The sequence below is a fragment of the Podarcis raffonei genome, chromosome 1 (genome assembly GCF_027172205.1).
Source record: "Podarcis raffonei isolate rPodRaf1 chromosome 1, rPodRaf1.pri, whole genome shotgun sequence".
In the NCBI taxonomy this organism is placed as follows: domain Eukaryota; kingdom Metazoa; phylum Chordata; class Lepidosauria; order Squamata; family Lacertidae; genus Podarcis; species Podarcis raffonei.
The window spans coordinates 118,596,771-118,719,516 of NC_070602.1; the positions used below are offsets into that span (position 1 = coordinate 118,596,771).

The window sequence follows — 122,746 nt, forward strand, 5'->3', positions numbered from 1 at the left end:
TGGAAGCCACCCAGAGTGGCTGGGGCGAGCCGGCCAGATGGGCGGGGTATAAATAATAAAATTATTATTAAATCATTATTATCTGGAGGGCACCAGCTTGGGGAAGGCTGGCTTAAGGCACGTTCATCTGCCTAGGGACATATTCTCACCACCTCACGCTGCAGATGGTAACATTCTGCACGCTGACAGGAAGAGCATATCCTCACCACCAACAACAAAGAGGCAAAGGCAGCGCTGCCTCAGGGCGATGCAACTCAAGTTAGAAAAGGCACAAAATAACTACTTTGTTGTTTTTCAAGGTCTCTGTCAGGTTTCGACAGTGGATGCATGGAGAAGTATTAATGATTCATGTGGGATTTAGCCTTCTTTACAAATCCTGCATTCGGCCCAGTTCAAATCTTGTGAGAGGGACACCCTACTCGGCTGCAAAGTTGTTTCTGTGCACAAAGCCAAGCGCCTAAAGGAATAATAAAAAAACAAAGCAGGAACTGTTCTGTGCTTCTTTAGATTAAGGGTCAGATATATTACAGTGGTACCTCAGGTTAAGAACTCAATTCGTTCTGGAGGTCCGTTCTTAACCTGAAACTGTTCTTAACCTGAAGCACCACTTTAGCTAATGAGGCCTCAAGCTGCCGCCGCGCCACTGCCACACAATTTCTGTTCTTCCTGAAGCAAAGTTCTCAACCCGAGGTACTATTTTTGGGTTAGCGGAGTCTGTAACCTGAAGCATCTGTAACCTGAAGCATCTGTAACCTGAGGTACCACTGTATACCATTTCTGTCCTGCACAGCATTTGTGATTCTGTGTGTACAACCCACCCTGCTACTCCCAGCTGCATTTGCATGCCAAGGCACCTGTGCCACAAAGTTCCCAGGAAAACAATAAATCACACTGACACGGAGTATATGGTTTATGGGTTTGAATAGGCATTAACTTTATTGAGTAGAATGTGTCCTTTTATTTAAAATGCATCTCTGGGTTATTTGTGGGGCATAGGAATTCGTTCACCCCCCCCCAAAAAAATAGTCCGGCTCCCCCAAGGTCTGAGGGACAGTGGACCGGCCCCCTGCTGAAAAAGTTTGCTGACCCCTGAATTAGTTGGAAACTGCTCTGAGTGTGTGTAACTGATGGGGCACTATGGCAGGGGAAAAGTCTAATTCTCATTTTACCCTGCACTGTAGCTGAGGCCAAATTCAGATGGGTGAGGGTTCTGGTGCAGTTGATGAGTGGCAAAGAGGGAGATCCCCGGCCGCACCCTGCCTTTATAGGGCAGGCCACACCCCCTGAGCCAGCTGATTGGCCAGCCAGGGGGTGACACGGCCGGGAATCCCCCCAATCGCGCGGGGGCTGGCATCCACCCACCGCACGCATGGAGGGGCCGTGAAGCCTACACCCCACCTCCTCTGAAGGAAGTGACTTTCTCTAGATAGGACCCTGCTTTCCCACAAGGGAAATAAAATAAAATAAAATAAGGTTTTTTGGTATGTTAAAGACTAACAAATTTATTATGGAATAAGCTTTCGTGGACCAGAAAAAAATAATAATATTCTGAGCATGTGCAGTTTCAGAACTCTTAGCAAAACACATGCACAACCCCACCGCCCGGTATTTGTCAACCTCAGCATAGCTGCCAACCGTCCCTTATTTGGCGGGAAAGTCCCTTATCCCAGCGCCATGTACCCCTGCTGTTCCTTAATGATGATGTCCCTTAAATTTCCCTGGTTTCAAAGGAAGCAGCTCCTCTCCCTCCCTCCCTGCTGGCCAGGGAGGAGAGAGGCTCCAACTGTGTTGCTTGGCTGCGTTGCTCACCCAATAAGGAGTCTAAGAACGACTGGGGGGTGGAGCTTGCATGCCTTGTGCTGATCAAATCGGCAGCGTTGCCTGGGGACTCGCCTTTGCTCAGCGCTTCCCAGTGGAGAGGTGACGGTGGTTTTCCTTGCTGCATCCCCTTTGCCAGGTTGCTGCGCTGTGGGAACCACCACTTGAGGCTTCATTTGGCTGCTGGCTGGGCTTTCTGCCTTTGGCTCGGAGGGGCTCAGAAGTCGAACATACCTGTGCTCTGAAAATCCCTTAATTTGGCTGCTGATCCCTTATTTCCGAGGCTGCTGGTCCCTTATTTTCAAATCTGTAAGTTGACAGCTATGAACATCAGTGAACAGAAAGGAAATTCCCTGAGTGTATAAAGTTTCACATTTTAAAATCACTTCCATGGAAATAAACAGTAAGCCCTTAATGGAAGGGAGGAGACGTCTTTCATACAATTACTGGAATTGAATGATGTCTCAGTGTCCATACGAAAGTAATAATTGTTGTGTGAAAGATTTCCGAGTCTTTTTTATTCATATTTATTAATAAATATATGTAATGGTTATTACCACATTTGCAATATATTTTTTCTCCTGTGTGTTCTTATTTATTATCCCCTCCATGATATAGTGTATTCCCCGCCCCCCCGCCCCCACTGCTGGAATTTTGGGGGTCAAACTTTCTGTATTACTACACATGAAAAAAATGATTAAAGAAAGGAGAAAAACCAATTTGTTTCCATTTCCAATAAAAAGAATGAAAAACTGAATATTTGAGGATGTTAGCTTGTTCAACTTACTTTCTCAACATTCATTTGTTGTATGAGAGGCAAGGCATTGAATCAACTAACATTTTCTCTTTGCAGAAATTGTAAAACAGAACTGTAACGTTCATCCGTTTTTATCTGGACTGTTGTTTTGAAGGAAACAACAAATAATTTCCTCATGCCAAAACAGCACATCCCTGTGACCTGCCAAAAAGACTGGCTTATCCAAGCTCTCTTATGTATTTGAGTTTGATTTTTTGTTGTTGTATTATTGTTGTTGTTTGGCTGTTTATCAGAAAGTGACTTCAGTAAGGGAATGGAACAAGTCTCCATCAGATTTTCCTTATTTTAACTTTCAAGAAAAGCTTGAGTCCAGGTCACCAGAGAAGGCAAGGTTCAACAATGCAAATGTATCAATAGTAACTAACAGGCAACAGCAATCCATATTGCTCCCTTTTTTGAGGCTGGCTACCATATCGAACTCATGTGGTTTTTCTAGTAACCAGGGAGGAGTAGGGGGTGGTTTGGGCTACTGTATGTCTGGATTTTCCTGGACATTACAGGGATTTCAAAGGCAGAACTGACGTCTGGGGGAAATTCTGAAAGGCGGCACTTAGTCCTGGATCTTAGCCAAGTCAATCTCATTTTTTGGTGTGTGTCTAAAAAATGCTCAAAAACTTTTGGATTCCCAAAAACACCCCCCCCAAACTGAACAACTTTCGGGGTGTCCTGGATTTTACTTTTTGAAGTATGGCAACCCTAGGGGTTGTAGAAGCTTGTTTTATTGTGGCAGCTTTAGCAGCTGGGGAGGTAAAAAAAACTCATGAGAATCAGATTTTTTGGCTTAATACGCTCAGAGCCTGTTAACTTTCACATCTGGGAGTGATGTTATTTTGGAGCGGACACTGCCTGTTCTTGTAGGACGCAACCCTATAAATCTCTTATCTGGAGCATCTGTAAATAAACCAGGCTTTTATGAAGACACAACAAAGCATTTTAAATTTCTCTGCATTGCAGGCTTTGCTTATTTTCTATTTTCCACTTCTTAAGGGCTAAAATTTGAACAATCACACCTACATTTATTAGAACACCCCAAAGTAATTTGCAGACAATTAATTAATGAACGCGGGTGGCGCTGTGGGTTAAACCACAAAGCCTAGGACTTGACGATCAGAAGGTTGGCAGTTCGAATCCCCACAACGGGGTCCCTGCTCCTGCCAACCTAGCAGTTTGAAAGCACGCCAGTGCAAGTAGATAAATAGGTACCACTCCGGTGGGAAGGTAAACGGTGTTTCCGTGTGCTGCTCTGGTTCGTCATGCTGGCCACATGTACGTCGGCTCCCTCGGCCACTAAAACAAGATGAGCACCGCAACCCCAGAGTTGGTCACAACCCCAGAGTCGGTCACAACCCCAGAGTCGGCCCCACAACTGTGGGTGCCCAGGGTTGTGGGTGCCATGCGGCGTGCCTGGCCCTGGCACCAAAATTTGTGGGTGCCCTGTCCCTTCATGGGGAATTTTGTGGGTGCTCGGGCACCCGGGGCCCCAGGGAGTTGGCACCTATGAGTGGTCCTATCCTGTGATGTTCTTCGATGAGTTATTGTATTCCCGGATAACGTTGGCGCACTTTGCCAAAGGAGGAGAAGTCAGGAGGACTCTTCAGGATGGGCCGTGAAGTATCCAAGATATGGAACGATGAAGCAGTGCTGTTTAATTTCTCAAATAAATGGCCAGGCAGAAATTATCCTGGCGTCTAGATGAATGAGCGCAAGGGTATAAATCTGGGGACTTTCTGCAGCCTTTGGGCTCCATGCTCATTTCATGACACAGAGATGGGATAGCATGGAGGGAGGGATGAGGCGGTAGAGGGAATCGGAGGATAGGGTGGAACAGCGCAAAAAAATGGGTTGTTGGTGCTGACCTTTAAAGCCCTAAACAGCCTCGGTCCAGTATATCTGAAGGAGCATCTCCACCCCTATCATTCTACCCGGACACTGAAGTACAGCTCCGAGGGCCTTCTGGCAGTTCCCTCACTGCGAGAAGCCAAGGAACCAGGCAGAGGGCCTTCTCGGTAGTGGCACCTGCCCTGTGGAACACCCTCCCACCAGATGTCAAAGAGAACAACAACTACCAGACTTTTAGAAGACATCTGAAGGCAGCCCTGTTTAGGGAAGCTTTTAACGTTTGATGTATTATGGTATTTTAATATTTTGTTGGAAGCCGCCCAGAGTGGATGGGGAAGCCCAGCCAGATGGGCGGGGTCTAAATTATTATTATTATTATTATTATTATTATTACTGGGTGAGACATGCAGGCTTTTCTGGGCATCTCGATGGAGGCAGCGGTGGAGATAGCCTCTCGGGCACCTGGGGCGAACCGCCCATAGGGACGGAATGGGGCACTTGGTGCCCATAGTGATGGGATGGGACGGGCGCAGTGCCCTTAGAGAGGAAAGGGATGGGGCGCATGGTGCCTTCAGGGACGGGGCATGCCGCGGTGCCTCAGCTGCCCTACAGCTGGGGGGAGGCAGCAGGCAGACAGTGTGGAGCCTGCAGGTGCCAAAACGCATGACTCGGGCATGCTGCAGGCCCCGCAGTGAGTGCCGCCGCCATTTTGTCACCCCCTGTCAGGGTGATACCTGGGGTGAACTGCTCCTCCCGCACTGCACTTCCTACCCCCCTGGATGGAGCAATCTGGTCCCTCGTGTGGGCCGTTGCAGTAACCCTCCCAACTCCCATCCCTAGTTGGCCGTCAGCACTATTAGAAATGTGAGCGAAGCACCCAGTGGGTCTTAGAGAGCCAGTGTGGTGTAGTGGTTAAGAGCGGTAGACTCGTAATCTGGTGAACCGGGTTCGCGTCTCCGCTCTTCCACACGCAGCTGCTGGGTGACCTTGGGCCAGTCACACTTCTCTGAAGTCTCTCAGCCCCACTCACCTCACAGAGTGTTTGTTGTGGGGGAGGAAGGGAAAGGAGAATGTTAGCCGCTTTGAGACTCCTTTGGGTAGTGATAAAGCGGGATATCAAATCCAAACTCTTCTTCTTAGAGGGAAGGAAGGTGGAGAGATTGGGCAAGACTTGCAGAAGGAGGAAAAAGGAAGGTAGGGAGGAAGGAGTCAGAAGGGAAAGCCGCGAGTGGAGGGAGGAAGGCAGGCAAGCAGGCAGATGGACCGACAGAGGAGGGAACAGAGCACACCCAACCCCAGTGGCCACGGAGGAAGTCACTGGCAGAGTGCGAAAGGTGACAAAAAGCAACCTTTTTGAGTTTCTGGTCCATGGTTTCTCCCTGCTTCAGAGGCACTGATGCAGGTCCTCCATCCTAAATCTGGGGCTAACCCTGCCCTTGTAAACCATCCATTAACATGACTCAGTCTTGGATGTTGCTGATTGACCATGCATTGGAAAAATGTGCAAACTCCAAGAGTCCAGAAATGCAATGAAAGTCCCTGAAGGGCAGGGAGAGATTGAAGTGTGTGTTAACCTTGGTGGAGAAGGAGAGTAACTAAGAATCTTTTAAGGATCACACGCAAATAGTAGTTTCTGACATTTTATTAACTGAACGCGTGAGCAGCAGAAGGAAAAAAAATAAAAGAGATATTCATTCATTTGAAGAAATATCTAGTAACACTAAAATTTAGACATTCGTTGTTATTAGATACCAGATGTAAGGCGAAATACTTTTTAAAAAAATCCCTTTCTTGACTTCTTAGTTACTAAAATGATGACTGCCAAAGAATGTTGAACCACCTTCAAAAAGTGTCATTATTCCAAGATGCTAGTTTACTAACCACATTTATAAGAGGATACACCATCCATGCAAGAACGCCCTGCAGGTGAGGAATAACCCTGGGTTCAAGCCACTAAGGGCTGGCTCATACAGGCATGGTTGTCCCATGGCTGGAACATTAAACAACAATGTGCATGTCTCAATGAACTATCACCGATTAATCGCCACAGAGAGAACTTTCTTATCACCCAATATCTACTCAGTTGCAATATATTTCTAAACAGAGAGGTCATATACAGTTGTACCTTGGATCCCGAACATCCTGGAACTCGGACGTTTTGGCTCCTGAATGCCGAAGAACCCGGAAGTGATTGTTCCAGTTTGCGAATGTTCTTTTGGAACCTGAACGTCCAACAGGGCTTCCACGGCTTCTGATTGGCTGCAGGAGCTTCCTTCAGCCAACCAGAAGCCATGCTTTGGTTTCTGAATGTTTTGGAAGTCGAACAGACTTCCGGAACAGATTCCATTCGACTTCCAAGGTACGACTGCAGCCACCTGAGAATCCACAAGTGATGGCTGGATCACGTAATGTCCACGCAGGTTTGAAAAAGGCCTCAGCCGATAGCGTCGTAGCACTCAAGTTACAATGACCTAACATCCAGGCCAGTGTACGGAAATGATATGTGGGTCTCAAAGAAAGTTAGAATTCTTTTTTGGGGGGGAGGGGAGCAGAGGTGGATTTATTTAGAAATAAAGAAAGGAATGGCTGTTGTTGAGGTGCATCATGGCAAGCATGGCCACAATCCAAACTTCTGTGTTTCCAGGGCTTTCCATTGTCTTTTTTGGAAGAAATATTCCTGATTCCACACTGTATATGCATAGCCTTCTCACCCTGCTTACAAAAGAAAATCACAGCATGTCCCCAGACCCACAGCTTGGCCTTGGATGCAATGAAACGATTCTGGCTTTTCCTCAGATTTGGGCCAACGTAGCAGCTTGCTAGATTAAAATCTACAGACAAAATGACATTTCAAAGCTCTCCTTGTATGGCTTTTGAAAAGGAAGGGATGGACCCTGAGGTACCACACCCATGAGCAAGCTCCACAGAAAAGAAAATTGTAAAATAAACATGTGTCCTTCAGTGACACCGTGGGTAGGGCAAATCTGTATGTCATCTCTCCAAGAAAGATGAGTCTAATAGAATTAATACATGTTTATTGTGCAACTTGAGGCCCAGATGTGTTTCCAGATGACACACTGTAAGTACAGGACTGTCAGCTAATTAGATTTAAAAACTCCTTTACACCCAAAATCTGAATGCTGTGACCTATATAAAACTGAATATATTTGCATAATTTAGTCAAGGAGAAGAGGAGAAGGGACCAGAAGGATCTTTCTGTGGAAGATTTCCCTCCGACCCCTGGATTCTGAGACCGGACCACACATTTTCAACCATTTTTTTTATAACTCTAAAAAGAAGAAGATATTCTTAGGAACGTGAATCCTGTAGACCAGAAGTTCTCAACCTGTGGGTCCCCAGATGTTGTTGGACTACAATTCCCATCATCCCTGAGCTCTGGCCTTGCTAGCTAGGGGTGATGGGAGTTGTAGTTCAACAACATCTGGGGGCCCACAGGTTGAGAAAGGCTGCTGTAGACTTTACTGCCATGGAATCACAGGCAACACGCAACCTTGAATAAATCCATGCTTTTTCAAATGACAGGAATGGCTCCAAGAACCCAATGACTTTAATTTTGTAACACCACACAGTACATTTCATTACTCCGTCAAATGCCATCCTAAATAACAAAATAACAAGAATTCACCGAGCTTTCCCTAAAGCATCTGAATATGATTATACAATCGTGACAGCAACCATTCAAAGCTTTTTCAAGCCTCAAAAGCATTGTAACGGCTCACAAAATTAGCTGCCTACTGAAGCCTGTTAAATGACAATTAATGTGCAGCCTTGAAAAAAATAATAAGGAAATTGAACACTTCACATTGCACCGTGGCATTTATAGGCAGATGTTGTTCTGAGAAAGACGAAGGGGCTTCATTTCCCTCCTTGCCAGTCCTTTCATAAGAAGTCAGAACCACATTGGTATGAGACTGTTCCATCACCAGTAGCAGTGACTAGACAGTTCTCATTTTTTTCTCCACATTAAATAAGCCACATATTATTTATTTATTTATTTATTTTAAAGAAACTGCCCCCCCCCGCATGCCCATTTTCTTTGTTCCTAAGTCTTTTGGGGAATTTATTTCACCTAGGTCCACGTGCTCTCGTCACTTTTTCCTGCTACTCAATATACATGATTTAAAATAAAAATAAAAATACCTCATCATTTAAAAATGCATCAGTGGTATTATCCACAGAGTAAAGCCCTTCTCAGTGTAAGTGGAGACAGCAGAATAAAGTTTGGGAAAGGCGTGAGAAACAAGAATATCGCACTTACATGCAGACCTCAAGAGGCTAAGACTCCCAGAGGGTTTTCCTGCAGGCAGTTAAGCTACATTGCATCCCACTGACTTCTGCTGGATTTAAGTACTTTAGGGGGTGGAATGAGAGGAGTTGCAGTCCAGCAACATCTGAGGGGCCGCAGGTTCCTCATCCCCAGGGCTTTTTTCCAGCCGGAACTCACCGGAACTCGATTCCGGCACCTCTCAGGTGGGTGCCATTGCCATTATAAGAGAACAAAGCAGGCTTTCCAGCACCTCTTTTTCTAGAAAACTATCCCTGCTCATCCCTATTAAGGCTGGGCAATATAGCGATTTGAAGTCCAGTTCAAAGTCCATATTGTCTTCATAGTTTTTGACCTGGCAATACATTGCAAATCATGATGCGTACACGCTATGCAAACAATCACAGTGTGGGGAGAACCGCGAGGCTGGTCAACTGTATACCTTGACATCGTGATATATCAGTACATCGCGATGTTTCGCTGGTGATACATCGCCAAGTTTAAAAAACAGCTCCATCTTCATTTCAGACATTGCGATAGATCAGTTTATCACAATGTTTAGTGGGTGATGTATCACGAAGCTGTAAACCAAATACTGCCCAGCCCTATTGTTCACCTCTATATACCGTATTTTTCGCTCTATAGGATGCACCCGACCATAGGACGCACCTTGTTTTAGAGGGGGAGAACAAGAAATTTTTTTCTCTCCCCCTCTCTGCTCAGCGCCCCTTCAGTGAAGTGGCAGGAGAAATGGAGCCCCTTCCATTTCTCCTCCCGCTTGGCTGAAGGGGCGCTGTGCAGCTCTCCCTCTCTGCTGAAGCCAGGAGAGTCTTGCTCTCCCGGCTTCAGCAAAAGGAACCTGAAGCCTGCGGAGTGTAGCGGGAACTCGCGCTGTGCTCCAAAGGCTTCAGGCGGCTATCCCTGAAGCCTGGAGAGCGAGAGGGGTCGGTGCACACCAACCCCTCTCGCTCTCTAGGCTTCAGTGAAAGCAACGCGAAGCCTCCGGAGCACGGAGGGAGCGCTCCCTCTGCACTTCAGAGGCTTCGCATTGGTGTCGCTGAGGCCTGCATTCGCTCCATAGAATCATAGAATCGGAATAGACCCCAAGGGCCATCGAGTCCAACCCCCCGCCAAGCAGGAAACACCATCAGAGCACTCCTGACATATGGTTGTCAAGCCTCTGCTTAAAGACCTCCAAAGAAGGAGACTCCACCACACTCCTTGGCAGCAAATTCCACTGTCAAACAGCTCTTACTGTCAGGAAGTTCTTCCTAATGTTTAGGTGGAATCTTCTTTCCTGCAGTTTGGATCCATTGCTCCGTGTCCGCTTCTCTGGAGCAGCAGAAAACAACCTTTCTCCCTCCTCTATGTGACATCCTTTTATATATTTGAACATGGCTATCATATCACCCCTTAACCTCCTCTTCTCCAGGCTAAACATGCCCAGCTCCCTTAGCCGTTCCTCATAAGGCATCGTTTCCAGGCCTTTGACCATTTTGGTTGCCCTCCTCTGGACACGTTCCAGTTTGTCAATGTCCTTCTTGAACTGTGGCACCCAGAACTGGACACAGTACTCCAGGTGAGGTCTGACCAGAGCAGAATACAGTGGCACTATTACTTCCCTTGATCTAGATGCTATACTCCTATTGATGCAGCCCAGAATTGCATTGGCTTTTTTAGCTGCCGCGTCACACTGTTGGCTCATGTCAAGTTTGTGGTCAACCAAGACTCCTAGATCCTTTTCACATGTACTGCTCTCAAGCCAGGTGTCACCCATCTTGTATTTGTGCCTCTCATTTTTTTTTGCCCAAGTGCAATACTTTACATTTCTCCCTGTTAAAGTTCATCTTGTTTGTTTTGGCCCAGTTCTCTAATCTGTCAAGGTCGTTTTGAAGTGTGATCCTGTCCTCTGGGGATGCACAAATATTTGCCCTTAATTTTTGGAGGGGAAAAAGTGCGTCCTATAGAGCGAAAAATACGGGTAGTTCCATCCTTATTTCAAACATTGTGATAGATTGGTATATCGTGATGTTTGGCTGGCAATATACCATGATGTTGAAAAACAGATATTGCCCAGCCCTAATCCCTGTCCTATGCCTTCTATACCAAATTTCTGTCAGCGCTACTGCCAATGCAGACTCCTGGGTCCATAAGCCTTAGAAAAGATGATACCTGAGTCAACTCATGAATGGGTCAGGGCGGCTGTACCCATGTCCACTATCGCGTTCTGAAGAGCCAACTTAGCCATGGCCAACTCATTCTCCGATCACTGCCTTTCCCATCAGTATATAGTCAGCCGGGTTTCTGTACCACAAGAAGAGTGAGCAGCTGCAGTACATACAAATCTGCTCTGGCTGAAACATCTAGGACCCAGGAGACAAACCAGCTGGAAACGATTCGTTGTATTGTGTTGCGTTGCATTGCATTGCATTGTGCATCACAGGATGTGAGTTTTAAGTGCCTGATATTCTTCTTCTTATGAAATACAAACCTGCTACTGTCTCTAGTGCAAACTTCAGGTATGCCATTCGACAATGTGCACCAAGGAGCACACGGAACTACGGTCCAAGCATTCGCTTCACTTTGTGCACATTCAAAAACAGATCCTTCTGCAAAAAGGAAAGGGAAGCTCCACGGAGAGATTCCATAGAGGAGCTGAATGAAAAGATGAAGAAGCATAGCATAGCATTCAGGCCCAAAGATTCCCCATGCCTTTGCGACACCCTCCATTTAAAATAGTGATCAATACAAGCTAAATCATTGGGTCACAGAAAGCAAGTTGTGACTAATGGCCCAATCCTGTTCATATATACCCAGGAGCTGTGCACATCTTATTCCATGGGTCTCAGTCTCAAGTAAGGGTACACTGTATTCTAGCATGTCCCATTGAAGCCAATGGAGCAGGTTAGTCACTGATTAACGCCAATCAAATCAGAGCCATTGTCTATTCTGCAGATTTATATCTATCTTTGTCAGAGTTAAATGTTGCACAGTCAACACGGAGAATACTTTACAATCATCGCATCCTTTCCAATACTTAATTAGCTTGCTCTGTTGGCTGCACTTAAGACGAAACGACATGATAAATACAGCATTTACAAGTTCTTCTGAGCATACAAAACAACCTCTTGGACAACCCCCAGTCATGATACAAAACCGCTGAAAATAAACCGAAACTTCCCTTGATTCCCGTCATACAAAAGAATTGCCCACTTTGTCTACACGGTAGAAGCTGAAGAGGCAACATCTATCTATCCCGACACATATCTATATGTACAAAACACATATGTAGATCTAGAGCTTGATTGATCCCCATGAAAACTTCAGCCAGTATTTCTCTGAAGGTTGGGCGTCCAGAGGTTAGAGCATGAAACTTCAGTTGGTGGGCAAGACCAGCTCCAGTGTACAAACAAAGAGCAAGCACTCACATGCTGAGATATGCGAAGGCATGACCACATGTGAGAAAGAAATTAAAATCCGTTGCATCCTTCAAGAGTAACCGAGTTCAAAGACTGACCAAAAAAGTGTGGGTGGGAGGGTAGGTGGGACTGTCTTATTGGCTCCTGGAGTCATCCACTCAAAATATCGTGAGGGTGGGAATAAAGAGTCCTTGCTAATCAGCCGTACAGCTTTTCGGCTTTAAAAACAACGTTTTCCGTGTCGTAAATGCTTTTCCCGTTCGTATGTTCCCAGTTGCATTCGCTATTGTAGCTTTGACTATCGACCATCGTGGAGGCTGTGTAGGAAGGCGGGTTGTGTAGGAAGCACTCACGATTGTAGCTGAAGCTTTGACCATCGACGATCGAGGAGGCTGTGTAGGAAGCCGAGCGAAGGGCATCTGAGTGAGAAAAGCTGTGCCCAAGCTGGATCCTGTGTTGCTTCCAGTGTCTCCTCAGAACAGACTGGACCTATTTCAGGGAAGAAGAGGACAGAGAACAGGTTGACAAAGATGGCTGCCTCAGGTGCCATATCAGAAATACGATAATCTTTATTGTCATTGTCCCATACAGAACAATGAAATTGAAAATCTACATCAGACATTCAGAAACCAACAAGCCTGCTATCCCTGCTATCCCAGCCTGTTTAGCCCCCTAAAAACTCTGATACCCCATAATTAAATACAATATACTCCCATAGAGACTACCTTACACTGCATTTAAAACCAAAATTGCATTTGAATAGAAATTTCTCAGTTTCTCAGGCGGCTAGTCCTAGTCTTTATAACCCTGTACCTTCTTCCCGAAGGCAGAAGCTGAAAGAGATCATTTCCGGGGTGCGCACTATCCTGCGCTATCTCTGCAGCTTTCTTATGGCACCTGGAAGCATAGATTTGATCCTAGGTGGGGAGTGTGCACCCAGTTATTCTCTCCGCAGTCTTTACAACCCTGGACAACATTGTTTTTTCCCTGGCCGTGCAGCTCCCAAACCACACACACAGACCATAAGTTAATACACTCTCAACAGTACAATGGTAAAATGCCATCAACAGGTCCTTTGAGAGATTATTTTTCTGGAGGATTCTCAGAAAATATAATCTCTGCTGTGCTCTCTTCATCAGGTCTTTGCTGTTTTCTCCCCAGGTTAGGTCATCTCTCAACTCCATTCCCAGAAATCGAAACATAGAAAACGGCACACATTTGCTTTCTTCGCCCAGTGCCAGATTAAACCCCATGGAGCCCCCGCACCCAGCAAATTATCTCCTAATATGTTGGTGGTGTTTTGTTTTTTTTAAAAAAGAATTTTAATAAACCAATTTCAAGATCAAATTAATATTATTTTGATTGGCTGTCATAGGACCCATAGGCTGGTGCCTACTCTGCTTATTTGATAATCTGGCACTGTCTTCACCTTACGCTCCTAATTTCAAATAGGTTATATATTTGAATTACGCAGGGGCTCAAGGACTGGAGGCACTGATTCCATGGACTGCCTCTCCCTCCTCCTCAATTCAGGTAGGTAACCGTGTTGGTCTGACACAGTCAAAATAAATAAAAATTTGTCCAGTAGGACCTTAAATTGGTCTCTAAGGTACTACTGGACATTTATTTATTTATTTCTCCTCCTCAGTGTGAACAGCAACAGACACAATGGTGGAATCCTTCCTCATGAACTGACTCAAGGGGAGCCACACAAAGAATGCTGTTGGGTCAAGGGAGCCGTGGACTCGAAAAGGTTGAAACCCTCTGGTTTAGTTTCTGAAATTAAGTAGGTCTGGACCTGGTGACCCCTGGGTGGGAGATTGCCTGGTGACCTCTGTACAAATGGAAACAATAAATATCCCCCAAACACGTTGACCAACGTGAGATGTTCAGCATGGTTTAAAGCACCGTAGCATCCTAAACGTTATGCATCTGCACAATCTGGCAAGAGTTTTCAATCAGCAAACGTGATTCACATTTTTGTGGCGTTGATGGAAATGCCGCTTCCTGAATAGAGCTCTGTCTGCTTTCCTACCTTGTTTAAAAATACATGGGATGAAACAGATGAAGGCACACGAGGCCTGCGTTTGTTTGTAGAAGGACTATGGAAGGATGTTCTGTTTTACAATAGTTTCCGTTTATACAATATGGGAGGCCACCTGTGCAACAGGAAGCGGAGTTTACCAGCAGCCTTGGCAAAAGGTACGCAGAACCCATCCCCTCAAAGAACCGTTGACATCGGGAGTGGAAGGTTACTGAATCTGCTTTGTCAAATATTGGACGCGATAGCAGCTAGGATACCTTATGCTCGGAAATGTAAAGATGAAGAAGTTCCCACTAAATAGGAACGGATAAGGAAAGTAATGGGCTATGTTGAATCAGAAAAGCTAAAATAAGAGAATTTAATGATGGCTGGGTTTTGTGGGGGGTGTATGTGTGTGTGGAGAATGCAATCCCTTTTCGGATTATTTGAAGAAATATTCCAATATGAAGAACCCGCAACCAGGCTTTGAACTACGAGCAACAGAAATAATGTGAGATTATTGTGTCGTGATAATGATGAAAAAAGAGGGAAGATGAGGTGCAGCAAAGATGGGATAAGAATAACATCGCGGAAATGGGTTGGGAAGTTGAAAATAAAAAATAAATTTTATTATAATGTGTATTGGAATTTTATGTGCAATTTTTGGAAAACTCATTAACCATAAATAAATACCCACTAAAAAAAGAGAAAGATTAAATGTCATCATGTTGTGCTATGTGTGCAGAATGATGTTAAAAAGTAATCAGCTCCCGAACAATGCCATAAGTCTGGATTTCCCCAGACATTACTGGGGTTTCAAAGGTGGCGCTTTGTCCTGGATTTAGGCAAGTTGATCGAAAGATTGTGAGGTTTTTTTGGTGTTTTTATTTAAAAAACCCCCCCAAACCAACAACTTTCAGGGTGTCCTGGTTTTTACTTTTTGAAATATGGCAACCCTACCCTAGTATTATAATACCATCCCCATTTAGAGTGGCCTTGTACCCCACTTCATAGAGGGCCACCATCTATTCGAAAGGCTGTCGGTCTTCTGTTTAGAGGTGCCCTCTGTTTGAAGGGTTTTCCTGTCTGAGTTGGGTTTAAAGATAAACAACCATAGTAAGGAGGAGCAGGAAGAAGAAAAAGAAGAAGAGTTTGGATTTGATATCCCGCTTTATCATTACCCTAAGGAGTCTCAAAGCGGCTAACATTCTCCTTTCCCTTCCTCCCCCACAACAAACACTCTGTGAGGTGAGTGAGGCTGAGAGACTTCAGAGAAGTGTGACTAGCCCAAGGTCACCCAGCAGCTGCATGTGGAGGAGCGGAGATGCGAACCCGGTTCCCCAGATTACGAGTCTACCGGTTTTAACCACTACACCACACAGGAGGGAGCTTGAAGCTGCTGTGAGAACTAGATTCACTTGTCACACCAGTCAACTTGCTCATGGTCTTCCCTACTATGGTGGGACGTACTGGAATTCTGTTTAAATGATCGTTGTGATGTCTAAATTTCCACATCATGCAAATTGTATGTGCAAATTGCACGCACAACGGTGTCCTCTTTTGGCTTCTCTTTTTTATGGGGAGATGCTTCAGTTGCTATCCTACACCCCCCCCCCCCGTTCTCGGTGAGGCAGAAGTGGTGCGTTGCTGCACATTCATCATACTGGAGGAAACAGAAATATCCGTGTGTTTCCACAGCCGCTTATATAAACTGGGGTTTCAATATAATTTAAGGAAGTCCATGGGAGGAAAGTTTCCCATCACTTTCCCACCCCTTCCGTTCCCTGCATCCCATCCCAAATGGGCCCCTGACACTCCCCCCCCCCACTAGAAAGGGTTTTTTGGGGTGTGTGTAAGTAGCTGCTGGTCTCAGAGGAAGGGAAACTTTCCTTCCACAAACGTCCTTAAATTAACTTAGAATTCGAGCCACATAATTCCAGGAATCCATTTATTGGTAACAGACTCTCAGTGGTATTACCACTCCTCTGTGAATCCAGTACTGAATGGTACGGAAGTGTATTTCCTTCTTCAAGAGGGATTTTCCATCTCATCCCAACATCCGTTTTCTGTAGCGAATGACTAAAGGAGACCGATAACCCTAGCTTGCACAGGAGGACCAAGTAGTTTGTGAGGTACATGAAGAAATGGTCGCTGATCAAAACCCAGCTATGTGGAAGATGTCCCACATTTTGAGTCTTTTGTGGATAGCAGCTCACCATGTAGACAGAGTGTTTTTTTAAAAAATGTATTTTTATTAAAGATTTTCTTAGTTTACAAAAAATATGTGCAATGTCTCTATCTCTCTTTTTTCCTCCAAGTAACATTTTTTACAGATCTGTTTCATTTGCTGAGACATTAGGAAGAAGAAGGGGAAAAGGGGGGGGGAATGGGTGGGGTTGGGTGGCGGTGTTTCTATTACAGTGGTACCTCGGGTTACATACGCTTCAGGTTACATACGCTTCAGGTTACACACTCTGCTAACCCAGAAATATTGCTTCAGGTTAAGAACTTTGCTTCAGGATAAGAACAGAAATTGTGCTCCGGTGGTGCGGTGGCAGCAGGAGGCCCCAAGCAGGTTCTTAACCTGCTTCAGGTTAAGAACAGTTTCAGGTTAAGAACGGACCTCCGGAACGAATTAAGTACTTAACCCGAGGTACCACTGTATACTTAATATATGTAGGGTTTTGTGTCAGCATTGCTTGTGCAGGTTCTGTGCTATTCACTTCTGTTCCTTTGGTGGTGAGAGAGGTTGGGGTCGGCCAAGGTGTGGTTGTCTGCTTGTGATTGGCTGTGGTGGTCTTTGTTTTAATGTGTGAGTGGGGTGGGTGGGCGTTTGGGGTCAGGTTAGCCATATTGATTTGTATGCTGTTGGTGGATTTTTGTCATTGTCTTGTTCGGCTGTGTATGTGCTAAAGGGGAGCCATACCGGGCTGAAGGCGTCTTCTTCTATTTGTCCCCGTGTCAGTTTCAGTTTATTGGTTACAAGTAATAGAAATCACCCCAGAATTGGCCCTACTAAGCATCTTCCAAAACAATAATGCCCATTTACACCACAAATAACTCATAACGCACCTACTTTCAGCAGCCAGAAACACCATAACCAGACACTGGAGAGACCAGTCAGGAGTAAGCACGGACCAATGGTACCAAATAGTATGGTAAACAACCATGTACACAGAGTTCACAGGGCTAAAAGAAATGTGTCTCCTCAGCTTTGTGGTGGAAAATGGAAGCAAGGACCAATGAGCATTTCACACAAATGTATCATGATATGAAAGAACCTTCATTTTTAAAAGTAAAGAAATCAGTTACTGTACCTCGCCGTTAAAAAAGCAGAAAATGGTTGCCACCAACAAGCCCTGTGGAACAAAACAAGAAGCTGTAAATCTGATGAGACAAATGCACTTAATAAAATTCAGATGCAAGTAAGGGTGATTCAGAAACTCAGAGGGACACATTTTCTTGCACTGGTTCTTGGCTGCTTTCTGCACTGGTTCTTGGCTGCTTTCTGCACTGGTTCTTGGCTGCTTTCTGCAACGTTGGTGCCATTCTCTTTTACTGAAGAAGAACAGGATATTTTAATGCCACCAGAGGTGTCTGTGCAGGGAATATATTAAGTGGAAACGTCTAGCAAACCAGATCGGTAGTTGGGTTCCTACTGAGGGTATTCGGTGAGCCAACATGACAGTGACGAGGGATTGAAGATTGGAGTGATCATTCTGTGATATTATGACAGTGGAAAAAGCTGTATTGTAACTTTTGAATTCCTGCCAACCTAGCAGTTCGAAAGCACGTCAAAGTGCAAGTAGATAAATAGGTACCGCTCCGGCGGGAAGGTAAACAGTGTTTCCGTGCGCTGCTCTGGTTCGCCAGAAACGGCTTAGTCATGCTGGCCACATGACCCAGAAGCTGTACGCCGGCTCCCTCGGCCAATAAAGCGAGATGAGTGCCGCAACCCCAGAGTCAGCCACGACTGAACCTAATGATCCGGGGTCCCTATACCTTTAAACTTTTGAACAAATGTGTATTAATTTAAAGGGGGGGGATTGCCCTTTTTTTCTAGTGAGGCCCTCACTCTGAATGTTTTTCTCTTGCCATCACCAGCCTTTGCTAACTTCATTCTGACTTGGGCTGAGTGGAGTTGTAGTCCTAAACATCTGGAGTTCACCCGGTTGGCGAATGCTGGAAACACCATCAAACAGACAAAGCTGGTTATTAGGAAGAAGGTCCTTTAAAAAAAGAAAAAGGTTCCAAAGCAGCAACTGGTAAAGAGTTGAAAAGAGCTAATTTTCAGGAACGTCAGGGCCTAAATACAGGGTAGAGGGAAGTATGTTTCGAGGCTATGGTCCAGCTATACAAACACAGCTGCTCAATTTCTTCTGCCTTGCAAAATTGTGAAAAGTGGAGGTACATTTCTTAAAGGAAGAAAATGTTGGCACAACTGTCTGCTCCCCTCCCCAATCCTTGTGAATCAACTTTGTATAAAGTAAAGGTTAAAAATGTAAAGGACCCCTGGATGGTTAAGTCCAGTCAAAGGCAACTATGGGGTTCTGGCGCTCATGTTGCTTTCAGGCTGAGGGCGTTTGTCCACAGGAAGCTTTCCGGGTCATGTGGCCAGCATGACCAAACTGCTTCTGGTGCAATGGGACACCATGACGGAAGCCAGAGCACATGGAAACGCCATTTACCTTCCCGCCACAGTGGTATCTATTTATCTACTTGCACTGGCGTGCTTTTGAACTGCTAGGTTGGCAGGAGCTGGGACAGAGCAACAGGTACTCATCCTGTCATGGGGATTCAAACTGCTGACCTTCTGATCGGCAAGCCCAAAAGGCTCAGTGGTTTATATCACAGTGCCACCCGCGTTATATACTGCATATATCAACAGTGCTTAAAAGTAAGGGTAAAGGACCCTGACAGTTAAGTCCAGTCGCGAATGACTCTGGGGTTGCGGTGCTCATCTCACTTTACTGGCTGAGGGAGCTGACATTTGTCGGCAGACAGTTTTTCCGGGTCATGTGGCCAGCATGACTAAGCTGCTTCTGGCGAAACCAGAGCAGTGCACGGAAACGCCCTTTACCTTCCCGCCGGAGTGGTACCTATTTATCTACTTGCACTTTGACATGCTTTTGAACTGCTAGGTTGGCAGGAGCAGGGACCGAGCAACGAGAGCTCACCCCGTCATGGGGATTCGAAAAGTCGACCTTCCGATTGGCACCACAACGCCACCCTATCAACAGTGCTTAAACAAAACAAAAAATTGGAATGCATCTGACAAGGCTCGCAAGGGGCATTTGGATCAGTTATTGATCATCACGAGCACATCACTCCTATTTTATTTTATTTTTTGACATTCCTGTACCCCCAAGTGCAAACTCCACATGCAGATTTGATACCTGATAGTGTATAAGGATATGCATCACATAGTCATAAATCTCTTCGGCGATAGGGCCCACGGGCCGCCAGGGAAACAGTACAAATTCGATGCCCAGAAGTGGCACTAAAATGAGGGTGGCTCTGACAGCCTTCATGTAGAGATTGGATTCTGCTTGGTGGGTGACCTTTAGCTTGGTGATCAATACACGCACAATGTTCAAGAGGAAAAAAAGATTCACCTACAAGGGAAGGAGAAGGACAGTGTTAACGTGGATAATTTTGTCATACAGTATCGACACTAAGGAGAGTGTTGTCAATCTGTGTGGATTGTGTGCCAGACTGCACTTGTTTTGGGGGAGGCTCCATAACTCATTGTGAAAATCCTATTGGATTGCGGGCAATTCCATGGCAGAACAATCGCAGCATGCACAGCTCTGCCAGTTTATGGAAGCCAGGGCAGGATGCTGGCAGTAGGGGTAGGGAATTTTGCATAACTGTGGGCCAATTTTTGGGGCATTTCAGGGGAAATGGAAGATTATTGGCTACTCTAGTAGACACACATACAAGCTCATTTTGGCTGTTGGTGGAACACAGCTAGCAGAACATCTATGTTGATGGAGATTTCTGGGTACACATGGGCCTCTGGTGGCCCATGTGTATACTGATGGCCCAGTATAATTCTGCCTGAGGATGATAGAATCATAGAATCATAGGCCTGTAGAGCTGGAAGGGACCCCAAAGGTCATCTAGTCCAACCCCCTGAAATGCAGGACTCTCAGCAAAAGCATCCATGGCAGATGGCTATCCAACCTCTGCTTAAGAACCTCCACGGCAGGAGAGTCCACCACTTTCCAAGAGTGCCTCTGTTCCACTGTTGATCTTCCCCTCTTGCACTTGTGCTGACAGCCAGCCTCAAAGCAGCTGCAGGATTGCAGTCTAATAAGTATTTTTTTTAAAAAATAAAAACTATTTGGCAATTAAAATTGCAGTGTATATCAAAATGATTATTTGATGAAATATGAAAGCAGGCCATTTTGCACCCACTGTCCAGAACACTGAAACTTTTCAGCAAGCATTCTTCTTACAGAGAAGCTAGTTAGCAGAAATATAATAACAACACACACACAAACACACACACACACGGTGCATGTGGATCATCACTACCAAAAACCCCAAACTCAGGCAAGAAGTTGGACTGTAAACCCATGGGAAGAAGGAATATTGTCTCCATCTATCTAAACAGGTTCATCTTGCCAGATTTATGTGTCCCAAGGGACAGATGAAGGACAAATTCAGCACCTGGGACTGAGGCTGCCAACCCCTGCTTTAAAGCTTACTCCCTTTTAAGTAGGAAATCATGCTGGTCCTCATGAAAGCCAAGACATAAAACCAGGATTTTTTCTTAAAAAATAAATACAATATTTTAAAAATTCATACCAATAGAGCAGCGCAAATAGGACCATGGACGATGTACAATAGATTAGTCTCTGAACTGATCCAGCAGCTGCAAGGGAGAAGAAGAAATCAGAATTAGGGAAGAAGAATAAGAATCTGTCTTCTCTCTCATAAGAGGCGCTCTTGAGATTTGTTCCAAAGATAGAAGGCTGAATTGCGTTTTGACTTACTTGTCGTTGTAATATAGGATCCTTGCTACAGCATGGATGCAGGCCGGAATGAGCGGGAATCCTGCGAAGAGAAAATGGGATCTTCGTTACTAAGAGAAAGAAGCAGCAAGGATTCCTCTGCTGCCACAGGAATAAGGGCCGCTGAGAGGTCACCATCTCCCCTGAAGAAGGTTGTGGTCAACGGAAGTCCAGGCTGGCCCAAGCCGTTGGCCAGAGAATGAGATCATCCTCATTTCCCTTCTTGTCAAAAAGACCTCAGCTTTAACTGCCAGACAGCAAAACTGAGAGGAAGCAGACATTGGCCAGAGGAAAGACAACAGGAACAAGAGCGGCTGGGTTAGTATAGAACTTCCATCCAAAGCAAGTGCACAAAAAGGGGAAATCATCCCAGTGTTATCCTCTTAGAATGAACACCTGAGAGATGCTGGAACTGAGGGACTATAGGGAATTGACGGAAAGGACTGGAAGTTTCCGAAACCAGGGGAGGAGCTGATGGAAGAAGACTGGAAAATTTAAAGTTCTTATTAAAGTATATACCAAGCTTAAAGTTCATATGAAAATAAAAAAATATTTTTTTTGAGGGATAGAAAAACGGTGGATTGACACTTCATGGATTTAGCAGAAATGTTATGAGAAGTTAAGCATCTATAAGTTTTAGCTTTAAGGTTAAAATAAGGTTAAGAAAATTATGTTATGTATAATTTGATAGAGATTTAAGAGAAAGATGGAAAGGATTTGCTGAAATTACCAAACAGAAGTGGAATACAAGAAGGGAGGTGAGAGGAAGTCGAGGAAACAAGTGAATGAAAGAAAGGTTGTGTTTTGAAATGTTTTTTTCTTTTCTTGTATTGTTGCATTATTGTATGTTGTGCTATTGTGTTACTATTTTTGGTTTGTTTTATCTCTGTTGTGTTTTTCTTTTTTTTTTGATTTGTTAAAAGTAATAAAGATCATTTTTTTTTTTAAAAAAAGAGAGATGCCGGAACTGAGATCTGGCTGAAAAAAAGCCCTCAATCACCCTACCTCCACATTAAAATGTATGACTTCTTAGCAACTGGGGATCAAGGATTCCGTTCACATTTAAAGGTGAGCCTACCAAATCTGAACTCTCTGAAGCCGTACGCAAACAGACACTGGAGGGAGACCAAACTGTGTGCGGGCAAACTACCGTATTTTTTGCTCTATAAGACTCACTTTTTCCCTCCTAAAAAGTAAGGGGAAATGTTTGTGCATCTTATGGAGCGAATGCAGGCTGCGCAGCTATCCCAGAAGCCAGAACAGCAAGAGGGATTACTGCTTTCACTGTGCAGCGATCCCTCTTGCTGTTCTGGCTTCTGAGATTCAGAATATTTTTTTTCTTGTTTTCCTCCTCCAAAAACTAGGTGCGTCTTATGGTCTGGTGCGTCTTATAGAGCGAAAAATACGGTGCCTGTCCTTATATCGAATTCTAGCTCAACCAGGGACTCTGGCTATAACCTGAAGACCACCTGATCTTCCATTCCCAGATCTTTACCGCGAGGGTAAAGGTAAAGGGACCCCTGACCATAGGTCCAGTTGTGGCTGACTCTGGGGTTGCGGCGCTCATCTCGCTTTATTGGCCGAGGAAGCCGGCGTAGAGCTTCCAGGTCATGTGGCCAGCATGTCTAAGCCGTTTCTGGCAAACCAGAGCAGCGCACGGAAATGCCGTTTACCTTCCCGCCGGAGGGGTACCTATTTATCTACTTGCACTTTGACGTGCTTTCGAACTGCTAGGTTGGCAGGAGCTGGGACCGAGCAACGGGAGCTCACCCTGTCGCGGGGATTCGAACCGCCGACCTTCTGATCGGCAAGTCCTAGGCTCTGTGGTTTAACCCACAGCGCCACCCGCGTCCCTCTACCATGAGGATAATAGTGTGTTATTCCTCAAAACAAGACGGAAGTCTGTTTTGCAGATAGGAGCATGCACCCGAGTCAAGCGATGCCACACTGTAATTCACCTTGATGTTATTCTGTGCCAGCGGAGTCAAAATTAAAAAATAATAAATAATCATGTGCAAACTTGAACTTCCTTGAACAAAATGTCCCGAAACACCCTAAAAACAAATTTATTGTGAGACAAGGTTCTGTAGAATAGTGCCCACTTGATCAGATGCAGGAAGAAGTCTAGATATGTGACCATCTGGCAAAAGCAGCCTCTATCCCATGAAAACACATTCCCCAATAAATCTGTTAATCTTTAAGGTGTCATAGGACTCTTTGTTGTTTTTGCTCCGCAGTTGCCCGTCTGGAATTCTTCAAGAGAACCGCAAAGCAATTTCTGTTTGGGAAATGAAAAGATGTTGTTTGTTCAAGCTCCAGTTTTGGCACAACCGATTCTTTTATTTAATAAACCTCACTTGATTGAATAAGCCTGTTTAAGTTACTTGGTAACTCAAATGTGATCTTAGCCTGAATATGGCCAGAAGGATAGATTAAAAATTCAATTGCTAAGCCCATGAATTTTCCCAGATTTCACATGCAGTTAGGCAAACTTTTAAGTGCTTTGCTGGAGTGGAGCCCATGAAAGAAAAGCACGGACAAACTTCCTTCCTTAGTGTTTATGGATTTGTTTTGTTTTGTTTACCCAAAACAAAAGAAAACTAATTACAAATGGGCTGGCACCAAGCTTTGCTACCCCTGGATGATGGAAAGGGTGAATTGTAAGTGCTGCATCAATGAAGCATCCTTATACAGATATAAAAAACCTCTGTGAAAATGCTTTTTTAAAAAATGTTTTAAATAATAAATAATAATAATAATAATAATAATAATAATAATAATAATAATAATAATTTATTTGTACCCCGCCCATCTGGCTGGGTTTCCCCAGCCACTCTGGGCGGCTTCCATAAAAACCAAAAATACACTAAAATCACACATTAAAAACTTCCCTGAACAGGGCTGCCTTAAGATGTCTTCTGAATGTCAGGTAATTGTTGATCGCTTTGACATCTGAAGGGAGGGCGTTCCACAGGGCGGGCAACACTACCGAGAAGGCCCTCTGCCTGGTTCCCTGAAGCTTTGCTTCTCGCAATGAGGGAACCGCCAGAAGGCCCTCGGCGCTGGACCTCAGTGTACGGGCAGAACGATGGGGGTGGAGACGCTCCTTCAGGTATACTGGGCCGAGGCTTTATGGCTTTAAATGTCAGCACCAATACTTTGAATTGTGCTCGGAAACGTACTGGGAGCAAATGTAGGTTTCGGCGGCCGCTCCCAGTCACCAGTCTAGCTGCCGCGTTCTGGATTAGTTGTAGTTTCCGGGTCACCTTCAAAGGTAGCCCCACGTAGAGCGCATTGCAGTAGTCCAAGCGGGAGATAACCAGAGCATTCACCACTCTGGCTAGGCAGTCCGCAGGCAGATAGAGTCTCAGCCTGTGTACCAGATGGAGCTGGTAAACAGCTGCCCTGGACACAGATTTGAGCTGTGCCTCCATGGACAGCTGCGAGTCCAAAATGACTCCCAGGCTGCGCACCTGGTCCTTCAGGGACACAGTTACCCCATTCAGGACCAGGGAATCCTCCACAGCTGCCCGCCCCCTGTCCCCCAAGAACAGTACTTCTGTCTTGTCAGGATTCAATCTCAATCTGTTAGCCGCCATCCAACCTACAACATTGAATTTCCGTAGCTCATTTTCGCCATCTAGTGTCATATATGTATATTGCACTTTACAACACACTTAAAACCTTTTATTTGCAGCTGTACAGCTGAGTCCCCAGATTCTGAACTAGTGAAGCCTTTAGACTTAGCTTGCAGTTCCCTTCTCATCAGTAAAACGAATCTATAATGCCAATGTAAGGTGAGAGACATGTTTATAAATGAAGAATGATTTAAAATTAAACCGTTTATGTTAACACTGACACCTTCTAGACGATAAATCAAACTCCGATTGATCCCTGTGGAGTCTAATTAAAAGTGACTCATTATAACGTCTGTGTATCTGAGCCTGCCTCAATCAAAGCTGTCAGGGATGTCTATGTTAAATAGTTATTAAAAGCTTTAAAATTAAAATAAGGCACATGGTTCTGAAAAGCACAAAAATAGATTTTCGGAAGCTACCCACCATGCTGTGCCACGTACTTTAAAACAGATACTCCAAACCATTATTTATCATATTCAGATTATCTTTAGCATTTGGCCTGGGGTAGGACCTTGAGTTTGTTCCTTTGACCAAGGTGACATTTTTGTCCACGGGAAAAAGGCTCATGGGAGGATTGTATGATAATCTCATAGGATACTCTGATACTCTTTCTGAAGGGCTGTGATGGTACATAATGGAACCCTCATCCGATTCCTCGCAGCCTCGGGCCTTAAAGATGGAGAAAGTCATTTAAGAATGAAGACCAAAAGATCCAGCTTAGAGCAAGCCACGTTCTCGCTCTGGGGCAGGAGCGAGGGTGTCAGATGGCTCTGTTCAATCCACAGATGACCCAGCCATCACTGCTATTAAATCTCCTAATCTGGAAATGGCTTCTGAAGGAGCCGGGTTTTTATTAACTCACAAACTTATAATTAAAAAATATATAGCAAGGTAGAGTACAGCACGTAAGGGTAAAATCAACAAACGATCCATAGAAACATAAATAAATATCAATAAATACCGAATAGTTAAAAGGGGGGAAAGCATGTCGTAAAGCAGAACTTTCCAAACCACACATTAGTGTGTTGGCTCTGTTGTAAACAAAAATCTGCCCTTTTCTCCCTTATGGGGTATCCAAGAGCCCATATAGAGTCCTTACATAGGTTCCCTATTGGTAGGAGAAAATAACAGAGGCCAACCAGAGAATATTGAGAAGCAAAGCAGCTAGTAAGCCTGATCTTTATTGATATGTAGCAACAGGGTGCTCCCCTCACACGCAGGAAAGGAGGAGGAACTCAGAACAAGTGCGCGCCTGCCTTTATATGGACAATTTAAATTCCCTCCCTGGAGTCCAAGACCACCCCCAGAAACATCATACCTACATCACAGAAGGAGTGTAGCTCAATACCCCCCCCCATACATCATGCCTATATCACAGAAAGGGCGGTCTACAGAAGAAATCTGAGTGCTTTGTTTACCTCCTGTCTGCCAAGTTACCTGTTTAATGGTCACTTGACTGGATTGCCTGGGGAGCCTGGTCAGTCTTTTGTAATGATAAGTACTTAGTTCCTAAGCCAAGACACAGGCTCACACCCTATTCATATCTTAAATGTACCCTTAAGACAGGATTTGTGAGGAAAGAGACAATGGGGAGGTTTCCCACTTTGACCTTGCAGAGAAATAATTGAGGTCAATTTGTTCAGGACTTTTTTCTGTGGGGTTTTCAGACATGTGATTTATATATTTATGTATGTGTTTGCTTGGTACATTTATGAACATTTATTACATATCTAAGACCTTAAAATTCTTAACACAGCTCTACTGCGAAGGTGCATTGCATGAACACTTCCCGTGCTCCTCCCGAGGCTGGAAAGGGGTTAGTTTAGCCTCCGGTATGCTAGTCAAGAGGGACGCGGGTGGCACTGTGGGTTAAACCACAGGGCCTAGGACTTGCCGATCAGAACGTTGGTGGTTCGAATCCCTGCGACGGGGTGAGCTCCCATTGCTCAGTCCCAGCTCCTGCCAACCTATCAGTTTGAAAGCACGTCAAAGTGCAAGCAGATAAATAGATACCGCTCTGGTGGAAAGGTAAACAGCATTTCCGTGCGCTGCTCTGGTTCACCAGAAGCAGCTTAGTCATATTGTCCACATGACCCAGAAGCTGTACGCCAGCTCCCTCGGCCAATAAAGCGAGATGAGCACCGCAACCCCAGACTCGGTCACGACTGGACCTATGGCCAGGGGTCCCTTTACCTTTTATGCTAGTCAAATTGAATTGCTGTGTCGCGAAAAGCGTGTCGCCAACATGAAAAGTTTGGAAAGCTCTGTTGTAAAGGCTTGTCTAAACATCCCCCCCCAGTGGAAAGGTGGGGGGATAGTTCCTGTTGAGTCTCTCCAGAGGCAGGAAGTTCCACAGGTCAGAGCATGACACACTGAAAGCCAGATCCCAAGTGAAGAATAACCAAACCTGCTAAGTCCCTTAAAGGCTGGTCTTCTGATATACTTTCTGCCAACTCCCTGCTAGAGTGCTGCAAAGATGCAGTTTTGAGCAGGAGGTGCTTGCTTAGTTTGTCTGTGTGAACAGCAGATAAAAGGTGGAACACCCTGGGAGAGTAAAAAGCAATGGAAGTTGTTTTGGTCCATAAGAAAAATAAAAAAAAACCTAAAATTCAAAGAGGGAGGGGCATAAACAACTAGTACACTACGGGCCACTGAGTCACCGAAAGAGCTCATGTGACAGGACCAGGAGCCATCTTAAATCCAAGTTGAATTTGGCTCTTTTTGTGGATCAAGTTCCCCAGTGTTTATGCTCACAGGGATAAGGCAGTTCACATGGGTCTAATTTTTCTTTAAACAGAAAAGTCCAAAAAGCTAACTGGATTAACTTCAGAAATTTCAGCCTACAGTCTTCAATACTGTTCTCCGCATCAGGTTTTTCATCTCAATAATTTTATTTTTTTTGCTTTCCTCTGAGAACAAAGCAGGTCAAGAGGAACTGCTGGAAAAATAGAAGTTGGTTCGACCTCCTACCATAGGAATGGCGAGACTTCTTTGAAAACAAACACTCATTCCTGTATAAACACCTTGGAGATCAGAAACAATGAATAATTACCCCCGAATGCCTTTTCACAATAGAAGACTATTTTCTCTTCACAAAAGAGGAGCTGTTTCCTGATTAGGCTAAATGTGCACTGTCTTTTTTAGCCAAGATAAAGATGGCTGCCTAAATGCCACGGCAAAGGTTTCTTCGCCAGACTAAAACAAAGGGGCAAAGAAGATTGACATTCTAAGTTGACTCTGGTTTTATTTCTTAGCTATGAGAGCAAAGCAGAAAGGCTACCAACTTCCGACTTTCTCTCTTTGAACACAGAGCTGGAGCGCAGATTGCCATATTTCAAAAAGTAAAAACCAGGAAACCCCGAAAGTTTGACTCGCCTAAGATCCAGGACAAAGCGCCACCTTTCAGGAATTCCCCCTGGACTTCAGTTCCGCCTTTGAAATCCCAGCCATGTCCTGGATGAGAGAGTCGTTGCCACTGTCCCTTCCTCAGTCAAACACTTCTTCCCGATCCATTACTGATATTTCTCCCATAATAATAATAATTTATTATTTATACTCCGCCCATCTGGCTGAGTTTCCCCAGCCACACTGGGCAGCTCCCAATCAAGTGTTAAAAACAGTACAGCATTAAATATTAAAAACTTCCCTGAACAGGGCTGCCTTCAGATGTCTTTTAAAGATAGGATAGCTGCTTATTTCCTTCACATCTGAAGGGAGGGCGTTCCACAGGGCGGGTGCCATTGCCGAGAAGGCCCTCTATCTGGTTCCCTGTAACCTCACTTCTTGCAATGAGGGAACCGCCAGAAGGCCCTCGGCGCTGGATCTCAGTGTCCAGGCTGAACGATGGGGGTGGAGACGCTCCTTCAGGTATACAGGACCGAGGCCGTTTAGGGCTTTAAAGGTCAGCACCAACACTTTGAATTGTGCTCGGAAACGTACTGGGAACCAATGCAGATCTCTCAGGACCGGTGTTATGTGGTCCCGGCGGCCACTCCCAGTCACCAGTCTAGCTGCTGCATTCTGGATTAATTTCAGTTTCCGAGTCACCCTCAAAGGTAGCCCCACATAGAGCGCATTGCAGTAGTCCAAGCGGGAGATAACTAGAGCATGCACCCCTCTGGCGAGACAGTCTGCGGGCAGGTAGGGTCTTAGCCTGCGTACCAGGTGGAGCTGGTAGACAGCCGCCCTGGACACAGAATTGACCTGCGCCTCCATGGACAGCTGTGAGTCCAAAATGACTCCCAGGCTGCGCACCTCTTCCAACTCTTGCTCCCATTCTCCCCCACCCACTGTGCACTCCATGCAAACCCTCTGAATTAGAGATCCCTCCTCAGAGAGAGGAATTATGGACAAGTTTACCCTTAGGGCACCTCCACTGCTTTGCTGTGACATCCGCAAATTACAATGTAAAGTGACAAAACTGTTCAAAGGCGAATGGCAATGGCATTGTGACTGAGTCCCTTATGTGGTTATATAATTTGCATTTAATAAATCCCTCCCCTGGGGGATTTCCTCTGGGTTTTTTTTTTTTTACATTGCTTTTAGGATTCGTTCCTTACTGATTTATTGTGGCCTCCAATGGACCACACATTTATTTTTATTATGACTAGCCATTTTAAAATGAGGAATATATGAGGAAAAAAGATGTCAAAATTAAACCAAAATTTGCAGCAGCCACCGAGTGGTTGTGGTGCAGGCTCTCCTAAGGTGTCCTCAATTCACTTAGAGCAGAGTTTTTCCAAACTTTTTAGACAGGCATCATTTCGTGACACAGCGATTCAGTTTTGCTAGCAAACCGGAGGTTAAACTAACCCCTTTATGGCTCCTGTTATGTTTGTAATTGTGTAAATCTTGTCATGTTGTGAGCCACCTTGAGCATAATTGCAACTATGGAAAGACAGCATACTGCCCAGTCCCTGACAGGGGCTTGGGAGGGGCTGGAACAGATGGAATTAGACGGGCCAACCAAATAGTAGACGGCAGGAGCAGCAAAAGGCCAGCCAGCCAGCCATTTGGAGGTGGCCTCGTCAGGGCCGTCTTACCCACAGAGGTTAGTGGTGCGGGGCGCCGGGGCGCCAAGTTCTGGAGAGCGCCAGGTGAGCGTCCTGGGAATACGGAACGAGCGCGCTGAGTGAGCGAAGGTGTGTGTACAGCTCCCACTGAGCGTCAGTCTCCCCCCCCCACTTTAGCCTGCAGGCGCTGAATTCTGTGGGGTGCCAGATGGCTAAAAGGGAAAAAACCCGAGTCGTCGCTCAGCGGGAGTGCCGTACGCGCCCTCGCTTGCTCGGCACAGGCCTGCTTGCTCTGTGTGCTGCCTGCCGTGGCCACCATGGCATGAAGCAGCCAGCTGCCGCGTCCAACCTCCGCCTCTTCCCCGCCGGAGGAGCCACCCTCCAGCCGCTGCCCGCCCCCTCCAGCCCTAAAAAAAGGTTGACAACTGTGGGAAAGGGGGGGGGGGCGCCGGAGGGATCTTTGCACCACAGCGCCTGATATGCTTAAGACTGCCCTGGGCCTCGTGTTTGGTGGATGGGAGGGTGTTGGGCACACAATCTGCCACCTGTCTCAATCCGTGGCCTGAACCATGTGCTTCGGGACAGGCTTGCTTGAACCATGGCATTGCAAATCTCTTAAATGAAAGCACCACTATGCTTGCGCTCTCCAGCGGATATTGGCACATCTTTGGGATTTAAGAAGAAATAGAAGGAGGAAAATAGCATACCCCATCCGAGAAGGTAATACCACAGTAAGTGTTGCTTTTCTGCAAATACAGCCACCACAATGAGCGTGTGCAGGTAAATGCCTTCACAGAGCATCCAGAAGTAATTGCAGATCATTAAATAAAGATGGAAGAACTGTGCCACTTTGCATGTGATCTACAGGGGAAAAATACCACCAGAATGATGTCAAATCATTTGAAAAGCAGAAACAATCAAATAAGAATTGTTTGAGGCATTAATTTTAATGTGAAGAAAAATATTTTAATTCTGCCCTGTTTTGAAATAGATACATTTGTAACTTCCAAGTGCGGTGTTAATGCTATAGGCTTGGGTGCTAAAATAGCTAAAATAAACTTGCAAAAGGAACGTTTCCTATTGTGTCCTCTTGCCAAGCAGACATGCTCTCCAGCGATTTGAAGGTCAGGAGGCCCCAGGATAGATAGGGGCAGGGACAAGGTGGCAATGAGGATGGCATGGTGGAAACGTGCTGGCATGAGCACCGGATTGATTCTGCTGGTGCTTTAGCACTGCACCAACCTGGCCATTTCCAGTCTCCATCCTGGTATGCAGCAGTGACCCAGCTGGAGCGAGGTCAGGTATAATAATAATAATAATAATAATAATAATAATAATAATAATAATAATTTATTTATACCCCGCCCATCTGGCTGGGTCCCCCCAGCCACTCTGGGCAGCTTCTAACAAAAGACTAAAATACAATAACCTATTAAATATTAGAAGCTTCCCTAAACAGGGCTACCTTTAGATGTCTTCTAAAAGTTTGGTAGTTATTTTTCTCTTTGACCTCTGGTGGGAGGGCGTTCCACAGGGCGGGTGCCACTACCGAGAAGGCCCTCTGCCTGGTTCCCTGTAACTTGGCTTCTCGCAGCGAGGGAACCACCAGAAGGCCCTCGGCGCTGGACCTCAAGTGTCCGGGCAGAACGACAGAATAAAAAGGTAAAGCAGAATGGCCCTTCCTTGCCCTCCATCTAATCTGTAGGTATCAAATTTGCCATCTAATTACTTCTGATGGAAAAAGACTCACTTGCACTGCCTATCAGACTTTTGAGACTGGAAGGCTGCTACTTATGAAACAGTAAAACAACCAAAGGCCTGCCCACTTACTGGATTAGCTTTAACCAGCTGTTGGTTGTTGGCAACTCCTGTGAGAGAAATGACTGTAACGATGGAGTTGAAAACAAAAGAGAAAAAGAGATTTTTATGCAAAGTGATCCTCTGGCAACTCAGGCTCCTGAAAGGAAACATACACAAGAGGAAATTAATGTGGCTGGTCAAGAGATTTGCAACAGTAGCAATGCAGTTATATGCTGGAATACAGTAAACCAAGAAAGGAGCGAGCATTTTCCTGTGCACATCCCTTTGTAGTACAAGCAATCAAACTAGGAAGCTTCCAATTAACCACCGTTTCCTGTTTCATTCAAGTCGGGAAACTATGGCTACTGCACTTCAGCACAAGCCATGGCATCAAAACAACTTCAGACCATGGTTTAAGTTCCTGGTTTGTTTTGATACTGATAACCATAGTTTCCTGGCTAGGATAAAATACGAAACTATGGCTTCCTGGTTTCGTTGCTTAGGCTATGAAGGGAGGAGCAATCAAGCCGTATGGGCAGGGAAGAGATTCATTCATATTTTGGCTTACTGAGCTGAGATATGAATGTTCAAACATGGTCGATGTAAATTACCGTTAAATGTGAATGCCTCAGTAAAAATTAAAAAATGACAGTCGCCATTGCCAATAGTTGTTCAAAATAATTTTAGATGTGAGAAATGGAATGATTTATAGGTCATGGTGATTTATTAGTGTTTGTTTCCATAATAATAAAACTATACAAAGTCAGGGAAGAGCAAAATATAAACAGAATTATACTTACTTAAAATAGGCGAATATGCCAAGGGAAATCAAAAGTGAAACTATTGAAAGGCTATGACCAATGATAGTGAGATAATACAAATTCAGAGCTGTCTGCAATAAAACACAGAGAAGAAGATGAAACCACAAAGCCCACGAACTAAATAGGTACATAGCATTCCAAGGTAACACAACTAGTACAAAATAGGATATTAGCAATAGTTCGTCTCACTACTGTGACTGTCTACACCAGGGACAGGGAATCTGTGGTCCTTCAGGAGTTGTAGGATTACAATTCCCATCATCCCCGACCAGACTGGCTGGTTTCCAGCAATATCCAGAGGCCACAGTTTTTCCATTCCTGGCCTACATGTTTAGAGTCCTAAAACCAGCTTCCATGGTTGGGCTATCTGAGTCACCATTAAGAACCATCAGGCTGGGGGCATGAAGTCAGGGCAGATTCAGTGGTGGCCTTGCATCTTTAGATATCCCCCTCCAAGCACCTCATTTGCCTCCCTCATTTCAGGGAGTAACCCTACACATGCCTGTTCAAAAGGTCCATTGAATTCCGTGCTGCTTACTCACAAATAAGAATGGTAGCTGTTATGTACTGAGTTGAATAGGATCCAAAATGCAGCAGTCTGATTGGTCTTAGAACAATAGGATTCAGAATGCAGCAGTCTGATTGGTCCTAGAACAATAGGATTCAGAATGCAGCAGCCTGATTGGTCCTAGAACAGGGGTCTGCAACCCGTGGCTCCAGAGCCGCATGTGGCTCTTTTACACCTTTGCCGCGGCTCTGGGGCGGATACTAGCGAGGGAAGGAGGTGCATTGTGCGCCCCGACACTCCCCACTGTGGCGGGCGATGTACTGGCTGTGACGTCGCATGGGGGCGGTGCGTGCGTTAGTCACGCACCATCCCAACGTCATCTTCCTGCCCGCCCGCCCGATACATTGTAAGGGGCATGTACGCTGGTCACTGCATTGAAAGGGGGCATGTACGCTGGTCACTGTTTTGAAGGGGAGTGAAGAACACACACACACAAAAAGGTAACTTGTTAATTTAACGTTTATTTCTATGAGGAGGAGTAATTCTGAGGGGTCAAACAAAGAAATAATAAAAACGTGACAAAAAAGTTATTTTTATAATGACGAGTTTTGCGGCTCCCAGTTTTTTTTTCTTCGGAAACGGGTCCAAGTGGCTCTTTTTGTCTTAAAGGTTGCAGACCCCTGTCCTAGAACAATCGGATCCAGAATGCAGCAGTCTGATTGGTCCACAGGAGCCACCCAATCCAGCTCCAGGTGGAAGTGAATCCACAACCTGATTGGCCTACAGGAGAATCCCGGAATTAGCCAATCACGTGGGGCTCCTTGTGTAAATAATGTATATAAAGCAGACATTCTGGGTGAACTTCCATTCCTCCTCACCACTATGAGCTGAATAAAGAGCATGAAATCCACTCTTGACTCCAAGTATATTTCAGTAGCCTTAAGCCCAGTGGTGTAGCGTGGTGGGCAGTGACCCGGGGCACAAATTTCTGAGGGGGCGCAACAGGTGCCCTTACAACAGGCTTCCTCATCAAGGCCAGAGCCATTGGCCAGGACTTTGGGGCTGGGCGGCAGCAGGGCCTGGCTTCTCTTCATGGCTGGAGAAGGGATGCCTGCATGCGCCCCACCCCTGAGCCGAGAGGGAGGGAGGAAGAGCAAGGCAAGAAAGCACTGCTAGAGCCATGTGCATTGCCTAGAGAGCCTCACTGCAAGCACAGAAAGGTGAGGCGACATAGCGGCACTCCTAGCTTTGTGTTTCTCTGCCTTATCTCTGCTGCCAGGTTGGGGCTAGTTTTAGAGAAAAGACTCGGTGGATTAGACACTGGCCAGCGAAGGGACTGACCGCTGCCCCACCCCGGGTGCCAGCAACCCAAGCTACGCCCCAGCTCAAGCCCGCAATAGTTTTCCATTTCGCTGAGATTCTTGTTGATTTGCCAGGTGTTTGTTTTTTTAATCTGTTTTCTTCCGCTACCGCTTTCAGTAGTTTATTACGTGGTTTTGCTATATTGTTGTTGTTTTTTTTTGCTGTCAGGCACATTGGACACCGAGCTATAGGGCTAAATGATAAGCTCCTTCAGATCCAAAGACCCCCGAGGCCCCCTCCCCTCCCACCTCCACGCCAATAAAAGCTGTAACAGGAATCATGTTTAGCTTTATTCAACTTTGCTTATTTGCAGAGTAGTTTCTTTGAAGCGGGGGGGGGGGCACACTGCATTTTGAGAACAGCAGCCATTATTTCATACTGCAATCTTTTTTTTAAAAAAAATAATATACTCGGCTGCTGTTGCATAACTTGAGTTTACTTTATTGAGTACAGCTATGCATTAAACTTGATCCATCTCATATTGAGCCCATTACAAATGTTCTGCAAATGAACGTGCTGCTAAAGTGCTTCGATGAAATCCATGTGTACCGCAAGAGGATCTTAAAACGGCAAATGAAAGACACCTAAATAAACTGTGATTGACATACTGAACTAAAACTTTTCAATCAGTGTTTTTTTAAAAAAAAAGAGAGAGAGAGAAGGAGAAATAAATGGAAGCTGGTGCAAATGCAGATGAGATAATCTGATACTCATGGTAAATGGCAGAATATACCGTATTTTTCGCTCTATAAGACGCACCAGAACACAAGATGCACCTAGTTTTTGGAGGAAGAAAACAAGAAAAAAATATTCTGAATCTCAGAAGCCAGAACAGCAAGAGGGATCCCTGCACAGCGAAAGCAGCAATCCCTCTTACTGTTCTGGCTTCTGGGATAGCTGCGCAGCCTGCATTCGCTCCATAAGACGCACACACATTTTCCCTTACTTTTTAGGAGGGAAAAAGTGAGTCTTATAGAGCAAAAAATACGGTATATTTCTGAATTAATCACATCTGTATCAAGCTTGGAGTGGCATCTCTTGCATCTGTTTGCCGACATTCACCGATTGGCAAATAGCGGTTAAGGGACTACGTTGTGGTTCTCAGCATAAACCACTTAGGACATTGACTGGGAGTTCCCATAGCTCTTCTTGGTCCCTAAAACTCTCTTTGGGAGATTCCCAGGTTCTGTGCTGGTGAGGCATTCTAGGACTAGTCCAGTTCTGCTGATGGCTGCTTCTGCCCCCCGTGCCAGAAAGCAGAGCTGGCCTCCATGATCAACACAAGTCCAAAAAATGTATTCACTTTAAAATCTGGCCTGAGTAGCTTGTGACGCGTTACGATGAACTGGAGCCTGCCTCTGGTTATTGTTGCTTGCTGGGACTTATCAGCACAAAGTGAATCACCATCAAAGACTTTGCAGGTTGCATAAACATGGGTTAGGGCATGGGTAGGCAAACTAAGGCTCGGGGCCCGGATCCAGACCAATCGCCTTCTAAATCCGGCCCGCGGACGGTCCAGGAATCAGCGTGTTTTCACATGAGTAAAACATGTGCTTTTATTTAAAATGCATCTCTGGGTTATTTGTGGGGCACAGGAATTCATTCATTCCCCTCCCCATATAGTCCGGCCCCCCACAAGGTCCGAAGGACAGTGGACTGGCCCCCAGCTGAAAATGTTTGCTGATCCCTGGGTTAGGGTATGTGAAGTTATGCTCAATTCTGAGGACCACAAAAGGTGCAGGCTGGTTCTAAACAGAGATTGCTGCATGCCTGCTTCTCCATCCTTTATTTTACAAGAGGCTCTCATGTAACTTTGAGATCATGAGCACTTAGCAGGTCAAATCTCTCTCTCTCTCTCTCTCTCTCTCTCTCTCTCTCTCTCTCACACACACACACACACACACACACACACACACACACACCAGTTTGCAAGGAAGCCACAGGGTGATCAAGGCCTATATTAATAGACCTTGCAAAATCCAGGAGACCAACTGCACTGTAACCCAATAGGAACTTCATGGGTCTCAAGCTGTCATGAAACGAAATGTGCTTCCCAAACATCAAACACCTTTTATAGTTGGCTATGCTCCATTCAACAGAACAGCTTGAAGATTAGGATGGCGGGGCAGGGTGAGGGGAGCTTCACTCTTAAATGCTCATTGGTAGGATTTGTCGTCTTGCTTGTTCCATGGAACCAGTGGGCAGAATGGCCCAGCACTCTTTCACAATCACTGCCCCTAGGCTGTTGGTCCATTATAGTGAACGGGGCACTGGTCTACCAAGCTCAGTAGGTAAAAGGCAAAGGTAAAGGACCCCTGGACAGTTAAGTCCAGTCAAAGGGGAATATGGGGTTGCAGTGCTCATCTTGCTTTCAGGCCGAGGGAGCTGGCGTTTGTCCACATACGCTTCAGGTCACATACGCTTCAGGTTACAGACTCCGCTAACCCAGAAATAGTACCTCGGATTAAGGACTTTGCTTCAGGATGAGAACAGAAATCGTGCTCCGGTGGCGTGGCAGCAGCGGGAGGCCCCATTAGCTAAAGTGGTGCTTCAGGTTAAGAACAGTTTCAGGTTAAGAACAGGTACCACTGTACCTCGGGTTAAGAACTTAATTCATTCTGGAGGTCCATTCTTAACCTGAAAGTGTTCTTAACCTGAAGCACCACTTTAGCTAATGGGGCCTCCCGCTGCTACCGCGCCGCCGGAGCACGATTTCTGTTCTTATCCTGAAGCAAAGTAGGTACTATTTCTGGGTTAGCGGAGTCTGTAACCTGAAGTGTATGTAACCCGAGGTACCACTGTATTTTGGTAAATAATTCAGTGCTTCTGGGGTGAACCCTCACCCGCAGTAAAAATATAACAAAAAAGAGACTGCTTCAAGGATCGGTAAGTTTCTGTCACGTTTCTAATGTACCTTTATCAAATAAAAACTCATGAAAACTGCTAATGTCTCCCGTCCAACATGCAGCAGTTCCTTAAAAACAACAACTGTTTATTATCCTGCCCTCACTAATTTGTGAACCCCTCTCTCTATAGGATGCATTACCATCTGCCCAATTGGAAGGGGCAATAAAAGAGCCAGGGCTCAGCAAACTTTTTCAGCAGGGGGCCGGTCCACTGTCCCTCAGACCTTGTGGGGGGCCCCACGACATTTTGAAAAATAAATAAATGAACGAATTCCTGTGCCCCGCAAATAACCCAGAGATGCATTTTAAATAAAAGGACACATTCTACTCATGTAAAAACACACTGATTCCTGGACCGTCCACAGGCCGGATTTAGAAGGTGGTTGGGCCGGATCCGGCCCCTGGGCCTTAGTTTGCCTACTCATGAGTAAAACCAATAGTAACCATTTGGTAAAATACTACATGCATTTCAAACTTCCCTGAAATACAGTGAAAAACAAAGGTTGCATATCAAAAGGCGCATGGTGCCATAATAACATCAGTTCCATGTACTTTTGAAATGGATCCCATCCCCCGATAATATTCATTTTTCAGCCTACCTGCACTTTATCATTTACTCCTAAACTACAGCGCGTGTAGTTTGTCCATGTTCTGTTGCTTTCGGGATGTACAAACCATTGCCCATTTTCTTCACAGGTCTTAAAAACTTTTTCTTGTTACGGAAAATTAAGGAGGGGAAAAACACACACATAGTCATTATTCTTGTTTCTGTATTTAATAAGTAGATGTAGAAAAATAAAAGAAGATGTCAAAATTTCAGAGAAATTGAAAAACAAACAAACCCGATCTACCTCATTATTTGACTTGGGAAGTAAATGCGAATATATCACTTAGGGTTGCATTAACGCAATAACGCGGCACAAAGGTTCTGTGCACTCACATTGAAATAGAGAAACATGCATTAAAGTGGGTTGTAAACATACATAATTGCATCCTGGATTATAATCATGACACCTTTTCACATAAATGAAACACTCACTGCCCTATAGTATATTACAAATTCCCAGGTAAGATCCTCCCTCTATTGTGTGGGCAGGTAATCCCTCCCCTACCTGGCCTGATCTCCTTGGCAACGCTTCCCCCAGGTGGGATTGGACAACTGACTGAGGTAGGCGGAGACCTCCAGGTATCCCACCTGAGGGAAGGCAAAGCCAAGCCTGTGCTGATGGAGCCACTCCAGGTCCAGGGGCTGCGCGCGTCCATGCAAAGGTCGCCCCCCGTTTTATGCAGGGAGCAGTCATTACAAATTAAATGGCATAAATGTCCAATAACTGTTGAATTGAAGCACAAAGTTCAAATGACATTATTTAGGCGCAAGATGGTCTTGCGGGACCCACTCTCACCCTTGGGCTCCAGTGCAGTATAGGAGGCTTCGAACAAACCACTTGGCTGTCCTAACCTTGGTTGTCTCACCTCTGGGTGAATGACAATTCTGCCCTGGTTTGGCATTTCAGCATCAAGAGAAAAAGTGCACAATATATTCCGGCCTACAGAACCTAAATCCTTTCAAGCTAAAGACAGCTCGGTAGCCAAGCAAGGCACTTTAAAAAATCTTTTTTAAAAATGCAAAGTGATGTGAGAATGCAAAGAACCAGACCTAAGACTCGAAAAATGAGAAAGTGGGGGAAACTGAAATTGACCCATTTGCCCATCTGTAGTTAGGTATAATAATAATAATAATAATAATAATAATAATAATAATAATAATAATTTATTATTTATACTCCACCCATCTGGCTGGGTTTCTCCAGCCACTCTGGGTGGCTCCCAATAGAATATTAAAAACACGATAAAACATCAAACTTTAAAAACTTCCCTAAACAGCGCTGCCTTCAGATGTTTTTTAAAAGTCAGGCAGTTGTTTATTTCCTTGACATCTGATGGCAGGGCGTTCCACAGGACGGGCGCCACTACCGAGAAGGCCCTCTGCCTGGTACAATGTGAAGGAACCAATGTTGGTCTAAGTCTGGTCTTAAATGGGCAAAGGAGTGGCTTTTAGAAAGGCACAAGAGCAGTGGTATTGGTGAGACTTGTTCACATTTTAATATATTTCCTCCCTGGCAGAGATTTACCTGAGGGGTCAAAGTCCTGATAGTAATCAGGGCAGTTCTGGACGACTGTTTTCCCCAAAGCAGTATCATCCCAGCACAACCAGCCATCCCATGTCCTATTGCAATGAGGACCTAAGCAAAAGACGAGAGAAGAAGTTATGAAGTGTTTGATCCTAAGTCACCATGAAGAATGTCCTCCTGCGGAAGAAGACTTCCTTTGACAGAAGGACTCCTTCCGTTCCAGGAAGCTGACCTTTGGATCAAGTCCAGTGGATTTGCAATGGCTACATATCTGCTTTCGAGGTGAACAAAAAACCTTCCCCCATGACCACTACATCTGTTTCATCTGGGCTTTCAAACAACACTACCATATCCTCTTGAGTATCTATAGATTATTGGGAGCTCTTGAGGCTCTTACCCTACGATACGATACGATACGATAGTATAATCTTTATTGTCATTGTCCCATACAGAACAACAAAATTGAAAAATCTACATAAGACATTCAAAAACCAACTAGCCTGCTATCCCAGCTATCCCAACCTGATTAGCCCCATAAAAACTCTTATACCCCATTTTTAAATACAATATACTCCCATAGAAACTCCTTGAAGGTAAAGGGACCCCTGACCATTAGGTCCAGTCGTGACCGACTCTGGGGTTGCAGCACTCATCTTGCTTTATGGCCGAGGGAGCCAGCGTACAGCTTCCGGGTCATGTGGCCAGCATGACTAAGCTGCTTCTGGAGAACCAGAGCAGTGCACGGAAACGCTGTTTACCTTCCCACCGGCGTGGTACCTATTTATCTACTTGCACTTTGACGTGCTTTCGAACTGCTAGGTTGGCAGGAGCAGGGACCGAGCAACGGGAGCTCACCTTGTTGCAGGGATTTGAACTGCCGACCTTCTGATCAGCAAGTCCTAGGCTCTGTGGTTTAACCCACAGCGCCACCTTACATTGCGTTTAAAACCAAAATCGCATTTGGACAGAAACTGTTTCTCAGGCGGCTAGTCCTAGTCTTTATAACCCTGTACCTTCTTCCAGAAGGCAGAAGTTTGACGCTAGCATGACCAAGAAGCAGAATGCTATTAGTGTTTTTTCCTGGGGGGTACGCGGGGGTACGCATACCCCCTAAACATTTTGTGAATCTAAGTTTAGCCTCATTGAGGGGCAGTATTTCAATATGAGTAGGATAATGAGAGTACCTCTAAACATTTTTTAAAGAAAAAAAGCACCGGCCCCAAAATGGAAAACGAGCAAGGTCCCAACTAAAGAAGAATGGCAACTTAATTTGACAGAAAATGCACAATTCGCAGACTTAACACACAGAATAAGAGAACAAGAAGAATATGTATTTAAAGAAGATTGGAAATCATTGGTTGAATACATTGGGAAATAACTGTATACAGTTGGAAACGCTGGCAGCATTAAGATAAATTCAACGGCGTAAACAAGTTTTGATGGGTACAATAATCAAATACTGAGTTGGTATAGTTTTTGTAAAATATGCAGGGATTTGTGATAGGTAAAATGAACCATGGAAAGAGAAGAAGGGAAGTCATTGCTATCTTAAGGATGTAAAATGAGTATTTTGAATTGTAAAACGGAAAATTTAAATATATATAGTGAGCAGAATGCTAGAGTGAAGCTACAACTGGTTTGCTCTGCCAGGGCCTCCGATGCAGCTGGTCAAAATTAGGGGTGGAAGGTCTGCATGGTCCTATTTCTTTTAGGTCTCATTGATTTGCTGAGACCTGCATTCCACACTTTCAAAACCCTGATTTAATTAGGATAATTTCTAAAAATATGTAATCCCATGAACCGTGCGCTGCAGCTTTCAACTCCCTGAGTTAGTTTGCTTCATGTTCTTTCCCTCCTCCTCTGAACTGTTTGCGAGGGATCCTTAATACCATATTTTTCCGTGTATAAGATGCCCTTATGTATTTTGGGGGACTCCAATTTTGGGGAGGGTTGCTCATAGTTGTTGAGCTTTTTTGGGGGGGGGGGGATCACTCACCAGAGTGACAAACACTGCCGATCGGACACGTCACGAAAGCACAGAACGTCTGCCCGCTTGCCACCAGCAGCTGGCAAGCGCACCTACAATTGCCGCAGCGGAAGCCAATCCACAGCAGCCCTTGCCGCAGCCACCAATCGCCAACCCAATGGACACAGCAGCAGCCAATCCAAAGCAGCCCTTGCCGCAGGCACCAATTGCCCACCCAATCGCCGCTGGCAACCAATTCCCAGTCCCCCCTCCGCACTATCTGTGTATAAGAGGAGCCCCGATGTTGAACATTGTTTTACAGTAAAAAAGACCTCGTCTTATACACGGAAAAGTACGGTACGTAAGGCATCAAGAGTGCTTTTTAAGCAGAGACTGGATGGCGTCCTACCAGGAAGACTGTACAAGTCGGTTTCCTGCATTGGCAGGGGCTACAACTCTAGAATCCTATAATTACAGGGGTCTGAATGAGATATTATGCTTGCATGGGGATTGCCTTTGTTTTTCAGAATGTAATTTTAAGTAACAACAGATACAATGCTTTCATTCTGAATATATGGGTTTGTTCAGGTTTTTTTTTTAAAAAAAATAACATTTCAGGTTTCTTTTTCTTTACCTTCATTCTTTTGAGAAGGTGTTTGCATAATTTTCTGGTAACATTCAAACTGTGCTGTCATAATTTTATTCACAGTTACGCTTAGTCCATAGATATCTTCGGTTGCGTTCGTATCCCCTTTTATATAACCTTCCTTGGTTGCATTCTCATCTGGAACCGCCGTGACAAAAATCTGAATAGAAAGGGAGAAAGAAATTGCCACCGTTCTCAGGAGGGATGCAGTATTTCATCGATTAATTAGTTAGAATAAGTGGGACGAAATATTCCAAGCGATTAAAGAGGGCTCTTCCAAGAAACCAGGCGGGAGATTTTTAAAAAGAGGTTTATACGTGTACCTGTAAAAATCATTGGTCGCAACTTACAAGGCTCTACCCTTCCGCCATTTCTTTTGCACAGCAGGCATGACTCTTTAAATGTAGTCATATGCCTGTGCCAGTTTAAAATAAGCAGGTGGCGGAAACACTTTTTGTCCATATGGAAATTTATGCAAATGAGATCTATTCATTGATCTAATTCCCACAATTAACTAAGACTTAACAAGACCGATTTCCTTGTGAGATAATGACTTTCCACTGCAGTTTGCAACTGGGAATTCACTTTTTAAGGGACAGAAAGAATAGTGGGTTCTCTGAGATGGGGCTGTTCCACTGCTACCACAGATCTTGTGCATGCACAGAGCTTCCTCTTCCTCTCCTGTTGCCTCCAGCCGCTTCATACACCCTCAAAATCAGCTCCAGAGGGTTGGGGGGCACACAGGGGGAGGAAATAAAAATCAATCCCATTACAGCAGTGGAACCAGGCATGTGGCGCATTAGACACAACACATTGTTTCATTGCTGAAATGTTGAAAGCTTGCAGAAATGAATAAATTCATTGACTTGATCCACAGGAGAAATGTCAGTTTTCAGATTATTATTATTATTTTTTGAGGGAGGGATATGCTATCGGAGTGAAAAGCATGAAAATCTGAGGCCTGACCTGATTTTGATGGTGTCAGTAACGTAATATGCGTGCTTTGCATATGCATATTGTAAAAGAAGAAGAAAAACACCTTTATTATACTGTATGAGTAACTTCAGGGAAAGAAAGCAACTCACCAAGGTCTGAGCTAAGAGGAACACCATCTGCATGATCCAATTTGTCTCCATCACTCAATTTAGCTAGTGTAGTTGTTGCTCCGTAGTTCAGAAAAGAAGTGTAGCTGAAATTAAGACAAACACATTTTTTTTAATAAAATAAAAAAGCAACCTTAATCCAAATAGACATAATATTTCACTGGAAGAACAATAACCAGCCAAAGTTAAGCACTTTCATTTCCATTTTTTTTCACTGAAAGGGAGAAATTAAAATATATGGTTAATTACTCCCATTGTAGTCAACTTAAAAGTGACAAATGGTTTAACTGTGTACTAAATATTTAGGAAGGGATGCGGGTGGCACTGTGGGTTAAACCACAGAGCCTAGGACTTGCTGATCAGAAGGTCGGCGGTTTGAATCCCCGTGATGGGGTGAGCTCCTGTTGCTCGGTCCCTGCTCCTGCCAACCTAGCAGTTCGAAAGCACGTCAACGTGCAAGTAGATAAATAGGTACCGCTCTGGCGGGAAGGTAAAGGGCGTTTCCGTGCGCTGCTCTGGTTCGCCAGAAGCGGCTTAGTCATGCTGGCCACATGACCCGGAAGCTGTACGCCGGCTCCCTTGGCCAATAAAGCGAGATGAGCGCCTCAACCCCAGAGTCGGCCACGACTGGACCTAATGGTCAGGGGTCCCTTTACCTATGCACAACAGACTTTTGTTTCCACAAGTGGAAATTACCCTTCTTCCCCTCCACCTTCCTATTTGCCCCTGCCATGGACTCTAGTACCAATCGGGGGGCAAGGGAAGAGCCTGCAAGATGAAAGATGGAATGGTACACAAGCCAGGACTGAAATTGTGCAATTTTTAAAAAAGCAACAACCCCAAACCCAAAGCTTTTCTCTTGGTAATGATGGGATCAGAGTTACCTAAACAATATAGATATTCATTTATGTGTGCAATCACTGCCGCAAGAATGATATTTGCCCCAAAACGGGAAGAAGAAGAAGTCCCGATGAAAGAAGAATGGTTACAGAAATTCATGGACTATGCAGAAATGGCGAAACTTACCGGAAGGAAAAGAAATCAAGACAACAGACTTTTTATCAAGGAATGGAAATCACTTATTGGATCTTTACAAACAAATCATAAACAAATTAAAACATTAGCAGGATTGCTGTAAAAACTTGCAGTTTCTAAAACATGTATGAAATGGATGAAGAAAAGAATTGATAGTGTTTATTGGGATATGCAGAAGGGCGTAAAAAAAGAGGGTAAATTCATAGAACCGCTGAAAGAGGGGGAGGGAAGTCAAAGTTCGATATGTGAGAATTGTTTTAATTTCTTTCTTGAGATGTTTATTTGTTATAAATGAAAATCATAAATAAACTTCATTTTTTTAAAAGGACCAAAATGGTGCTGAATAAGATTGCTTCCCTTTCCACATCAACTGTCACCAATCCTATTTTTCTCCTTGGTCCCGCTTACCCTTCTGAAACCATTCTTCCTGCTTCCCTTCCCAAACTCTGCATTCCATAATGGCACAAGCGAAGTCATTACACATGTTGTGCTGAGTCTAGCAGACATTGCATGAACCAGGTTCTTTGGCTTATTCTTTGTGAAGAAAGACTGAATTATTTGATGATGGCCTGAGGCTGTTCTTGAAGGAGATCAGACAATTTCAGAGGACAAGTCTCTACCAACCACAATTAACCACAGTGTTGTTGTTGTTTAGTCGTGTCCGACTCTTTGTGACCCCATGGACCAGAGCACACCAGGCACTCCTGTCCTCCACTGCCTCCCGCAGTTTGGTCAAAATTAACCATAGTAGCTACATGCAGTTTCCAGAATGTCACTGAATACTAAGTGTGTGTGATGTAAAGGTGAAGGAAAACAAAACAAAACTTTTTTAAAAAAAACAAAAATGCCTTCGTTTTAATCAGCTTCATTTTACTTTAATTGCTCGCTCGCTGGTTTCAGCAGAGACCCCGCTGCATTCAGATGCCCATAACTTTGGTGTTTTCTGTTCAAACGGCACCAAATGTGCAGAATTCTACGATTCTCTCAGGGCACCAAACTTGAAAATTTCAGACAGACTGGGCAAAAGGTCCTTGGGATTTGATATCTCGTTTTATCACTACCCTAAAGTGTCTCAAAGCGGCTAACAATCTCCTTTCCCTCCCCCCGCCACAACAAACACTCTGTGAGGTGAGTGGGGCTGAGAGACTTCAGAGAAGTGTGACTAGCCCAAGGTCACCCAGCAGCTGCATGTGGAGGAGCAGGGAATCAAACCCGGTTCACCAGATTACGAGTCCACTGCTCTTAACCACTACACCACACTGGCTCTCCTTGTTTTAGAGGTGATGAAAAAGGACAGGACACCCGATAAGCTTCCTTTTAGAGGAGACCCACCCTCTTCTCCAGATTGTACCTTTGGCGTTTTCCAGACAAAAGGCATGAAATATTCACACGTTGAACTGCTACCTCTGCACATCGTGCATGTCAATTTTCAGGCAGTTTGCATGCTCACAAATACAAGTGAAAATGAAAATGAACGGGGGAGCATTCATTTGCCCTTTGCCTTTGTTTTTTGAAATAAATGCATACCCCTACTGACTGTCAGCTGTTAGACTGAAGGAGAAACAGGAGAGGCATTTTCCCCCCACACCCAGCTTGTTTGCATCCCAAAAACATGTGGGTCACCACTGATAGAAATAGATTTTCTGGGAAAGACGGACCTCTGATCTGGAAGCCCCTATCGTACGTTCTTAATTTGATCATCGAAATAAATATCCTCAACAACATTGAGCACTGCTCATCCATCCTTCATTGCTTTTGTGGCCAATGGGTGATATCAAATAGCCGTACAGTGTTACCTTGGTTCTCAAACTTAACTTGTTCCAGAAGTCCGTTCCAAAACCAAAGCGTTCCAAAACCAAGGCGCGCTTTCCCATAGAAAATGGATTAATCTGTTTCAGACTTTTTAAACAATTTTTTTATTCAAAATTATAACAAGACATATTATCCAAAAACATATCATCCTTGTTCCCCCCATTTTTCCTCCCTCCCCCCCCACAAAACCCACCCACCCCCACCCCCCCGACTTCCCTCAGTTCCAGTCTTTGGTTTCTCTAATAATGCTGCTTTCTGCATGTTACAAAGTTGTATAGATCCTCAAACTATTTAGCTGATTATTATCAATAAAAAATTGGTGAGTGTTTATTCAAAACCTGCCAATGAGTCCAGTTCGCTTTGTTGCATCTTCAGATACTTTGTAAAGGGTTCCCATTCATGTTTAAAGTCACAGTTATCCTTGCCCCTTAGCTTATATGTCAGTTTTGCCAGTTCTGCATAGTCCATCAATTTTTCTTGCCATGATTCTTTAGTTGGGGTTTCTTCAGTCTTCCATCCTTGTGCTACCAGAACTCTCGCAGCCATTGTCGCATACATGAATATGTTTTTCAGCTTTTTTGGCAGGTCTTTCCCTACAATCCCCAACAAAAATGCCTTGGGTTTTTTAACAAATGTTAAATGGAACATTTTCTTCAATTCGTTGTATATCATTTCCCAAAATTTTTAAATTACCTTACAATCGCACCACATGTGATAAAATGTTCCCTCCTTTTCCTTACACTTCCAACATATATTTGAACTAGTTTAGTACATTTTCCCTAACTGCACTGGTGTTGTGTACGATCTGTACATCATCTTCTTGTAATTCTCCTTCAATAGGGAATAATCTGTAAATAATGCGTTTCAGACTTTTAATAACAATCCCCAAAACAGCAATTTAACACGAATTTTACTAACTACTGAGACCACTGATCCATAAAATGAAAGCAATAAACAATGTACAGTGGTACCTCGGGTTAAGAACGTAATTCGTTCTGGAGGTCCATTCTTAACCTGAAACTGTTCTTAACTTGAAGCACCATTTTAGCTAATGGGGCCTCCCGCTGCCACCGTGCCGCCACTGCACGATTTCTGTTCTCATCCTGAAGCAAAGTTGTTACCCCAAGGTACTATTTCTGGGTTAGCAGAGTCTGTAACCTGAAGCGTATGTAACCTGAAGCGTCTGTAACCCGAGGTACCACTGTACTGCAGTCACACAATCAATCAGTAGCTGAACTGGGTTCCACACAGTCACACACAAAAAAAAGAGCCACAAAAATGCAAAATAAGTAGCAAAAACAGACAGACTTCAGTGTAACACTCCAAACAGAAGTGTGGCACTAAACTTGGAAGCGTAAGTCTCAAAACGGAGCACGTTCAGCTACCAAAAAAAGTTCACAAACCGGAACACTTACTTCCAGGTTTGCAGTGTTTGGGTTCCAAGTTGTTTGAGAACCAAGGTGTTTGAGAACCAAGGTACCACTGTATTAAGAGAAAACCCACAGAAATCAATGGCCTTGGGTGGGTTTTATGCCAATAGCTAGATATCGCCCCATGGCTTTGCGTTGTTTAAGCAACTCTGTTTTGCACCATGGAAATTTAAATTCCTACATGCACAGCTCTGTCTAGACTCCAGCAGCATTTTCCCATATGCTCCACTCTCTCTAATCTTCAGACTTATTTTCTCCAACAGTCATGACCTACAAGACAGATTTATGACAGTAAACAAACATTTGACTCCATGGATACTATTTTGGACAAATACAACTCTTTTAAATAGGTATGATAAAATTCTTCTCAAGCTAAGACTGGGATAGGAAGCATATTTACTGATTTCTAGGCATGTTTATTAGACGTATGTGGCATTAATCTGAATGGGTTTTACTTCCATGTAAGTGCATAGCATGATTTCACAACCTAATGTGGTGTCTTTCACAAAAACCTACATATAATGTACATCAAAAGATTTTATTATTATTTTTTAAATCCTGATTTAACTTAATTGTGGTGGCATCCTCTACCAAAAAAAAAACAAAAACCCAAGTGTATATTGGTTAACAAAGATGTAATAAATCTGTCAAATGCAGGCAAATGTAGGAAATCTGCCAAATGCTTAACACTTACTGAAAAAACGATCATGTAAAATGTGTGGACTCTCAGCCTAACCATGCCACCTGGATATAAATGTAATAAGAAAATGAAAAAAAATAACTGCAAAAGCTCAATTACCCTCATTCAATTTCTTCACTGCATAGTGACACTAATGGCAAGAGGTAAGAAGGGAGTGAAGGCGTAACAAAAATATTGAGTATAAGGGAATAAAAGCATGCTTCTAGGATAGATTTGACATATGATAAATGCATTTTTTGACATACGATTTCACTGAAGCAAGGAAGACTCTGTGAACCAGCTTCTGTTGCTTCATTACTATTGCAAAAGCTAGGCAGACAATATGACTTTATTTTTATTTTTATATACAGTGGTACCTTGGGTTAAGTACTTAATTCATTCCAGATGTCCGCTCTTAACCTGAAACTGTTCTTAACCTGAAGCACCACTTTAGCTAATGGGGCCTCCCACTGCCGCTGCGCTGCCGGAGCACGATTTCTGTTCTGTGACAGATGGCCATCCGAGCTCTTTTTAAAAACCTCCAACATAAAGGTAAAGGACCCTTTGACTCTGCGGTTCTGGCGCTCATCTCGCTTTACTGGCTGAGGGAGCCGATGTTTGTCCGCAGACAGTTTTTCCGGGTCATGTGGCCAGAATGACTAAGCCGCTTCTGGTGAAACCAGAGCAGCGCATGGAAACGCCATTTACCTTCCCGCTGGAGCGGTACTTATTTGTCTACTTGCACTTCGTGCTTTCGAACTGCTAGGTTTGCAGGAGCAGGGACCAAGCAATGGGAGCTCACCCCGTCGCAGGGATTCAAACTGCCGACCTTCTGATTGGCAAGCCCTAGGCTTTGTGGTTTAACCCACAGCACCACCTGTGTCCCTTTAGGTAAAAGGTAAAGGGACCCCTGACCATTAGGTCCAGTCGTGACCAACTCTGGGGTTGCGGCGCTCATCTCGCTTTATTGGCTGAGGGAGCCGGCGTACAGCTTCCGGGTCATGTGGCCAGCATGACGAAGCTGCTTCTGGCGAACCAGAGCAGCGCACGGAAATGCCGTTTACCTTCCTGCTGGAGTGGTACCTATTTATCTACTTGCACTTTGACATGCTTTTGAACTGGTAGGTTGCCGGAGCAGGGACCGAGCAACGGGAGCTCACCCCGTCGCGGGGATTCAAACTGTCAACCTTCTGAACAGCAAGCCCTAGGCTCTGTGGTTTAACCCACAGCGCCACCCGCGTCCCTTTACTTTTAGATTTATTTCACACAGGTGGAAAATGAACAAAGATGTGCTTTAAAACAGGTCCAGAATTCCACAAAGAAGCCCTCTACTTTCCTGCGCTGTGTGGCTCTGAACTGAGAACTGGCTTAGAACATCATGTTCCATCTCCTAGTGATGGCAAACCCATTTAAACTGGGTTAACCTTTTGCGGCAAACTATTATCAACTCAGCGCTGTGTTTTTTCCTGTTTTAAAAACATGTCCTCAATGGACATTTAAAATAACTTTCTTTCCTGAGCAACCTGGTGCCAAAAAAGAAGCAAGAAAGCAACACCCTATTTCAAACAAAGCCCTGCTAGAAAAGAAATGCATTGTCATGCTTGAAAGAACACATTTTGAAAACGCTCGCTCTTCCTAAAGGCAACACACGTTCATTACTGGGCAAAATAATCTGGGAAACCAAAGAAGCTCGTTTCTGAAGAGATAGCATCTCATCATCACATCATCTGACCAAAAAGTTCTCTTTGGGCATTTTACTTGCGTGCAAAGTCAAGATGCAAGCGGGGAGCGGGGAGAAGAGGACATGAGTCCAAACACAAACACCCATCTCTGCCTCCTCCATGGGTTGGGGGTCAATACGGGGGGGAGAGAGAGCAAGGGGTGGAGCTCATCACAGTTTCCCTGCACCCATGTTGGCGTCTGCATTCAAGCAGAATGGCCGAAAACACCTGAAGACGGCAAGCCTTTCTTGCTGGTGAACCAATATTGCGGAATTTTAGCACTTCCTATCGGTAGTCCCATGGACTGCAAGAAAATCAGACCTATCCATTCTGAAGGAAATCAGCCCTGAGTGCTCACTGGAAGGACAGATCCTGAAGCTGAGACTCCAATACTTTGGCCACCTCCTGAGAAGAGAAGACTCCCTGGTAAAGACCCTGATGTTGGGAAAGATGGAGGGCACAAGGAGAAGGGGACGACAGAGGACAAGATGGTTGGACAGTATTCTCGAAGCTACCAGCATGAGTTTGACCAAACTGCGGGAGGCAGTGGAAGACAGGAGTGCCTGGCATGCTCTGGTCCATGGGGTCATGAAGAGTCGGACACGACTGAACAAAAACAACAATTGGTATTAACACTCCAGCTCTTGTAGATCCACCTGTTTAGAAGCAAGCATTCACCTGAACTTGTTCCCTACTTGTTTTTATTAATTGTTAGGCAACCCTGTATTGGTAAATTTATCATCTTCCAAAGCAACTACTCTATTCCGAACTTAAAAATAGAAAGTGTAATGCTGGTGGTCAACAAAAGGGGTTTAAAGACTCTCTCAAGGCAAATCTAAAAAAAATGTAGTATAAACACCAACAACTGGGAAACACTGGCCTGCGAACGCTCCAATTGGAGAACAGCCTTTACCAAAGGTGTCATGGGATTTGCAGACGCTCGAACGCAGGACAAAGGGGAGAAACATGCTAAGAGGAAGGCACGCTTGGCAAATCCACACCGTGATCAACTCCTTCCCAGAAACCTGTGTCCCCACTGTGGAAGGACATGTGGATTCACAATTGGCCTCCACAGTCACTTGCGGACTCACTGTTAAAACGGTGTTTATGGAAGACAATCTTACTCAGCTACGAATGAAGAAGAAGAATGTCCAATGCTTTACAATTTTTTATGTGTTGTAAATAGTACTATTATTGTTGTTGTTGCTGTTATCATCATCATCATTAAATTGATTTGCTTTATTGCATTTTTCAATTGCAGATGCTTTCATTCCTTTGATGGAATTCTTTTACTGTATTTTAATTATGCACTTATGCATTTACTTATGCATTTTAGTTACGTCGTATTTTATACTTGTAAACTCCTTAGAAGCTATTTTACCATGCAAGTGCATAACCTCCAACAATTCACCGATGAAATGAGGGACGGCTTCCAACATATATAAAACATAATAAAACAAAAAACTCCCCTATACATGGCTGCCTTCAGATGTCTTCTAAAAGTTGTGTAGTTACTTATCTCTTTGGATCAGGGGTCCAATAACTCCATACCTTTCAACATTTCCCTGATGAAAATAGGGACGTCCTAAGGAAAAGTCGGACATTCCAGGATCAACTCAGAAACCAGGATGGTTCCTGTAAATCTAGGACTGTCCCTGGAAAACACGCACACTTGGAGGGTCTGCAAGTGTTATATACACCATTAAATTAATAAACAAGAACTCTGGAACCACCAAAATTCTATTTTTTAAAAAAAGTGTCACGAGGAGGCAGAAAAAAATAAGCCTCTTTCCTAAGAGAAGACTACTTTCTAGAAAATGGAGTACACAGCACTAGCCTAGATTCTGCAAAGCTTGCTTTATGCTCGATAATCAAGCTTGCTGCATCAAAGGAAATGTGCCTTGCAAAGTGCACTTAGCAAAGCAGAAATGCGCTCGCTCTGTAGTAAAATGCTTTGCATTGATGCCAAAACTTGGACAGCCTTAATAAGAAATGAGAGAACTTCGCTAAAGTTGAAACTGATCACAACACAAGCACAGTTAAAAGCAGGACCAAGGAAAGAGGAATAAGCAAACATCCGTACAGAAAGAAATGTGATGGGTTTTTCGATTCAGACATGCATCTGCAAATATCAAAGGGGAATCAGATGTCTGTATAAAGTCAAGGGATGCTCTCTGCAAGGGCTGACATCAAAAGTGGGCAAATGCCGTTCCAGCTTGACTGGAAAGGACCCTTATTCAATTCAGTGCTTTTTCTTTTTTCTTTTTTTCTCAATCAAATGCATTTTTTATAAGGAATAGGTGTCCCTATGGGTACATCTTCATACGTAAAAAAAAAAAAAGTAAAGATAAAGGACTCCTGGATGGTTAAGTCCAGTCAAAGACGACTATGGGGTTGCAGCGCTCATCTCGCTTTCAGGCCGAGGGAGCCGGTGTTTGTCCACAGACAGCTTTCCGGGTCATGTGGCCAGCAGGACTAAACTGCTTCTGCCGCAATGGGACACCGTAACGGAAACCAGAGTACATGGAAACAAGTTTACCTTTCCGCTGCAGCGCTACCTATTTATCTACTCACACTGGTGAGCTTTCGAACTGCTAGGTCGGCAGGAGCTGGGACAGAGCAATGGGAGGTCACTCTGTACCACGGATTTGAACCGCTGACCTTCTGATCGGCAAGCCCAAGAGGATCAGTGGTTTAGACCACAGCACCACCTGCGTCCCTCTTCAAATGTCACTAGTTTAGGAACATAGCAATCTGCCTAATATAGTGGTACCTCGTGCTAGAAACAGGATCCGTGCTGGAGGCCCGTCCATAACGTGAAATGCCCGCAACTCGGAGCGGTGAGTATGAACAGGCGTTTGCCGTGATTTGGCGCTTCTGCGCATGCGCAAAGCGTGATTTCCCTGAAGCCTTCCGAGCACAACGCAAGTTCCCGCTGTGCTCCTCAGGCTTCGGGTTCCTTTTGCTGAATTCGGGAGAGCAAGACTCTCCTGGCTTCATCGAAAGGAACCTGAAGCCTCCAGAATGCAGTGGGAACTCACGCTGCACTCCAAAGGCTTCGGGCGGCTATCCCTGAAGCCTGGAGAGTGAGAGGGGTCGGTGCACACCGACGCCTCTCGCTCTCCAGGCTTCAGCGAAAGCAACGCGAAGCCTCTGGAGCGCAGAGGGAGTGCTCCCTCTGCACTTCGGAGGCTTCGCGTTGCTATCGCTGAAGCCAAGGAGCCTGCATTCGCTCCATAGGACGCACACACATTTCCCCTTAATTTTTGGAGGGGAAAAAGTGCGTCCTACAGAGGGAAAAATATGGTAATAACTGGTCCACAGTGACTGAGTGAGACTGTTGGTCCATCTAGCTCAGAAAGCATTCTCTAAAGTTTCACGGCATATCCCAGCCTTACCTGAAGATGCCAGGGATCAAAGCTTTCCCCTTACAGACCTCTGCGTTTGCTGAAAATAACCTTCTAATTTTTTTGCTATCTGCCCTCAATTTAATTCCCCACCTACATCTTCAATAATGGAATTATGAGAATTAGCATTAGTCATAGATGAATATGATGCACTGCGCTGTCATCGAACCTGACAAAGACAAAGGAGAATGTTTTTGGCAGAAAAATAATACTGAACACATCTGATAGTTTTCTAAAAATGGTAAAGATCTGGGCTTGATGGAATGAGACCACAGACTCATTGCAACCTGGTTCTCCTAAATGTAACAACCTTCAATACACTGCGGCTTATGCAATCATTTCTCCTATGCTGGTGGCTCTCCAAATATTGTTGTGCCTCTTTACTCCCTATGGTGTGAAAGAAAGAGATATAATCCAGCAACCTCTGGAGAAGCAGGTACCCCATCCAGCTCTGGAGCAACCCTGGCCTCTGTTTAGCACAGGGGTCAGCAACCTTTTTCAGCCGTGGGCTTGTCCACCGTCCCTCAGACCATGTGGTGGGCTGGACTATATATTTTTTTTGGGGGGGGGGATGAACAAATTCCTATGCCCCAGATATGCATTTTAAATAAAAGCACACATTCTACTCATGTAAAAACACGCTGATTCCGTCCGCAGGCTGGATTTAGAAGGCGATTGGGCCGCATCCAGCCCCTGGGCCTTAGGTTGCCTACCCCTTAGGTTTAGCAAGGCCACAACCTAAGTTCACACCTTGAGGTGGCTTCCATAAACATGTAAGTACAACTATTGCAACCAGCTCTCTTTTATCTTCCGTGACTCTTCCCATGTTAAAGGAAAGCCTCTCCACTTAACCCAAAGCAACAGCAAATGTTACAAAGGATTAACAACCTTAAGTGAGGGATTAAAGGATTACGTTACCTGCAGGGATCTGCCTTTTATTTGCGAGAGGAACTGAACAATCCGGTCATTCTCCTGGAGAAATGCCAGCTTTTCTACATTCCTACTGTTAAGTTGTGGGCGAACATAGCAGACGACACAGCGATTTCTCCAGAGCAGCTCTTTACTTGTAAGCTGGACAGAACTGAACAGCAAACAGCTCAGCCGGCCTGCTTTTATAGGCAGCCGGCTGTCAACATTGTAGCAACAACAACCCAGGGTTTCCCGCCTAAAATAACTGACGTGGACCTGAGTGAAAACTATCTACAGTATCCCCCTGCTGGCCCAGGGTGAGAATTTCAATACATAACACCCCTCCCCACCGAGATAAGGCGTTAGTTACAATCGTAATGGTTTCCTTATATACAGCACTACACGTAATGATTCAATTAGGCACAAAAGCATATCGGTTACATTTCCCATACTTAGACCAACAGTGATACATGTCCAACAACATAGTCCTTTAAATAAGTTGGGCGCTTGGGAACTCTGCCAGACCGCCGGGGACTGGTAGCCAAGTCCGGAGGGCCACACAATTCTTGCTGAGGCTGTGGTGCGACCCTAGGTGGCGTTGAAACCAAATCCCCTGGATCCGCTGCTGTGGGTGGAGCCTCCGCAAGTGGAGTGGTCTGAGTCTGTGGTAAGTCTGGCAGACCCTCTGAAGCGGCTTGGTTCGGCTCCACGCTGGCAGTTTGCGAGGGAGGTGTAGGTGGAGCCTCGCCATCTGTAAGTGTCTCTTCTGGAGCCACAAGCGCAGTTGGGGGCACCACGGTAATAATAATAATAATAATAAATTTTATTTATATCCCGCCCTCCCCAGCCGAAGCTGGGCTCAGGGCGGCTAACAACAATAAAACAATACAAAAGTACAACACAAACAACACTCTAAAATCATTCATTATAAATTAATTAAATTCAAGCCACTGGCCACCATTGGGCCAGAGCTCCGCGAAGATTGCCGAGGGAGGCAGTCAGGCTGTGCCCTGGCCAAAGGCCTGGCGGAACAGCTCTGTCTTGCAGGCCCTGCGGAAAGATGTCAAGTCCCGCAGGGCCCTAGTCTCTTGTGACAGAGTGTTCCACCAGGTCGGAGCCACAGCCGAAAAAGCCCTGGCTCTAGTTGAGGCCAGCCCAACTTCTCTGTGGCCTGGGACCTTCAAGATGTTTTTATTTGAAGACCGTAAGTTTCTCTGTGGGGCATACCAGGAGAGGCGGTCCCGTAGGTACGAGGGTCCTAGGCCGTATAGGGCTTTAAAGGTTAAAACCAGCACCTTAAACCTGATCCTGTACTCCACCGGGAGCCAGTGCAGTTGATATAGCACCGGATGAATGTGATCTCGCAGCGAAGACCCCGTAAGGAGTCTCGCTGCAGCATTCTGCACCCGCTGGAGTTTCTGGGTCAGTCTTAAGGGCAGCCCCACGTAGAGCGAGTTACAATAATCCAGTCTGGAGGTGACCGTCGCGTGGATCACAGTGGCTAGGTCAGGGCGAGAGAGGTAAGGAGCCAACTGCTTAGCTTGGCGGAGATGGAAAAATGCCGCCTTTGTTATAGCTGCAATCTGCGCCTCCATGGAAAGGGAAGTGTCGAAGATTACACCCAAACTCTTAACGGACGGTGCTGGCACTAACTGCGCCCCCGCAAGAGATGGGAGTTGCCCCCCCAATCCCATATCGTCCCGTCCCGGTAGTGTCCAAGTCCCCAACCCTGCGCCTAAGCTGGTCTATGTGCCGGTGCCACAAGCGTCCGTCTTCGAGTGCCACCTGGTACGAGCGAGGTCCAGTGACTCCCACTACTGTGGCTGGCATCCAAGGAATGTCCCCCACATAGTTCCGGGCAAAGACCTGGTTTCCTGGAACAAATGACCGTGGCACGTTGGCACAGCCTAGGGGTTCGGCCACGACAAAGTCCGGGTGCAGCCGGTCGAGCGGTGACCTGAGGCGGCGGCCCATAAGCAGTTCAGCAGGACTCCACCCTGTGGCCGCATGAGGGGTGATGTGTTGCATGAACAAGTATTCAGCGACCCGCTCGTGCCAGTCTCCCCGGTCCAGGCGCGCCAGTGCCTCTTTTGCCGAGCGCACCATTCTCTCCGCTTGCCCGTTGCTGGATGGATGAAAGGGTGCCGTTAGGGCATGGCGGATGCCCAGTCCAAAAAGATACCGCTCAAAAGTGCCTGACGTGAACTGCGGTCCGTTGTCAGAGACAAGGACATCAGGACACCCATGCGTCGCAGCACCCGGATGACGGCCTCGGTAGTGGTGGAGGGCATCAGGGCCACCTCCAGCCATTTGGAATAGGCATCCACCACTACCATAAAGGTCCGGCCATGAAAGGGGCCAGCCAGATCGATGTGCACCCTCAACCAGGGTGTCTTTGGCATCTCCCAGGTGTGTCCCTTAGCTGCCGGTGGTGCAGGCCTCGACTCTTGGCACGCTTGACAGGTGGACACCCAGGCAGTGATGGCATCGTCCATGTTAGGCCACCAGACGTAACACCGAGCCAACGCCTTCATTTTGACAATTCCTGGGTGGCCAACGTGCAGAGCCTCCAGGACGCGCTGACGGAGTCCCTGGGGAATCACGACGCGGTCTCCCCACAGCAGACAGCCGCGATGAGCCGAGAGTTCATGTTGTCTGGTTGCAAAGGGCTGGAACTCCGATGCAAAAGGCCCTTGTGGCCACCCCCTCCACACCCATTTGAGCACCCGGCTGATGGTGCGATCCTGGGCAGATGTGGAGGCCACAGTGGCAGCCGATACAGGCGCTGCCGGAAGATCCTCAATCAGGAGGAGCAATGAAGCTGGAGCTGGGTCTTCCACAAACGCTGGAAGAGGGCAACGGCTGAGGGCGTCGGCATAGCCCATCGATTTCCCTGGGCGATGGACGAGCTGGTAGTGGTAGGCAGCCAGAAAAACAGTCCATCGCAGCATGCGTGGTGAGAGGACCGGTGGAGTTGGATGATCACCGGCGAGCAGGCCCAGGAGCGGCTTGTGGTCAGTGATGAGGTCAAAAGTCCTGCCATAGAGGTATTCATGGAACCTCTTCACTCCAGCCACAAGTGCCAGTGCCTCCTTGTCGAGCTGGCTGTAATTCCGTTCCGTCGGAGATAGCGTCCTGGAAAAGTAGGCGAGCGGTGCTTCTCTTCCGTCTGGAAAATGGTGACTAAGGACAGCGCCGATGCCAAAAGGTGAGGCGTCGCAGGCAAGGACCAGCGGCCTGGATTCACTGTACTGTACCAGCACACGGTCTGATGAAAGGAGAGCCTTGACCGCGTTGAAGGCCGCCGTCTCCCGATGACCCCAGGCCCAAGGCGTCTTTGTGCTGAGGAGTCGGTGAAGAGGCTCAGCCACCGTGGCTTTGTGGGGCAGGAACATGTTATAAAAGTTCAGCAGCCCCAGAAACGCCTGCAACTCCGTCTTGTTCTTTGGGATGGGGGCCTGCTGGATAGCGCAGATCTTGGATGTGGTCGGGTGAAGGCCAGAGGCGTTGATAAGATAGCCAAGGAACTCTACCTGTGGAACAGCGATCTGGCACTTCTCCCTCTTTACCTTGAGCCCGGCCTCTTGGAACCTGGTCAGCACGGCACGGAGGCGCTCGAACAGCTGCTGGTGTGAGTCTGCGGACACCAAGACATCATCAAAATATGGTACCACGCCCGGAAGCCCTTGCAGGAGGCTTTGGAAGATGCCAGGAGCCACACTCACCCCGAACTGCAACCGGCGGCAACGGAATGCCCCTTGGTGGGTGACAATTGTCTGGGCTTCAGCAGTGGCATCATCGACGGGCAGTTGTTGATAGGCTTGGGCAAGGTCCAGCTTAGCGAAGACCTTACCCTCACCCAGGGAATGCAGCAGGTGTTGGACAACAGGAACCGGATAAGCGTGCTGCTGAAGTGCCTTGTTGATCGTGCACTTGTAGTCAGCGCAGATTCTCACCAACCCGTCTGGCTTGACAGGCATGACGATGGGGGTTTCCCACTTGGCGTGGTCAACCGGCTCCTTGGGCGATCAGCTTGTCCAATTGTTCGTCCACCTTAGCCTTGAGAGCAAAGGGAACCCGGTGTGGCTTTAGCTTGATGGGGGCGACTTGTGGATCAAGGCTAAAGGAGATGGGCGTACCTGTATACTGCCCCAAAGTGCCGTCAAAAACCTCGGCAAAGTCTTTGACCAGACCCTCAGTCTCTGCGTTAGAGATGCAGTTGATGCCGGTGACTTCCAGGCCGAGGGCATCAAACCAGTCTAGCCCTAGGAGGCTTGGCCGCTGACCTTCGACCACCACCAACCGCAGCAGGCCCGAAAAATCATTGAAGGCGATCCGGAACCGGCCAACGCCTACCACGGGAATGTCGTTTCCCTGGTAGTCTCTCAGGTGTACGCGGTGAGAGTCAAGTTGCCTTTTGGACATTCTGGGTACCAGTCTTTTGATGGTGCTCCAAGACACGATGGACAGGGCAGACCCGGTGTCGATCTCCATGTCACATGGAGCTCCTTCAATGAGCACCGTGACATTCAGCTTGCGTCGCGTAGGCGAGTCGGTTTGGCCAATCGTGGTTCCAGACGGGCAGCGGCAGTTGGTGAGAGCGAAACAGCTTTCCTTGGCAGACTGGAGTGAAGACTTGGACTTGCGAGTCAGTGAAGGGGGGGGGTGTCAGACGGAGCCGATCGGCAGACCTTAGCGATGTGGCCCCTTCTGGAACACTTCCTACAGATGGTGTCTCTGAATCGACACTTGGCACGGGAATGGTTGCCTCCGCAGCCGGCACATTCCGGTTGGCCCTTGGACTTCTGTTGGAACTTCCTGCGCTCCCGCTTTGTCTGGTGCACGTCATCGTCTTCACTGGAGGATGCCTCATCACTGCTGGCCTCTTCATGATGCACTGGAACTGGCTTCCTAGCAAGACGCGGGCTGCTGGACTTGCAGATCTCCTGGGCGGAGCGTTCAGCAGCTTCTGAGGCCACAGCCTCCTTAGTGGCTTTCTGCAGCGTGAGGTCTGGCTTGGCGAGGAGACGCCGTTGCAGATGGATGTCCCGGACCCCGCAGACGATTCGATCCATCAGGGCATCGTCTAAGTCCCGGAACTCGCAGTGCATTGCAGCCTGTCACAGGGCGGTGGTGTAGTTGTTGATTGATTCCCCCTCTGCCTGGTTCCGGTGGTAGAACGCATGGCGGGCAGCAATCTTGGACGGCTTTGGTGTGTAGTGGTTGCGGAGCTTCTCTTGGATCGTGTCCCACGGTGTTGCCTGGACTGCTTCAGGCGCAACCAATGCTCGGGCCGTCTCAAACACCAGGCCCACAGAGGCTGAGGAATAGGCCCCGCTTACGCTCCTGTGATACTTGCGTCAGCTCGTTGGCTTGGAGGTAGCAGTCGAACCGAGCGAGGTAGGAGTCCCATGATTCAGAGGCTGGCGCAAACGGCGGTAGAGGCACAAGTGAAGCCATGATTCTGATGCCAGTGTGAAGGGCGATGGATGGAACACCGTGCTCTAGCCAGAACAGTCAGCTCTGAATTGGTTCTGTTCAGTGATTTCACTCAGTGATTCAGCTCAGTGATTCAGCTCTGCTCAGAGGTGGCTGCATCTGGCTGTGCTCTGATGTCCATCAATCCCATCCTTGTCGCCAGTGTTAAGTTATGGGCGAACATAGCAGACGACACAGCGATTTCTCCAGAACAGCTCTTTACTTGTAAGCTGGACAGAACTGAACAGCAAACAGCTCAGCCGGCCTGCTTTTATAGGCAGTCGGCTGTCAACATTGTAGCAACAACAACCCAGGGTTTCCCGCCTAAAATAACTGACATGGACCTGAGTGAAAACTATCTACAGTATCCCCCTGCTGGCCCAGGGTGAGAACTTCAATACATAACACCTACTATCTGGTGCCTGACATTGCAACATGACATGTCTGTTTGTCTCCAGAACTGCTTCTGGACCCTATTGCTACCTCCTGTGCCGTGGAAGCAGATTCCATGCCATCATAACAGAACAGAACCACAATATGAGCTTCCTGGCAGTTGTGTTGCTGCCACTGAACACAGGTGGCACTCAGCTGAGGTGGCAGAACAGCTGGGGACGTGCGGGTGCCTTGGTGGAACCAATCTGGTATTCCTGCTTGGGCATCCACACAGCCCCAACCACGCACTATTCCCATCCCCCCTCCCAGCAAGCAGTAACAGCACGACCGCTTGGAAGCTAGAACTTCACTCTAACCCACCAGGCAAGCTGCTTCAGAGACATGGCCAGCATTGGCTAATGGTCAGGGAAGGTAAAGATAAGGTAAAGGACCTCTGGACGGTTAAGTCCAGTCAAAGGCGACTATGGGGTTGCGGCGCTCATCTCGCTTTCAGGCCAAGGGAGCCGGCGTTTGTCCACAGACAGCTTTCCGGGTCATGTGGCCAGCAGGACTAAACAGCTTCTGGAGCAACAGGACACCGTGATGGAAACCAGAGCGCACAAAAACACCTTTTACCTTCCCGCCACAGCGGTCCCTATCTTTCAAACTGGTGTGCTTTTGAACTGCTAGGTTGGCAGGAGCTGGGACAGAGCAATGGGAGCTCACTTCATCGTGGGGATTCGAACCGGCCACCTTCTGATCAGCAAGCCCAAGTGGCTCAGTGGTTTATACCAGGGATGTCCAACAGGTCAATCGTAATCTGCTGGTAGAGGTTTTGGTAGATCACGGTCCATCACTGGGTCTCTTACCTTAGCGTTGGTAAAATAGAATCTGGCCCTGCCCCCTTGCCCTGCTCTCCATTGTTTCATGATCTGCAGAATGGAAGATGGAGTTTACTCAGTGAGGCTGTTTGTTTCCCCTGCGATCTGCTGGTGAGTGGCTGTCATAGCTGTCAACTTTCAGATTTGAAAATAAGGGAGCACCAGCCTTGAAAATAAGGGATCAGCAGCCTCACCTGTCCCGGGAACAGTACGGGATATCTAACAATCCGGGATAGCAGCGGGAAACAGTGCTGGAATAAGGGAATTTCCCGCAAAAAAAGGGAAGGTTGACAGCTATGGTTGCTATTCCTCTTTTTCTCCCCAAACTAATAAAACAACTTTGAACTGAACCCCCCCCCAAAAAAACAGGGCCTTCCTTCCCAAAAAAGGTAACAACTTTAACCTGAAGCCCCCCCAAATGGGGGTAGATCACTGCCAGTTTTTAATTCTGTAAATAGATTGCTGTCTCTTGGGAATTGCCACCTGCATCCCAATCAGTCAGGGAAGATTGGAGTTGCAGTCTGGCAACACCTAGCAGGCCACAGGTTCCCCATTTAAGGAAAAAGATGCAAGATCAAGCAGCCCCCAGACTGTACTAACTGCAGGTGGAAGGCTGCATATTTGAATGCTCCCAGACTACAAACGCAACAAGTAAGACTCAGTTAAAACACACCCCACGACGTACTGCTATTCCACGGGCAATGAGTCCCCAGTGGAAGAGTGAATTCAAACATGCTTTCTTCATCCTGCAGTCTAAATTGGTACAGTCCAGGGAGGGGGGGAATAGCAAATTGACCAATGAATACAGGCATGTGTGCACGGCACACAGAGTATTTTCTTCACTACACGTTTGACGAAGAATGCCAGCGTCAGTCTCTGAAAAGCAGGCACAACGCTGGGGTGAATTTGAGCTGGGCTCAGATGCTTAAGGTGTGGCCGTGAGAAAGTCTGCTTCTTCTTAGACTTGGCCCCTGAAGTCCAATTAGCATTCTTCTTAAGTACAAGCAGATTTCCACACAAACACACACACACATCCTTTAGTGTTACTCCACCCTGTCACTCTACCTGACAACGCAAAGTAACAACATTTCTCCTGAATATTGAAGTGCACGAAGCCGAAAATCAACAACGGACACATATTTCATCCAAGAAATCTATGCGAGTTGCCAATCTCTCCTGAGATTTAGGCGGAGCACTCCATCTGTGGGAAAGTCGAAGCGGAGCAAACGAAACATCGGATGGGACGTTGGCGCAGCAACAATATGGATGGAATCAACTGACTGGAGACAGAGCTCAAGATCCCGCAATCTAGGGAGCCGGCGTACAGCTTCCGGGTCATGTGGCCAGCATGACGAAGCTGCTTCTGGCGAACCAGAGCAGCACACGGAAACGCCGTTTACCTTCCCGCCAGAGCGGTACCTATTTATCTACTTCCACTTTGATGTGCTTTCGAACTGCTAGGTTGGCAGGAGCAGGGACCGAGCAATGGGAGCTCACCTCGTCGCGGGGATTTGAAGTGCCGACCTTCTGATTGGCAAGTCCTAGGCTCTGTGGTTTAACCCACAGCGCCACATGTGTTAATATTCAGTGGGTGTATACATATTTTGAGCGGTGAGCCTTCAGGCACCATTTTTTGGCTGAATGCACAATCTTCCTCAGAGAACTGAGCTCAGCAGTTCTTCCTCTTTCCAGCTAAAGCTAACTGTGCAGAGCGCCAACTGCCACATGGGTCAGCTAGCCACAATGCAGGGGCACCAAGTATAGGGGGCTCTGGGTGCCTGAGCACCCACAAAAAATTCATTGTGAGTGCTCAGCACCCACACTGCAGCCCCCCCAACTTCCGAGGTCTTGCAAGGCCTCGGATAGCATCTCTGAGGCCCTGGAGATGCTTTCTGAGGTCTTCTAGACCTTGGAACCTGACTTCCGGTGCCACTGAAAGTCAGGTTCCGAGGTCTTGGCAGGGGGCGCAGCATCATGACATCATGTTATGACATCATGACATCACGCACGCTGGGCACCCATAACCTGGGGCCCAAGTTGGATCTCCTGCCACACCTCTCCTTTCCAGTAAGGTATACAAACAATCACATAGTTATTCTTCCACCCTGAAGCAGGATTTCCAGTATGCTTACTGGGCAGGCAGGGGAGAGGGACTGACTGGCTTGCCAAAAGAGGTGCTGAAAAAAACATTTGAATGCCTAAGCATGCTGGGTGTCTGATTAATTATTTTAAAAGCTAGAAGCTTGTATGGGTCAGCACCAGATTCAGAGAAAGATATGCTAGTGACTACTGGAGCAAAGGTGAGGAAAGCCAGGGTTTGAATTATGGAGAGGACTTCATTAAACGCACCACCCCAATCCCATGACATTCCTCATTATTATATATTTTTTTAACCCATACCCTCTGATCGTCATCTAAAAATAGTAGCCAAGTGGATGTAACACAGAACACACCCTCAGCAGGAGAAAAAGAATTGACTGTTAAAGGTTGGATCAGTCTGTGTTCACCTTTACAATAGAATTAGCATTGTTTTCCTACATTTCATGACTATGCCATGAGGAATAAGGAGATTTTACCTTTGGGTTAGACTAGCTGGTGGTAAACAAAACTAGGAAAGAAAACCCAGATTCTGGCCTTGTTTGTGTGTAATACTGAGCTATGGTGAAGGCTAAGTAATGTTATAAACCAACAACAAACCAGTCTTGGTTTATGAGTGTGGTTTCTTTGTGGTTAATAAATCATAGTTAAGTCACTGGGCAGGGTTTGAGATGATCAGCTGAAACTATGATTGACTCAACTATGTGCCTCAGTTTCAAAGGCAGAATTGACGTCCGGTGGGAATTTCCGAAAGGCAGCGCTTAGTCCTGGATCTTAGGCAAGTCAATGGAAAAATTGTGGGTTTTTGGCGTTTTTGTAAAAAAAAGAAAAACACAACTCAACAATTTGGGGGTCTTCCTAAAAAAAGCTTCCGGTGTGTCCTGGTTTTTACTTTTTGAAATACGGCAACCTTACAAGCTCTGAATTGGCCCACCTCAGCCTCACTTCTGCTAAGAGCTGCATTTGTGCTTCCTGTTATCCAACAGCAACATAAAATTCCACTTGCCAGCACATTTGCTCGCAGCTGCTAACTTGGCAGCCTTCTGAAATTGAGAAAATTTTCCAGACTGTGGTGGAAACATTACAACAAAGCTTTCATCATCAACGGCCTTGATGGCCTTGAAAAAGAAATAGCGCCCAACGTTCTTCCCATGTGACGAGAACACTAAAAGCTCTCCTACATTGACTTCCTCCGGGACAGTGTGAGCCAATTTTTTTTTTATTTAAAGGTAACGGCCTATCGTTTATCCTCAGCTTCCTCTCAGTGCTGATGGAGTGGGATATTCACAGATGCAGCCGGCAGTCCGAGTGCTTCTGGATCCATCAGCACAGAAAATGAGACGGTATTCTGCGTCAAGCTGCCATGTGATGAAAGAGCTATTCTAAAACTCACTCGGAGATGTATCTTTCCAATAATGGAAGACTGATTTACCTGCGGCTACAACAATCCCTGTTGTATGCTGCATGACACACATGAAACTGAAGGAGGGCTTGGTCTCCAGGTGTCAGGGACTGTGCTGAGGAGGGCTGCACTGAGGAAGAATGGTGGGAGCCACCCCTCCCCCTGATCACGATCCTGAATCTTCCCAGGAGCAGTAGGACAGTATAGATTTGGAACAGTGGTTTGCAGAAGGGCATAGTTCTGAAGGCAGAAGCTGGGAAATACTGGATGGGGAACAACTAGCAGAAGAAACACTAAGAGAGAAAGAGTTAACAGATTCACAGTCTCTGGACAGCATTCACCCCCCCCCCTTCTCCAAAGACACAGAGAGCTCAGAAATGTTGGTGCAGAGGGTACAAGCTCAGATTACAAGATGTAGGAGTGATGTAGTTTAATAGGGACGGAGGGGGTGTAAGCCTTAATTGGGAGCACTGCCATTTCTAGGAGATGTCTTCTCTGTTCTCTCTCTGTGATTATAAAAGTTTCTAACTGGTAAGACGTTCCTTTCTTTGATCTTCTTATCTGCCACAGGGGGAGGAAGGCGATTCCCCAAAGCCTGACACCAGAAGGGCTACACAGCACATCCAGAAGTGCATACCCATTAAAATTCCTCAGATGAAAATAGGCACATTTCTCACTCCTCGCAACTGACCCTCCTTGATCCCACCCCTATTTTTTGTGTCCCCACCCCACAGAGCATTTCCTACCAAAAGGGTGAGTGTCACCAGCACAACACCATTGGGGCACAGCACACACGCCCTCCTGAGAAAGCTCCTTAATCCTGATTTGATTTAATTCTTTGGTAGATTTACAAAAAAAGCCACACACACACACACCAATAAATCAAGTTCAGAAAGGGGAAGGTTAGAAGCGGACACACAAAGCATTTATAGATGATAGATCGATAGATGATAGAGATGATTGATAGATCAATAGATCGATAGATGATAGATAGAGAGATGATGACAGATAGATGATAGATAGATGATGATCTATAGATGATGATAGATAGATGATAGATAGATAGACTCTGCTAACCCAGAAATAGTACCTCGGGTTAAGAACTTTGCTTCAGGATGAGAACAGAAATCGTGCTCTGGCGGCACGGCAGCAGCAGAAGGCCCCATTAGCTAAAGTGGAACAGTTTCAGGTTAAGAACGGACCTCCAGAACGAATTAAGTTCTTAACTCGAGGTACCACTGTATTGTGCAGAACAGTCTTCCCATTACAACATCTTTCCATAGAGTATGTCTGTGTTCTCTTTACAGACTAGACCAGGGTGGGGGACTTGTTGCTGGACAAAGATAAAGGACTAGGGCTGATGGGACTTGGAGTCAAACAACATCTGGAGGAATCAAACGACATCTGGAGGGCAATAGGTTCCCCACCCCTGATCTCGAACTAAGAAAAAGATCTTTGCGGTTCCCAAAAGCACACTGGGATTTGGCAGGTCCACTTAGTTGTGACTGCATGTTAGCAATATGATGACCTGACCGAGCAAAGGAAGAGCCAGATGTGGACAGTGGGAGCCAATGATGCTGAAAAACCAATGCCAGATGCAGTTAAACATCTGTGTTTCGATTTGCGTCCACATTGCCATACTCATATGGGCCCCATTGGTTATGAAGAACGTGGATGTGTCTCTTGATATGGATGGGAATGTATATCCCCATCCAAAGTTGACTAATATGTAAGGCAATATGCTTGTAACTGGACGTGGATCAGGGCCATAGCATTTTAAGATGCTATGTAAAGCTGCCAATCTGTACTGATTATGCATATCTGACTATGTTCAAATACTGCAGCACAGAATAGTTCAGTGTTTAAAAAATGATCCAGATCATAAGAGGCAAATTGTTACATAAATAGGGTTGCCATACATCTGGATTTTCGTGGACATTATCAGGACTTCAAAGGTGGAATTGATGTCTGGGAGGAATTTCCGAAAAGTGGCAGATCTTAGGCAAATCAATTGGAAAATTATGTTTTTGTCCAAAAGATGCTCAACAACTTTCAGGGTGTTCTGGTTTTCACTTTTTGAAATATGGGAAACCTATACGTAAAGGTTATCCCATATCCTGGTGTTTTTAAGAAATGAAAACCTCTTTTACGGGCCAATAAATGGTGGCACACTTGACAGACAAGAACACACACACAAAAACCACACACACACACATTTAATCTCCGAAAGGCTGTCAAAAGTTTCAGAGCAATAATTCAGAAAATTCGGAAGAACAGTCTGCAACCAAAATTCAGTGTTACATATTTAAGGATAGCGTAGTCATAGTTGACTACAGCTGCAATCTGAAACACACATACTAATGAGTGAACTTAGTGTGATTTACTTCCATGTAGATGTGCTACTTCTTGGCATGTTATATAGAGTGCAAAGGCCAACCAAGGACTGACTGAGAGAATTCTGCTGGAATTCTAAGACAAGCCGACTGGAGACACAATAAATAATACCAATATTACTCACAAACTTACGTTCGTCTACACCCTAAGTAACTCAGTTCCTACATTCCAGCTCTAATTGAATAGTCACTATCTGCCCATTTTGTATTTCATTTCCCTCTGACTTCATTGCTTACAGTCCACTCCCCACAATTCTATATATGTTTCCTGTGTGTGTTTGTGAACGTACAACGACACACCCCTGAAACTGAAGGTTGTTCTCCATGCATGTGATGGAGTGGGCTCTTAATTATTACTACAATCAATTTATTGATCACATTCTAAACCACCATCTCAAGGTGATTTGTGCATAAAACAATTGAAAAACAATTGAAAACACAAAGACAGCAATAATTTAAAACAAGACACAAACCCTAACAAGTGGACACTCATGGTAAAGATTATTTTTCAGTTGTTGTTGTTGATGATGATTAGAATTATTAGAATTTATATACTGCCCTATACCTGGAGGTCTCAGGGCGGTTCACAGAAAAGATCAACATAAAAACCACAATATATATATACAGTGATATCTCGGGTTAAGAACTTAATTCGTTCTGGAGGTCTGTTCTTAACCTGAAACTGTCCTTAACCTGAGGTACCACTTTAGCTAATGGGGCCTCCCGCTGCCACTGTGCCGCCACCGCATGATTTCTGTTCTCATCCTGAAGCAAAGTTCTTAACCCGAGGTACTATTTCTGGGTTAGCGGAGTCTGTAACCTGAAGTGTCTGTAACCTGAAGCGTCTGTAACCCGAGGTACCACTGTAATCAAAATAAAAGCAACCCAATAACACCCCCTCAGAAAAGAGCCACATTTTAAAAGGGCATAGGATGCCAATCAGATCAACCAAAGGCCTGGTTGAAAAGGAATGGTTTTGCCTGGCACCTAAAGGTGTATAATGAAGGTGCCAGGCAAACTTCCTTGGGGAGAGCATTCCACAGACGGGGAGCCACTGCAGAGAAGGCCCCGTTCTCGTGTTGCCACCCTACGGACCTCTGGAGGAGGATCTGCAACAAATTAAGGTCCACAACACAGTTGAGGATAGACAACCGAGTAAAAACAGCAAAACAGTAAAAGAAAGCACTTTGTTCTGCTGCACATTCAAGCCTCATTAAATTCCTTAAAAGTGTAGAAAGAAGAAAGGGGCATGTCAAAACTAAAGACAGACAAATTACAATACCCCTGGGGGCGTGTAGATGGGGGCTACTGAATGACAGGCATTGAAAAGCAGCAGAAGTATACTGTGAACAGCGATAGCCATTACATGAGCAACGCTCGCGACCTTGTCAGGAGAATCGATAAGAATAATGTTCTTTTTGCAAAGCACCAGAGCATAGAACGTTAAAGAAACGCAAACTGCAACTGACTGAATTTGAGTTCAGATAATGGGCTGAAAAGGCAAACAGTTTCAGAACAGTGAGACTCATCCTTATCAGGGACTGCTGTGCTGTAAAAAAAAATGGGGGTAGGTCTAAAACAAGGGTAGGCAAACTAAGGCCCGGGGGCCGGATCCAGCCCAATCACCTTCTAAATCCGGCCTGCAGACAGTCCGGGAATCAGCGTGTTTTTACATGAGTAGAATGTGACCTTTTATTTTAAATGCATCTCTGGGTTATTTGTGGGGCATAGGAATTCGTTCATTCCCCCCCATCAAGTCCGGTCCCCCACAAGGTCTGAGGGACAGTGGACCAACCCCCCGCTGAAAAAGTTTGCTGACCCCTGGTCTAAAGGAAGGGAATGCCATAGCTGTGAGGCTACCATAGAGAAGAGCGGGTGGTGCTGTGGACTAAACCCCTGAGCCTCTTGGGCCTGACGATCAGAAGGTTTGCGGTTCGAATCCGCGTGACAGGGTGAGCTCCTGTTGCTCTGTCCCAGCTCCTGCCAACCTAGCAATTCGAAAGCACACCAGTGTGAGTAGATTAATAGGTACCGCTGCGGCAGGAAGCTAAATGGCATTGCCATGCACTCTGGCTTCCGTCACGGTGTCCCATTGCACCAGAAGCAGTTTAGTCCTGCTGGCCACATGACCTGGAAAGCTGTCTGTGGACAAACACCCTCGGCCTGAAAGCGAGATGGATGCCGCAACCCCATATTCCCCTTTGACTGGACTTAACCATCCAGGGTGTGACGTTAACATATGAGAGTGCTGGAGGTGAAATAGTTAAACAAGTTACCCAATCAGAACCCAGGGGGGTGGAGTCAGAGGGACTATAAAACCAGCTCTGGGAGGGGCGAAGGAGGAGTTTGTTGGGAGTTGGGTGGTTGGTTGGTTGGTTGGTTGGAGTGGGAATGAATTGGGATAGAGTCTGTGGGTAGGTCAAGTTAGTGTAGTGAAATAAGCTGAGTCAGGAACAGTTAGGAACTAGGAAGACAAGTAAATATCTGAGAGGTGGTTTAGTAAGTAAGAGCAGGTAGCGGAAGTTATAGGTCTGGATAAGGACCAGATGATTGTAATTGACCGATACCGTTTATGAAACCACATGCTTGTTAAACTGCAATAAATAAACAGAAGTTTATGTTCCAATTTAACCCTGACTGGACTCAGTATTTTACCCAGGTAGGGCCTGGGTGGTGGCAGCGAGAAATAAAGTGGTGGCACAGGGATCAATAGACAGTGAAACGTCCAGGGACCCTGTGTGATCGCCACACAGGGGTCCTTTACCTTTTTACTATTTTAAGAGAAGAGCTTCTCCCCCATGACCTTAGGTGACTTAGATGATGGGCACACCAGAAGAGGCTCCGCCACAGATCTCAAAGTTCAGGCACGATGCCGCTAGTGGAAGTGAACTCTTGCATATGTTTCTGTGCTTCTGTTTCTGCGAGCTTTGCTCAATGGAAGCACTCTGCATGCTATCAGCATTAAAAGCAACTGTTCCGTTTTAAAGTATAAAAAGTACAGAAGCATCCATCTGTGTCCATCTACGCTGAAGTGTAAACATGGAGGGTGGACAGGGGTGGGGTGGGGAGGAGAACAAAAGAAAGAATAATAAAAATAAAAATAAAAGAAATCCCTAAAAGGGGTCAATGTACACAAAGAATTGCAAAATGTAAGCAAAGCAGACGAGAAGAGACAGAAATAGTATTATGAAAGTTTTCAGCTGGAGTTACATGACTGGGAGGGATGTCAGAACTCAGAAGACATCTGGAGACGAATTGGCAACCGAACCTAAGCTATTAAAACAATTGTTAGGGCAGAGGAGTACTGCCAAGTGCGCTCAGTTGCGTCCCATCAAGATAGTGTCTCTTTGTAGCAACACATCAACAAAGCCAGTTTGCAGCCAAAAGAAGGAAATTGAGGATATTCCTCTGTCAGCTGTGCTGCATCCAGGATCTGAGATGCCCTGGGGAAAGCTGGTCTCAGTGGGGACCTCTTTCTTCAGCAGGCCTCCGCCTTGCTGGCATCGCCTGCTGCTTCTCCTTGCTACTGTTGCCAACTGACTTATGAGAGAGAGAAAGAGACAAAAAGACGAGACAGACAGACAGACAGACATAGAGGGAGAAGGGATGCTAGACAGACATAGAGGGAGAAGGGAAGATGAGACAGGAAAGCAGAATTTCGATCATCACTGTCCACAGCTTTTTAACATGGTTGCTCCTTAACTTGCCTGAATGGGCAGGAGGGATTCCATTTCAAAATGTATGAATCTGGAGTGTGTTCTGGAGCCACCAGGACTGGGCGGTAGACCCTCCCAAACCTTTGCATTTGCATCATAAATAGAAGGGCCGGGCAATATAATAGTTGGGTGGTTTTTTTTGCATATACAGTGGTACCTCGGGTTAAGAACTTAATTTGTTCTGGAGGCCCGTTCTTAACCTGAAATAGTTCTTAACCTGAAGCACCACTTTAGCTAATGGGGCCTCCTGCTGCCGCCACGCCACCGGAGCATGATTTCTGTTCTCATCCTGAAGCAAAGTTCTTAGCCCGAGGTACTATTTATGGGTTAGTGGAGTCTGTAACCTGAAGCGTCTGTAACCTGAAGCGTCTGTAATCCGAGGTACCACTGTATACCTAAAGGAGTGTCTGCACTGCCATCATTCAGCCCGGACACTGAGATCCAGCGCCAAGGGCCTTCTGGTGGTTCCATCACTGCAAGAAGTGAGGTTACAGGGAACCAGGCAGAGGGCCTTCTCGGTAGTGGCACCCGTCCTGTGTAACACCCTCCCATCAGATGTCAAGGAAATAAACAACTGACTTTTAGGAGACATCTGAAGGCAGCCCTGTTTATGGAAGTTTTTAATGTTTTATGTTTTATCATGTTTTTAAGATTCTGTTGGGAGCTGCCCAGAGTGGCTGGGGAAACCCAGCCAGATGGGTGGGGTGTAAATAATAAAATCATCATCATCATCATCATCATCATCATCATCAGTGCTATCCACATTTCACAGAATTCTATGTTCAGGGTAAGTTGCTGTATTTCATATCAGACCAATGGAGACAGACAGCTTATTTGGTGATATTACCCCATGAACATGGTATGCCAGATCCCATCACCACCCAATAAGAAATAAATATGGCAGGCAGGGCGAATCTGAACCCCTAGCTGCCTGACTGCAACGTCTGTTAACCCACACCAATGGCCACACTGATGGGAGTCAAACAACATCTAGAGGTCTACAGTTCCTCCATCCCTGACATAAGGCGACCACTCGCAAAGTGGTCTGTCTATTTAACTGTAGCAGGATGAAAACATTCCTTTCTCCCAATCAACAGTCCTCTTTCTTTTGTTGTTGTTTAGTCGTGTCCGACTCTTCGTGACCCCATGGACCAGAGCACGCCAGGCACTCCTGTCTTCCACTGCCTCCTGCAGTTTGGTCAAACTCATGCTGGTAGCTTCGAGAACAGTCTCCAACCATCTTGTCCTCTGTCGTCCCCTTCTCCTTGTGCCCTCCATCTTTCCGAGCATCAGGGTCTTTTCCAGGGAGTCTTCTCTTCTCATGAGGTGGCCAAAGTATTGGAGCCTCAGCTTCAGGATCTGTCCTTCCAGTGAGCACTCAGGGCTGATTTCCTTCAGAATGGATAGGTTTGATCTTCTTGCAGTCCATGGGACTCTCAAGAGTCTCCTCCAGCACTATAATTCAAAAGCATCAATTCTTCGACAATCAGTCTTCTTTATGGTCCAGCTCTCACTTCCATACATCACTACTGGGAAAACGTCTTTCTTTTATATCTGGCCAATTTAGCAACAAATCAAGATAGGATTGTTGAAGACACCAACCTGAATGGCCAGCATTGTCAAAGTCACCTATTGTGGCAGAAAACTCAATTTGGGTCCGCTTGCCACTTGTACCATCCTTCGACAAAACATGTGGTCTGCATCCTTTTTTCCAAACAGGATTTGGAAGCTAAAGACATGGAACTATTTTAGTGGGAAATGCTGGAGGTGATGCGTTTGATATATTTCGTTATCTGTAATAATTTGTTCGCTGCCTCTCTTTGCTAACACATATCCTAGAAGGAGAATGTTGGTTAAAACAATCAGCAAACAGCAAAACAACAATCCTAAGAGTACCGTGTGTGGTGGGGATCAAAGCAACGTCACAACTAATAAGCAGCACAGAAAACCTGAAGAGGATCCAAAAGAAAATCTAAGCAGCAGAAAAATCAAAAGCTCGATGGAACAAAAACAAAACAACTTTTCAAAGGTAGCTCATGATAAAACAAAATCTCAGCATATCCTTCTTCTGTGTTAAGGCTTGAGAACAAGGAGAAACGCATCAGAATTTATGTCTGGTGAATTTAAATGTACTACCTTTGGGTAACATACTGTACAATCAATGTGTCAATGCAGACAATCAGGAATATGGGTTTGTGGGCTCCTCCTACTCTTTCACATGTAGATTTCCTTCTCCATTTCCAGTTTGCTCTTACTGTAGCCTACTGGTCTTTGACCAGTTAGATACTGATCTAATCTTGCTTGTAACAGGAGCAAAACCACCATATAAATATATGGCAAAAGATTAAGAAATGGATCCTCAAATGCGTGTTTGTGTTATTTATTTATTAAAGAATTGATGCTTTTGAATTATGGTGCTGGAGGACACTCTTGAGAGTCCCATGGACTGCAAGAAGATCAAACCGATCCATTCTTAAGGAAATCAGCCCTGAGTGCTCACTGGAAGGACAGATCGTGAAGCTGAGGCTCCAATACTTTGGCCACCTCATGAGAAGAGAAGAATCCCTGGTAAAGACCCTGATGTTGGGAAAGATGGAGGGCACAAGGAGAAGGGGACGACAGAGGACGAGATGGTTGGACAGTGTTCTTGAAGCTACCAGCATGAGTTTGACCAAACTGCGGGAGGCAGTGGAAGACAGGAGTGCCTGGCGTGCTCTGGTCCATGGGGTCACGAAGAGTCGAACATGACTAAACGACTAAACAACAACAACCAGCTTTCACCCAAGGATCACAGGGTGGTTTATTGTGTAAAAAAACAAAAATACACAACACTTTAACAAACAAAACACCCCCCCCCCCAAAAAAAGACGGTTTAGAAGGCTGTAGATGGTTGAATTAGCCAAAGGCCTGGGAAAAGAGGAAGGTTTTTGTCTGGCACTTAAAGAGATATAATGAAGTTGTCAGGTGAACCGCCCTGGGGAGAGCGTTCCCTCCTGTGGAGGGAGCACATGAAAAAGGGCCTCAGATGAAGATTGCAGGGTCCAGTTCGGTTTATATGCGGAGAGATGGCCCTTGAGGTAATGCGGTCCCAAGCCATTTAAGGCTTTATAGGTCAAAACCAGCACTTGAATTGGGCCCGGAATCTAACTGGCAGCCAGTGCAGTTGGGCCAGGATTGGTGTAATATGTTCGAACCATCTTCCCCACCGGTGAGCACCCTGGCTGCCGAATTCTGCACCAGCTGATGTTCCTGAACCGCCTTCAGAGGTATAATATGTTGCCATAATCTAACGATAAAAGTGGGTCTTGACTCTTAAAAATCCTAGTGCAGTAGTCTGCTATGCAATATCCACACTGAACAACTAATGTTGAGACTAAAATCTAAGCTTGCAAGTTAGCGCTCATTCGGATGCTACAATTTGAATGTCTGGTTATCGCAATCTAAGAAAAGTTGGGGCAAGGAGCCTGTGAGTCCGAGGAGGAAGAAGAGGAAGGAGGAGCACAAAGCCCATGATGAGGAAGACTAGAATTCTACATCTGAACTGAGCTATTCTCTGTAGCTTGCTGCAGCAGGCACAGAAGCAGTGCTGATTAATATCGTTGCTATTAATGGCATTTGTAGCTATGCAGGTCATAATAAGGGGAACCAAATATAAGACTTTTGGGAAGCGAAAGTACTTGAAAATGTCAAGTTCCCCCCTCTCTCCCTTGCTTAAAAACGTAAGAGAACTCAGTATCATGAATCAGTGGAATGAGCATACTTACGTGGGGGTGTGCTTATACTCTAAGCCTAATTTAGACATTTGTCCTGGCTTTCACCCTGCGTTGCTATAATTCTACGTACAATATTATCATTACTATTTTATGGGGAAGCATTCAAAATATACAGTTCCCAACCTACAGTCTGGAGAGGCCATGTCCAGGAAAGTGGTCTTGTCTGGGCTTTGCCACCTGATTCTATTGTCTGTACAAACTGCTGCTTATTTGCACCAGGTTGCCAGAAGACCGTTCAGGACTGGGTCTAATGGAGAGCGTATATTGGAGGGGGCTGGGCAAGAAGCCAATTACAGCCAGGGAAAACCCTCTAAGTAACATGGAGAGATGGAAATGCTCCAGAACTTCCTTTGGTTCTGACCCCTTAGGTGGAAGTTACATTCCTGGCCATCACGCGTATAAGCCAAATCGTGTAAAACCACAATAATAACAACAACATTATTTGTTTGTTTGTTTGTTTGTTTGTTTATACATACATACATACATACATACATACATACATATATACCCCACCCATCTGGGGGTGGAGACACTCCTTCAGTTATACTGGGCCAAGGTCGTTTAGGGCTTTAAAGGTCAGCACCAACACTTTGAATTGTTCTCAGAAATGTACTGGGAGCCAATGTAGGTCTTTCAGGACCGGTGTTATATGGTATTGACGGCCACTCCCAGTCATCAGTCTAGCTGCTGCATTCTGCATTAGTTGTAGTTTCCAGGTCACCTTCAAAGGTAGCCCCATGTTGAGCACATTGCAGTAATCCAAGTGGGAGATAACCAGAGCATGCACCACTCTGGCGAGACAGTCTGCGGGCAGGTAGGGTCTCAGCTGGCGTACCAGATGGAGCTGGAAGACAGCTGTTCTGGGCACAGAATTGACCTGCACCTCCATGGATGGCTGTGAGTCCAAAATGATTCCCAGGCTGTGCACCTGGTCCTTTAGGGGCACAGTACTTAGGACCAGGGAGTCCCCCAACCTGCCTGGCCATTGTTTCCCCAAAATAGTACTTCTGTCTTGTCAGGATTCAACCTCAATCTGTTAGCCGCCCTCCATCCACCTCCAGACACTCACACAGGACATTCACCGCCTTCACAACAACCCCTAGAAGACTACGAAAAAGGCACAAATCCATCCAACCTCCTCTGATGACACTCCAACCTCCTCCACAACTTTCTCTGGCCTCCTCTGATCTCTCTCCAACTGCTTCCAAAACTCTCTGCTCTTAACTCACACGCCACTTTCCAACCACACCCAAACACTCTCCCAATGTCCGATGGGATTGCTGGCCATCCCTGCTGTCTCCCTATTATTTTTTGGTGATCCACGTAAAGCTGCGATTGTGTGTGGGAAATCCACAGAAGAAGAGGACTACCTGTATCTTCAAATGGACACATAGCTGTCAAACTCCGGTCCCTCAGGAGCTGGCAATGGCCACTAATTATACCTAGAGCACCCACACGGAAACATAAGTTGAAATTAAGAATGTGTCATGGCCGTTAGTTGCCCTTATGTGATGTGCTGAAGAAATGCTTTCTACAATACATGAAAGGAACTCTGCTTTGTCATATATATTGGCGCGTCAGTATGGTTTGTGATTGTAGAGCAACGGTGGCTAAGCTTTGAAATGTTTCATTAGAAACCTTTGCCATCACATCTTCAAGCTGACCTCTCTAAAAGCCACAAAATGGAGCACAAGAATGGAATTCAGTAGCAGAAGATGTGGTTTCGTGCTCTAACTCAGATTGCTGTCATAGGAGATGGGTCAAATTCATAGAGGCTATCAAGGTTGACTAGCAGGGCCGGCCCACCTGTGAGACAAAGTGAGGCAACCACCTTGAGCTTTGGGATCCATAGGGGCAGCTGATCTGCACCACCCGCTGCTGCGGTGCCTCCTTGGCAGCCGCCCCCTTCAATGCCACCTCTACAGTTGACCCCTTGGTGAACAGGAGGCACCGCTGGTTTCCTCCCACTCTTGTTCCCATTGTAGATCTTTATTCCCAGCTTGGTCCTGATGTAGATCTTCACACATCTCTTCATCCCTGGCGATGATGGGAAGCATCATTTGTGGTTTGTCTCAGGTGCCAAAATTTCTTGGGCCGGCCCTGAGCATGATGGCTATATGCTGCCTCCAGGATCAGAGGCAGTATGCTGGGGAGCAGCCATGGCAAGGGAAGTTACCCCCATGTCCCACATGGCCTCTGGTTTGCCCCTATGTGATGTCCCTGCAGGGTCTCTTCTTGTGCTGGTGTGGTGTAGTGGTTAAGAGCAGTAGACTCGTAATCTGGTGAACCGGGTTCGCTGCTGGGTGACCTTGGGCCAGTCACACTTCTCTGAAGTCTCTGAGCCCCACTCACCTCACAGAGTGTTTGTTGTGGGGGAGGAAGGGAAAGGAGAATGTTAGCCGCTTTGAGACTCCTTCGGGTAGTGATAAAGTGGGATATCAAATCCAAACTCCTCCTCCTCTTCTTCTTCTTCCCCTCCTCCTCCTCCTCCTCCTCCTTCTTCTCTGAGCAATTCACTATCCCTCAACCTAATTAACTCCAAGTGCAAAGCAATCTGAAGAGCTTGACAGAAATAGGATATTTTATCAGATCAGATTCTATCCACAAGACGGGGTGCTGTCGGAAGCTGGAGCCCATGTCGGCAGTGTCGTTTTCGCCGAACTTCCTGCCCCCCCGAAAAACAACTTTCAGATTTTCACTGTTTGAAATATGTAAACCCTACTGTAAAACAGTGTCCATTTGAAGGCTGGAGAACAGCATTTGGAAGAAGGTAAATCTTCATGCTCCCCTCACAATTAGAAGTTGGTCCCTACCAAACAGATGTAAACCCTACAACCTAATTGTCCCTGCTTCATTTTTCTTCTAACTTTACGGAAAATATTAGTCATCTAATGACACCGGGGTCTGGGAACGGAAAAGGAAACCGACGTACACAGCTGTTTTGTTGATGGGCAAAAGCTCGCGAGCTAAGGAAATGCAAAGATGTTTCCTCTCAAATGCGCAGAAAATGAAGACGAAGGTTGGGAATGGAGGGAGGGGAGCAGGTAGCAATTAAGAGTAATTCAGTGGTCTGATACTATTCAGATATAAGTAGAGGCCATGTTGTTTAAGAAACTATTCCAGATTTCTTTGGCCAGAAATCCAGGATGGGAACCTCATTAAAACAGGTTTTCTGGTAAGACTGTAGATACTTTATATGTTATAATCATCATCAAGCTATAAATAACGCAGCAGAGAGGGGGCATTTGCCTTCCCCACCCGAGGCATTTTAGTACTTCCGTTTCCATTTGCGGCCCGAGAGTAGGAAGTACACAGGAAAGGGAACATTTGATATATAAGCAACTCAAAACTTGCATTTTTCCAGTTCTCTGTTTATCGGCAGACGGGGGAAGCTTTAATTCCAGTTTCATCTCCACCCAATAAAAAAACCATGACATGAGTCCCACTCCAAACACCCCCCCCCACAAAACTAGCAGACATCAGGAACCTTCCAAATGGTTGCCTAATCAGAGAGTCGTGCCTTTGCAGACATTGACCCAAGAAAGGGAACAGAACAGCTAAATCCTCACAGGTTCAAGGAGTTCAGAATCATTTATTTTTTTAAGACACTGGCAAAAGTGCTCAAAAATGACAAGCAGGAAAGAAGGCCTGCGCATTGCAGTAACCACTGTCAGGACAAGGATAGCCCCTGTGTGTGTGTGTGTGTGTGTTGCTTCCCCTTCTCCCCAAACAGGACTCAAGCTACAGCCAATGTCACATGGGCCACAGAATTCAGCAGCACCACTGGGAACTGAAGCCCAATGTCACCTCAGTCGCTGGAGCATGAGACTCTTAATCTCAGGTTCATAGGTTTGAGCCCCACACTGGGAGAAAGATTCTTGGGCTAGCCTTGCCTTCCCTTTCAACTCTACAATACTATGATACTATGTCCTAGTCAGATGTGCAACCCTTGGCTTTGCAAGACCAGGGCTTCCCTTTCTTGTTATGATCCCTTTACCTGTGAAGTTTTGCTAGTGGGTCAGCACAAGAGATCCTGCTGTTTCATGTACCCTCAACGTTGGGTCTGATTCCAGGACTGAGAATGCAGCATTATCCCAGAAAATCCTGCCTGTATCTGAAAAAGCTCCCTGTAACAAAGCAGTTTTAGGACTGTGGTTATCACCTTCCTTTCTACCCATACCTCCCATGTTGGGCTTTCCTGGCCCAGTACTGTTTCTCCACATTACGGACAACCTGGCTGAGAGCGCTTTAACCAAGAGACAGCTCCAGGTGTTCAATTAGACTAATTTCCGTTTCTAGCCACCCGTTTAGCACTAGAAAGTAATTAGGAAGAAAGTGTGTGTTTTTGTCTGAAAGGAAGCATCTGAAGCGTAACTAGAAGGGGGTAATATGCAACCGAATTAAAAAGATAAAGAATGGAGGGAACGTTCTTTTATATGCGGTGGACTTGTAAAAGGGTAAAAGAGTATTAGGAAATTATCCATAATGAATTGGAAAAAAAATGTTTAAAAGTACTTTCCCAAAAAACCCTTTTGTTGGGGATAATTCAAAGTGAAATTCCCAGGTGTCAAAAATGTTTATTTATGTATGGTACTACTGCGGCCCGTGTTTTGTTAGCCCCAAAATGGAAAATGAGCGAGGTCCCAACCAAAGAAGAATGGCAACTTAAGTTGACAGAATATGCACAACTTGCAGACTTAACATATAGAATAAGAGAGCAGGAAGAACATGCATTTAAAGAAGATTGGAAAACGCTTATTGAATATATGGGAAATTACTGTGCACAGCTGAAAAATGCTGGAAGCATTAAGATAAATTCAACAGTAAATAAGTTTTGATGGATGCAATAATGGAATACGGATTGGTATAGTTTTTGTAAAATATGCAGGGATTTATGATATGTAAAATGAACCATGGAAAGAGAAGAAGGGAAGTCTTCTCTCAAGGATGGAAAAAAAGCATTTAACAAAAATTATATATATATGTTAAGTTGTGGGCATACAGGTCGGAGCCAAACAGTTTAAATTAAGAGCGTTTGCAGATGATTTAGTCTTGACACTACAGGAGCCAGAATCTAGTACTAAAAGAGTTTTAGAACTAATTCAAGAATTTGGTCAGGTGGCAGGATTTAAACTGAACAAGTTAAAAACCAAAGTACTTGAGAAAAATTTAACACCGATAGAGAGAGAAAAGTTCCAAAATGAAACAGGCCTGACTGTGGTTAAGAAAGTGAAATATTTGGGGATTAATATGACAGCTAAAAATGGGAATTTGTTCAAAGACAATTATGAAAAATGTTGGGCTGAAGTGAAAAAAGATTTAGAAATTTGGTCAAATTTGAAGCTTTCCTTGTTGGGTCGAATTGCAGCTATAAAGATGAATGTATTGCCTAAGATGTTGTTTTTGTTTCAAACTTTGCAAATTTTGGACAAAATGGATTGTTTCAAGAAGTGGCAGAAAGACATTTCTAAATTTGTCTGGCAGGGCAAGAAGCCTAGAATAAAATTTAAGATATTAACTGATGCAAAGGAAAGAGGTGGATTTGCCCTGCCAGACCTGAAACTTTACTATGAATCAGCAGCATTTTGCTGGTTGAAAGACTGGCTGCTTCTTGAGAACACAGACATTTTGGATCTTGAAGGTTTCAACAATGTTTTTGGGTGGCATGCATATTTGTGGTACGACAAGGTGAAAGCACACAAAGCTTTTAAAAATCATATTGTCAGGAGAGCACTGTTTAATGTTTGGACTAGATATAAAGATTTACTGGAAAATAAAACTCCAAGGTGGTTGTCACCAATGGAGGCTAAGGCTCAGAGAAAACTTAACATGGAGGCTAAATGGCCAAAATATTGGGAAATCTTGGAACTAGAAGGGGACAGATTGAAATTGCAGAGTTTTGAGAAATTGAAAGATAAAGTGCGAGATTGGCTTCATTATTACCAAATAATGGAGGTTTATAATTTGGACAAGAAAGTTGGTTTCCAGGTGGAAAAATCAAAATTGGAAACAGAATTGCTAGAATCCAAAACTAAGACCTTGTCAAAAATGTATAACTTGCTGCTGAAATGGAATACTCAGGATGAGACGGTTAAATCTGTAATGATTAAATGGGCACAAGACGTTGGACATAATATTATGTTTGCTGACTGGGAACAGTTGTGGACCACCGGGATTAAATTCACGGCATGCAATGCCTTAAGAGAGAATATTATGAAAATGATATACAGGTGGTACATGACCCCAGTCAAGCTTGCAAAAATCTATCATTTGCCCGATAATAAATGTTGGAAATGTAAAGAGACTGAAGGTACATTCTTTCACCTTTGGTGGACGTGCCCAAAGATTAAGGCTTTCTGGGAAATGATATATAATGAATTGAAAAAGGTATTTAAATATACCTTCTTGAAGAAACCAGAGGCCTTTCTCTTGGGCATGGTCGGCCAAGTGGTGCCAAAGAAGGACAGACCTTTTTTTATGTATGCTACAACAGCAGCAAGGATACTCATCGCAAAGTATTGGAAGACGCAAGATCTACCCACTCTGGAAGAATGGCAGATGAAAATGATCGACTATATGGGACTGGCAGAATTGACGAGCAGAATCCGTGACCAGGGAGAAGAGTCGGCTGAAGAAGATTGGAAAAAATTTAAGGACTATTTACAGAAACATTGTAAAATTTAAGAAAGTTAGATGGTGTTGGATTGAAATTGAGAGGTTTCTAGCTGCAATAATATATAAGAACATAGATGGGGAAAAGAAAGGGTTTGAAAAATAAGGTAATGTTATAAGCTGTAATGCTTTAAATGAAGGATTTACTGAACAAATAATCTTAATTGGGATACAAGAAGGAGAAGTATGAGGAGGTCTGAGAAATTTGTTATTTAAAAGTATGGTTTATGAATTTTATGCCTGTGTTTAATGTTTCTGTTTGTTTTGTTTGTTTGTTTGTTTGTTTAAAAAATTGGAAAATTTAATAAATATTCCTTTTAAAAAAAAAAAAGTTGTGGGCGAACACATCAGACGACACAGCGATTCTTCCAAAGCAGCTCTTTATTTGTAAGCTGGACCAGAACTGAACTGCAAACAGCTCAGCCGGCCTGCTTTTATAGACTGCCGACTGTCAACATTGTAGCAACAACAACCCAGGGTTTCCCACCTAAAATAACTGACGTGGACCTGAGTGAAAACTGCATACACAAGAGAACTTCACTATATATATATATATATAATCCCAAACTTAAGCCGATCCGTGTATTTTTAAAAAGAAGAAGAAGAAAAGATTGATTTTTAATATTTGAATATTAGCATGTGGGAGTCCTTGATAAGTATTAACGGTTTGAGTGAGCTGTCAGCTGTACTATATAAATTAATACCTGACAAGCTGTCCAAAAGAAATTTACTAAGCAGAGGAGCTCCAGGTGTTCGATTTCTATAACTCCATTTGCCCATCACGTCCTTAGAAGTCATTAGGCTCCTTTTCCTTTTAGAAAGGAAGCTTTCAGGGTACTTCCATGTGCTGCTAAGTGCAGCTGACTCAGGAGGAGCCCAGCAGGAGACAGGCTTTTCAAAAATTGATTCCCGTGACTGAATTTAAAGATTCGCTTGCTCCTGTCTACCTTCGCCTCCGGCAAACTGCCCCCTGAATGCTAGTTCCTGAACAAACAGGGACAGAGGAGAAGGAAAACAAGGCTGTTTGTAGCCTGGATAGCGGCAGAACCAGTGTGTGTAGAGAGCCAGTGTGGTGTAGTGGTTAAGAGTGGTAGACTCGTAATCTGGTGAACCGGGTTCGCTTCCTCGCTCCTCCACATGCAGCTGCTGGGTGACGTTGGGCTACTCACACTTCTTTGAAGTCTCTCAGCCCCACCCACCTCACAGAGTGTTTGTTGTGGGGGAGGAAGGGAAAGGAGAATATTAGCCACTTTGAGACTCCTTCGGGTAGTGATATAGTGGGATATCAAATCCAAACTCCTCCTCTTCTTCTTCTTCTTCTTCAGAACGATTCTGGTCGCCCTTGCTACCTCAAGGATTTATTAAGTCCTACAAAGCTTCCAGCCCATTCATCTGGTTGGGTGAAGAGTAGTACAAACATTCCCTAGGTCACATTGGCCTTGTCTCTCAGGCCTTATCCAGACTGTCACTATTTCTTGGAGGGATCCAATTGCATACCAGCAAATACAGGCCACACAATTATAGCTGGTGAGGAACTCAGCAAACCCATTACTTCAAAGGACTGGACTTCTTGCAGGAAGGAAAGTGATGGGGAAATGTACTGGAGAATGTACTGTGACACGAGCTTTGGCTTAACATCAGATGTGTCCCCCCCCACAAAGAATAAATGATTGTTATTTATCTAATCTCCCTGCAAATTAATCAGGATGAAGAAACAGGTCATCTGCAGATATATTTTCTTTTGTTCCTTGGTCTGCTCTTTGCCATCAGCTGCAGACTGCTGGCCCCACACTGGCCTATATGACTGCAGCAATGAGCCACTATGGGGTTCACCCACGGTGACCCAACTTACCGTATTTTTTGCTCTATAAGACTCACTTTTTCCCTCCTAAAAAGTAAGGGGAAATGTGTGTGTATTTTATGGAGCGAATACAGGCTGCGCAGCTATCCCTGAAGCCAGAACAGCAAGAGGGATTGCTGTTTTCACTGCGCAGCGATCCCTCTTGCTATTCTGGCTTCTGAGATTCAGAATATTTTTTTTCTTGTTTTCCTCCTCCAAAAACTAGGTGCGTCTTGTGGTCTGGTGCGTCTTATAGAGCAAAAAATATGGTAGCTGCTATTCTCAGGCAGGCAGGCTCACACCCACAGATGTGTGTGTTCCCCCCACAGATGTGTGTGTTCCCCCCACAGATGTGTGTGTTCCCCCCACAGAGCTTTCTTAAGCAAACAAAGATAATAGCCATATCTGAATCAGTTTGGTCTTTCAGCGGCCTGAACTGATTCTGTTAACTTGGATGATTTGTCCCGAGGAAGCAAAATTATGAAAGAAAAGCTAATCCACCAACAAGGTGCTTTTCACACTTTCCCATCTTGCTGTGCAGCACCCTTTGCTGGTGATCGTTGGTAATAACTTGTTTCTTCAGCCAAGGACGTAATGGCCAATGAGGCCTAAAACCAGGGTCTTCTTACAGCTTCTGAAATTCCAGAATTGGTTTAGAAGCACCAGCTATTCCCAGAGTCAGGTCCCCTGCCACAGGCACGCACACCAGTTCCCTGCCAAAGGTAAAGAATGTGCTATACTGATATTTTACTCCTCATATAACTGAGTCCATCTCGCTACATCCGTGTCTGTCAACGTGCTGTAATGCGACTCCAGGAGAAGCTCAGTGTGTCAGCAGATTCCTGGCCTTATCTTTCCACCTCTAAATAAAACAGGCCAAGTGCAGCTCTGCAGGTGCAGGGCAAGTTTCACCTTTACACAATGTCTGAAAGAACACAATCGGTATAGAGATATATCTTGCGCACGCCCCTCCATAGATCAACAGATTTTGTATATGACTAAAGGAGAGGAGTTAGCTGGAAATTAATCATTTATCTTTCTCTATCTTGGGAAAGGGCAAGTGTTTATAACAAGCGTCCATGGGAGAATGACAGGGAGATTTTACCTGATGATACATGCCATGCTAAAACTCAACCTTGTACTTGAGCATCAAAGCCAAGCCAATCCATCAAACGATCCACAGGGAACGAGAAGCAAGCCTCACCCAATATTGCTTCTGCAGTTGTGGCCAGGCCTCAGAGGAAGAGAAAGGAGACAGGGATGTTTCATTTGTAGAGGGTTGGAGTCAGTTTCAAAACATCTCTGGCATGTTCAAAATGTGCCTTTTTCTCTCCTTGCTTGAGATGTAAGACAAAACCCCCCACAATTATTCTGCAGAACCTCACACGGGTAACACTGATTGACAGATGCCCATGACATCATAAATACGCTTGTCTGCGGCCTCAAATACCTAGAGTAGTTTTGCAACTTAAAAAACAACAACCACACACACTTAAAAATTAATGTTAACAGACGGCTATATGATTTTTTTATATACATAAGGCAGGCAATTCACTTAAAAATATAGGGGTGCAAGACTGATGACTTGAACCAATGTTCAGTTTGTTTGCATGTGTGTCTAACATGCACACTGCAAAGACAGAGGAAACCAGACTGAAAACCTCACCGCAGGTCCTCTTTTTAAATTACAGCTATCTTTATTCAGAGAAATGCTTTATATTCTTCACTCAGTTCCTCCCTTGATCCAATAGGATGACTTTCGTAATGTTTTAATTTCTGCGTTTCACGGTTTGTGGAGGCTCTGCCTATTCCTTAGACCTTTTTTTTACAAAAATCATTATTCTTCCTGCTGTTAAAAGAAGAAGAAAAAAGGTCACGCATCCACAACCTATTTCAGAAACGGTTTAATTAAAGAGCTAATTAAAGAGCTAATGACAGTGATTGGACCAGGGGAATCTGGGTTTGAATGTCAACTCAGACATGAAGTTCACTGGGTGATCTTTTGTCAATTGCTCTCTCTCTCAGTCTAAAACCACTTTTCAAGGTTTCAGAGGAAATATGGGACAATCCCCTTGGGTGCTACCCAGACAGCTCCTCGGAGGAAGAGAAGGATATAAATGTGAGAAATAATAAATTGCCACAGGTAACATGGCCACTTAACACATTTCCCAAAAGGAAAAGGGAAAAAGGAAGCACATCTCTGAAAAAGAACACAAAGAGATCACTTGGATACAATAACTATAACTGAAATGGAAGTTCAACATGTCTCTCTGTATGGGAGAAGACTGAATAGGTGGCCTGTTTAAACCGGACAGTCCTTTAAATAGAAGACTGCCCTCTGTAAAATAGGGTTTATGGCCACCCTAATCTTACAAAAAACAGTGCTTGAATTAAGGAATCAAATATAGGGGCACCACCCCAACTCCTCTCAATCTTAGCAAAATCACAACACACAAAATACTAGCTTAGGGTGATGTCATGAAAGGTAGAGAGGCTACGCCCTTCTGTAATTCAGGTACCATTAAAAAAAAACCTTGTTCATATCACCTTTGCATTCTTATAGTTGTCTGCAGGTGGTATAGATTAACAAAGGCGTCAATATGGTAATTAATCAACCATTACAGGTTTGTGGATAATCTGAACATTTGAAAAAACGTGCGATTACTAAAACGTACCATGGGATTTCGCAAACCCGAAGAAGTTGCAACCAATGGAAAGTAGATTGTACAATCTGTTCATCCAACAACCTTTAATCTTTACTGAGTAATTTTGATGGGATTGCACTCAATATCAGCCCAGTTCGGATGAACAAATCTTGGCTTAAGAAACCAAGACACGAATGATTCTTGTGTCTTCTGGACGCAGCCATTTCCCTCGTCCCTTCTCAGCACAATGAAATTAACCCATTTCAGCTAACCATTGCTTTCTGTTGCTTCCAAAATGGGAAATTATCATTACCAGGTTTGGATCGCACAAAGATATTAAATAAATTTGAAGCCATGGTTGAAGATCCTGACTCAAACTAGATAATACCACAGATTCACAGACCCTCCAAGTGTCCCTATTTTCCAAGGATGTCCCTGATTTAGAGAAGTTGTCCCAGTTTCTGATCTGATCCTGGAATGTTCCATTTTCCTTAGGACGTCCCTATTTTCACTGGAGAAATGTTGGAGGGTATGGAGTTATCTGACCCCGGAGCTGTCTGAAAGTATCCCTGTATGTATAGGGAAGTTTTTTTTTACTGTTTAATGTTTTATTATGTTTTTATATATGTTGGAAGCTGCCCAGAGTGACTGGGGCAACCCACTAAGAGGTATAAATAGTAAAATTTTCATTATGGAATGCGATGCCCCTATTTTCATTGGAGAAATGTTGGAGGGTGTGGTTTCATGGTTTGGTTCTAATGAGAAACTATGGTTAACCAAATAATTCCTAGGGTCATTGTGACATGGGAGAAGAGAAGACAGAAGTTTGTGTATATCTTGGTTTGATTGATATGTATGAACTAGGCCTTTTTGTAATATATAACTACACAGAGCTCCTTCTTTGTCATTACACAAAGAGCAACCTTCCAGGGAGGATAATTATCCAGCATCTATTTAGTGGTCCTACTTTCTCAGGGGTATTCTGAATGTGGAAAAGGCTGCCTGAAAAATCTAATATACAGGCACACATTAAAATAAGTTTGAAGCAGTGCTTAATGATGGCATTACAGTGGTACCTCAGGTTACAAACGCTTCGGGTTACAAATGCTTCAGGTCACAGATTTCGCTAACCCGGAAGCAGTACCTCGGGTTAAGAAATTTACCTCAGGATGAGAACATAAATCGCACACTGGCGACACAGTGGCAGTGGGAGACCCCATTAGCTAAAGTGGTACCTCAGGTTAAGAACAGTTTCAGGTTAAGAACGGACCTCCGGAATGAATTAAGTTCTTAACCAGAGGTACTACTGTACTCGAAACCAGTAGTGATACAGATTTTGGAAAAACGTGGCCGGTTTTTATAGCTTGCCAAAGCATTTCACTCAACACCATCGCTGGAGAGGAAATAGAACAAAATAAGAAAGGAACAGGATGGATCTAGAGAGGAAAGAAAGGAAACAGAAATGCTTTATGTGGTCTGAGGTTGCACACGCATGCGATTAACTGTATTTACTGTTTCTCTCTAGCTCAGTGACAAAGTGGTTAGAAATTCTAATAATATCTTAGATTCATAGGAAGAGGTTCAGAGATAGGCTAGCTGTGGTTCTAGCGGTGGTTGTATTCAATGTAACAACTTGATTGTAATCATACATTGTAGAAGTTTTTGCTTAACTCTTGGCACATTTCGTTCCATGGAAGACAAGGAGCATAAACTGCTCTTAAAGCCAGATAGCATGCGTGTATTCAGTGTTGGATTTACGTATAAGCTAAACAAGCTATAGCTTAGGGCCCCACTCTCTTGGGGGCCCCCATAAATTTTAAAGGGGGAAAAACTGGATATTTATTTCCAAAATATAAGATAAAAAACAAATAAAATAAAACCTACATACAGCAACAGTGTTGTGTAGGCTCCTATGATGTAAGTAATGGGCCCCGCCTGCTAGCCTGCTCCCTAAAATATCACTGGTTTGCTCATTTCTATATAGAGGGAAGCTAGCCGACCTGACCGGAAGAGTCCACGACCGGAAGGAGGAGGAATGGATGAAATTCAAAGACTATTTAGTTAAATATGGTAAGATAACTTAAATAGAAATACTTGCAAATAACAGATAGGCTTAGGATTTAAATATGTGAAATTACAGAATAATATGTTTAAAGTAAAGATGAAAAGAAAGAAAGATGTTAAGTGATTAAGTAAATTTTATGAGAAACTTGCTTTGGAAATGTTACAATGATATATACTGAAATTCAGCCAGGGGGGTTTGAGGAAGTCACTTAACAATGTTACTAAGATTGGATTAAGTACAGTTAAGATGTATGTTTGTTTGCTTGTTTACAAATTTTGGAAAATCAACAATTTTTTTTGAAAAATATATATAGAGAGAGGGTGCCTACATTCTGCATGGACTGGTTGCATGGCAACATATGCAAATAGCTTTAGATACCTATTAGGTCCATAAGTTACCATATAGCATATATTCAACACAAAAAAACAGCAACAATTTGTTGTTGACAAAGGACAGCTGGACATATAAAGGGCCCCATTACCTTCAGTAGCTTCGGGCCTCATCAAACCTAAATCCGGCCCTGCATGTACCCTTGGAAATGCATGTCACTGGAGTTCAATGGAATGTGCAGCCAATTCTAGGGGCTGCATGCATGACTAAGGCTTGCCCATTATTAAGCCAAGTTTTGATACTGGTTGGCACAGTAGTTTTCCAAGAATAACCTATGTTAACAGGCTGGGTGCTTTTAGATAGCTTCAGATTAGTGTCCTCAGGAAACAGGGCCATTTTAGCGGTGATTCCACAGCAATGGGACTCCCTTCCAACTCATTTACACCCTGCCACTTCAGTTCAGGGGCTTAAGCAAGGCTTGAATATTTTTCTCTCTACCTCTGCCGAAAATCACAAACAGTCATAAAAAACTTAGGGAACAAGCTGTGCTACCATAAAACTTAGGGAACAAACTGTACCACCAAAATGATTAAGGTTTTAAATGGCAATTTTAGGTTATATTTTAGTGATCAAGATTTAATATACAGTGGTACCTCTGGTTATGTACTTAATTCGTTCCGGAGGTCCTTTCTTAACCTGAAACTGTTCTTAACCTGAGGTACCACTTTAGCTAATGGGGCCTCCCACTGCCGCGCGATTTCTGTTCTCATCCTGAAGCAAAGTTCTTAACCCGAGGTACTATTTCTGGGTTACTGGAGTCTGTAACCTGAAGCATATGTAACCCGAGGTACCACTGTGTATTTTTAACTGCCGCTATATCTGAATTGTCTCTGTTATACCCAGTTGCAATTCAATGTATTCCTGTTGTGTTTTATGATTTTCCTGATATTGTAAGTGAGCTGGAACTGGTCTGTGACCATAATAATAAAATTCAATTCAATTCACAAACAGTCTGTATGATTCAGTTTGAGCTTTCTTACATATAATGCACACATCATTCTGATGTCTTCTATCTCATAGCTCTCCTTTTTTTGTAGATTGTTTTGCAAGGGCAATGTACTTATAAATAATATTGACTTATTAATATTTGGAATGAATGAATCAAGTAGCCAAGACCAACAATTCACAGTACGTACAAACAAATCATTTGTCTCAACAAAACATTCAGCTTCCCAACAGGAACAATACAGCAAATCAGTTCCCCGCTGAGCCCAAAGACATATTTCTACAAAGAGGGACCCACACCCTTTCATAAAAACACACACCCGCTCTAACCTTTTTTCATAAACGCATGACCTTTTTGTTGACAAACCAATAAAGTTGCCTATGTTATTGCTATCAGACATGGAAAATGTTCTGGCTTCCTCAACTCTGTGCACTTCTTTGTGGATTTAGCATCTCAGAACATACGCACTCCTCTTACCGTGGGAATATTCCGCGGCAATATCATTTTGCCTAGTGAGACAGACCATAGGCTTAAGCTGTAGCCATAATCAGTGTTAGAAACTGAGATATGAAAGCTAAGAGTTAAATGGCACCTTAAACCGAAGTTATGGGTGCCACAACGGAATGCCTAGGCGTGCGTTTTTTATAACAAGAATACAAAGCTGAAAATGAATGAAACCAAAATAGTAGGTTCCTTTTTCACATGGTCTAGTCCTTCCCCTGCCCACCCCCTGATATTCTTAAGAGGGTCCCTCCTCTAGTCTTCAGAGAGCAGCTGGAAGTATGGATGCAGAAAAAGGTCCTCCTTTATTTCCACTCAGCAGTTTTAATCCAAAATCTCAGGTGCAGCACTGCGCCCAGAGCTCAGAAGCTGCTTGCACTAATGGAATTCCCTGTCGCAAAATGCGCCTGGAACAATGGGAGTTTCAAACACTGGTCATAATCACAGTTATCTGCAGCAACCCATTGTATATGTTTGCTTAGTTGAAGCAGCTGCTTATAGTCAATGAATGCAAGCACCATATCCAGGGCCATGTGCGTGTCATTCTTAAAGTAGATCACACATCAAAGTTACAACAGTTTGTAACAGAGGAGGAGGAAGGTCTTGAGAAGCAGCTTAATGCCAGCTTAAAAGAGAGTGAGATAGAACTGCAGTAAAAGGATTTCTTATGGGTTATGAAGAAAATATCTTTCTGCAGCACATCCTATCTTCTGAAAAAAAAGTCATTCTAACATCTCCTTCATGTTTAGTCCCCAGAGTGACACCTGCTGGACTCCATTGACAAAACCCACCACAAAAGTTAAGATATTCCCATAATAAACTCACAAGTACGGTACATTTCCATTCGGAGGATCTCAGTGTCTATGATAAAGGCTGTTTGCTCAGGGCTACTTTCCCTGCATATCAAGAACTGAACTACTGTACTCGGGAGAATGCCTTCTTTTTAAAAAGTTTATTTTACTTTTGCGGGGTCCAAGCTAACTTAGTTGCACTTCATTCTCAACAGAACTCAACGGGGCTTACACCCTTGTGCAAATTAATTGAAACAAAGCATGTTTTCTATCTTACTCGTAATCCTGTACTCAAAACAAACACGAAATGTCAGTTGATCATTATGGTGTCGGAAGCCTGCAGCCAACAGAAGGAATGATGCGCTCCCCACAATATATTGAGGTTCTACGAAAGAGGGTTATTCCAGAGCTGGAAAAGAGGTATCCTGACGGTACTGGAATATTGCCCCCTGTCACACATTGAAAGTGGTGAAGAAATTCATGACAGAGCAGCAAATACAGGTACTTGATTGGCCAGGGAATTCCCCAGACGTAAATCCCATTGAGAATTTGTGGGCTATATGCAAAAGTCGCCTCCGTGCTGTAGACTGTACGACTATGGAGAAGCTCATTCAGGCGCTGATTCAAGGGTGGTACAGGGATCCGAAAATCAACAGTGACTATTCAAAACTAGTAGATTCCATGCCAAACTGTGTTCAAATGCTGCTTAAAAATAGCGGAGGTCATATCCATTACTAATGTACATATATGTGAGTTTTGTACATATATATGTGAGTTTTGTACAATAAACTACATTGTTGTTTCAATTAATTTGCACAAGGGTGTAAGTCAGGACTAACATGTCCCATCGGTTTCAGAGGGACCCCGGGGTTTGCGCATGTAATAACGAGACAGCACTCCAAAACAAAGACACTCCAAAATCGCAATTCTGAATTTTTAAAATGGCAGCTGCCGGGTCAGTGGCAGGTAAGTTGAAGTGGGAAGCAATTGCTTTTGTGGCTGGCAAAGAGGGCATGGTGTGAGAGTTAGACTCCTTTAAGAGCAGAAACGGAAGGAATAAGGCATGAAAGGGAGTTACATCATGGTCCTTTGTGTTAAAGTTAAATTTGTTGGTAGCGTTCAATAGTTTTCAGCTTTTTTTATTTATTCCACTTGACTGTATCCCCCGCCCCCCGGCAGCCCACCTCAAAGCGGTAAACAAGGAATGTTGTTGACTGAGCCACTACAAGCACTTTGCCTGTTTCCTCAGACCTGGAAAGCTGTTGTTGATCCCATAAAATCGCATTACATCCTGGCACATCGGACCTTTATTAGCCATGGCATCTGAGTTGTTGTGGCGATCAGCAATTTTATCTTCAAAGAACCTAGCACATCCATTGGCATCCTAGTCATTGTTGGGCCTGCATCTTTCCCAACAATGGCTTTAGAATCAACCGCTCTTCCCATGGAATTCTGGGAACTGTAGTTCTGTGAGGGCAACAGGCGTCTCCTAACAGCTCTCAGCACCCTTAACAAATGACAGTTGGGGAGCCATGGCAGTTTAAATCCCGACAATAGTGCTTTAAATGTAGAGTTGCCATATGACAAGATAAAAAAAAAAGCGCATAGTAATTTGGAACTGGACGACTTTACTTAGTGCTATTATTAAAACCTACCCAACACTCTGTGTTTAGTAAACAAGAAACTGTCTTACTGTCACTAACCTTCAGGCAGACAAGAAACACAGCTGCTTTAAACCAAAGACTTCGTTTTAGATATAGAGGAAACGAGCGTTCTTTTTTCTGGTGTTACTAATTATACAACAAGCTGCTCTATTTACTATTTGCATAACTACTTAACTTCTTTCCCACGCTGCCCAATAGACAACCTATTTACTTCAAAGAAGTACTCCAGCTAGGGTTGCCATATTTCAAAAAGTGAAAACCGAGACAGAAAAGTTGTTGAGCTTTTTCTCTGGCAAAGTCGCAAGGAGATTGGACATTTTTGAGCTGTTTCTGAGGAAAACAACACTACTGACATAGGCTTTCGTACGTCTGAATTTTCCCAGACATTCCGCCGATTTCTATCCAGATGCGGCTGCAGTATTCTGAATATGTCCAGGAAATTCCAGACGTATGGCAACCCTAACTCCAGCTGAATGGCTTCAAAGAAAATGTTTCAGGACCATATTTGCTGCAGTCAACAGACACACTACATATGTAGACACTGTCACGGAATTCTACTCAATATTGATCCAGAACAGAACTACAATGTATAGTTTGTTGTTTAGTCGTTTAGTCGTGTCCGACTCTTCATGACCCCATGGACAAGAACACACCAGGCACTCCTGTCTCCCACTGCCTCCTGCAGTTTGGTCAAACTCATGCTGGTAGCTTCGAGAACACTGTCCAACCATCTCGTCCTCTCCCGTCCCCTTCTCCTTGTGCCCTCAATCTTTCCCAACACCAGGGAGTCTTCTCTTCTCATGAGGTGGCCAAAGTATTGGAGCCTCAGCTTCAGGATCTGTCCTTCCAGTGAGCACTCAGGGCTGATTTCCTTCAGAATGGATAGGTTTGATCTTCTTGCAGTCCATGGGACTCTCAAGAGTTTCCTCCAGCACTATAATTCAAACGCATCCATTCTTCGGCAATCAGCCTTCTTTATGGTCCAGCTCTCACTTCCATACATCACTACTGGGAAAACCATAGCTTTAACTATATGGGCCTTTGTTGGCAAGGTGATGTCTCTGCTTTTTAAGATGCTGTCTAGGTTTGTCATTGCTTTTCTCCCAAGAAGCAGGCGTCTTTTAATTTCATGACTGCTGTCACCATCTGCAGTGATCATGGAGCCCAAGAAAGAGTTAGCAGAGTAAAAACTTAAATCTCGTTGCAGGATTCCCCAAAAAATAGACCAGAGGCAATTAATATTACATCCAGCAGAGCTTTATTGCTATTGAAGGCAAATGAACATAATGGCCACAAATCCAATGCCTACATATGTAGGCAGAAACGGATCATCTGAATTTTAAAAACTGTGCTCAATGGCGGAATTATTATTAAATGTTCTTAACAGCTATGTGATTGTACTTTCCTTTGCTCAAAACCCTTGCATTTAAAATTCAGTAAGCTCTGTCACTTGAATTTAAAGTAATCAAAATTATGTTTTCCGAGTGGATTACGCAGAACGATTTTGGCCTCTTTCTTTGCCCGGAAACGTTAATAATCTGAATCTGGGCTGCAAGATTTGAAGTCTTTATCAAACACACATAATAAATTCATACCCTGAGGAAAAGTTGCTTCCCCTTTATCCAAAACGCCTATATTGCTCAGTATATTTAAGTGAGGGTGGTAAGGAACTGCTGTTGAGGTGGGGGACATCTCATGAGACATTTTGCACTTGGTATGAACACCAGGAAACAAAATTAATGTCCCCATACAATTAAAATGGTTAAATTGCCAGTTTTCTTTGGAAAACCCACAGAGATAGAGGCCTGAGCTGTTCCTGATTGCTACTTCTGTGTGTTTTCCCAAGAGAAGGTTTTACTTGGTTCACAAGAGCCACCCACAATGGATGCACCCTTTGTTTTTACCCTGCTTTTCACACCGCTCACAATCCTCCATTCAGACAAAAAAAGTGTCATTAGCAGAGTTTAAGGCATGGGTAAGCAAACTAAGGCCCAGGGCCGGATCCGGCCCAATCGCCTTCTAAATCTGACCCGCGGATGGTCCAGGAATCAGCGTGTTTTTACATGAGTAGAATGTGTCCTTTTATTTAAAATGCATCTCTGGGTTATTTGTGGGGCCTGCCTGGTGTTTTTACATGAGTAGAATGTGTGCTTTTATTTCAAATGCATCTCTGGGTTATTTGTGGGGCATAGGAATTCGTTCATCCCACCCCCCACAAAAAAAATATAGTCCGCCCCCCCAAGGTCTGAGGGACAGTGGACCGCTTCCCCTGCTGAAAAAGTTTGCTGGCCCCTGGTTTAAGGAGTTCTGGCCAGGTAAATCACTCAAGGAGAAGGTGAAGCAGGGCCAGTCAGGAGTGCAAAGAGAGTTCCCAAGGACCAGAGTGAGAATGCTGGAGTATTTGGCTCCCGGGTCTGAGGTCCACCCCCCTCCCACTTCACGACAGAGGAAAACCACTTTGTTTTGCCTTGCCACAATGCTGTGTGTTGCCTACACAGAGATTAGATGCAGAGTGGGCTGGATCTGGGCTTCCTTCCAGAAAGTTTATGTAATGTACACATATGCAGCTGACTGCAAAATAATAAAGCTCAGCGAATGTTGTGGTTACCAGGTTAAAAATTAAATATATATATATATATATGTATATATAAGGGGAATTGCACCTTATGTAAAGAGGCCGAGCTGCAAAGCAGGAAGTCCTTACTTTTAAATGTCACATCTGCTGTGAACGCGGTGAGGAGCTTTGAACAAGCTGCTTTCAAATTCTTGGACAGAAGTGCTTCCTGGGTTCTTCAAACTTTTCAAGGCACAAGGCGTGCCAAACAGCAAGCCCTGTCTTCTCCTCCTTTATCGGTACGAACGCAGTTTCAAAGCCGTCAATAAAACCATAAATTGACTTAAGTCACATTGCAGGTTTGCTTTATAGAAGCGCCAGAAACAGGGCAGAAGCTTTCAAACGCCAGGGCCCTTTTGGTAAATCTGTGCAAAAGCCACAGAAGCAAAGGGAAAGCTAACAGGCACTTGAAAGGCTTGGGGCGCAGGCTCATGACACAATTTATATGTAGATGCACACTGAGGCTGGCTTTTAGGGGGGGTAACTCTGGTTGAAGGGGGGAGAACTCTGGGTGTCATAGGGTGATAAACCTCTGCATGTCAGGACTTAAGCTGAGCTATGAGGTGCTTAAAGGATTTCCTAGATCCACAACATTGTACGTGTGCACTGGTAAAGGGATGCGGTTGGCGCTGTGGTCTAAACCACTGATCCTCTTGGGCTTGCTGATCAGAAGGTCGGCAGTTCAAATCCGCACAATGGGGTGAGCGCCTGTTGCTCTGCTCCAGCTCCTGCCTACCTAGCAGTTCAAAAGCACGCCAGTGCAAGTAAATAAATAGGTACCGCTGTGGCGGGAAGGTTAACAGCAATTCCGTGCACTCTGGTTTCCGTCACGGTGTTCCGTTGTGTCAGAAGCCACTTAGTCATGCTGGCCACATGACCCAGAAAGCTGTCTGTAGACAAACGCCGGCTCCCTCGGCCTGAAAGCGAGATGAGCGCCGCAACCCAATAGTCACCTTTGACTGGACTTAACCGTCCAGGGGTCCTTTACCTTTTACTTTTTTTTTATGTGTGTACTGGGTCCTCTACCCTGGTCAGGTTGCAATTTGTACATCAGCACTCACTGTGCTACTGCATGAAATATTTCAATAACTTTTGTCTCTCTGTGCAAGAATTGTGCGTATGTACTCGTACATTTAAAAAAGTCCTCTGGGTAAATTAAAACAGCAAGTGGCTGGGGTTTCGTTTTGGGTACTCCAACACGTAGCACACCCAGTCACCCTGATTTATTTATTTTTAAATTAAGTTTTCAAAAGGAGGAATGGGCCAGGAGATTTGCAGCCTGCCACAAATATCCCCTGAAAATCCCTCTTCATCTAAGCAACAATATCCGCATCCATTCAATCTAATTTTCCCAAGGCCTGTAAAAGTGAACTTATTTCTGCACGATTCACTCAGAAACTACAAACATGGGCAGAAGGTGAATAGAAGGAAGGAGGTTATGTTTGCAAAAGTGTGACTGCGAGGTACAAGTATACTTTGCGTTGAAATGACAACGCTGACCTGAAGCGGCGACGAAACTTTTTAAAATACCATTTAACAAAACTGCATTGGGAATTAAGAGTGTGTTGCCCCCCCAAAAAAAGACTTCCACTCAGTGAGAATAAAAGCAGTTGTGATGCAATGGCTTGTTGGTTGGGTGTGGATGTGGGAAAGTTGACATTCCTGCTCCCCCTTCCTGATCAACATGGGATTTTGAACAATACAGCTAAAGGTTAAAGGATGCTTAATTATTATTATTTTAACCCTAGCATTTGGCCAATTTTGCCATGCCAGGATGAACCAGCCAGCCTCTATCGCTCACCACACCTCCACAATCCTGTGGAGGTGTGCACTGGTGACGATTCAGCTGGCTTCACTGAAAAGGACTGAAATATTTCGGTGAGCTTCTGTTCAACACATTTGCAGATCTTCAAAAATAGTAAGTATAGACCTGCCACTTGGAGGGAGACACAGAGATCAATGGCCTGTCGGAAACTACGAAAGAAGTGAAAACTGCTTCACCTTGTGAATCTTATTTGTTCCAAAATAGTTGCTTTGCTGAACTGTGAATGTACCATTTTAAAACCACCTCAGCTTTGGCAACTCGTGTGTAACACAGTTAAAGTTATCCCCCTAACTTTCCACTTGCCCACCTCCTCAGATTCTATTAAACATAAAACCAAAGACACCAGAAGATTCGCTCTAAATTTTGATTTATGAAAGATCAGGCTGAGGTTTCAAACAATTGTTTCACTGACTTCTAAAGTAACCAAAATTAGCCAGCATCACCACCATTGAAACATAAGTATTGTAGGACTAATAACTAACCACTGAAGAGCTACAAAATGTCCTCTTGCACGTCCTTCTCAAAGTGGATGAGCCAACCGCTTGAATCGAATGCCGGTGGTACTCTCTTTCATTTTCCTAGCTACAGGAGCACAACTGCCTATACCACATCAGTACTGAGAGTGTTAACAAGCAACATAAATATAATATAAAAAATACAAAGTGAGACATTAAGGAAATCCAAAGGGAAAATATGAAGAACAGAGGTTCTGACGAATGGATTATTAAAAATGCGTGAGGTAAACGGTGGAAGTCTTTTTTTAAAAAAACCCACACATTTTATTTAAGGTAGATAAGGACAAGATGAAATTATACAATTGAATATAAATATAGATGGGAAACGGCTATGTATTGTGAGTACTTATCTACTTTTAAAATTTTTCACCTATAATCTTTTTCTTTTACTTCTTTATTCTTTGTTCTTTTTTTCTCTTTTCTGATATATTATCTTTCATTTCACTGCTTTTTTGTGAATAGCATTTTATAGAGGTATAAATAACTGTAAATATGAAAAGAGACAAAATATTCTCTAATTCCCCCCCCCCCTTGGTTAGATGTATTTTCTTTTTCTGTGAATATGTATGTTTTCTAATTTGTACTTAATATTTTTTTAAAAAAAAAATTAAAAAACAAACAAAACAAACAAACAACATATCCATAAACAACGGAACGATCCAGCTTCTTATATATACCATTTTAAGCAAACTAAAATAAAACGTTTATATCCCAGAAAGCAAAAACGCTTGCATTTGAACCCACCATTGCTTTCAGTTTATACTTTCTTTCCTTTGGGGATTCAACTGCAAAAAATATAGGCTCAGAAGCCCCTTTCAGCCTTTCCTGTGCCATGTGTGAATTATAGATGGATCTTTGGTTTGATCTAGAAGAGGGCTTCTTACATTCCTAAAGTGGTTAATGCCGGACCAAACGCAGGGGGGGGGGGGATCGAATGTAGATTTTTTTATTAATGAAGTTTCCTATTCACATTTTAGAGGATGTTCAAAGCAGAGGGTGATTTAAGCCTTAGACATGACAACTACCGTGGATTTCAGTCCACAAACAAACTTGTTTGAGAAATTTATGATGTTAGATTTGGATTTTACAGGCTGCCTAACCACCATACATTCAAAGCACACACAGAGAGTCACAAAAGGTGTTTGATCTAGCTCTAATCTGGATAGTTTATTCAGTGACTGTGATAGGATTTGGTTTTGCGGATGAAGTGGCTTTCTTGGGTCCAAATTAAATGATGCTGCAGGTGCCTTGTGGCCACCGAAAATAGGAGCCCTGTGTCTTATTCTCTCTCCTGCTCTTCTTCCATGGTGCAAAATGTGCTGCATTGTGGTGTCATGGTCAGAATTCCCCTGCCTCAAAATGCTACATAGAGTGACATGAGGTGAGGACACCTTGAGGCTGAGGCCCCTGGAAACTGCACACAGCTACCGTTCCCAGCACCCTTAACAAGCTACAGCTCCCAGGGTTCTTCCTGCCCCCCCCCCAGTGGTGCTTTAAATGCATGGTGCGTGTGAATTCCTTTGCAACATGGGGAGAATCATATTCGCCTGCCTTACAGGACTGTGGTAATGATTCTTGAGTGGTGAGGAACCTGTGGGCCTCTGATGGATTTCATGCAGTTGGGGGGAGCTGGAAGGAAGAGAAGGAGCACAGGGAATCAAAACACACACAAAGCCAAAATGGGTGGAGCAAGGAGGAGGATGGATGGAAATCCCTCTGGGAGCAATCAGTTGAGACCTCTGGCAACAGCAAGCTGTCCTTTCCTGGCAGTTCTCTGGGCAAGGAGGAAGAGAAAGAGGGAGGGAGGGAAGGAAGGAGAGAGAGAGAAGTGGGGAAGCAGGTGGAAGAAAGAGAGAGAGAAAACACAGGCCATGACCATCTTTGCTTCTAGCCTCACTGTTATGTAGCCCTCACCACCACGTTTCCAAGGGACTGTGGCCTTGGAGTGGGGGGGCGGGGAGGTTAACCGCTGCGGTGAGTGCTGGAAGGAAAACTGCTCCCCACCTCAAGGCCCATTTTCACCTGTCCTAGGGGATGGAGCCCAGACTCACCTTGACAGCTAAAAGGGGCTTCTGGGAGGCTACTGGGACATTGCTGGAACAACTCTTGGGTTGGAGCAACTGGCTAAACTGTTTCAAAATGCTTTAAACGGTTCCAATTCTGGTTCCTCTGTTTCATTTTTGTCAAGTTGGTGTTAGTTAAATGTTTAGTTGGGGTTGGAGGTTATTTTTATTTGAAGAAACTGTAAACTGTTTGTTATTGTTGTTGGTTTTTATTGGTTTATTGGTTTCTTTGTTGCTTGTATAGGATATGTGGTTTTTTAATGTTTGATGTTTTGTTGTGTTTTTATATATGTTGTAAGCTGCGCAGAATGGCTGGGGAAACCCAGCCAGATGGGCGGGATATAAAATAAATAAAAATTAAATAAATTCACACTCCCCTTTACAGTGAACTCGCTGCATTTGCAGTGCTGGGTTTTGAACCTGTGTTCACACAGCTCAACATCATCCAAAATATAGTTGCATCCTGTACTACAGTCATAAGAAAACTATTCACACCGGCGAGAGTCCTTTGGCCATTCCTAGCAAAGGTGTGAGGATCCCTGCCCATCAATGCCCCCTGTATACAAACAGACACAAATATGACACTAATGAAGCCATGTTGATTTGAACATCTGAGGAAGGGGTTGGAGGATGAGCTGAGGAACACACTGAAAAGAAACACACAACTTCACCATCCTCTAAGATGGTAATGTGAACTATAGTAAAGGTAAAAGGTAGAAGTTAAAGGCAAAGGACCCCTGGACAGTTAAGTCCAGTCAAAGGCGACTATGGGTTTGTGGGCACTCATCTTGCTTTCAGGCTGAGGGAGCCGACGTTTGTCGACAGACAGCTTTCTGGGTCATCTGGCCAGCATGACAAAACCACTTCTGGTGCAACGGGACACCGTGATAGAAACCAGAGCGCACAGAAACGCCATTTACCTTCCCACAGCAGTGGTACCTATTTATCTACTTGCAGTGGTGTGCTTTTGAACTGCTAGGTTGGCAGGAGCTGGGACAGAGCAACAGGAGCTCACTCCATCACGGGGATTCGAACCAACAACCTTCTGATTGGCAAGCCCAAGAGACTTAGTGGTTTAGACCACAGCACCACCTGTGTCCTGAACTCTAGTTTTGCAGCACAGCTAAGCACTACTCAATGGCCGGTTTCTTTATAATCCAAAGAAAGATATTCTGATCTGATGTTTTAGATCTGTGAATGTTTTTGAGAACAGGTCCCAAATCCCCTAGTCCACCCTCTGAATGAACTGGCAGAAATACACCGGTCAGCACTTATCTGGATCATGGCAACAAAGAGCAGGATTTTATTTGACCATTTGCAAAGCGTCTCGTTCCTTTTCCTTTTCTTTTTTTTAAAAAAGGTCAAAAGTAGTAATACAAGCAGACAACTGGTATCCAGCAGACAAAAGGAAACGTTGAAATGTAGAGCAATAGCTCATTATGGGTTACAAGCAGCAAGGGACACAACAAATGACACAATTTCTAACCATTGCAATGGACAGACCTTTGCAGGCGCAGTCAAGAAATATGAGACATGTGAAGCAATTCATGCACTTCTGAGCTATAGGGATTTCTCCTCCTGGGGGAATGGAGACAAGGTACCAGCCTGAATTACCTCATAGGGTTCATGGATGAAAGTTAACCCCGTGCCATTTGAGTTCTGAACGAACAACAGCAGTACTTAAAAATATGATAAAACCAGGTGTAACTCTTAACTCCAGAAGGGAAGAACAACTCCAATCCTTTAGCAGCTACTCTTGTATGAAGGGGGTTTACTTGCACTTATCTCCGGCAAAAGAAAAGCCCCAAACAAGTCTTTCTGAAGCGTTTCAGCACTCTCTGTTATTTCTGTCGGGGGTTTCCTCAACAACCCTTGACCTTCCAGGTCAGTGGAGTCCTGCTCCCCAGTGCTAAGAAGGGTTAATTTCAAATGGCCAAAATAGCAGTGGAGGCTTTGACCGCACATCCATTCTGTGCTCACAAATTCTCCATAGAGTTTAAATGTAGGGCTGCCAACCAATGGCATTTCTTTCCCTCTATACACCTCAGTAGAATTTTTATCATTGACAACTCATCACACAGGAGCCAATCCTCCTTAAACTATTTCTTCCTTACACACAGAAAGTCAATCACCAAAGCTGAACCTCATGGAAATAATAATAATAATAATAATAATAATAATAATAATAATAATAATTTTATTTATAGGCTGGCCATCTGACTGGGTTGCCCCCAACTCTGGGCAGTTCCTAGCCGAATATTAAAAACACAATAAAACACCAAACATGAAACACTGCCCTATGTTCATGTGCGGCTGCCACTTTGCTACATCCAAATCAAGAGAAGTCAAACCACACGAGGATGGGGAGAAAATGTCACCCTACAAGTCCACATTTTCACGGCTCCAATGGTTTTGAGGCTGAAGGAGAAAAAACGGCAGTGTTTGTGGTGAACACATGACCCGCTAATACCCCAGTCCTAACCAGGCTTACTCAGAAGTACTCTCAGTGTGGGATTGCCAGTTGCTTGGGATTGCGACCAGGCAGTCAGATCCAAACAATGTATGCCTACTCAGAAGAGTGACCAAATTGAATCCGGCACGCTCCCAGGTAAGTGTGCGCAGCATTGCAGCCCTGGGCAGAAATTCTAGGCACATTGGCACCTAAAGGACTGGCAGCAGCAAACAAGGCTATGGATCTTAAAGCATATTTCCTGGAAATAGCAAAGCCGGCTGGATTTGGGACCTAGGCTATTCATATATAAAATCAGAAATAGCAACATCTGGATGCAAATGTGATTAGTACCAGGTATTGAACTTTATCTGCAGGTGAAGGGTGATATACAAACAACAACAACAACAACAACAACAATTTATAAATATGATGCCCATCTGACTGTTTTGCCCCAGCCACTCTGGGCAGCTCCCAGCAAAAAAACAATAAAAGCGCAATACAACATCACACACTAAAAACTTCCTGAATGCTAATAACGATGCTAAGCCTACTCAGGCACAAGTGCCATAGCGCATGCCCTCAACTGTGTCTCCTTATGTAGGAAAGAGCCCCCCTGATCTCTGTGGGACTTCCAGAACAAGTTTTCCCCCGTTTGCTTGAAGGAAGCCCCCTGAGAGCAACGAGGCTTATTCCCAAGTAAGGACGCGCAGGTTTACAGCCCTGAGTCTGATATGACACGAACAGCAAAGGGCTACCGGGGGTGCCTTTTCGTACGCTCCTCTCTCTCCACGCCTCGTTTTCCGACAAGCGAAGGAGCTCGCAATGCGCGCAAACCCTCGCGCCGATTCAGCCACCGAAACGGCACCGAGGAGAGCGCGGCTGCAGCGCCGGCATCGCCCTCGTCCTCTTCTTCCGTTCGCCCCTGCTTTCCACGCCGGGCTTTGCTCCAGAGGGATTCTGAAAACTCCGAAGGCGCCCCGAGGATTTCCTGCACTTCCCAAAGGCGAAACCGGGTGCGCCCGGGTGTCGCTTGCTGCCAACTTGGGGTCTGTCTCTTTACGCGCAGCCAGCGAAGCCCCGAGTTGCGTGTGGTCCCACCTCTCTCACCCCAACACGGAGGCGCGCTTTCGAACAAAGGGGTTTCCCCTCTCCCTCCCTCCAAATGAAGTTCCTCTCCACGGCTTGTGCAAACCACACGCGCGCGGGGAGCCCCAACTTCGCCAGCGGTAGCGATTGCCTCTCGCGCGCTTGGGTAAAGAGTGATCTCTATTAGGATCGATGCTCACCCAAAGCTCTTCCTCCCAGCGGCACCGTAGGCAAGGCGATCGGATGTGCGTCCAACTCTCGGTGGGTTCTTCGTTTCGGAAGCAGCTTTGCCCCCTTCCACACACACACACACACACACACAACACTCCAAAAAGGCAAATGCGAAGCGGAGTCGAAGCGCACAACAAAGGAGTCGATCAGGAGAGGCAGGTACAATCCAAGTTGGGAGATGGGGCGAAGGGAGGCGGCTCTGCTGCGCTCTGCCCTCCGGAGGAGGCGGCTGGGTCTGAGGAGGGACTGGCGAGCGTGGTCCGGTTGTAAGCGATCCGCAGCGCAAAGGAAACATCCCCGTTTCCTGTTACATCAGTCCCAGACCCCGCCCGCCGGGAGGATTGGGTTACTTTCTTGGCAAGCCGAGCGCTGCTCTCTTTCTCTTCCCGGAGACGCGCTCCCGGTACGAGCGCAGGGCTGCTGCTTGTCGCTGCTTTCTCCACCTTCTTTAACCGACCGTCCAGAAACTTGCCTGCGCGCACCCAGGAACTGAAGTGAGGCGCGGGACAGCGAAAGCTCTCCACCTAAGAGGCATAGAAAACGGGAGTGGTGCAGCAATAAAGCCGCTGGAACGTTTGCAAAGCTAAGCAGGGTCCGGTGTGGTTTCAGATTGGATGGGAAACCTTGTGTGGAGGTGGGGTTGGGCTAGATGACCCTCAGGATTCCTCTTAACTGTTAGATCACACAGGCTCTCAAGGCAACGAAAGTGGAAAGCTGTCATAAATCCCCTTGCAGCCTACCTTTCTCCATTGCATCCTGCCTTTCTTAGGAGGAGCTCAAGGCAACATGCAGATCCGCACAAGAACCCCATGAGGTAGGCTGCTTAGGCACAGCGATTGTGCATGACCCAAGGTCATCCAGCAAACTTCAGGGGAGAATCGGAACCTGGAGACTCCCTGGCTCTTGTCCGATGCTCAGTCTAAACCACTGCACTGCTCTGGTTCAAGTGGGGCATGGAGGTGCAACAGAGGAGAGGCAGTGTGGTGTAGTGGTTAGAGTGCTGGATTACTGCTGGGGTTCAGAATATGATGTGGAGAGGCCTCTGATTGAATTGCCTGTGATTCCCCACCCTGCCTCAAAAGTCAAAGCAGATGCTGGAAGTCTGTACTGGGCAGGCTACTCATTTCTTTACAGTAGTACCTCAGGTTGCATACGCTTCAGGTTACAGACTCCGCTAACCCAGAAATAGTGCTTCAGGTTAAGAACTTTGCTTCAGGGTGAGAACAGAAATCATGCAGTGGCAGTGCAGTGGCAGCAGGAGGCCCCACTTAGAGGGGAGATACCAGAAAATGCCCCCTATGCAGGGCTGAATTTAGGTTTGATGAGGCTCTAAGCCGGGAACAGGCAAACTCGGCCCTCCAGGTGTTTTGGGACTACAACTCCCATGATCCCTAGCTAACAGGACCAGTGGTCAGGGATGATGTAGTCTCAAAACATCTGGAGGGCCGAGTTTGCCTATGCCTGCCCTAAGCTACTGACGGTAATGGGGCCTTTTATATGTCCAGCTGTCCTTTGCCAACAACAAATTGTCACTGTTTTTTGTGTTGAAAAGCTGGGGGGGGGAGGATCACAGGATCGATGGGGGGAATCCCGCGACCAACCTGTTGGACAGCCCTACTACATGGTAATTTATGGCCGTAATAGGTATCTAAAGCCATTTGCACATAACAAAATATGTATTTTATCAAAGCAATTGTTGTAATTGTTGAACTGAAATACAATTAAGAAGAAGTACATTAATAGAGAATTACAGTTAAGAAGAAGTATATTAATAGTGAAATAATTATTAAGCTCTAACAGTATGTAGGTTTTATTTGATTTGTTTTTTATCTTATATTTTGGAAATGTACATCCAGGTTTTTTTCCCCTTTAAATTTTTTTGGGGCCCCAAGAGAATGGGGCCCTAAGCTATAGCTTGCTCAGCTTATACGTAAATCCGGCACTGCCCATATGGCTCACAAATGTATATATGGATGCAATCAGGTGGAGGATATCACAAACTATCTGCTGATTCCCCCCCCCCCCGTATGCATTGTCCAGAGGAAAATCTATATTGCCAATTTTTCATTGGCTTCTAGGTCGATCCACACTGGAAGTGAAAGTTTAACTCCTAGCAGATAAACATCTATATACTATACAGCAGGTAGCCAAATTTGCGCCGGCATCCAAGAAGCTCCGTTCCAGCTATGTGAATGCACTCCAGTCTTAAGTTTTAATGTTGTAAATTTCTTTTTATGTTATCTGCTACAGGTTACATTGTAGGGTTTTGGATTAAAGTTTCCTTTTATTCACTGCCGTCCATTGTAAAGGCCTTTGGCGATATACGATAAAATTGACTGAGTACTCTTAGCCTAACTGACCTCTCTCTCCCTAAAGAGAAAATTTAATCCCTCAAATCCCTAAATACTCACACACATGGTTTGCCGAAATGGTTGAAAATTTACAAGGAACTGAGCAGCAAAGAAAGATTTGACCCCGTCCTCAGATCTGCCTTGGTGTTTTAGGCTGCATAAGTCACCCTCATGGAAGCTAATGAGATTCAGTACCTAGTATACCTATTTGGGTATAGGGACGCAGGTGGTGCTGTGGGTTAAACCACAGAGCCTAGGACTTGCTGATCAGAAGGTCGGTGGTTCGAATCCCCGCGACGGGGTGAGCTCCCGTTGCTCGGTCCCTGCTCCTGCCCACCTAGCAGTTCGAAAGCACGTCAAAGTGCAAGTAGATAAATAGGTACTGCTCTGGCGGGAAGGTAAACGGCGTTTCCGTGCGCTGCTGTGATTCGCCAGAAGTGGCTTAGTCATGCTGGCCACATGACCCGAAAGCTGTACGCCGGCTCCCTTGGCCAGTAAAGCGAGATGAGCGCCACAACCCCAGAGTCGGCCACGACTGGACATAATGGCCTGGGGTTCCTTTACCTTTATACCTATTTGGGATCCTGCACCCCCATAAACAGACATAGGATCTGTCTGCCATTGTATCAAATGCAAATAAGTCCTCGCAAACCCAGGGTGGATCTCAGCCTGCCTGCAGATTTGCCTCACGCAGAAGATGTCTCAGCCGTGCAGGGAATCCCCATACCATATCGCACCTATTTTTAGCATGCACGAAAAGACCTTTTGGTGGGAGCGTCCCCCATGGTTCAGTTGCAGCCCTGAAGCACCTCTTTGGAAATGTGCAAAATTCTTGGCCACGGAGGCATACCCATGGCATTTGAGAATGGCGGAGCAATCCAATCTGTGCAAATCTCTTGGCAACCTCCAGCTTTCTGCAACTAGTTGCCGCAGGGGCACAGCTTCAGTGCTGCTGTCGTTCTACCTAACCTCTCCCCTGTTCCCCTCCCTGTCATGTCTTTGTCCTCTGGGTCTAGAAACCTGGTAATGGTGACCCCAACGTTCTGGAACTCAGAGGTGCTTAAAGCTAGACAGAGGCCAGCAAACACCAGCAGATTCCTTCAGGATGAGCTTAAAGAGACCCAGTGCTCTGATGGGCAAGCCCTGCCTCTCTTCACAGGACTATCAGCTCTGCAAAACAATGGCCTGGGAAATTTGAACAGTTATTTTATGCCACATTTCTTTTTTTAAAAAAAGGAAGATGTTCATAATAATATACAGGTCTGGATTTAGGTTTGATGAGGCCCTAAGCTACTGAAGGTAATGGGGCCCTTTATATGTCCAGCTGTCCTTTGTCAACAATAAATTGCCGCTGTTTTTTGTGTTGAATATATGTTATATGGTAATTTATGGACCTAATAGGTATCTAAAGCCATTTGCACATCACAAAATATGGATTTTATCATAAAATACATATTTTATGTAGGCACCCTATATATAGAAATGAGCAAACCAGTGATATTTTAGAGAGCAGGCTAGCAGGCGGGGCCCATGACTTACATCATAGGAGCCTACACAACACAAAACACTGTTGCTGGATGTAGGTTTTATTCTGTTTGTTTTTTATCTTATATTTTTGGAAATGTACATCCAGGTTTTTTCCCTTTAAATTTTTTTGGGGGGCCCCCAAGAGAGTAGGGCCCTAAGCTATAGCTTCTTTAGTTCATACGTAAACCCAGCACTGATAATATAGAAGAAAATGATCAGACAACAGCATTGCAAATCCAATCATTAAAACCAGTTACAAATCAGAGAGTTTTTAAAACCTGAATCAGATGAAAAACGAATATAAGGTAAAATAAAAATAATATGCACCCTATAAGACTTGGATTTTTCATATCATGAAACCAGGAATAAAGGGATCAGAGAAGGGGCTTGAAAGTATGGTTTGGTTTGGATCAAGGTTAAAGCAACGCAGAAAAAGAATTGGTCTGTTGTATGATGCTGACCTCTAGTGTTTAAGCACCAACCAGCCACCTTTCGATACACAGCGCTGCTATACATCCAGATTTTCCCACACATTACCGGGATTTCAAAGGTAGAATTGACGTCTGAGGTGAATTTCCTAAAAGCTGCTCTTTGTCCTGGATCTTAGACAAGTCAATTGGAAAGCTTAACAATTTGGAGGGTGGGAGGAGTGCCGTAATATTTTTTTAAAAAAAGGTAAAGGACCCCTGACAGTTATATTAATAATCTAAAACTTGAGAGAACAATGTACAAGATCTACTACAGAAGCCACAAACAGAAAACTCATTCAAATTGTGTCCAAAAGGAAGATTCAGTCTTTAAAGTTCCTTTAGCCAGGCTCCTGTAGATATCAACGAAGATAAGTTTGATCAAATGAAGTGTCGGTGATGTTACGAACAAGAATTAGACAGGGTACCGGCGTTTGTCACCTGGTTCGCCCATGAAGAGTCTTGGGCTTCTTCAGTAAATTCTCTCTCACAATTTTGATATATTTATAAACACTCACTGGTGGCATAAACCAAAACTTGTTAGTGTTTAAACAAGATTTCTAAATAATATCTGAACAGACCAGTGCAAAAGTCTATACTTACAGTCTATATGTTACATTTCTTCTTGGCTTAGGCTACAATATTTAATTTCTTTCTCCAGGAAATTCTCCCTCAAGATTTTGGTGTATTTACATACATTCACTGGTGATATAAATCAAAACCTGATTAACCTTTAAACATTCATTATATAATTTCTGAGAATATAGAATTGGCAGCATAGGTTCATTTCTTCAACAATCACAAGACAAGCAGACTTGGCTCCTCTAAAAGAATTCTGGGAAGTATAGTTTGTTAAGGGTGCTGAAAGTTGCTTGGAAACCTCTATTCTCCTTGTGGAACTACCATTCCCAGAGTGGTTTAACAACCAATTGCTCTTGACAGGGAACCCTGGGCATTGTAGCTCTGTGACAGGACTAGGAATCTCCTAACAACTTTCAGCCCCCAACTTTCAGCTGGGCATGAAAATAGGCAGAGCAGAATTTGACAGCAATGAGACCAAGAATGATGGGGAATAACTGGACGATGACCAAGACAAGTTGCAGGCCCAAAATGTGCTCACAGTGGATTGTGCCTGGCTAGAGATTTGCTGCAGACTTTTCTTTTCAAATCCCATGAGCTAATTGCTAGGAAGCAAGCACATTTTGCCCGCCTGCGCTCCTTTTATTTACTTGGTCCCCAAAGGCATCCTAAACCAAAGGAAGCCCCACATGTTTTCATATACGTCAAGCTAAAAGCTAGGCAGAAGAGCATTCTTAAGACACCACCACAAATTGGGGCGGGGGGGCGGGAACGGGACTTTTTCTTTTCTTTTCTTTACAGCCCACCATTCTTTTGTATTGCATGTTATAGAAATAGAGCGTTTCCGTCACACAACAGCTTTAAAAGCATGTGTCATCGTCGCTCATGTCACCAAGTGCGAGCTTGAGACAGTCGATTCTTAGCAAAAAAAGCTTTCAAAGTAAACCCCATCTTACAGCAATTATTCACCAGGCCAAGGAATGTTCTGTCATCATCTATTTCCAGCATATTGGCTGACGGAACTGAAAGGAAATAAATGATGTTCACAGCCTTTCATTACAAAAAAGAAAGATGGAAAGAAAGCAGTGATTGACATATAATTAACGGTGGAACCCCAGTTGCACTATACCATTTCAACAAAATGTGTTATTTTCCATATATCACCTCCTACATTTGCTGCCCTGCATATCCAGCAGGCTGTTTCGCAGCTTCTATATCTTTCACGCAGCTTCTTGAATGACGGGTTAATGGCTGCTGTTGCCCTGTGTTTTGCCAGCTGTACGTTGAGGAGCTTACCTGAGCAGTAAGATAAGCATCTGAAACTGCTCTCTGGCCTGACTTAGGAGTCAGCTATTTACCTTTACCTTTATACAGCTGCGCTGTATAGGTGTATAGGTGGCGTTGTGGGTTAAACCACAGAGCCTAGGACTTGCTGATCAGAAGGTCGGTGGTTCGAATCCCTGCGATGGGGTGAGCTCCCATTCCTCGGTACCTGCTCCTGCCAACCTAGTAGTTCAAAAGCACATCAAAGTGCAAGTAGATAAATAGGTACCACTCTGGCGGGAAGCTAAATGGTGTTTCCCTGCACTGCTCTGCTTCGCCAGAAGCGGCTTAGTCATGCTGGCCACATAACCCGGAAGCTATACACTCCCTCGGCCAATAAAGCGAGATGAGCGCCGCAACCCCAGAGTCGGTCACAACTGGACCTAATGGTCAGGGGTCCCTTTACCTTTACCTGTTTACCTTTACCGTTATACAGCTGCAAACAAAACTTTTTCAATGTGTTGCAAAGCGCAATTTACAAATGTGACACTAGATGGCGATAGTGAGCTATGCCAAATAAAATGTATTTTTCGAAACTTTTTTCAAAAAGCATTTCACAGTGTTTTTTTAATATGTGTGTAGTAGATTCCACCTTAGAATCATAGAATTGTAGAGTTCGAAGAAACCCCAAGGGTCCAATCCCCTGCAACTCACATGGAACATAGAAAGTTGCCTTGTGCCAATTCTATCTATTATCTACATTTGAACCTGGGCAGCCTGAAGTCATGGTGGCTTTGAGCAAATGAGCTTACAGTCCATAGGGTTACTCCTGCTCTCCTGCTCTGGAGAGGCAATATTCACATCTCTGCTATTCTAAAACTAGCAAACATTGCACACTGTGGGTGATTAGGCGTAACAGCTGAGCTTAGCAGAGCGACTGGCATTACCATCATGGAAACCAAGGAGCAGAAGGTCAGGCCTCCACAGGAAGACCATCAAACAGGTGCAACATCTGTGGAAAATGAGCCGATGAGATTTCTGTGGGATACTGACCAGGGATAACCCATTGAGAGGTTGAGTCTATTCCTATTCAAGATGCAGTCTGGCTTTTTTCATGTTGCTTTTTCCCCCCAGTTGCTGAAGATAAATTATAAGGACATGTTAGTCTAATACAAGGGTAGCCAACATGGTTCGTGGCTTCCAGATGGTGGAGTCCAACAGTTTCTGCCTAACCTTTCCCTGTGGAATCAAACAAATCTGAACCTTAACATACACAGCAGTCGGCACTTCCTTAAGAGCTGTCCAGGGTCAAGAGACATTAGAAGAGGGGTGAGAAACCTGCGGTTCTCCAGATGTTCTGCAATCTTCTGCTCATGCAACGCCGCTGATGCAGCCACACAAATGCTTTAGCATGTAGCCAAACCTTGTGTAGATCCACATAGTCCACATTTTCACTTCCCAATTAAGATATCCAGGTTGGTTTTTAAAAAAATAATTCACAGTGCTATCTTATAAATGTCTTCTCAGAAGTTATGTGGTTTGGTTGAAAGCCACTTTGAGTTGACCCAGGGGCAAGATGGAGTGACTAATAATAATAATAATAATAATAGTAGTAATAATAATAATAATAATAGATTGAGTTCAGTGGGACTTGCTCCCAGGTAGCAATGGGGGAGAAATTCAGTTCAGTTTTCATTTAAAGGCAAACATACATTGTTCACACTTTCTGAAACATGTGAACCCAAATACACGCATCCTTCAAAATTCACAGTTCTCTGAATTTCGCAGTTCTCTAGCCAAGTAATATGTTGATGAAAATAAAGTCCCCAAAATGCATTGCATTAGGGGAAACTGCAAACAGAAATCATATTATATTAGGAGAAATTCACACAAAAATGCTGGGGGGATTTTCAAGATGACTTTTAATCACAAAAGGATGTGGAAATGTGGGGAAGTGAAGACTGCAAAAATGAGAAACAGGGAGAAACTGAAATGAGCAGAATCACCCATCCCTGCTCCCAGGGAAACATGTATAGGATTGAAAGCCATCATTTCATAAAGGATTCAGTCAAATTCCCCCAACCACACCTAGGACAAATATTTGCTTCTCTGTATGCAAGCATCCTCTTTGAAATGTTCGTCTTAATTCTTCCAGAGTTCACATCTGATCGGGTTTAAGGCAAAGCGCTCATAAGATGTGCCAACAGCTGCAATTTAACCAGGCACTTTGAGAAGAGGAGTGAATGAGCAGGGAGAGCAGGATTTGGTATTTCAGCTGAAACCTGAATCCAGAGACCAGCTGAAGTTTACAGAACACCAGCCGGCCCTACATGCTACGAATTCTTGACTAATCAAGAAATGGAGTCTGTTCCCCTATGGTTTCCAATGTAATGTTTATTTCTCCTCACTATTATGGTGATCATACAAATGACCAAAGAAGTAAGCTGCTATAACAAAATATGTTTTAAAGGGCTTTTTTAAGCTACTGTGTCACACACACACACACACACACACACACACACACACACACACACACGTTTGTCTATGCAAGGATGTTTTCTGTGGGAACTGTTCTTTGGACATGCGCAGTGTGACAGGAAGTACTGATAAACAATGGTTCTGTATGACTTGTTGTAACTTGTTCTGAGTCTCTTCCTTCCATATTACAGTGAGAGAAGCAGAGGGTGAGTCTTGGACTCTTGTTGGACTCTAAGCATGCCTTGACCATGGCAGTGGTGAACATCTGTATATATTTGCTACCAATATGCTTTTATGCCTGTCAAGTAAACCTCTACACTCGACCGAATCTTTATGGGGCCTGAGTGTTTATTGTCTACCCAAAGACGCTTCCAAGGAAGGAGATGCAACTCTGCTCAGTACAGATACTGGCACACGCATGCAGCAAAAGTAATAATAATAATAATAATAATAATAATAATAATAATAATAATAATAATAATAATATTTATTATTTATACCCCGCCCATCTGGCTGGGTTTCCCCAGCCACTCTGGGCAGCTTCCAACAGAATATTAAAATACACTAATCTAGTAAACATTAAAAGCTTCCCTAAACAGGGCTGCCTTCAGATGTCTTCTGAAAGTCTGGTAGTTGTTTTTCTTTTTGACATCTAGTGGGAGGGCATTCCACAGGGCAGGCGCCACTACCGAGAAGGCCCTCTGCCTGGTTCCCTGTAACTTGGCTTCTCACAGCGAAGGAACCGCCGAAGGACCTTAGCACAGGACCTCAGTGTACGGGCAGAATGATGGGGGTGTAGATGCTCCTTCAGGTGTACTGGACTGAGGCTGGACTAAATCATCCATCAGAGGTTGATGGATTGATCCAATAATTTCGTTGTCTGGAGAGGTCACTTCCTGGTTTGCATGATGGAGAAGCCATTTTCAACAGAGCCCAGTGACGGAAGCATGCAGCTGTATTGAGGCAGCACCGGAAGTTGTAATTTTGTGCCCAAACAAGTTTTGCGCCTGGTCCAAACACCCCTGTGGCCCTCCCATTCTACGCCACTGCCCGGTATTATGCAACTTTGTTACCATGCCTCTGATCTCTGACACTTTCCACCTTTCTACCTCATGTCGGAGTGAGGGCTTTGCCTCTGCAGCTTGCAAACCAGTGGGGGCAGGGTCGGAATTAGGTTTGATGAGGCCCTAAGCTACTGAACATGATGGGGCCCTTTATATGTCCAGCTGTCCTTTGTCAACAACAAATTGTCGCTGTTTTTTGGGTTGAATATATGCTACACAGTATGGTAATTTATAGGGACGCAGGTGGTGCTGTGGGTTAAACCAGAGATCCTAGGACTTGGCGATCAGGTCGGTGGTTCGAATCCCCGCAACAGGGTGAGCTCCCATTGCTCAGTCCCTGCTCCTGCCAACCTAGCAGTTCGAAAGCACGTCAAAGTGCAAGTAGATAAATAGGTACTGCTCCGGGGTGAAAATAAACGGCGTTTCCATGCGCTGCTCTGGTTCGCCAGAAGCAGCTTAGTCATGCTGGCCACATGACCTGGAAGCTGTACGCCGGCTCCCTCAGCCAGTAAAGCGAGATGAGCACCACAACCCCAGAGTCGGCCATGACTGGACCTAATGGTCAGGGGTCCCTTTACCTTTATGGTAATTTATGGAGTTAATAGGTATCTAAAGCCATTTGCACATGCAGAATGTAGGCACCCTATATATAGAAATGAGCAAACCAGTGATATTTTAGGGAGCAGGTTAGCAGGCCCATGACTTACATCATAGGAGCCTACACAACACAAAACACTGTTGTTGTATGTAGGTTTTATTTTATTTGTTTTTTATCTTATATTTTGGAAATGTACATCCAGTTTTTTCCCTTCAATTTTTTTGGGGGCCCCCAAAAGAGTGGGACCCTAAGCTATAGTTTGTTTTGTTTATACGTAAATCTGGCACTGCAGTGGGGGCAAGTAGCTGATGGCACAGCGAACACCCTGCTCTTGCTGAGACCAGTCTTTACTGAAACACTGAATCCTTAACAGCTTCCGGATCTTACAAGGGGGCGGGGACTGGACACCACCTTCCAGCAGCAATTTCCTCACTATTGTCAGGGACGGGGCAGAGGAGGAATGGTGGAGACAGCCTCCCCAGCCTGAGCCTTCCAGGAAGAAGGAGACAGTTCAGAATTACAACAGGGGTTTGAGGGAGGTCACAACTCAGAGGCAGATGAGGGGGAAAGCTGGGAAATAATGGGAGAGGAAGAAGAAGGCAAGAGCTGACGGACACAGTGTCTTTAGAAAGCATTCCAGACACAAACCCCTCCCAGAAACTGGTAAGCCTTGAAAGTAGGAGAGCAACGATCTCAAAGGCAGAGGGCACTTTTCAGCTCCTCTAGCAATGACGCATGAGGAAGTGGTAGTGACGGAGGAGGTGGAGACTCACTCGGGACAACACCATTATTCCAAGAGACTGCATTCCCAAGCCCCTCTCTGTGACTATTGAATAAAAAGCAGATGGTAAGGACTTTTCCTTGTCTTATCCATTCCTGGCAACCTCCTGTGGGGATTGGATCCTCTGCCACCTGACAACTATTCACTTCCTCAGACTTTTCAAATTTTAGACATGGACCTGTCTTCTTGTTACCTGCAAAGTGCCAGGCACCTTGCTGGTCCTGGATTACAACAACGCCATCCCTGAACAGAGACCAAGTTCTAGTATAATCTGGAAATATAAGCAGTTGGCCTGACAGCCATCAAGTCACTGAGTTTCTGTTATGTACTGAGTTGAATAGGATTCAAAATGCAGCAGTCTGATTGGTCCTAGAACAATGCAGCAGTATGATTGGTCCGCAGGAGCCACCCAATCCAGCACCAGATGGAAGTGAATCCACAACCTGATTGGCCTACAGGAGAATCCCGGAATTAGCCAATCACGTGGGGCCCATTGTGTAAATAATGTATATAAAGCAGATATTGTGGGGGAACTTCCATTCCTCCTCGCCACTATGAGCTGAATAAAGAGCATGAAATCCACTCTCGACTCTGAGTATATTTCAGTTGCAAAATGCTACGTTAACACCGTGCCTGGATCCTATCCATACACATCCGGAAATCATGCTTATTGGATTCACTGAGACTTACTGGGAAGGAAAAATGCTTAGAATCAGATTGCCTCTGTGTCTATGCCAACCCAACAGAAAGGGGTGTCTGCAGCTATGGTTGTGGTCTGTGGGCCAGGTGATTTTTATATTATGATTATGCTTTGTGCTCAAAACATACGAAAGGGCAGTAGCTCAGTTGGGGAGCATGTGCTTTCTATGCAGAAAGTCCCTTGTTGAATCCTCGAGATCTCCCGACAGGGCTGGGAGAAACTGCTACCGGTCAATGTATACAACATTGAATTAGATGCAGCAGGCCCTGACTCAGCAGGAAGCAGATTCCTGTATTTTCATATATGTGTTTGTCTTGCATAGAACTGATTACTATCATTAAAATGTCCGTGTATCAGCCTTGAATTCTGATGAGCACAAATGCCCGCCAGAGGGCAGCATCACCCTATCAAATAACACAGAAACAAACTTATTTGGAACAAACCGACAACTTTTCATTTATGTAGTCTGCATGAAACCTAGATTGAACTTCTTTGTCTAGTCAATCCAATTCAACACCATAATACAAACAAGTTTTCTTGTGTTTTATATCTGATTTACTGGATAGTAAGGGAGCAATCAGATGCGGGTGGCGCTGTGGGTTGAACCACAGAGCCTAGGACTTGATGATCAGAAGGTTGGCGGTTCAAATCCCCGTGACGGGGTGAGCTCCCATTGCTCGGTCCCTGCTCCTGCCAACCTAGCAGTTCGAAAGCACGTCAAAGTGCAAGTAGATAAATAGATACCACTCCAGCGGGAAGGTAAACGGCATTTCCGTGCACTGCTCTGGTTCGCCAGAAGTGGCTTAGTCATGCTGGCCACATGACCTGGAAGCTGTATGGCGGCTCCCTCGGCCAATAAAGTGAGATGAGTGCCGCAACTCCAGAGTCGGTCAAGACTGGACCTAATGGTCAGGGGTCCCTTTACCTTTAAGGGAGCAATCGTTAATTACTCAACATTGGCTGAGATCTATAGGGCCACATGCACCCATAGTTTTTTGCAGTTGTCTCATCAGGAGCTCATCTTCTCCATCCCTGACCCACTTTGTTCTTTCATACAGCCACATGTTCAACAACTAGGTAAACAAAACAGACCACAGCATCAAATCCACAACCCCCTGAATGCAGATCGAAGCCTACCCTCTACATCTCTATGTAGAGATATGTCTTGAACTGTTGGTGGAAGGTCATAGAGTCATAGAATTGTAGGATTGGAAAAGGGACTGTGAAGGTCATCTATTCCAACGCCCTGCAATGCAGACCATCTCAACACATGGTCCCCCATCCAATCTGAAACCACACCAGACCCTGCTTAGCTTTGCAAATGTGCTCACAGGTTTATTGCTGCACCACATCAGCCAAAGAAATATCTATATTTCTATGGCAAGAGAGAGCTATTCAGGGACCGCGTCTAAACCACTGAGCCTCTTGGGCTTGCTGATCAGAAGGTTGTTGGTTCGAATCCCCCTGACGGAGTGAGCTCCTGTTGCTCTGTCCCAGCTCCTGCCAACCTAGCAGATCGAAAGCACGCCAGGGCAAGTAAATAAATAAGTACTGATGTGGTGGGAGGGTAAACAGTGTTTCCGTGTGCTCTGGTTTCTGTCACGGTGTTCAGTTGCGCCAGAAGCGGTTTAGTCCTTCTGGCCACATGACCTGGAAAGCCATCTGTGGACAAATGCTGGCTCCCTCGGCCTGAAAGCGAGATGAGCACCACAACCCCATAGTCGCCTTTGAATGGACCTGTGATGGGATGGTGAGCTGCTTGTGCGTAAAATCCTAGTCCCTCAGAGTTTGGCTAAGTCCACAAACCTCTGTCTGTGACGGAGCGCCTTAAGCATGGCTCCATCAGTCGCTCGTTGAATCGGACAGTGGGCGTTTACGGAACTTCTTCCAGCATAAAAGCTCCTTAACGGAAACGCGTCTTCTGGACTCTCGGCGTGACAGTTTCCGGCGAGGAGTGGGTGTCCCTACAGGAGGTCCTGAAACCTCCCCACTGTTTTCGCTTGAAGTGTCTCTGAGCCCTCCCTCCGACTCACTTTCCCTTGGAACTCCACTTCTCCCCCTGCTGGTCCCCTCCTCAGCTGAATGGTCTCTCTCACCCTCCGTGAGCCCTTTCACCTCCTGCGTCTCAGATGGCAGTTCCCTGACATCCACCTCCCCTCCAGGGCCCCCTTCACCCCCTTCCCTCCCCTCCTCTGCGGGAGGCGAGGGAGCAAAACCCCTGAAGGAACCTCCCTCATCTTCCGAAGTTTCGAACACTTCCCTCCACCTCTTGCTGTTTCCGGTTTCCAAGTACTCCTCCTCATCGGAGTCTGTTCCTCCTTCCAACTCCGATTCCCTGAATCCTTCCAGTTCCTCCTCATCGTCGGTGGTGCCAAAGTACTCCCTCCGGAACCTCGCTACTGGCTGAGGTTTCCTGGGGAACCTTTGGTGGAACGTTTCGATCAAGATCTCGTCACGGACCTCCTCTGCCGTCACCCAGGTGTTTTCCGACTCCGGTTCCCCTTCCCACGCGACCAAATACTCCACCTGATTACCCTTCCACCTGGAGTCGATGATTTCCGCCACATGGTTGCTGCTTTCCCTTTCTTCTATGGCTGGCCCCCGTGTGGATACCCCTTCACCTTCCCCCCTATATGGTGACAGTAATGACCTGTGGAATACTGGGTGCAGTTTCATGTGGTTCGGTAACCGGAGTCTGAAAGCCACTGGGTTGACCTGTTGGATGACCTCAAATGGTCCCAATCTTTTGGGTCTCAATTTCTTGCAACCCCCCTTGAACGGCAACCCTTGGGTTGATAGCCAGACCTGACTCCCCACCCTAATGGTTTCACCTTCCCTTCTGCTCTTGTCTGCCTGCCTCTTATATTCTTCTTTGGCCCTTTCTAAGTTGAGTTGGAGTTGACGATGGATCGCTTCCATTTCTTCTACAAAATGTTCAGCGGCCGGGACACTCCATCTCTCCCCTCCTCCCCCTGGAAAAGCCCTGGGGTGGCACCCATAATTAGCCAAAAAGGGGCTCATCCCGGTGGACACATTCTCTGCATTATTGTAAGCAAATTCCGCTAGCGCCAACTTTTCGACCCAATCGTTCTCTCTGTCATTGACATAACACCTCAGGTATTGTTGGAGGATACCGTTTGCCCTCTCCGCCTGCCCATTGGTCTCAGGGTGCCTGGCAGTCGAAAAGTTGACCTCTATGTGCAACAAGCTCATAAGTTTCCTCCAGAATCTGGACGTGAACTGTTTCCCTCTGTCGGAGACCACCCTCAAGGGGGCGCCATGCAGCCTAAAAATATGTTCTACAAACAATTTCGCTGTCTCTTCCGCCGTGACTGCATGTGAGCAAGCTACAAAGTAACCCATCTTAGTTAACAGGTCTACTACGACTAGTATGGCGGTTTCCCCCTGGGATTTAGGCAGATCAGTCATAAAATCTATCGATACCGCCTCCCACGGTCGTTCTGGTGTGGGTAACGGTTCTAATAACCCCGCTGGTGCCCGCCTTTCTCCTTTGGCTCTCTGGCATTGGTCACACCTTCTCACATACTCCCGTACATCCTCCCTCACCTTGGGCCACCAAAACTCCCTGGTCACCAACCACATGGTCTTGTGTTGCCCAAAATGCCCCGCTGTGGGATTGTCGTGCAGCTGTTTGAGTACTCTCCCCCTCAATTCCCCTTCGGGTATATATAGTGCCCCTTTGTAATACAATGCCCCGTTTCTTTCTTCAAAACCTCCGGGGTCTTCTCCCTCTCTCCTTAAACCTCTGAGCTTATCCTGGGCGTATTCATCATTTACCGTTCCCTCTACCAGTTCTCTTTGCCCCACCCAGGCTGCCCCACACACCCAGTGGTCCTCTGGGATAATATGTCTCTCTTCAGGCGCTCCCTCCCCCTCCAAATATTCAGGTTTGCGAGAGAGAGCGTCCGCTCTGATGTTTTCTGGACCTGGCACATAGCAGATTTCAAAATGGAATTTGGAGAACTCCTGGGCCCATCTCACTTGTCGTTGGTTGAGCACTCGTGCCGTTCTCCAATACTCCAAATTCTTGTGGTCCGTACACACTTGCACCTTATGCTGTGCGCCAATTAGTAAGTGTCTCCATCTCCGGAACGCTTCGTGAATGGCGAGTAGTTCTCGATCATATACGGTGTAGTTCCTCTCGGATTTGTTCAGCTTACGCGAAAAGAAGGCACACGGTCTCCATTCCGACTTATTGCTCCCTGGCTGAAGCAGCACCGCCCCCACCGCCCGGTCTGAGGCATCAGTTTCCACTCTCATGGGTTTTTGTAAATCCACATGCAGGAGCTGTTCTTCCGAAGCGAATGCCCTTTTCAATTCCTCAAATGCTTGCTCCGCCTCTGCCGTCCAAACGAATTTCTTCTTGCTGCTTAGACAGTCCGTGATGGGAGCCGTTAAGTGGGCAAAGTTCTTGATGAATTTACGGTAAAAGTTCCCAAACCCTAAGAACCTTTGCACGTCCTTTTTCGTTTTCGGTGTCTTCCATTCCAGCACCGCCTGGACCTTGCCTGGATCCATGGCTAATCCCTTGTCTGATAAGCGGTACCCCAGGAATTCCACCTCCTTGGTGTGAAACTGACACTTCTCCAATTTCACCCACAGCTGGTTTGCTTGTAGCTGGCTCAGCACTTCCCTGACATCCTTTACATGCTGCTCCTCATTCTCTGAATATATCAGCACGTCATCGAGGAAGGCCACGCAATTCTTGTAGAGCAAAGGTCCCAGGACATGGTTCATGAGCGATTGAAAACAGGCGGAGCCTGATTGCAATCCGAATGGCATAACGAGATATTCAAAAGCCCCCAAAGGGGTGAACATGGTGGTTTTCCATTCATCCCCTTTCTTTATTCTTATCAGGTTGTATGCCCCTCTCAGGTCCAGTTTCGTGAATATCTTTCCCTTCCTCACCCTGGTCAAAATGTCATCAATCCTGGGCATGGGGAAAGTCACTGGTTCTGACACGGCATTTAGCCGCCGGTAGTCCACTACAAGCCTGGGTTTATCCGTGTTTTTTTTGTCCACAAAAAACACTGGGCTCCCCCCCACCGCTCTGGACTCTCTGATGAAGCCCCTCTTCAGGTTTTTATCAATAAACTCCCTTAACTCCTGCATTTCCCTGTCTGACATGGCGTACAGCTTGCCCACGGGGAGCTGGGCCCCAGGGACCAGGTTAATTTGGCAGTCAAAGTCTCTATGCGGTGGTAGTTTATCTGCTTCCCTTTCGCTGAAGACCTTGCTTAGGTCAGCGTATTGTTTGGGCACCTTCCCTTTGTCCGCCACTTCCGTCCCTGCTAGAAAGGCTTTTGCCCCTTCTGCCACCTTTCCCTCTCTGCAGTGTTCCAGGCAATGTGCTGACCCAAAGGAGACCACTCTCTGATGCCAGCCCACTAGCGGGTCATGCAACGCTAGCCAGCTCATTCCCAAAATGACGGGAGCCCCTCCCAGGGTGGCCACATTGAACGCTATCCTTTCGGTGTGCCTGGCCACCCTCATAACCATTGGGACGGTCTGTAGGCTAACTTCTCCTCCCAACAGCTCCCTCCCATCGATCGTGGTCACCTGCAGGGGGTTGCTTAAAGGGAGTGTCTGTATCTGGTGTTCAGCTGCAAACTCCTTACTCATAAAATTACAGGAGCTGCCTGAGTCCAACAGCGCCTTTGTCTTTAGTGGGTATCCGTTTGCCAGCTCTAGCAACACCTCTATTACTAGGGCTGGTCTTGGAGGTTCCGGAGTGGGCACTTTTACTGCTCCTTGGCCTGGCTGCAGTGCCCTGACGGTGGCAGCCAGGCGTTGGCTTTTACTGGCTCCTGGACTCCTTCCTCCTTCCCCCCAACAGCTCCTGCCATCCCTTGCCATTCCTTTCTTTGCGGGCAGACTCTGGCAAAGTGACCTGGCTGCTGGCAGAGATAACATTTCTTGGCGCTCTTTCCCTCCTTCTTCCTCCCTTCACTGGGATTTGAAACTGCGCGCGCGCGCGCTGTTCCAACTTCCATCGGCTCTCCTGGCGGGAAACTTGGCTCTGGAATCTCTGGAATGCGGAAATCCCTCCAACGCTCTCCTTTCCCCTCCCGCTTCTCCAAGGCTCTTGCCTCCTGGCGCGCTCCAATGGTCAGCGCTGATTTGGTCAGCTGGTCCATAGACTCCGCCCTGGGCGCCCGGGAAAGTTCGTCTTTCACCGCCGAAGAAAGCCCTTCTTCAAAGAGCATTTGAATGGGTTCCGCCGATAGGTCCCATCCCAATTTATGTATCAACATTGTAAACTCAGTCCAGTACTCACGAACCGATCGGCTCCCCTGTTTGCAAGCCATCAATTGTCTGCGCACCAGTCCCTGTTCAATCTCGCTGGAAAACATCAAATCCATGGCGCGAAAAAACTTCCTCGTGTCCTTCAGCATTTCACTATTCCCTGCCATCAGGGGTCTAGCCCAGTCTCTCGCCCCCCCCCTTCGAGATGGCCAATCACAAACGCCACTCGCGATGCCTCGTCGGGAAAGTCGTTAAACTGCAGTTCGAGAGCATACTGCATCTCTGTCCTAAAGGCTTGGTAGTTCCTGGGGTCCCCCCCCAAACTTCTGCACCAATCCTGGCATCTTTCTTGCTAGTGTAGCGCCTTTTGCCTTTTCTGCATCCTGCGCCCTCCTTTCTTCTAGCCTCGCCGTTTGCAGTGCTAGCTGGACTTCCAACACCCTGTACCTTTCTTCCAGGCTTGGACCCTCTCCAGCTCCTCCTGCTCCCCCGGCTCCGGCTGGGTTGCTCATGATGCCTCTCTGCACAAGCTGCTTTCAGAGACTGTCCGATTGCTGTGATGGGATGGTGAGCTGCTTGTGCGTAAAATCCTAGTCCCTCAGAGTTTGGCTAAGTCCACAAACCTCTGTCTGTGACGGAGCGCCTTAAGCATGGCTCCATCAGTCGCTCGTTGAATCGGACAGTGGGCGTTTACGGAACTTCTTCCAGCATAAAAGCTCCTTAACGGAAACGCGTCTTCTGGACTCTCGGCGTGACAGTTTCCGGCGAGGAGTGGGTGTCCCTACAGGAGGTCCTGAAACCTCCCCACTGTTTTCGCTTGAAGTGTCTCTGAGCCCTCCCTCCGACTCACTTTCCCTTGGAACTCCACTTCTCCCCCTGCTGGTCCCCTCCTCAGCTGAATGGTCTCTCTCACCCTCCGTGAGCCCTTTCACCTCCTGCGTCTCAGATGGCAGTTCCCTGACAGGACCTAACCGTCCAAGGGTCCTTTACCTGTTGCCTTATTGGGGGACCATTACAGAGAAATGGCTGTCTGCCAGGTCATTGCATATAGGCCAAAACCTTTGGCAGGATCGTGCAAAGAACCTCCCCTACAGGCTTCAGCTGGCTGTCAGAACCAATACCTTGAATTGGGGCTAGTGGCAAACAGGCAGTCAGGATAGCTTCCAAGTGGTCAGTGTAACTCAAGCCCAACTTGCTGCTCTGCTCAAAGTTCTCGTTCCATGTTTCACACTAGAAGCAATTTCCAAACCGTCTTCAAGGGGCATTATACTAAAAGCAGAACTTTGTTATGATTTTTTTTAATGACTCAGTTTCATAATAAACAGAAATGGAACCAAGTATTTACAAGCAAAGAAAAGGGGGGGCATATCGAGTTTTATGAGGTGGGGGGCCTCTCACGATTGTTTCTTCTGGCAAACCTCCTTGTTTCCGAGCTTTTGCTGGTGTTGCAGTCAGCTGTTGAAAGGATTCACGAATCATGAGAAAGCTCAGATTCCTGAGTGTCTAGTAAAGCTATTATGTTATCTTGACACCAGTTCCCTTTGCTAAATACCATTCAAATGCTCCAGAATCACACAGTTATCAAAAGTATATAGAAAAGTGAAACTGGACAATAGCAATGCCATTATTTTATAAAAGCACATGAGGTATAATTTTATACTCCATAACCTAACAAACACCAATCCCTCTGCCTGTTGTCTTTTTTTCTAAAATAGTGACAGGACATCTGCTCCAGGTCACACAGGCAACGGCCAATAGCAGGGATGATGTGAATTCTAGTCTTTGGATCTGTTGACCACAAACTGTCACCACTATAGTGGAAATAATAAGGAGCAAGGCTACAGTCCAATATATACTTACAGTGGTACCTTGGTCTACGAACAGCCCTGTTAACGAACTATTCGGTGAATGAATTCCGCAAAACCGGAAGTAGCGAACTTTGCCTCAGAAGCCGAACGGAAGCTTAACGGTAGAAGGGCACTGGCGGTGGGAGGCCTCACTAGGGAAAGTGTGCCTCAGTTTAAGAATGCTTTGGTTTAAGAACGGACTTCCGGAACTAATTAAGTTCGTAAACCGAGGTACCTCTGTACTTGCAAGCAAGCTTCCTTGAGTCCTCAGTAGGACTTACTTCTGAGCAGACAGGCATAGGTTT

The 122,746-nt window shown here is 45.3% G+C and overlaps 1 protein-coding gene across 2 annotated transcripts; it reads right to left on the reverse strand.

The window, feature by feature from the left end:
- Positions 1-11,261: 11,261 nt before the first annotated feature.
- CALCRL (calcitonin receptor like receptor) lies at positions 11,262-102,875 on the reverse strand. Of its 2 annotated transcripts, none has more exons than XM_053360034.1 (13): positions 102,489-102,875; positions 43,097-43,200; positions 42,000-42,171; positions 39,400-39,510; positions 37,867-37,979; positions 32,471-32,562; positions 31,701-31,827; positions 30,578-30,731; positions 21,203-21,263; positions 21,015-21,081; positions 19,598-19,816; positions 17,519-17,560; positions 11,262-12,667 (listed from the first exon to the last, which is right to left on the reverse strand). In XM_053360034.1, the coding sequence occupies exons 2-13, from the start codon at positions 43,145-43,147 to the stop codon at positions 12,377-12,379; spliced, it is 1,500 nt and encodes a 499-aa protein (XP_053216009.1). In that variant the 5' UTR covers positions 43,148-43,200; positions 102,489-102,875; the 3' UTR covers positions 11,262-12,376. The 2 variants fall into 2 exon arrangements, with proteins under 2 accessions (XP_053216009.1, XP_053216016.1); XM_053360041.1 differs by lacking the exon at positions 102,489-102,875 and adding an exon at positions 101,958-102,100.
- Between the last annotated feature and the right edge of the window lie 19,871 nt (positions 102,876-122,746).

Bases quoted from the DNA above. Each gene is read 5' to 3' on its own strand.
- CALCRL (XM_053360034.1), bottom strand. From the start codon at position 43,147: ATGGAGACAAATTGGATCATGCAGATGGTGTTCCTCTTAGCTCAGACC. The intron at 32,563-37,866 runs GTAGGCTGAAAA...GTTTTATTGCAG, and splicing joins GAGTAAATGATAAAGTGCAG to ACAGCTCTGAATTTGTATTA. The intron at 12,668-17,518 runs GTACAGTAACTG...TCCCTGAAATAG, and splicing joins TCTGCTTTTTTAACGGCGAG to GTCCAGTCTGTTCTGAGGAG.